Here is a 112296-nt window from a genome sequence, read left to right as displayed (position 1 = left end):
GGGACCGGCGGCGGTTGCTGTGGGGAACAGCGCCGGGGGGAGCGAGGCTGGCGAGGCCGTGGGGATCCAGGCTGGTTTCGCAGCCTGAGCTGCGTACGGGAGGGCGAATCGACCCAAACTTAGTCATGAAGCTGTGCCACGGCAGTTTTAGGTTGGATATGAGGAAAAGGTTCTTCACCCAAAGCGTGGTTGGACACTGTAACGGGCTCCTCAGGGAAGTGGTCACAGCACCGAGTTCGACAGTTCAAGTAGCGTTTGGACAGCGCTCTCAGGCACATTCTTGGGGCTGCCCTGTGCAGGGCTAAGGGTTGGACTCGGTGATCCTTGTGAGTTCCTTCCAACTCAGGATGTTCTGTGGTTCTGTGAAGATGTCACAGGAGATGACGGTCCCGGTGGTGGCGGAGCTCCCCCGTCGCTCGGGGAGCTCCATTTCCCGCCTGGCACAGAGCGGTCTGTGCGGGTCGGTGCTCAGCCCGGACACTGACACCACCGGCCTTCTCGGGGACTAATCCCCTTTTCATTCCCCGGAGGAATACACTGACCCAGGGCTGCCCCTCCGGGCGCCTCGTGGTTCGGAGGTTCTCCAGGGCTCGCTCCAAAGCCATGGAAGTGGCGTGGGACGGCTCTCGGGCCTCCGGAGCGCGGTCCAGCACGGGTGGTGTTACACGGTACACGAACCTCTATGGAAACGTTATTCAGGTCGGGAGCAAATGAGGCAGCTGTTAAAAGTGACTCATGGCACAGCGCTGTCAGCGTGGTTGGAAGCCGGGAACTGACTAAAATGGTGTAAGGAAGAAACTTGTTCTGTACAGGAATAAATAACACCTCGCCAAAGTGTTGCACGTTGGTCACACTTGAGGTGTGCACATTGATCACCCCATTTTGCAGATGTTTCAGGGGTGCTTAGGAGAGTTCTGATACCCACCCTAACACCTAATTGTTTTTTTGTAAATCTTACAGTTCTGTGAAGCAAGGTAATAGTGTTTACTTTGGTTTCTTACACTGAGATCCATATATTTTTTGTTTTCACTTTAGCTCATCCCTGTGTGTTCACAGGTACTCCCCCTCTGAACGATAAAAAGATTGCAGTGAAGTTCAAAGAATAATCGTAGCTTCACTTTTGCCCTTAGGAAAAATAAAGGATACAGTGCTGATGAAACTGGAAAGGTTGATAGGTTTCTGCAGCCAGAAAAAAAAAAAAAGGAGCATATCTTTGTATGGGAAACAAAATATATGAGGACTATGGCAAGGAGACAAAAATGAAAAAGAGGATGGAACTGAGTAAGCAAATTTGTAAAGATGTAAGTACAGAGTTTTTGAGAATAAGGAAAAGTCAAAACCCAGTTGAAGCTATTTCAAGAATGTCATGTCCTACTGATATTATGTTCACCACAGGCAATGCAAGTGAAAAAAAAAGGCTAACAAAACCCAAAAGAAAGATAACAGCACGAATTGTAAATAGGAAAGGGAAAGATAAGGTTAAAAATGAAGTAATTAGAATGAAGAGAATGTCACAGGCTTGCAAAAAAGAGAAGACACTGGGAGTCAGGGGGTACCAGAGGAAGAAAATCTGATATAACGGTTCCACAGTTCTAGGGAGGACAGAGATAAGACAGTTTTAAGAGAAGAAAGGGAAGGATTAAAATTAGAAGAATGATAAAAAGCCTTTGGAAGTAGAGTAAGATGCATACATTTTTTGAATACCAATGTTTGTCTTTCAGAGAATCAGAATGAAGAGCTGAGTATTGACAATTAGATATTACCTCAGAGTATCCAAAAGGGCAAGCAAGGATCCTCATACTGCCAATGTGGTGTTAGGAAAACTGACTTGTAGGAAAAAGACCCAAACCAACAAAACCATAGTGGCCAACAAAACATAATCAGTCCTGTTTAAAAATATCAACTGAGGAAAATATTTTGGCTCATTACTGGTACATGGAAGGCATGCAGGTCCCTTTTGAAAATTTTGCTCTAAGCTGGACACAAATCCAGAAGCAGAGAGAGAATGATGGAAATTAGTTGTGGTACAGGACAGTGTAGGACTTAGACAAATTCAGTAACACTGATGACAGGCACAGAAAGGAGCCCCATTGAGACTTGGCTGGGGAGGAGTTTTGATGTAATGACTTGGCTGGGGAGGAGTTTTGATGTATAACAAAAAAAAAAAAAAGAAAAAAAAAGAAAAAGGACCAATTCAGTTTTGACACAGTAAAAAAAAATTGGTTTTCTTTTTTTTAGTGGAGAAACAAGCAGTAGATAGATGAGGCATCCACTTGCTGGCTTGTGCTGGTTTAGATGGTATTGATGTTTCATAGGGTGCTTCTGAGATTGCATAGATTTGCCACCAAGAGTTTTAACACAAGTTGGTAAAATTATGAAAATGTGAAAAGATTTTAGATGTTAAATTGATATAAACCAAGTTAAATAACACATCCTAATGCATTGTGGAAAATCTGTCTCTGAATCTGTATTTTAGATAGTAAGAGGAAAATATATTCTCCTGGATAGTATCTTTTATATTTATCAGTCATCTTGTTCTGCAAGGTCAAACAGAAACCAAACCAAATGTTAAAAGGACAACAGTTTGCTATAAAGATTTTGCTGAGAAAGAGCATCTTTAACATTCTACACCATAAAAATTCGTATGAATTCTCATTTTGATTTTTGCTTAAGTAAGCTTGTGATTACATGTAGCAGTATTACAAGACTGGTCAGAATCAAATCTAGCAAAGGAGAGTAATATTAATTCAGTGTTATCTAACCTCAATCTGATTCAAGAACTGACCAAGAAAATGAAGAATGAGAAAGATGTGCATAGATCAGCTGACCAGAAAGTGATAGTAGTAGAGATTATATATGTTTTGTACATGACTGATCATTGAAGTTGCTTAGTTCTCTTTGGGGTTTTTTTTTGCTTACCTCATCTGGCTTTCTTGGTTTATTTTTTTTATAGCAATCCTTCTTCAGCCCATGGACTAGAATTTCCTGACTTTTTAAAGCTTCAAACATATTTAAATCTCAGGTTATATTCTTGGTAGTTTAGAAAAAAAAAAAAAGACATGCAGAAGTGTGCAATAAGGGGTGGTTTCACAGCTCATGCTTTTAAAATGATTCATACAACTCCCTTCAACAATACATGAATTAGTAGAAAAAAATCAACGACCCTGGAGAGAAATCATTGTATACCCATCAGCAGTTGACTAGACCACAGCCCTGCAACTATACCCTGCAAGAGAACCTCTGTGCTTATACAGAACAAAAGAAAAAGTATGTAATCAGATACCACAAATGCATTTATGCCAATGCAGGCAAAACTGTGACTTTCCATAGCTACCCATTCCTCATTACACTGTGGGACATTTGCCAGTATTACCCATGTTTCTGTGTAATTCCAGAACATCGAATGGCAGTAAGCATAGTGTTCCTGCCTGCAGAGCCCCACTAAAAATATCCCCAGTCAGTGCTGAGTATCTGGTTAGAACAGCTTGCTGAACTCTATCAATTAGCCAGATCTTAATCTATTTAATGTGTTTTATTAAGGCTATATAATGCTAATGTTTTAATCAAAATGTCAAGCACTACTAAATCAGATTCATTAGGAAGGTCCAAGTCTATCACATCCATGTGGTTACCTTGATCAAACAAACCTGTAATCTCATAAAAAATTGAAGTCAGGCCTGCTTGTCAAGACTTGTTTCCACAAAGCCATGCGGGTTTGCTTTCATTATATTCCTACCTTTAACCCCTTATTGATTCAATCACACATAGCATGACTGCTTTAATTCACATAACATCACTATATTGTCTAGGATTACCTAGCATGCCAGATCTATTATTACCTTGATCATTCTGCTTGATTCTTGGAATAACATGAGGTTTCCTTTGGCGCTTTGAATTATTAGCTGTAAAGAGAGCTGTTAAAAAATAATATTAGAAGGCTGGAAGCCTCCTATTCTGTTAGGATCTTTCAGTACTCAGGTGCCACAGAGACTGCTGATTGAAAAACAGCAGTGCCATTTTCATCCTACATAGGTGTCAGTGGATAAAAAGCTAATTCCTCATCCTCATGTAATATTAATACATAATCCTTTTTTTTCTCTTCACAAGTACAGGATAGAAATATTTACCATAAAAATTAGATCTTTTATGCATGCTCAGAGACCAGATTTCTTAATGAAGAAGCTGTAGGATGTGTCTGTACAAAACTGAGAATGTAGTTTTGTAATAAGAACTCCATTTTGCACAGTAGGCCAAGTACAGGTGTAAAGTAGAGTTATCTGTTTCAGCTTGGGTGATCCGTTCTCATTGGTGTTGAAAAGGAAAATCCTGCATCCAATTGAGCCCTTGAGGGTTTTTTGTCCCTTCAGCAATGCATTAATTTGCTAGAAAAGTCAATAGTTTTATTTTGGGTTAATGAGCTGGATTAACTCCGCACAGGGTCAGACAAGCCCCAGAGCCAGTGCAAAGAAAGGCAGAGCTATAGGCCTGGACAGGGCAATGAGGGTGGCCTGGCTTTTGTTAAATCTGGTTTGGCTCAGACATACAGTATAAATTCATCACAGTGGTGGCCTATTGAGTTATAGTACAAATATGTGCCATATCCAGGAAGGGCTGCGGATCTCAGTGAAGAACTGTCACAAGTCACCCGAGCAGCAGTTGGGGCAAAGAATTTGGACTAGTCTGTACAGGCTGTCCTGCTGCATTAGAGGAATGCATTTTTTTGCAGAGGGTTCTCCCAAGGCTTAGGTGGGACTCAACCTAGATTTGGTTGCTCTGGAAGCAGGGGTCTTTTTCTAAGAGATTGTGGGTTACAGGCTGTAACAGAAGCCATGGAGGAGCTAAAGCCTCAGTGATTACTATCTGCACAGCAATCATCTTCTGTATCTTTACTGTAGCAAGTATGCAGAACTCTGGGATGTCAAATCAAGATAACTTGGGTTCTAGTCACAACAATGTGGGGCCTTGCCTGGGACACAAAACTAGTCTAAGAGACTTAGTCACTACTAAGGTAGTAAATATATGCCATGTACCATGTCGCCACAGTTTTCTTATCAGCCTTTATTGTAGTTCTCTAACTGACTTTTTGGTATTCTCTCTGCATCCAATTTGCATTGTATTCTATGCACAGTTTTCTAGTTCTTGCTCTTAATCCCTTTTCTTAATACTTTATTTTATAGATCCCTGTCTGTCACATAGCTTAGCTATCTCTTTCCCCTCTTACTCCTTCACTAAGGATTAGACAAAACCGTCTGGCTTTCCCAGGTCCTGCTGTGAGCCAGGCTATTTGAACTTCTAATGACCCAGGTTTGCAATCCAGCCTGTCCACATTCGATGTATCTAAAGGTGCAGTGGTTCACTGAAATATTTTTAGTAAGCAGTACAGATTGTCAGAAAGCAGACTTGTTATTCTCCTACTCTGAAGCTTTAATTTCCATCAAGCATATGTCTGACCAATATATACCTTTTCTGAATTTTTTGTTAATATTTTTCATTCTGAACATTTTCGTCTTCTCTAGTAGATGCAAAACAGCAGGAGCCAATGCCTTTCCAAAGACAGTTGTTATTAGTTCTCAGAACAGCTTTCCAAAAAAAAAAATCTGTAAAAATGGGATAACCAGTAGAAAGAAATGGTGGGGTCCTTGACCAAGTGTGTACCTATCCAGGTAATATATAGCCAGATCACAAACTGACCAATTACCCTCCCAAAAACATTAGCAAGAGACCACAGATTTCCAAGTCATCAAGAATAAGCTTTCAGACAAAGAACTTTAAGCATCAGTTAAGCATGTTAGACAATCTACTGCATCTAAATCCCTTGAAAGAAGAATATCCTTTATTAAAGCAGAATCAGTAGGAGCTTTAGCAAGTCAGGAAGACTGTAATTCACAGTGAATATTCTTTTTGTTGTCAGCTTTGCTACAAATTTGACGTTTTGTGCCTTTTCCCATTATTGCTCTGAATGTTTTGCAAATTATCACTGACATTTGAAGTGACAGCCAACGTATTCCAAATTGTTAGCTTGTTTTACTAGATTCTGTACTAACAAAGGTCTCAGTTAGGACGGGGATACTTGTCTCGGTTGCTTTCAAACCCACACAGCCTTGCAAGTTTGAAACATAATCTTTGAATTCATATTCAATTAGAAGAAGAGCATAAGGAGTTAGAAAAAAAAGAATACATTTCATGAGTCTGCACTTGCTCTATAGAAAAGCCATCAGCACAGTTTGCATTTTTGAGCAGGTTTCTTCTAATACTCACAGAAAAGAGACTTCTTTTTAGCTGGGGAAAATTTCAGTTGCCCTTCAATATCCTTCAGTTTAAATTATAGGGTAAAAAGGTCCATTCACTCAAAGTAGTTTGATGAATCATAGGAACCAAAAATATAATGTGTCAGTTCACAAAATATCAGATATCACATCCTTGGCCTCTGTGCAAAAAAATCCTCATAGAAAAGTCTAGACCTGTTATAACCTTGGTCCAAAAGCAGGTGACTGGCCTTTCATATAGATGGCCTTAAATAGTGTAGATATTTGCATAAAACAATAGTTGGAAAGATTAAAGCAGAGAGAGAAAAGAAGAGCAAAGGGAAAATGGATCCCACGGTCTAGTATTTCAGTCCTTTTGTCATGAAGAGCATTCAGTTTTATGTCTGCATCTTTCATTTTTAACAACTGATATGTTCTGCAAATACATTACTGTTGACCTGCAAGACCAATACACTTGTCTCTTCTCGACTAAGCAATACTTCATAATAAACAGCCTCATCAGAAGACTCCAGGGAACAAATGCTGCCTGCAGTCTGACTTTCAACCCTCTTATGAAGTCTGTGAAGAAAATCTCGCTAATACTCTGTGGAACCATCCCCCACAAACCATCTCCCAGATCAGGGCCACATCCTGACCACAGCCAGATCCCTCATTGCAGAAAGACTGAAAACCACCTAATCAGCTGTCTAAGAATTGTGTCAGGCTGCGCTAGTCTGTGGGTGAATTTGATCACTGCAATGGCTCTTATGACTTCCTTTCCCCCTCCCTCCATTGTTCCTTTCCCCCCTTTAATCTTAATTTAAGAGCAAAGTGAAGGCAGATGAGACCATTCTGTCTCCTCTGCAAGTATCCTATGAAATATTCCATCCTAGTCTCGATGCTTCGTTGAAAGGAAGTCTGGCAGAAATGTCAGCAGTAAAAATCCAATCAGAGCTAGAACTTTAAAAAATGTTTCTTCATGCCAGGAATGACAGCTGTATTATTCTTCAGCCCTTGTTCTGTCTCTCAGTCAGGGATTTTCTTTATGCCAATGTGATATATCAAATAGGAATTTGGTATGTAGTGCCTGTATTGGATTGGATTGAGTTGTCTCAGAGGCTTTGAATCCTTGCTGTCCCATCTCCATCCTTCAGGCAGTGGATATTTGCAGAGCGCTTTTCCAGCTAAGAAGTTAGGGCCATGCTGATCTGCAACATAATGCTGAACATGAAGTCTGTTCCTTTGCAATTTGTGTGTGTATAATCCTATAAATGGCCATTTCTTCAAGCCCGAAGGAAATGAGAACACCTACTGTCTACCTCAGATTTGGGCTTAAGTCTTCAGTGTATAAACAGTATATCCTATTTAGAGTGCCTGGAATAATTTGTTTTCCAGTTCAGAAGCCCAAAACAATGTTAATATATCTGTTAATATATAATATAAATATATTAAAATAAATATCTAAAAATTAAAATAGGAAATGTTTGATTTGGAAACATCAGAATTGTTTTTTCCAAATGTTGCTTGCATTTTATTTCTACTAGAGTCATCTTTTAAACCTGGCATATTTTTTCAGTCTTCCTATTGACTCAAACTAGTCCAAAATAGCTGTCACTGACTTCCACTCCTGTCCTTTATAGAGGTTTGATGCCTTTATCAGTGGAGAATTAATCACAGCTGTCTGACATGTCAAGTTTTGTGCGATGACCATTGAACCAAATGAGTTTCCCAAGAAGGTGCAGGAGGAGTTTTCTGAAATACCTGGTAGAGACCATGTCCCATGTTGCAAATGTAAGTCTCTCTCAGGCAGACCCACTGCCTTCTAGGTGGGATACACCAGATGGATGTGCTCTTTTATCCCAGTTGTGCCATAAAACCATTCTTAATTGCCCAAATCCAGGAAAAGAATTAAAAAGTCATTCTGTCTATTGTTCTACTGAGTGACTAGCAAGTAATTGCATAGCCCACTTGTGTATGTCACATCATGCTCATCTCTATCCACAAGGAAAATCGCTTTTAATCTTTGGCTCTATCATTTGGAAAGTGTTCAAACTGATAAATTATATGGAGCATTTTGACAGTTTCTGCCTAATAGAATTCAGTTTTCCGTATTTTTGAGAATTATTTTCTCATCTCTGTAAAGTAAATAAGTCTATAAATCCTGGTCTAAAGGATAACACTAAGAATCTGGCAGTTAGTAAATAACACACAGCTAAACTAAAGTATTCTACCTTTCCCTCATTTGTCATGTATTTTAGTAATTTGTTTCACCTGTTGGCAGGTTTGAAGGTAAATATGTATAGCAGCTACAAGTAGTAACTTATTTGGTATTTAAGTTTGCATAGCTGCCTGGGCTGTAGGAGTTTGAGTGATTCATCAAAGCCTTTTGTCCCCCAGACAGCACAGATTCTGACCATTTCATTGTGATCCCAGGATTTTTTTAAAAACCAAGGGGAAGCGTGTCTAAACTTTCCATTCTTGGCTAACATGAACACAGCATCCCAGCCCTTGCTTTGCCTCTGTGTGCTTACAGGCAAGTTGTATACCCAAAGTTCTCCCTCATTTTGAACATTTTATGGATTGTGTGCCTTCTGAAATGTTCAGTTTTTATCAGGTTCACATCCTATTCATTGCTCAGCAACATAACCTATGGAGAATGATTGGCATTCATACTTAGAAATGCCTTATGCTTTCCTACCAGTATGAATTATTGCTTTCATCTCTGAATTTACATACACTGATGCTTGTGCAGATTCTAGACACATTTGGAAGGAAATGCATTTCAAGTGATTGATAGAACAAAGGTGGTTTCTAGTTCTCATCAGACTATTCTTTAAAATATATCACATAACTGACTGACTTAGTATTTTCATCACTGCATTTAGTTCAGACTCACCAAAACTGATTCTGTCAAGGTGGGTTTGTCTTTTCAGAGATTTGTGCTGAAATCCAATCTGTTCTGCATCTTCAATGTTTTTGGGTTTTTATATTCTGATGCTACTGATGCCACACTTAGAAGAAAAAAATACACTAGTTCCTTACAGTTCCCTCTTTGCTTATATAGCTGGAATTTGACTCCACCTCAGAAATGGGTTTTTATTCAGTGTTGTATTGGGTTTGTGTGGCAAGATTTTGGTAGCAGGGGTGGGGGCTACAGGAGAGGCTTCTTTGAGAAGCTGCCAGAAGCTTCCCCCATGGCCAAAAGAGCCAAAGCCAGCCAGCTCCAGGACAGACCCACTGCTGGCCAGGGCTGAGCCCATCACACCTCTGTGATAACTTATTTAAGAAGGGAAAAAGTCATTGGGCAGAAGCAATTGCAGCCAGAGAAGAGAGAAGTTAGAATATGTGAGAGAAACAGCTCTGACACCAAGGTCAGTGAGGAAGGAAGGGGAGGAGGTGCTCCAGGTGAAGAACATGCTGAGGCAGGTTGTCCCCTTGCAGCCTGTGGAGGTCCATGGGGGAGCAGAGATCTACCTGCAGCCCATGGAGGACCCCACACCAGAGCAGGTGGATGCCTGAAGAAGGTTGTGGCCCCATGGGAAGCCCATGCTGGAGCAGACTCCTGGCAGGACCTGTGGACCTGTGGAGAATGGAGCCCACACTGGAACAAGTTTGCTGGCAAGACTTGTGACCCTGTGGGAGACCAACGCTGGAACAGTCTGTTCCTGAGGGACTGCACCTCATGGAAAGCTACCTGTGCTGGAGCAGTTTGTGACAAACTCTTGCCTGTGGAAGGACTCATGCTGGTGAAGTTTGGGAGAACTGTCTTCTGTGGGATGAACCCTGCAATGGAGCAGGGAAAGGACTCTTCTCCCTGAGGAGGAAGCAGCAGCAAAACATGTGATGAACTGACTGTAACCCCCATTCCTGTCTCCTTGTGCTGCTGGAGATTTGTTTTACTTCCCGTTATCCTGCTCTGATTTGATTGGTAATAAATTAAATCAATTTCTCCAAATGAAGACTGCTTTGCCCATGACAGTAATCAGCGAGTGACCTCACCCCTTATCTCAACTCATGAGCTTTCATTATATTTTCTCTTCCCTGTCCAATTGAGGACGGGAGTGGCAGAGCGGCTTTGGTGGGCACTTGGCATCCAAGTGTTAACTTGCACGTTTTTCTATCTCTATAGTTTGTTCTGGCTCTGTTACACTGAAGGATGCTGCAGATGCAGGCAGTTGCTGGTGTACACCGGTGGCAGGACCCAACACATCATTTACCCATTCACAAGTGTGGGCTTGGTGGAGGCTGAGGCAAGTATTCTACCTCTTCACCAACTCATATTCATCTTCTACCCTGTAGGATTCAAAAAGGTCTTCCCTCTCCCTTGATTTCACAGTTTCTGGTGTGAATACCTAAAAGCTTGAACTCTGGATACATGTTGTATTTTACAGGCTAATTGACCCATTTTAATTAATTGTCTTTGGCTCGCACATAAGAGATCACCTTTCCCATAAGCTAGCTTTAAGGAATCCAGTCATTAATCTTCTTAAGCAGCTATTCTGTTCTCACTTCCTCTAAGGCACTTGCTCACACAGCCTCCACACTAGACTCATCCAGCAAGGAAATCCCCAAAGACTGTTCACTGAGCTCAGAGGGAATCCTACCTCACGAAAATCATTCCTGGAAGAAAGGGGTCATTATACTTTATTTAGACACTCTTTTACCTCTGGAAAGGTAGCCAAATTAAGCTGACTTCAACTTGCTTTTGAAGTTTTTCCAACTTCTAGGAATGATTACATGTAAAATACTGGTAGATAGGTAAGGCTCTATATCACAGTCTTTCTGATACTACATTAAAATCACTTATGAATACAGAACACTATATTTACAACCTTGTGCTGGGATAAAAATATTGTATTAATTTTAAGTAAGCTTTGACAACCTCGAGTATAAAAACATACTGAGTCTTGGCTTTTACCTGGCATAAACTCAGAGATACAGAATTCCTGAAGCATGATGCTCTTGTGCTTTTTTTAATGGGTGCATCACAAATGTCTTTGGAAATGTCTTCTTTGGGCCACACTTTCTTCTTTTGCCATACAATCTGCTCTGGCTGGTCAGGAGAAAGATACTAGTGTGGTAATAATGCAATAAAATTTCTATTCTCACTAGCTTATTAGAAAGAGGAGCTGATAAACTGATTGCATTTGGGAGATGTAGTTGAGTCAATGAACAGGACGGGGGATTTTAGAATAATATGCAATGGGAGGCAGCAAGCCTTGAATGTAACTGGGGTGATAGATGTGTGAGAAAGCTGATTCAAACTAGATATTGATGTTAGGAGGAGGCTATAAGTTTTCAATGTTTTGGGGGGGAGAAGAGGGAGTAATAGAGAAGGAGGGGAGAAAACATCAGGGAGGGGAGGAGGGGAGAAGTCAAAATCAGCTTTCTGTTTTGGCCGTACTGAATTGAATTTGACAGCTAGCTAGCCCTAAAATTATGTCAGATGAAAGCTGAGATGCTAGTTTGGACAGGAGAGTGACACCAGTCAGTACTATGTTTGTCAGTATAGTGATGCTTGTTGAATCTGGGTGGATGAAATTACCCTCAGGGAACCCGTAGAGGAAATAAGAGTTCTAGGGCCAAGGCTATGAAACAACCACAAAACATTTCAGACATAAAAGCCACATTGAAGGAGTTGGAGAATTTATGGCATCCTAACCAAATGTGGCTGAAGCAGAAGCACAGAAACCAGGATGCCGTGCCATCCTTGGAGACAGTATATGATGTGCTGTATTTGAAGATGTACAGTGGACTGTCAGTGTGATGAGTGGTTCTCTGTCCTTCCCAGTTGGTGAGTAGAGTGGAATACACATTTGTGGGCCAGCAACTTAGAACGGGGCTGATTTTATACTATTTATGGGACTGGCACCAGGCCAACCACAGGAATTTTCAATCAATCTTCTCTTTACTTTATAAAGAGGAAAAGAGCCCCAAACAAGACTACTGCTCTGAGCATCTCGAAGTTGTCAAGCGTGACCACTCGGTTGGGCTCTGTGTTGATGATGACAAGTCAGTCGTGGCCTAACTTACTCTGACATCACACCAACCATCTCTTCCTTGCCTCCCCTGCCTGCTACATCCCTTGTACCAGACCTTGTGAGGTCACGTGTAAGGCAGATCAATGTGCTGGAACTATTTGCTTTTTGACTTTTTAAGTTTTCTGGCAGATCAGCTTGTTCACTCAGCTTGCCCTCCCTTTGCACAACCTCTAGAGCTTAGAGCTAATGCAGGGGAGTCGCAGGAGCGCATGGCCAGGGCAGGGGAGGTGGCCCCTTTCAGCAGCCACTGGGCAAAGCGCAACAAAAAGCATCAATGGCGCTGGTGTCCCTGTCATTAGAGGAGAGTGAAAACATTCTTGTGAAGATGAAGCAGGCTGTGCTTTAAACCCAAGTCACCAGAGTGCAAAGCTCAAGTTTTATATTGCATTTACATGTATTAACGGTAAAATTACTAATTGCCTTGTCTTGTTGGATTTTGCTTTTTTGCACATTCCTCTTCATCTTGTACTAAGCAAACACTGCTCAGATTCCTTTCCACAGGCACACTTTACATATATATATGGCTGCATGTAGATATTTTTTTTTGATACAAAGTGTGAGCAATCACTTTTAACCTCTGAGATTAACAGATAAACTCAATGATCCTTCTTCTCCACCTTTAGCTAAGCTTTTACAATAAATAAATAAAAAAAGCCAAGTGCTCAGAGCAGGGTACACTTCTCAACTTTAAGACCAGTCAGTAGGTGGGAGGTGGGAAAGATCTACCGGTGTGACCTGGGGGATAATAGATGAGTTGACACCGCATGTTTCTCTCATGTGCTGTGCCTGCCTCCTCTCACCTTGATTATAAAGTTTTAAAAAAATTCAATTCTTCACCACCTACACACATGCTATTAAAATCATGATGTGCATTAACAGAAAATCTTTCCCAGCTGGATGGAAAATTGCTGATAGTTTTGCTAACAACAGGAGCCAGCTCTACATTGTGCAGCTATCCACCATGATGCCATAAAACCAAAGCCTGCCAGGTTCTACAGTTTCAGGAATTGTTAGTTTCTCATCCACTCCTCCATCTTTCCTTCTGTTTGTTTCACCTCCTCTCTCCTTGGATAAATATAAACTGCTAAGATCATGGGTAGCGGTGACAAAGCACGATGGAGAGGTGACCAAATTACTCTGTCTCGTGTTCCATTATTTTTGGGAATGAGGTGGGAAGGAGCAAGAGGACAGCGCAGGCAACCCTGCATTCTGGGCCCTAGCTCCAGAGCCACTGCAATTACTCATGCTCCCTCCTGACACTCCCTCCCAGGCAAAAGGTATGGATGTAGATGATTCTTAGGGCTACGCTGTTTTTAGTGGAGTAACAAACTCCATTTACAAGAAGCAGTTCTGAGTCAAGACTCTAGGACCACAAAATCTTTCAAACATTTTGACTGGGTTTAGGAGGTGATGTCACAAGTTAGGGCCCCTTGTCACTCTGAAGCACCTATGCTTTATTTGTGGGAAAAATACTGTTTGCTTTACAACATCTTAGTCCCTCACTAGCTTCTATTATTTTTTTCTGAGATTTCTTCAAGATTTGCAATAGAAAATATTGGACAAGTAAAGGAGAATGAAAAAGCTGATCTCTAGGAGGAGAGATTTTCTCTGGCATTCAGTCCAGTGACAACTACTGCTTCAAGTGTACTGTTTTTTTGCGTGGCATTCAATCGCTGAATATCACATACCTTATTGGGCTGGCTTTTAACAACTCTAGTCCTGAATGACTCTTCGTATGTTGAAAGGATTGCTCTGTTCTTAGTAGTCCTCATTTCTGCTGCTGTCTTTGAAACATCACGAAACATGAATGATTGACACGTGAATTAAGTACAGGCTCTAGGTAAATTGTAGGCAATTAATTCCCACACCAAAAAGAAACACGCCAAAAAACAGTAAAGTATGAAGAGAAAATACATATCTTAGTCAAAACAGAGCCCACAGCTGTTAACAAAAGTAATTCTATTGCTGCTGTGTTCTGAGCCCAAAGGGGACTAAAGCAAGTAATTAATGAGACATCTCCTTGTGTATGGGTGTTGTGTGTCCTTTTCAGCAGTTACTGAATATTTCCTCTGCTTTCATTTATCTTGTCCCAGCACTTTAGCACGAAATAACAATTTTCACTTTGTAATTAAGACCTGTCTTGCAAGCATAACAGAGTGTCATCTTCAGCATGGCAGTGGGACCTGTATCACACCTCCTCTCCTCAAAAGAAGCTGATCTGAAGCATGTGAGGTGAGTCACTATGTAGGCAAACAGAGCTGGGACTGAAGAATTAAATACCTCCACCAACCTTTATGGCATGTTCCTACTTAAAAACAGGTGGGGCTGCAGCAAAAGGGCTTTTGTTTTAGTGCACATTGGGTTGACAAAGAAAGAAAAACAGCATAATGGGTTGTGTTCCAGGGCCCCAGGAGTTCTGTGGGGAATTCAGAGGATGCCCAGTGAGCGCATGGCTGTTCTCTAGAGGGAATTACCAGAAACTGGGGGGACTGCTCCACTACATGACTTGGCTTGGAAATCAAAGTAAGTGTCTCTTAGGGTGGATGGCCTTTAGCAGTGTAGATGTAGCTGTGGTAATAGGGTATATCTCTGGTGACCACCATCAGTGAAATAGTGAAGTTTTCAAGAGCTGAAGTCAACCAAAGCTCAGTTGTAATTTGTTTCCAGAGTCAGCTTTGCTTTGGGTTGTTGCTGTTAAATTTGTTTTAAAATAAGAAGCCAATTGTTTGTGTTCAGCTTGTTCAGAAGATTTTTCTGTAGTGACCAATGTAAGAAACTAATTTTAAAATAACTAAAGATGAAAATTTCACCATCCTGTCTACAGTGTCTCTCCATTTCTGTAAGGTATCCTGGTTGTGTTTTAGCTTTACATTTCTTCAACTTAATTGTCCCTTGGGTTTTTTTTCTTTCCTCTGCCATCCCATTCTGTTTCTTGACAAATAGGTAGCTTATGTTCACCTCCATCCTAAACTGAAACTGTACTGGATATCTTGACATTGTGCGGCAGCTACTGCTGCATAAATGGAAGCACAGAAACAGTTGTTCCTACTTACAGTTACAGGTATCAGAGACACATAGACTTTTCTCTGCCTTCTTCAATTCAGCTAAATCTGTGCCTTCTGGTGTGGCTCATCACTTTTGGCTTGGTCTGCCCTCCTGAGTTCAGAGAACACATCACTGGTGCTGGTTCAGTCAGGTATCATACATGTGCATCTCTGCAAATGGTCTGACTTGATCTTTGCTGTGAAGTCACCTTACCATCACCAGGCCAGCCTTAGGGGACAAGAATTGTCCCAGGGCCTTGTCTGAGTCTGGAAGGTGTGGGCTTCCTGACAGTGATTCAGCAGCTTGTAGGCAGAGCTCTCATCCCTACTACCCCTAATACTTTTCTTCCCTGTGCCCATTCTGGAAAGTTACTGCGGAGCTGTGGTTCACCCTCTCTAAAGCATCTGTGTATGTTCCCTGTGCTTTTCAACAGGCAGTCACAGCAATAACATATTAGTGTTTGCAAATAAAGTGGAACACAGCATATGAAGCCACAAATAAACAAAAATTCCTGAAAATGTGGCTAATTACAAACGGTTGTTTCCATTTTCCCTCATGAAGGGAACCAAGGTCCTATTCTTCTAAGCTCCATAGTTAGGAGACTTACTTGTATCAGTATTAAGAAAACTTTAAACTGAGTGTTTGGGTTTTTTTAACAAACAAATTGGGTCCAGATTTGCTGATTCTTGAATTCTTTCATCTCATTTCTATCCATTTGGCTTTTGTATTTTTGGAATTGTGCTGACCAAAACATGCTTCAGTACTCTCCAGTTACATTACTTGCTTAAAGTCATGACACCTATTAATCCCAATATCCATCTGATAGAACATTTTGTGCATTTGTGCCAGCCTCATCTAGCAATTCCCCATTGAGTATGTTCTCATTAACCCTAGGACTCTTTTCTGTGACCTCTTAATTTCTCTGTACTCATGTTTATTCATCCTTCCCTTTATATTTATTGAGGTTGAACTTCAATTAATTGATTTCGGTTCATTCTTCTAGCTTGCACTTTGGGTATTCTCACCTTCCAGAGTCTAGTATGTGCTTCCACCTTTCTGTTCCTCAGGTATGGTTCTGTTCTCAGGTTGAGAGTGGTTGCTTGGGCATGACAGAAGACCTCTTTGATTAATTCTCCAACACTTGTCCTGTGTTTGGTTATTTTTCACCAGGCTTTGTACAAGGCAGAGGTATCATTAGTTTCACTTCCCACTAGACTTGATCCCATCTCCACTATAGGAATATAGTGGAGGCTAGTTTGCAATTTCACAAAGAAATAACTTTTCTTTTTTTCTTGTCAATCAGCATAAAGATAAGAGAGAACTCAAAATCACAGAATGATAGAATGGTTTGGGTTGGAAGGGACCTTAAAGACCATCTAGTTCCAACTCCCCCACCATAGCAAGGATGCCACCCACTAGACTCACAAAGTCATATAGAATGCAACTGAGAACAAAAACCAGTAGGAGATAGAGAAGTCACATACTTGCTCCAGACCTTCTCAGGAGAAATGGACCAAACTGTGTTCTTGTGTGACCTCTCCTGAGAAGATGGATTTTTGTCCTCCTCCAGTAGCAAGACCACACTGAGGTTCGTGTATTTTCAAATACCTCTGTGTTAGCAGATCTGACCCATGTCATCCATGCCACACCTGGCTCATGTTTTAAGCTCCTAGCAGTGCTACTAACAAAGTCCTTGTGCTAGCTATGCAATTTTTAACCACTGGAACCCATGGTATTTATAGGCCCAAAACCAGGACACAGGGAACAAGCACCTCTAAAATGCACTGTAGTAATGCCAATGTACTTACCATGGCTGGTGTTCCAAATGGATCTCCTCTTCAGAGAGCATTTGACATGTAATGGCACTAGATGGATTTACACTATTCTACACCTCTCCTAGTGCCCTTGCTAGTTGCCTGGAAGTGTACTATAGAGACAGCCAGGGAAAGATCTCCTCCCACACTGGCTGAAACAAGTGCGTGAACAATGCCACCTTCCAGCATGGGAAATCAGGCAGCAGAGTGGGTGTCAAGGAGGAGGGAAGTACGTACCTTTGAGCAATAGCCTTCCTGATGAATTTGGAAGAGGGTGTTTGTTCACAGCTCCAACAATTTTTCCACCTCCAGTAAACTGCTGACTACCACCTGATGGCAAAATAAACCAAGATTATGTTTATTGCCTCGATTGCTTGCTTTAATAGCAAAACATACGCGTAGCTGTGTTTTTGAGCCCCTCTAGAATATTGAAGTTTAAGATTCAGATCCTTTCTATCTAAAGGGATTTGGGGCAATTTACTTTTCATTCGGTGGCTTTCACGGATCTGGAGGTTGAGAAAACATGCTTAAAACAGCCATGTAGTTTAAAATGACTGTGTGTTGGCTGCAAAACACTGCACGCTGTGACACACATTTCCCTGGAGTTTGAGAAGTACCGTTCAGATTTTGGTAATCCACATATAAGGTCATCTCAGGGAACTATATCGATAGCTACTGTGGAGTATTTTTTGTCCACTAGGCTTGTTATCCTGTCAAAGAATATAATTAAGTTGGTTTGCCAGATGCATTATAAGCCCCAGTTGTCTGCTATTTATCACCTTATTTTGCTGTAGCAAACACACAACAACTACTTTATTAATTCCTTACCTGTTTGTTAGCTACTGATGTAGTGTTCGTTGTGTTCTAGTTCCCTGCCCCCTATTACCCTTATCTCTTCTCTTGGAATGAAAAGTTGGTTTATACTCTTTCCAGCAGATAACATTCAGGGTCACATTTTGCTTTCAGGAATGCTCATAAGTAATCATCAGCAGTTGTGATTATTCAGCTGGTTACCCAGCTTACATTTACTGTTACTACAATGAGTAGCAGCCTATATTTAAGTTTTCTGTGTCTTCATATTGAAATCGTAGCTTCATAGATTTCTTTTGTGATTTTGGCTTATTGCTTTCTACCTGATATTAGGAAAGGCTTTCTAAAGGTATTATGCTATTTGGTAGAAAATAGTTAAGTGTTTCAGTCTTCATACAACCACAATAAACCAAAATAATCTGCATGTCTTTCCTGTACTGACTGAGGTTTTGAAACATCTTTCTTTCTCAGTCTTCCGGCTTGTGGTCCCACTCAATGGAACCCTCACTTTCCTGGGATGTTCTCTTGTCTTGCAAGAGTTAGATACACATTTTGGGTGCTCTCCAAATTTCTCCTAGTTGTTTTTGCCACTTACAGGAAAAAAAGGTGGGCCTGGCAGTCTCCCCCATCTAATGGATGCACCTTGTGACCTGATCACCTTAAAATCCTTTTCCAGAGAGACTTCTGCCAGCAGATAAGATGGAGGGGGCTCTAGAGGTAGGGAAGACCGTGTCACCAAGGACAATAGACTCTTAGTGGTAGCAAAGTCATAATATTTTTTTCATCCTGCTTTGTCTAAACCATGGAAAGACAAGTTACATGGTGCTGATGAAAGAAGAGCCTGAGTCTTTGGAATTGGTGGAGAACACCAAGTCTTGGAGGCAGAAGTAGCCACTGTCTCTTCTGAGCATCGGTCTCTCCAGCGGTTTCTCCTACTTCTTCCATCCAGGCCTACCTTTTTTTCTCCCTCCTTTTCCCAAAACCCTAAACCCTGGAATAGTGCAGCCCATGCTTTGTGCAGCCCATGCTCCAGCATCTGAGGTAAAAGCTTCCTTTCTCAAAGAAAAGGCAGGTTCTATCAAATAAACTTCCAGGCCCAGAATGGGAAGAATGAATAAACATTCAAAGTTCATATTCTTAACTGTAATGAATTTTAAAGACAATCTTGTGTTTAGAGACCTGACGCATGCTTTTTTATCATTTGGAGCTGGCAAAAGTATAAGCATCTGGGGAAGTCTTAAATGCTGTTCACATTATAAACAGAGTACATTGCTCCCATTCCCCACCCCAGATCAGCTACAGTGGGTTTTTAAAAAGTGCATAGCAGAATCATGAGCTTCCCTCTTTCTGGGAAGGGGGTAGCAGGAGCTCCTCTAAAATGATCCTGTTTGCTCTCTGGAAAATTCAGCTTCACAGGTGTAATCAGGCCCTGACAGATGGGGATACTGATGTGGAGGAATGGTAAGAGGGATGAACAGCTCTGAGCTGCCCTTAGCCATGCAGGGATACAGGTGGTCATACAGGTGGCCAAGTGCGAGACACTTGGGTGACGCGGTGGGAGAGGAAGCTGGCTCTCTGCCTGCACACAGCAGCAGCTGAGACACTAATCCCATGCTGCTGCGAGCTCTGAGTTCTCTCAAAATGAAAATAAGGTGATTGTGAAGGGAAGTGGAGATCCAGGGTTAACTGTGATATCCTGCAGGAGAAGATAATATTGAAGTGTAGGCAAGTGCTTTCACACGCCCCAGTCATTTCATCTTTGTGTTCGACACAATGGCCGGCAAGGGAGCACAGTGCTTGAGGCTCAGAAAGGAGAGCAGGTGGGGACAGAAGTAGCTAAAAGGCTTGGAAGTCAGAGAAGAGAAGGAAAAACATTTCCATGTTTCTCACAGAAACTTGAGCAATAATCCTGAAATGCAGACACAGCCGCAGCCAGCAGAAAAGATGCAAAACCAACAACAAAATCCCCCTAGGATTAGGAAACAGTGAGAAGCTAGACTAGAAACCAGACGCATTTCAGAATAAATTCAGTGTTTCAAAAGCAATGATGTGAAAGGCACATGAGCTACAGTAATAAAATGTGATATGAGCTGTTACTGTAAACGGGGAAGAATAATTGACAGGGAACTAAAACAGATCCACAGAGCACACATAGCCCAAGGCGCTGCGAACCTATGGCTGAATGAGAGGAAGAGGAGTTGTGTGGGGAGAAGTCAGAGAAAGACTAGCAAATCACAGGCAAAAACGAAATAACTCACACAACAGCCCGTGATCCCTGAGACTGAAAATTCAGTTGGAATGTGTCCTGTGGTGGATCAGCAGAAAGAATAGTAGGCATGTAGAAATAACAGAGTCAGTCTTACCAAAAATTAGAAATGTTGGTATTTTTATATGTAAAAATAATATAATTAAAACCAAATGGTTTTGGGCCTGAAGAAGAGAATTGGTGTTCATGAACTGTTTAGCCAGTTTGTTTCATCCTTTGGGCACGTTTGCTACTACAAACCCGTAGCTTAGTCTGCAGGAGAAAGTGGTCAGTTTGGATGTGGAGAGGAGAAAAGCCCTGTCCTGGGATCTGAGACGCAGCACCACAGACAAAAGCTCTTTGGAAAACAGCCTGGTGTGGTGGTGGAGCAGCCAAGGATGCAGGATGAACAGCACAGGGTGCAGAAAGCTGCAGCTGATCAAAGGCTTTACAGAGTATCTGGCAGCTTATTGCATCCTCCTGACACATACCATAGATACACGAAAATATACACACAGACACAAATGTATGCATGTTATGCATGCATGTGTACATTTATGGACTGCAAAAATGCTTGAGAATAACTATGGGTGGTATTTGTTCCAACAGAGAAGGGAGGCACCCTTGGTGTTGTTAATTCATAGTTCAACAGAGTGATGCTGCACAGCCTCTTTCATGGAAACTGTATCCCAAAAAGGCTCAGTGAGTTAAATAATATAGGCACTGTTTTAAATAATAAATAGTAGTGTACAAATAAAGGGTGTTAAGAGACTGCAGAAAAGGAAAACCAGTGATATTTTTAGCTGATATTAGAAAAAGATGGAGGGGCAGATGCTCACTTGTGACTGACCCACTGGACAAGAAGGCCCACAAAGGTGTTAGCTGATGATAGGGAAGGAAAAAACCTTCTAGTGAGAAGAGAGACCATTGCTTTGTACCCCACAGCATGTGAGGAGCCAGCTACAGGAAGGGGACATAGTCATGCTACCTGGCATGCCTACAGATGGTTAGTAGCAATCCATGCTCACAGGCAGCAAAAATCTAGGAGGTTTTTACTACTGCCACCCCTACAGCCACATACAAACTCAAACAGGTGGCTGGTGATGCTATCACTTATTCCCAACCCATTCATATTTGTGACATGTTCTCCCTCTTTTACTGTTACAGTGCCCATTGCTGCCACTTCTCAAGCAATCTCTGCAGAGGGGACTTGTAACCATTTCCCTGCACTGTGCAAGCCACATTGTTTGCACCTTAATTGGGGTGTAGATTTTTCAGTGCTGCTTCTTAACAATTAAAATGTCTTTTCATACATGTGAGGAGAAGTGTGGCATCCTTTGATCGTCAGTAACCATCACTTACCTAATATATCAATGGCTATGACAATGTCATTTGTTTTGTGAATATTAGAAAAGACGGACAGATAAAGAACAAGAATTGAAATGAAACTGAAGATAAATACAAACTCCTGCCATTACATGTCATAAGCCAACCAAAAATATCTGGGCATGCATGCTTCAGTCATTTACCTTCCCCTTGCAGCACACTGCTTAGAAAACCAGAATAGAGGAAAACACAACAAAACCATTGATATCTAGAGGAAAAAGCGTAGAAGAAAAATATTTTCTGCCTCAATAAACCTTGGGGTTTGACACTTGCTCTTCTTGGTTCTCAAAGAGGTCAATGAGATGCAAGAGCTTCATCACTTCAAAGAATGCTTAGAACTTTGTAAGACTCAACCTCGCATGTCTTGACAGATGTTTTGATTTGTTTCACTGAAATATGTAGGACAGGTAGGTAGATCTCTCCTGCATGCTGTCTGTCTCTCTCTCTGAATGCCTTTGTTTTTTGGACATTTTAGAAAAACCTACTATCACATCTAAGCCAGTCTGCTTCACATTGTGGGTAACAGCTCTGTGAGTCTGTTCAGAGACGTGTCATAGACAAAAGAAGTTTCTGTAGAATTCCTCAGGCTTTGGATCAGATTCTGAAGAGTATGCTCAACACCAATTTTGCATTAAAAGCAGTCACTTCTGTGTATGCTGAGATTCAGCATTTTTGGAGAGGGTCAGCTATACAAGACAGAATGTACTCATGGCATTTATATTTTCTTCCAATGACACATGAAGATACCATGTGCTACATATATGCATTTTGTTCTAGGTACCCACTTAAGCAAGGGGAAAAAAGAGAATAATCAAAATTTTCCTTCCTGTGTGATTATCAGCCATGGTGACCTTAGAAACAGGAGTCCCATTACTTCAATAACAGATGTGAAAATCATCCCTTATTAGGTTGGATGACTGATTGTGATGACTTCAAGGAAAAAAAGCTTTCCCTGTTAAGCAGCTTCTTCATAAGTAAAAGATGTGCCAATATCCATCTCCAGTGTGAGCATCTGCAGGTGTCTCAGCATCAGCATTTTAGTTTGGATTACATAAGTGCTTTTGATGAGACTTTCCTGGTTGGCCCTCATCTCCTACTTTGGCTTTCAGAGCAGAGCAGCCTTGGAACATACAAGCAAATTCCTTTCATGTGAATTGGAAGCCAGACCTGACCCAGAAACACTCCTAACATACTCCAGCTGCTAATGCTGATTCAGTCCATGGATCTAAACTCCATCTAGTCTGAACCAGTCTCCCCGCCCCAAACACCAACTGTTTCACTGCACAAGTCTGCTCTGATGTTCCTTCACGTCTTGCCTGTGGAAAAGCACCTGAAATACCATTACCATAACTACCTCAAATTTGTCTTTTCTTATCTTTTTGTTTTAAAAGCAGAGATCTGTTTATCCACTGAGCAGCAACCATGCGGCTCAGGGAGATCCCAGGTGGCATTGATGTCTTTGTCAGGGCAAAGATGATATTCCTACAAGGAAACCATTTGTTCTCATTTGGGAGTCCTGTGGGCATTGCTAGTCAACTAAGTCTGTCTTAGTTAATTAATCCTTGACCCATCATTTTGTGCTTTTCAGGTTGCCCCAGTATTAGTCTTTTGCTGAGATCAGATGCTTAGGGAGTGGTTATGGAGTGTCCTCCCTTCCCAAGGTAACTAAATTCACAGACATTGCAGTGCCAGAAGTAATGTGATATGACCTAAAATATATAGCTGAGTGATTCCCATGCAACAGGGAATAGTGAAATTTGAGTGTCTGTCTGCAGTGTTTGCAAGCAGCCACTTGAAAACAGCCCAGGCAGCTCTTTGGAAACAGTGCACGCAGGCAACAATCAGATGATTGCTGTTGCAAGAGATATCACGGATGTGTGATGTTATATCTGCTCTGGGTTCAGTTGCTGCCCTACACACCACTAAGAAAAAGATACAGGCAAAGTCTAGATGCAGTGATGGGCACTCTGAGACACTGACTTGGGGTGTGATGCTCTTGCTGGGGGGTACTCTGCGCTCCTCTGGGAATGGAAGGGCTCTCCAGCTGGGGCGCTTGTAACCATGCATGTCCTGTGGTGTGAGCTGACACTACTACTGTGCTCTGTGGAACTAAACTGAAGTACTTCAGATGGAAACACACCCACGCCTCCATCTGAAATGGCAAGGCACACGGACTTGCCCTGAGTTGGACTTGCTGCCTAGTGCTGGCAACCAGCACTCACGGGGGCTGCCTGTGCAGAGTTTGTCTGGGTGAATAGCAGTCCAAGGTTTCAAACAGGTATAAAGCCACTACTTGCCTAATGAGCTGGTCTAATAGTCAGCTGCTCCCTGTTCTCAGTAATTTCTTCTTCCTATCTGGAACTTGTATAGCATTGGCCTTAGCTACACTATTTTACAAATCTATCTTAGCTAGATGACAGAGCTACCTACTGCCAGAAATTGTTGCCCTTGTATGTATTTATAGGTCACAACCAAAGTCAGTTCTTAATCTTCTCTGGACTGAACTTGAGGCTGTCATGAAAACTACTGATCGAGCTCTTTTTCTTGACAACTACTTGGACATCTGTGAGTCAATCTTTAATCTCACCATTGTAGTACTGGCTACACTGATTTTTTTATTGCCTTTTTTGTTTGTTTTTAAATGAGAAGGACACATGCAACTGTCCAATATACATCTCTTATTTTCAGAGACCTATAAAGATAACTTTAATCAGATAAATAAGAAATCTCATTTTTATAAGAGCTTTCATTGACTGCTTTTAAGAAAATAGGTTTTAGCATTTGCTGGCATTGACTATGCTGCCATTCATTAATGCTTTATTCACCTCCCATATCTGCTTAGCAATAATTATTCCTGGGACTAGTGTGATACTATTTGGGCTTGGGAAATCCAGGCCACTGGATCACCTTTTTTAAGTATGGACTTAGAATTTGAAGGGACTGGCAAACTGCTGACTAGCATGTGATCACCATGACACTAGGCATGCTGTACCAGCTGCAGAGGTGCTCAGTCTGCCTGCAGGGGAGACTAGAGAGACTTACAATCAAGTCTTCTCTACATGCAAAGGAGTGGTGCCCAGTATGTAACCACTTCTGGGAACGACCCTGGTTCACATTGTTTAACCAACAGTCAGTTTTCTGGTTCTATGTAGCTTCTCTTATCTTTCAATATGTTCTACAAATCACTCTCAGTGTTTCAGGAAGCTCCTCAGACAGGTCTTTCAATATTCTTGGTCACAAATTTTCTGGTACTGCTAGTGTATGTTGCTGTAATTGTTGCTATTTGACATCCTCCACTGCTGCTGCTGAGATAGAAAGTATTTCTTCCTTGCTGTGAAATAAGCATGTCCCATTTCTTTCCAAATAAAAAACATAAATATTCAATGAATACTTTTTCTTTTTGTGTTACCACAATTGACAACTCTGCCACCTTTAACACTTGAGCTATAGGGACTAACAAAGGGAAGAGACATTACTGAACTTGATGAGTGGCATTTTTGTCAGAGAGAATGGGTGTGAAATGCTGACAAACCAATTTAAGTACGAAATCACCGAAAGGTTATAACCAAGCAAAATATCAGGTTCTAAAATGGTTTCTACACTCTCCTCCATCCCCTGGGATCTAGGGACAAAAAGAACTACTTTAGGATTAATATCACTTTTTCCATGAAGAGGATTGATTGTTTGGTATGGCACTACAGATAGCATGAGGATTTGATGATCGAAGAGGTCCCTTTGAATCCTATTCTTCTGTATGATTGCAAGGATTTTGTTAGGTCTTAGTGTACTTAAATAATGCCTTCTTGCCCTTAATCTTTAAACCCAGGATTTTTTCATTAATGTTTTATCTTCTTCCATCAGCTGTCTCTTTCCTAGCTGTTGACTTGTTTGCACAGCACCAGACTCTCTGTTATTCTCATTTGTTACATATAATAAGGCTTGAAATAATCATTATTGCTTCTCACTTTCACTTTTTGTCTTTACTAAGATGGATTTGAGACCAGAAAGCCTCTCATAGAACAACAGGTTGTGAATTTTGGGAGGAATATAATGAGGTTTTTTTCAAACACAATGATCTTATTTTTATGCCAAAATTTTCCCTTGTAACAATTATTTGCCTATAGCTGACCTCTGGAAATTGTCCTTGCAAAGCACCAAATAGACTGTTGCAGGCTCAGAAGTGGTCTGTCTGCACACAGTGGAGTTTGCACTTCCACAAAGGGAATCGACAGTTTCTGTCTCTCCAAGTGATTTGTTTTTACATATTTTAAAAGAAAATATATATATAATCCCCAGCAAGTGTAAGATTGTTTCAATAGTGCTGACTCCAAACCTGTAGCATACAGCTCCTTTGTTGGGACTTCACCATTCAGCCAAGCTTCAGTTACCATGTTGGGCTGCCAGGTCCAACAGTCCTGAGGAGCTGGGGACTCAACATCCATCTTCCAGCCTGGAAGTGCCAGTGGAGGGCTGGGAGATGAGGCAGGGTACACAGATGGGTCATTTCTCACCAGGGAACAGCACCCAGAGATGTTCTCAGCAGTTCAGTGCAGGGCAGCACGGGACTTCTCACTGTCCGGGGGAGTTGGTACATGGCTTGCAGGGCAAGGAAGCCTGGGCACCCCAATGAAGTGTTTAACAATACTTAGGTATCTAAGTGAATCCCTTTTGGTTTATACCCTGTTGGCAGCTTAGCTTCAGGAGTGTCAGGAAAAAAACCCTGTGCACTGAAGAAACACAACAGCTCCGGACAGGCAGAGGCATTTTCCATGCATGACCTGGGGTGAATTGCTGCTCTAAGTTTGAACTTCAGTTCTTCATTACCAGTGGGGTCGTTGGCTGTTTCTCCCTAGGAAAACCACCCAGGCAGCACTAAGTGCTTGAGTTAAAGAGGAGTAAGCACTTTTCAATTACCAATGAGCTTTATGAGACGTGAGACTGCGGCAGTAGTGTGAGAGATCCCAGGTGTCCCTGTGCTGGGTTGCAGCGGGCAGTGCAGCGCCCAAGGGCAGCGACAGGCACGGGGGACTCAGCGTCTCCATTTGTTCATCAAGCTTGCTGCTCGTTTACAGTCATAAATGAACTGTTTGGCTGCAGTAGCATAAATAACAGGTGACGTTTTAACAACCCTGGCAGCACCATGCAGGGAGTCTTCTAATGTTAATGAGTTATGTGAGGCCAGCGTGAGTTTTGTGAGGTTCATTCATTCTCCCCTTTTGAGGCAATTGCCTATTTGCTCCTGAAAACAAACGTTAAATTAAAAAACACTGATATGCATTGCAAATAGCTTCTCAGGAGGATTTCTGACATGGTAAAATGGCAGAGCTATAACTCTGAGTGAGTGAATATGGGAGGATGAGAGATGGCTATGAAGAGAAGCATCCTACATCCACATGTCATGAGCAATGGGATGGAAATTGCTTCTGATAATTCAGTCTTCGGGACATGGAAACTTGGCTTTAACAACAGGTTTTGCTCTTAAAACACATTTTCTATGTTGGTGTCTGCCTCTTGGTGTCTTGGATCTTTCACGTGCCTGGAACAGTCCATCAGAATAAAATCGAATACGTATATATGTGCATAATATAGCAAAACCTTCTCTCGCTGCCAGCCCCTTGCTTATTTCTAAATGGCACAATAATTAAGGTGAGTGATTTATCACAGAAGTATACCACAAGTCACAGCCTGATTAATAGAGGGGGAAAAAAAGCATCAGTTGAAAATATAAATAATAAAAGTACTGAAAGCCTGTTCTTTGTTCCAATTCACCTTGAGAATTTTAAGCTGTTTAACAATATTTACCAAGCTGTTTCAACCACACAAAGACATAATCCCACTCCCTGCCAACAGCAGCAGCAGGGCAGCATGGTGGGCTGGGTGGGAGGGCTCTGCGGTCCCTCACTTTTCCTTCAGCACTTCTTTCTTCGTCCAAGCTGATGTGCTCAGCCAACGCTTCTTAAAACCCACCACACTGGCTCATCACTGGCTCATCCCCTGCCAGCCCACCCACTTTGCATCAGAGAAGGGATCTGCTGAACTTTCATCATTGCCGAGAAAAAGACTAGCCTGGAGAAAAAGGATCCCCAGGGGCTCTTGGCATCCATCCCCATGTCTTTCTCTTCCACCTGCAAGAGCTGTGGAGCATCAAAGGTCGTGCATCTATAGTCTTGCAGCTCTTATTTGATGTTATTGCTACAGTAGCTTTACCTCGACAACCCCCTTTTGCATCAAGTGCAGTTGCACGGTCCCATACCTGCTTCTCCTCTCACCCAGTGATCTGCTGCCTCTATGGTCATCCCACAGAATGGGAGCGGGCTGTGCTCCCACATTGGTACGACTGCTCACGTCAGGATGCATCTGAATTGCGCGCCCAGCTGCCGCCTTTGCTGTGGTGTGCAAAACGCTCGCGTTTCTACAGATATTCAGAACCTGGACCTGTGACAGTTTGGACTCATGGCTGATCTGATGCCTACACCTGTTTTTATTTCTAATTATCTGTCAAAACTCTATTTTTTTCTTACAGAATTCCTGCCATACTCTGTGCAAAATCCCCAGTCTGGTTATGGGCATGTATGGCCAGCAAGAGAGACGGAAACTTCTTACCCAAGAGTGGGGGCATATTGCTAACACTAGGTTTGGAATTTCCAATTGCAGAATCGGTTTGTTTGACCCATCCTAACAACATATCTGGAGTATCTCCTCCATTTTGGGTTACCCAGTGAGGAAAGATGTTCAGCAGCAGGTCACCAAGATAGTTAGGGAACAGGAGTATGTGGCATACGGGGAGAAGTCGGGAGAACTGGATTTGTTCAGATGTAACAGGAGAAGGTATGGGGAGATCTTATTGCTATCTGCAATTAGAAGGCACAGCAGAGACGGAGCCAGACTTTTCTCAGAGAGGTACTGTAGCAGAGACTACAGGTGTAAGGTGAGAGGTGAGCAATTCAGATGTGGTATGGGAAAAGCTTCTTTATCGTAAGGGTCATCAAAGATTGAGATGGTGCCCAGAGAAGTTATCAAATCTCACTTCTTGGAGTTATTCAGAATTCTGCTGGACAAAGCCCTGAATAACCTGCTTTAATTGGGCCTGCTTTTAGTGGGGGTTTTGGCTGGATAGCCTCTGAAGCACCTTCCTGACTTCAATTAGTTTGTGATTTTGTGAGTGGCATTTATTGAGCTGTGCTTCTTCTTCCCCCGTGTGACTTCTATTTGTCAAGCCCAGCCCCATTTCTGTTCACTGTGATTTGGGAAGATGTGGCTTTGTCACCACAGAGAGGAGGTTGAAAACTGTTTTCATCCCATCCTACTGAGCAGATTCAGGCATCTCACCACGCCTTTGCTCTGGGATGGTGTACAGCACAGTATGCAGGATGGTGTGCAGCATGGTATGCAGCATGCCTCTGCTGGGTAGTCACACAGTTAAACTTCATCTTCACCTGGCTTGGAATAATCAACTGTACAAGAGAGCCAGTGAGCCTCCTCAAGGCAATGAAGTCTAAGAAGTTTTATCTTGGACTATATTGAGCCTTGAAGTCTGGAGGTGACTGACAAAACATAACCAAAGCACAGTGAGATTATGCTTTTAATGACTTTTCATCGGGGAAAATACTCCCGTTTCCTCAATATTCCCACCAGGAGCCTTTGACACCAGGACCAGAATTTGGGATACACCTCAGCAAATGCAACTCCCTAGAATTTTTTCCTAAACATCTAGAGAAATAAAAGTGCCCATTTTCAAAGATTTGCTTTGCTCAGTTGCCATCCTTGCTGCTAATAATTGCTTATGAAGAGCTTGACTGTTCTGTGACTGTGAACTCCTTTAAAACGAAAAATAATACCTCTTTGATGTAGAGATAATATTCTTTTTATAAACCCTGTCCCCTGGCATCCCTCAGAACCGGACAACTAAAGTACTAAATATATGCACTACCTCTCAGAGCTGGTATTATATTGCCAGCACTTCAGAGTTAATTATTTTTTACTTTCAAAGGAGGAAAAGTAATTTTAAGATTACTTTAATATCAGTCGCACACCAAAGGTGTTTCTTACTGCTTTTCTTCCATAAGCCATCAGTAGCATTAATTAAAATTTTCATTTTTTTTATGGTTCCTTTTCTACTATGAAAACTGGATCTTTAATAGGTAGCTGTCATCTCAGTAGTGAGTCCTTCCAGAATCAGGGCTGGAATTTGTAGGCTGAGATACACATCTTGGCCCTTGAGGAGAGGGGCACAGTGGTGTCAGAGTTAAAAAGGCTCTGTAACTGGCAGAGAAAACCAGACCTTGTTGTAGGTCATGATCCGCAGTCCCAGGAGCAGTCCAGTGCTCAAAGCTACCTCACCAAGGATCTGACTAGCTCCCAAAAAGACAAAACTGGAAAGGACAGAACCTTGCATCTCCTCATTTTAAACTTAAATCTTTAAAAAGTATTGTGTGAGAGCAAGAAACCACTGGGGCCAGCTGCCAGTCCAATCAGTGGTAGAAGCTTAGGAGGGAGGGAAAAACCAGGGCCACAGGGAAGGAGACATTCCTAAATAGCCAGCTGCTTTATCAGAAGTTGCCTCTTGTCTATCAACAAACTCCATCTGCTGATTTTTTTTTCAAGTGACTTTGAACACATTCATGGTTTCTACCCTCACAATATCCCACAGTGATTAGTTCCACTGTGTGTGGAGTGTCTTGTGGAAGAAGCCCTTCCTGGTGGTTGCAAAGACGCTGCCCAATAACTCAAGAGACATCCAGTGAAATCACATAAGAAAGTGAATAATGCTTCCTCTGGAGTCTTTATCTACTTTTTCTGGGCAACAGTCTTAATCTATGTAGTCTCTCCTCCTAGGGGGACCATTCCCTATCTTCCCCCTGTATAATTCTAGGACCTGGCAGTGCTGCTGGGCTCCCAGGTCTGGGTCCTCCCAACTCCATCACTACTCCTCAGCAAGGAAAAGGGGTGACTTCAGCATGTACCACTCCCCTAAACTGTCCTGTGTTTGGAGGCTGAAAATGGAGAATCAGGGAAACAAGACACTGAAGTGACAGTAGCCTTGTGGGGTTTGTCATCCTATAGTGTTAATATATCCCTTTGAAGATGATGTAACTTGGAAGACAGCAGCACGTATTCCCAGAAACAGGCATATCCAGCTATTACAGGGTCCTGCTCTGCACCTTGCTCCTCTCTAGTTAATTGTCAGATTTCTGGGTCCCTTTACAATGACTCTGAATATTGTTCAGTCTTCCAGGAGTGGCACCAGCCTCAGCAGTGATTTTTCTGGAGCATCCTCTGTCCAATGGGAGTGCTGAACTTTTCTTCTCACCTTTGTTTTCAATCTCATCCTTCATTCATTTGTAAGCATTTGATGTAGATGGCTGGAGAAAGTGGGAAATAGCAGCAGGATTTCCCTTCTTTGCACGCTTGTTGACTTCCTTAAGGGCACTTAGAGTGGGAAAGTATGGCCGTTTTGCCTAAGAACTACCACTGACACTGTCTGTAATGGTCCCAAGAGATCATTAATTCTATTTATTCCAGTTTCCACTATCTGATAAGCATGGAAATCACATCCTGTAAAGAAATTGGACACACTTGCTTCCTGCTGCTGCTCTAGTACCCAGGCTGTGAGGCTGTGCTACAGTGCCAAGAACATGATTGCAGACTCACTTCTGCTCCTCACCTCCAACTTCAGACTTTGCAGGTAGTGAGTGGCACCAAACAGAAATGCTCTGACCACTTTCCAAGGTTGCTTATTCATCAAGCAATGAGGACAAGAAATTAAAATGTGCATATTTCTATGTAGAATAGATTTACTCCTTCCACCAGCAAGTACCAGAAACCCCATGTACCTTATCAAGTCCCAGTGAAATCTCCTAGACTCAAGATGACACATAGATTCCAGTGCTATTAAGTCACAGGCACAAAGCTGGAGCATTAGGCCTGACAGCTTTGTACTAAGTTTAAAACCAGGTAAGCCTTGAGTTAACTTAGCTGTACATAAATACAGGAGATAACCTCATCTAAGGGCACTGAATTCCACACCTCACCTCTTGTGCAGAGGAGAACATCTTAGAGATAAGTCATGTATTTCTTTTTGGTACAAGTACTTTAATGGTGTGTATAGATAAATGTGTATACATACACAGGCACATGTACTTACAGCCTCACCTTCAGCTTGAGAGTGTTTTTCCTGGAACTTGCCATTCACACAGCGCTAGGGAAGAGTGCTGTGAGCACAGGAGAGATGAGATGTGGTATTTTCAATTTGGTCTACTCAAAGATATTCTCTTTGTGTCGGATATACAGAAAGAGTTACTTATTAAGCTTTCAAGGTTGTGGTGACCGCTGTCAATATCTAACTTTTCCCAGCAGGGACTTCTGTGTGGTTTCTTACTTACAAGAAAAACCCATCAGAAGCAGTGACAGACTGGGACATCCTGCAGGTCAAGTGGAGGTACAGCAATGGGATTTAGTCTTATGTGCACCAGAAATCAGGTTGTACTTTTAGTTTGTCTGGTATTGCAGTTCCTCATCACATGGGAACTGAAGGGGTTTGTCAGACTTACGTAATCCTTTTTAAACAATCCTTGGAGTGACCAGGTCAGAGGCACCTCACACACGTTTTTAGCTGCTGTTTTTTCTCCTGCTTGTTTCATTGCAAGACTATTTGTTAATCTTCAAATTATGTTCGACATCTCACTGTAAATAGTCTGGGTTATAAACATCTCAAGGGTTAAAGTCTGAGTGTGTTTCCCTACTGTTCTGGTTTGCATCTCTTACTTATTCTACCTGTTCAGCAGCTGTGTCCCTGGTGATTGACTTGTCCTTGTGTTTGAACTTGGCATCTGATTTAGACACAGATTTGGTGTTAACCATTAGAGCTGCCTGGTAGATGAATATTCAACTCCAAACCAGGAAAAATTACTCCAGGTCTGGCAAGGAGCAGGGGACCTGGTGGCCATGAGCATGTAGCTACTGAGTCGTCACAGGGAACCATCCACAGTAGATGAAGTCACTTCATAAATCAGGTACATCCTTGCTCCTATCTGCTTCTGGCAGGATTTCAGAATGGCTGCATTCTGGCAAAGCATTTCCTATCACTTTTGGTCTGAAGAACAGCCTAATCCAGGGAGGTGAGGGCCAGCCCATGGGAGATCTTTACCAGTCCATCTCACCGTGACATTCACAAAATGCTTTGGGTCATCTTGTTCCAACCCCTCTGCCATGGGCAGGGACACCTTCTCCTAGACCAGGCTGCTCAAAGTCCCATCCAACCTGGCCTTGAACACTTCCAGAGACAGAGCATCCACAGCTTCTCTGGGCAACCTGTGCCTGTGCATCACCACCCTCACAGTGACGAATTTCTTCCTAAAACCCAATCTAAACCTGCCCTCTTTCAGTTGCAGAGCCAGGCAGCCTGCAATAGACTGAACGCTGTCCACCAATAAGTATTTGATCCAGCAATAATTCAGGGGCCAAAATTCTCAAGAGCAGATCAACTTACATAACTATTTTATAGGATTTAAATGGAAAGAGTAATTCATCAGAAATTTGTAAGGAAATGACTCTCCATCTGACAGACATTCTCCCCATACTAAGAGGCACAGAAGCAATTATCCTCATGCCTTTTCCTATGCGAGTGGATGAGCGTTATGCCTCTGTCTTGTAAGATTTTCAAATGTGACTTGGGATTAATTAAATCTCAAGACACCTGGAGGGAAAGTCAGAAGCATGTACATTTTCTACTGCAGACACTTTAAAGTGTGGAAAGAGGATATTTTACCAGTAAGACCTTTTGGTCTTGGTGGGGAAGAGGAACTGAAAACCAGCTTGGGAATTTCAGGGCAGAGAGTACAGAACAATCCAAACCATGAAAATGTTCATGCTTGTAATTGTAGCTGATGGTTTCAAGTGTTCAGCAGTAGTTGAAGGGCTAGTGAGAGGTTCCCACTGGTGCTGCACATTTTATGTGTGACTGTTTAAATTCAGGTTATCTATTAATTAACAGCAGACCCCTTTTGATGGCAAGTCTAGTCATGGCAGCAGTTAGAGTTTTAGCTCCTCGCTTAGAGAGGCTCAAGGTTGCCCCACTCTCCTCCCCCATCTTGTTCCAGCCATTTGGGCAAAGAAAGCTGTGCAAGGTCCTCCACCTCCATGCAGGAAGTCCCTGCTGCCTATCTCTCCATCATACATACATGAGCTCACACGTCAGTGTCAGAGTCTTTGAGAATAAATTCACCTGAGATCAAAGGTGATCCCAGTGTCCCTCAACTACAGCTCAACACCTTCCTTATGCTTTCCCACCATAGCAGATAGAAGCTCCCCAGTAAAACATCATTTTAATGTAATTTCCCAATTGTTAGAGACTATTTCCTGAAGGTTTAGAAACAAGTAGAAGTTTTAGTGGAATTCAAAGAAGAGGAAGAAAAGAGTCAACACTGTCCTCAAGGAAAAGCTCAAGTAAAGATGAGATGGCAAACATGTCACTGTGCATCAGCTGGAGCAGAGCAGCTGTCCAGCTGTCCCTGCTTCTACCCAGCATAGGGAAACAGGCATCCCAGCAAGCCCTAATGGAAAAGCTGTGCCATAATCTGTGTTACCACGAGTTTGCTTGGGGGAAAGAGCTCAGTTACACAGAGGTGTTTGGGCTTTGTTCGTGTGCAGTGCTTTCCTACCCAAAGTGGTTGGTTTGTGTGTCTGAGTCTCTGTGCTTTTAAACTATGCTCCAGAGTCATTTCACAACCTGCATCAGCTGCAGCGACTGCTGCCCCTGCTCTCTGTGCTAAGGAGCCTGTCTCTCTGCTGGAAATACTTCCGACACAGATCTCTCTGCTCCCCATCCCTCTTGCATCCCCAACTCCCACTCGCTGGAGACAGGACAGGATCCAACAGTGCTCTGCCAAGTTATGAGCTGCCTGACAGCCACAATGAGGGAGAATGTTATATTTCAGAGCTCTGTCCAACGACTGCCTAATTAATCTCCATCCCCCACTCCTACATCCAGTACAGAGCGAGGATGTCTTGATTTTCCCTATGGGGAGAAGCTGCAGCACAGCAAACTTCCATGATTCACTCCTGGGCATTACGAGAAGGGACCTGGAGAGAGAAAGCTAATGCTGAGACACACCCGCAGCCCCAAAGCAAAATACAGGGATAAAAAGGGCGTCTCATGAGCAGGACTTCTCCTTGCCAGCATCCCTCTCCACTGCGCTCTGCTTGGAGGACAATTAAATTACACTGCCGCTTCCCTTTCATCATGATCCGATTTACAGGGGAATTAATAGGGGCAGAGGAAGAGGCACACATGAAGCCAAAGCCAGGGCAACTGGCAGCTATGAGCCTTCTTGAAAAACAGGAAGCTTGCCAGGATGTCTTTATTAGAGAGGAGAAGGGGGAGAGAGGAAAGGGCTGCTACAAGAATGAAAGGCAGATACAGACATCAGCCTTGTTTACAGCAGGGATTTTGCACCAGTACAGCTAAACCCTTCAGTTCAAAATCCCCTCACAGGCATATGCCACCGGCACAGCTGGAAAAAAATCACAGCTGAGACTTGGTGGCTGCATGAAGAAAGTCCGTGATACAAGAAGGGTGTTTGGCTCGCTTGATCATGTGGCTCCAGAGGTCTCGTAACACCCTTGAGTGGTTATTTCCCATTTTCCCCTACAGTTAGGCTCTTCCCCTGAGCTCATGGGATCAATGCCCCCATGAGCAGCCTGCAGCAGCCCTCTCTGTTGCTGACAGTGCCACCCTGATGGTGATCAAGTGTCCCACAGTGCCTGTCACCCAAGTGGGGCAGCAAGTTGGCAGGTACTGTTGGAGACACACATACTTGAAAAGACAATAATGCAATAAAATATAATAAAATCCCAGCTTCTCATAGATCATTTGTCCAGGCTGTGGATGTGCTGCACTGCAGATGGAGACATGGGAGCTGGCTCTTGTAGTAGCATTTCACATCCAAACTGGTGTTATGCTTTGGATGTCCTATGCTGCAAGCCCAGCCATCGCTGACGTTACCAGCGGTGGTCCAGAAGCACTTTGGCAGCTTTTTAACAGCATGGAACCATAGAGATTAAACCATGGGGCCAGTGAGCTCTCTTCAGAATGCACATGAGGGTGCTTTGTGTACAATTCTCTGTGTAAAGACAGATGGACTCCAAAGACATCTGGTTTGATGGCACTCCTGCTACTCCAGAGCAAACCAAGTATCTCTGTGCCAACACTGGCTCATGCCCTGGGAGCAGTGCTGTATGGTGGCACTGGGACAGGCCTCTGCTAACTGGAAACTGGAGAGTGCAGGAGCCAGTGGAACAAGAGGAACAAGGAAGGATTGTTTCCAGGTCCCTGCTCCCACTCTGCAGAACCCCTGCAGCACCTTTGCACTTTGTTCTCCATTATGTTCCACATTATTGAGATTTTTCTGCTCACCCGAGTAGCGGAGCCCTTGGATGATCTTCCAGTGTTCAGACTGAGGAAAAAGAGAGAAGACATGGTGTCCCTGGGAAGCCATAACTCAGGTAGTTATAGTGACTATGTCCTTAAATTTACATCTCCAGTGCCTCTGGTGCTGGAAAGGCATGGTGATGGTTTTTGCATCTAATCCTCTTTTAAAGTTCACTTATTATAAAACTGTTGAGATGTACTGGAATCCCTCAGCTCATGTTAACTCCCTTCTGTATGGGGGATAATCACTCCAGATGGCAGATCATGTAACAGATGAGTGACTTCACTGTCATTTATCTCCATAGCTGGAGAAAAGCAACCCAGGTCAATGGAGAGTTTCTGAAGAAACTTCCTGTGTATGGGCTTCTCCTTGACACCAGGGCAATGGAGGTGATGGCACAGCCAAGGACCAAAGGAAAAGACTTAATTGCCTGCTGGGGCTCTAGGGATAAAAACCAGAGGAGTCTGGTACAAGGGCAAAAGAAATGAGTCAAAAACATTTCTGTAGTTTGGAGATTCCTGGGCAGGAAGAATATGGTTCCAGAAGTCACAGCAGGTAGATCATAGCTGTAAAGGCATAACTGCTTCTCAGCAGCACAGAGGAAATGTCAATTGTTAATTTCAGGAATAAAACTATGAATGGAGGGAAATTAGTAGTGAGTTAAAAGTTACTTGCATTCAAGGAAGACAAGGATCTAAAAAATTCCATAGTGAGAACAATGGTGGGACTGTGTGTGTTACAAGCTAGCGAAGAGATAGAAAGCCTGCGTAGATCTGATGAATGAATTAACTGTTAATTCTTAATTTCTATGCCCATCTCCTCCATCCCCTTTTCACCTGGGGCTGCCTCTTGAGGAGGCATGGTTCTGATACAGCCTTGTCAGTGGGACCAGTGGGCTGAATTAGGAGTCTGAGAACAGAAGCTCTTTTAAGGGGTGGGGGTATTATTCAAATAATAGGCTGGTGCTTTGTTTTAATTACTGTTGCTTGCATTATGACATTAGGTCCCACCAGCAGGGCCAGCTTTGCTGTGTTGTCACTGTCACTCACAGTCCCACAACTGCTATACCCAGCACAGCCCTTTGCAGACCTGATCATTACCTTGATCTTGGCTGCACCTCATAGACCTGGCCTTTCCCCACTGCCAATGCAGCAGCAGCAGCCACAACCACAGTGTGATTTGGTCTAAAACATAAGGGGGAACTCTCAACTCCCAGTAATGCTCAAGCAACCTCTAATTCGGCAACTAAATGGTGTATGTTCATGAAGCACGACTGCTGCTGGGGTTTTATTGAGGTGGTGCTGGCAGGATGACTGTGGGAGACAGGCATCCCAGCCAGTGACCCTCTGAAAGCAACGGGAAGTATGCTAGGAAAAAGAAAAGGAGCTGGAGAAACTAATGTCACTGACTTCAAAGATGAAGGATTCTCTTTATACTCTGAAAATGACTGAATAAAATGATGGTATCATTACTTAGCTAAATAGGATTTTCTACTTGTGTTGGATTATTTTAGACATCACTTTGATTAGCCTGATTGCTGTCGATTTGTCCCTAAGAAGTGTATTACTTTAATTTAGCCTTATATTGAGAAAATACTTAGAATTATTACACCATTTATTAACATGATTTGCTTTCTCCCAACAGATGTGTTAGCTTTGCCCACAGCCCTTGACCTTTAGTTTTTGGAGATGAGTTCACAGTGCTGGTTTCAGCTGTGGGCAGACCTGCCCTCTCTGTGAACACTTGCGAACCACCTGGTCATGAAGGGGCTCCAACCATACCATCCACTTAGTAAAAGAGAAAGCAGATAACCCCTCATACTTAGCTGAGCTACGGTCACCTGAGGGGCAGTTCACACTGCCCTAGTTCAAGACTGGCCTTGGCAGCAAGAGGGCAAACCCAGGTTATTAAATCCCATGGCCACCTAGCAGGACTGTGGCCCTCACTCCTTTGGTCATCTCTTGCAGCTCAGATGCACTGTGAGCACTCCCTCATTATCATCAGCCTCTCAGTCCTGCCAGGTGAGGGAAATGTTTCCAAGATTTCATTTAATACCTGTATTTAATCCATTAGTTCTCCCTGCAGACCTCCTAAAGGCTGGGCTGTGATTAAGGAGGACGTAAGTGCCCTGTTTATTGCTCTCCTGATACTTCTTCACTTTCCTCTACACTTTTGCAGAGATTTCACCCTTCAGTTGTGCAGTGCCTTGGAAATGTGCGTGGGAGCCCCCTGCTCTGTCCCTTTGGGATGGATTGGAGAGTCCACCCAAGCTCAAGCAATTCAGCTCCTGCTCTCCTGTGAGGCCCTCTGAGATTCTGTGAGGAAAGTTAGCAGCAAGATGGACTGAGAGTCACCTGCAACCATGTTTTCTCCTTGATTCCTTGCCATTAAGCTACAGGCTTGTGCATCATCTGTTTTGTTCCTCCTCTTTAAAGCAAAAATTCATTACTTTTCATATTTTTCCTCTTCAAAATACAAGGGGAGGGCTGGGGGAAGTGGCCAGGCCAGGAAGGAAGGAAAGTAACCATCTCTAGCAGACAATGCTCCATGTAGAGCTCTTTCTGTTAATGTGTTCCATGAATCCTGTAGCATGGCCATGGCTCCTATAAAAAACAAAGGGGACAAGCATGAGTATCTGAATCACAACAGCTCTCTCTCTGTTTCTGCAGCTGCCACTGCTACAGCACAGACTGCACTGGTCTCATGGAACATTTGGCTTCTTCTAGTGCTAAAAAATGCTGGATTTCCTCTGCAAAGCAATCCATTGGCAGCTGTGAGGTCAGAACTATTCCCATTTCTGCTTCACTGTTACATCCCCAGGTGCCCAAGTGTCTTTTGTATGGGACAGAGAAAGGTTCTGGTTCACTGCACCCCTGCACCCTTCTACTCAACAAACATTATAAATAATCCCTTAGTGATGCATGATTTATTTCCCTTCCAACATGGACTTACAGTGTTGATGCTCTTTTTAGGACCGAGTTAGACACGAAGCAGTTTTTATGTCCACTGCAGTCTGCCCTACACATTCTGCAAACAGGGAGCTGTTCATCTCCTGTTCATCAGTTTTGGCCACTGAACAAGCTGCTTTGCACACAGTATTATTTTGGCTTGTATTGCATATTTCTAATGGCTTTACTCACACCTTTCCTGGGGCACATCCCATTAGCATGTGAATTAGCCATCCCACAAGGAGCTCTGCCAAGCTGGAGGTTTTTAGTTTGTGGTAGCACCTGGTCCATAAGTGCACCAAAAGATGCTTATGCCCACTGCATGAGGAGCAAAAATTGCAAAGAGTTAAAGAAAAACCCACCCAACACTAAAAGCACTGAAAACGTGGCATTTTGACACGTGTTCTGTAAGAACCCATGTCTGCTGTCTGTGGAGAGCAGTGCTTTTAGTCTGGACTTCAGACAGGCTACAATGACAAGACAATTGTCTAGTTACCAAAAACTCCTACTATCATTTGCTGCTCTTAGCTCCTACCTAAAACTGTACCAAAGTCCTTACCTGTTAATGCTCCCAAAGGTAGACATGTTTGAGGAGGGCTGAGCAGCCCCCTGCATGGCTTTATGTTTTTGTTTCTCATACACAGACATAACAGCACACTCAAGTGAAATATTCAAAGAAGGAGGTACTTTTTAATGTGACAACTGAATTTGGCTTTGCAACTAATTGCTGCGAGGTATTTTTGCACCGAACCTTTCTGGATGGTGAAAGCGGGAGTCAGACCATTCAAATGGACCTGCAGGCTCCTGTAGAAGTTGGTTGCTTTTATACAACTTACGAAAGGTTGGCACACTTGGAGAATATTACCCTTCCTAATGGGCCTCAGAAGCAAGGGAATACAGCAGGATAAGCGCACTATAAGCCAAGTCCCTCTTCAGCACATTGTATTTTTCCTTGCTTGGATACAGCACCCATGTGGCCTGGGAGAGTATGCAAAAGTGAAATTTCCCTCTTGATGCACCATTTTCTAAAGGCCCTATTTTCCTCTAACTCCATTTCCCTCTACTCTTCCCTGTTGTAATGGGAATAGTTTTCATCTCCTGACATCACCAGAAGGGCTGAGAGATGTTGAAAGCATACATCTTGGAAGAAAACACTGTATGGCAATGGAAGAATAATTGTTGTGACAGGGCAGGGAGAGCAGATATGTCTCCCTAAAAAGATTTTACAGCCTCACTTGCATTAAAAAATGTTTTTTTTCTTGTTTGAAGCAGCAGGAAAACATGAGAAATCCAGCAACTCAAAATATTCTCAAGGAACAAAAAGAATAAGCATTACAAAAAAGAAAATCAAACCCAGCCCTACCAAATCATATCTAGTTCAAGCAGCAAAGAATGGGTGAAAGGGAGTGACCAGCCTGGAGCTGATGCCAGTTCCATCCCCACTGTAGGAAATTAGGGGGCCCAAGCCCAGCCGAAGCTTTGCTTTTGGAGAAAGCACAGATGTACCATTCATTAAACCTCTCTGCCAGGATGTGGTACAGCCTGAGGCAGTCATGGCTCAGATCTGCATGGTGCACCTCAGCATGACAGTGCCACATGTCCCAAGAGCAGACACAGCACAAGCCAGAGCTGCTTGGTGGTGGTGGTGGTAAAGGACTTGAAACTTAATTAAATTGACATCCATGTGTGATCACAGAGGGGTTGAGTTCATGAGAACCCACCAGCACCTTTGCAAAAGGCAGGTGTGGATAATCTGACCAAAATGACCCAATCAATCACTCCCTCATATGGGACAGGGCTGTTTCAGACACTGCAACCTAAGTGTACCCAGGTCAGCTGGTCGCAACCCTTAATGGTGTTTGGAGTACCTGTAACCCCATAATGCATGTTATGGGAAAAGCATGGACTCCACTAACAGTGCCTAGCAAAGTTAACATTGGATCAGGCAGATTTTCATTGTCAGAAGTGCAGAAAATAAATGTTTAAGACTAGGAGGATCCCTCTACCAGGGGGAACTGAGCCAGGCTTCTCCGCTCTACGCACAGTTTTAGCTCACTGCAAAATTAGCACTGCTCACCCTCCTTCTTCCAGCACGTAATGGGACGGCAGAGGCTGGTGATACGGATTCCAGGTGAAAAATAAGCAGAAGCAGTATGCCAGGGCTTTAATCACATCTATATGAGATGTGATTTTTCCTCCTTGCCAGATGCACCTTTTTTTGTACACAGACATTAATGCTCATGGAACAGCATTTGATCAGCCTTAATTTCCAGGCTGGATGCCCGCCTGTTTCTCTGGCTGAGCCGCCCAAGGTTTCCTGTGCTGCTGTGGCCAGCTCTGGGCAGGGTTTGCGCATTGGTGGCTGCGTGCAGCCGGGGCGAAGCACACACAGGGTCTCTCTAACGCACTGCAGTGGAGCCGAGACGCTTCCGATGCGGCTGGCTCAGCCTCTTCACTGCCATCCCCGGCTGGCTCATTAGCATCAAACTGTTCAAAGGCATGGAAATTAAATTATATTTGGGTCACAAACATATTTTAAGCAAAAATACCTGTTATATTTAAAGCATCTCATTCAGAGTCTCTGTCTGCTGCTTCAGGATGGTTGCACAAATATTCAATGTCCTTAATGTTTTTTAATGATACAGCAGGTGCTTCCAAAATCTGATTTCTGTTTAAATATGAATTAGGTTCATTCTCTATCTAAATGCTGGTAAGTAAGAAACCACCTTCTGGCAGCTCATTTAGGTATCCCAAACAGGCAAAAGCCCAGATTTCCCTGGATAACTTTGAAAGAGAGAGAAAATAGCTCTGCTATAGTGACAGAAGTGTAGTCCCAAACAGCACAGCCGGTGCTCTGCTCTCTGCTTGCTAGGAGGGAGCAGGCAGGCAGCTTTCCAGGAGCACCAGCACTCAGACATCGCTCCCTACTGCCACTCCTTTTAGCAGTGGCCTCTCCATGACTTTCTGTGCAATTACATCTTAAACAGATTCAAGCATCTGGCTACGCCTCCTATCAAGACTGTATGAGTGATGATCTCCTTGGACTTTGTAAATATTGATCATTATTCTGGAAGCAGCTCAGCTCCTGGGCTCCTGGAGAAGAGGCTGTTTCGTCTCACAGTCAATACACTTTAAACTGGAGTGCATTGGGATGCTTTGGGATCTTTGGCTGTCTATTCTCAATACTCCCAAGCCTCCTGTGAACAAGCCTGGGGCATGGTTACCTTGCCCAGGGCTTCCAGTGGGATAAGGCAATACCAGTGCTGGGCAGCCCAGAGCAATTATCTGCAGTACTGAGTGACACCTCCCTCTTCCAAGGGCAGAGCCCACAGCCTCCCTTGTTTACGCTGACACATAGCAGAGCAGAGGAACGGGGATGCTGCTGCTTCTCCTCCACAACCTGCCCCCAGACAGCCCGCTGGCTTGCCCTGCTGCTGACATGTCTTTCCACCTGCTCATAAACTGTCCATTTCCATAAAGGCTTTGTCTTGCATTTGATTCCTGAGACAATTTTCTCTCTCCTCCTATGGAGGCACAGTGGGAGACAGAGACCCAAGCACAGCAGGCTGTTCCCCCCCAGGCCCTGTCAAACTTCACAGCATGCCCTGGCACTGCAGGCATCACCGAGGCATAGCTCCTTAGATGTCTCAGGGAGGAGGTGATGCTATTTTTCTGCCCTCCAGGATTCCTCCAGGGGAATCTTCAGATCTCTTGACTCTCACAGAGCAAGTCTGTTCAATCTGAGTCTGAAGGAGAAACCAACACAGGAAAAGTAGAGTTGGATGGAGGAAGCCAATTTTCAGAAGCTTAGTAGAAAAGATTGTAACATTCCTGTTTTCCAGGGTTGACAGTGTACTTTCCCTCCATCAACAGCTTAACTGATCTGCTCTAGCCTGCTCTGTGCTCGGCCATGGAGGGCATCACTCTACTGCAGTTTCCTTGAGCTGCAACAGGAATAGGAACAGAGGCAGCTGTTGCCCAGCTGGGAAAAGTACCTCTGACCTTTGGGAAGAGAAGCACGAGCAGAGAGAAATGCAGTTCTCTTTCCAGCCTTGGCCTCTCAGATTCATAGAATCTGCTGAGTTGGAAGGGGCCCACAAGGATCATCAAAGTCCAACTCCTTGTCCTGCACACAGCAGCCCCAAGAATCACACCATGTGCCTGAGAGCATTGTTCAAGTGCTTCTTGAACTCTCAAATATCACTTGTCAGATAAAATGCACTTCAAGCCGGAAGCAGATACAGCACCTGGTTTGAATGGTTTTAGAACATTCACCCAGGAAGGCTTCAGCACTCGACCACACTCACAGTGTTATTTGGTTAGCATTAATGCAGCACATGTGGTCCAGCAGGCAGAGGAAATGGCTGGGCCTTCCTCAGAATTGATGGCTTTATCCCTTGCATTAGCACCAACCTGCTGGCAGTGCCTGGCTTTGCTTGCAGAGGCTGTTCTTTCCCTCCTGGCATGTGTGTAGAGCTCTGCTTCAGCTGCAGGAAAAGAAAGAGGACACTACTGACTGTATGTGCTCCTGCTCATTCAAGCAGAGCTTGTCACAACAGGGAAGTAGCAGTGTATGGACAACAGCCTGAACTGGCTGGTACGGAGCAGAGCAGCCATCCTTTCGAATCCAGGAGCTGTTAGAGAGGGCAGGAAACACTGATGACATCTGCTCAAGTACCTTGACCTTTCCAGTCCTCCTGAGGGCTGGATGTGGCAGACGAGAGATGGAAGGCAAGTCCTAAAAACCGCCGTTCCAATTCCCTCATGTGCAGGACATGGCTTGCTGAATGACAAAAGCTACAACTCCTGCACAAACCACAATTAAATCTGTTTATTAAGTAGACACACTACTTAATAGATGATTATGCTCCATGTTTCTTCACATAAGCTTTACTAAACCTACAGTTTGATTTTGCAAACTAAAAACTCAGTATGTAAGTCCTGGTGAGTTATGAGCACAAGTAGCTGTACTGTATTCAGGATTAGTTCTCAGTGTCTGTCTGGCTCCTTATAAATCTACCTGCTTTTCTCCATTGTTAACACTGAATTCAGTTAGATTAAATCAAGAAAGAATGGGTACAGCACATTTTTACTGTTAGCTGATCACTGAATCTAACTTATCAGCTCTGTGACTTGTTATCTAGAAGCTTGATACCAGATCTTGGAGGTTTGTCTACACCAGAATACCATTTTAATTAGCAACATGATGTCTGTGAGACCTCTACCATCAGCTTTCACTTAAGGAAGAAGGAAAGGAAGGGAAGCGCTGATCAAAAAGGGCCTCCTGTGGCACCAGTTAATGAAACATTCTTCCTGGAAGTGCAGGAGATTCCAGGAGGCATTCAAGGAAGCTCTAGTAAGGAGAAAACATGTGCAGTGGGATTTCAAATAATCCTTCTCTCAAAGGAGAGAACAAATTGTTTTTTTTTTCTTGAATCAAGTAAATCAAAATGATAAGCAAACAACACTCCCAACTAGGCACAAGACAAACTGAAAGATGACAAAGGGGAGAAGTTTATGTTTATTTATTCCTCTTGAAAATGACTTAAAAGAAAATTTAAAATACTATTTAAAAAAGAGGGGACTCAAAATATCAAGAAGCTGAAAATCAAATCACAAAGGAGGCATTACAAGGTTAGCAGAACATAGAAAGCATAGTTAGTATAAAACAGATTTACAGTCTCAGTGAACAGCAAATTTGTGCTGCCCATGTAAGTGGAACAGCACGTAATGCAGCCTCTATCCTCTGGAACACAGAATTCTTTTATCATTTTGTTTTATTGTAGTACTGTATAGGAAAAGTCAACAATTTTAAAAAAGCAACATTTTCAATTGAAAGAGAAAAACATTACAAACATTATATTGCTCTATAGGCACTGATAAATGTTTTTCTGTGGTAAAAGAATGTGCCAAAGCAGAATTCAAAGTTGTATAATTCCTCTTAAAATCATACAGCCCTGGTGAGATTGCAAATAAAAACTAGTTATGCCATTTCTCTGGCACTGCCTGACAGCAGCCCTGCCCACTAGGAACTGTTTGCAACACTGGAGTTTAGACAGGGCTAGGTAGAAGCAACAGGCAACAATACTGGAAAATGAAGGTATCTCCTGGTAAGTCAGAGCACTCTGACAGCTCAGAGCCATGGAGGGCATTTGTTACACTGACAAAGGGTGACTGTGTGTGCCTGCCAAGGCTTTCACTGAGTTTTTCAGGTTACACCTGACCTTGAGGTTCTGAGTCCCAGTAAGGAGTGAACGGGAGCAAGAAAAGGTTGCTGCCTACAGGCCTGCTTAGAAACAGCCACTCTGATGGCCAGTGGCAACTGGCAAACTGGTCAGCTACAAGCCTTGCCCAAGCTTGCCATCAGCAAAGTGCCTCCCTCTCCTCTCCCCTTGCTGATCACAGGCAGCTGTATGTTACTTACGCCCTCCTCTGCAGAGCACTCTGCTCGGATTATGGAGCCCTTATGTCCTCTGAGGGCAGGGATGTAGACTTCACTAGGATCTGCAACAAAAAACAACTCTAAGCAATCGGGGAAAGGAGCTGCTAGGGCCTTGGAGAAAGTTAAAGCAGTGCCTGTGCAGCGCAGCCTGAAACAGATTTTTACTTTGCAAGCATCTTCACTTCTGAGATTTGTCCTTCCCTACCTGTTTTGGCACATGCAGCTTTCCTGCTCCCCTGCTCTGGTGAGCAAGATGCCTGAGATTAGCAGTGCTGAGCCGCAGCGTCCCCGCACACAGGGGAGGAAAGACGCGCTTCAGTCTTCTGTTTTACTAGGGAGTCTCTGGCTTAAAAAGTCACTTTTTAAAAAACGCCATGGGAGGAATCAGTTAATCAAACATGTCCTCAAACATGCGCTGCCCCATGGCAATGTAAACCTCTTTCTCCTCTGGCGTCATCTGGGCCACCAGCTCAGGGCGCTGGCTCACTTGGCTGTAAGAGTGTGGGCGCCCAGCCACTGTGACAGTGGGGTCTTCTGCCACCACCTCAAATTCTTCATCCTCATCCTCCTCCTCCAGCCCGTACGTTGTGGTGGCCGTGGCAGCAGCGCGGGGAGGGGATTCCTCCTCTGACTCGCTTGTCTCGCTCTCAGAGTCACTAGCGTTGCCACCGGAGAGAGGAGCGGCACCTCCAACAGTGACTGTGGAAGCAGAAGGCGTCTTCTTCTCGTGGATAAGCAGGGCACGCATCACTTCCTCATTATCATCCAGTGCTGCCCGGCTCTCCTCACGCTCCTGGAAAGCATCCAGATCCCGGCCCCCTGCAAGGAGACACAAGGCAGTGGTCATTTCTTCACAGAGATCTGCATGACAGCCCTGAAGGTTTTCTGAACCTTTATTATGACTACCACTGAGCACAGCTGGCCAAGTCACCCCTTTTCTCTAAGCCACCTCCTCCTCCACCTTGAAAGACAGACATAGTTCTGTTTTTTTTCATAATGGCAGAACAAGTACTGACATTTTCTAGGAGCTGGGAAGCCTGGAGTCACTGTGGCTCCCTGCTGGAAGCCTTGGCCAGGAGCACATTGCAAGCAAAGACAAAAAACACATGATAGGCAGGCACTTGGAAAAGACTGCCCCAGGGAGGTGTCCAACTCAGGCACTACAGTGGACCAGAAAGCAAAGCAGTCCTTCGGAGCTAAATCTGGGCCTCAGATATCCAGACCATACAGCTGACACTTGTCAGAGACAGAACAAGTATCTTGTTGTTGTTTCACAGGTGAACGAGCACAGGCCATTTCCTTTTTGTTCCTCTGTTTCCAAGTTGTCTGACCACAACCTGGGGGACTTGGGGAGATGACCAAGACCACAAGATGCTGCCAGCGTAGACCATAAAATACAGACCCCAAACCAGGCCCTGTCCTGCTGAGCTACCTGTCTATACGGATTAAGATGGAGAAGCAAATGGGTCCAGGCAGACAAGGAATATGCAAAACCATGTTTACAAAACAACATTTAACGCAGCTGTGTCTGGTAAGGTCAGAGGTGCACCTATCAGGCAGGAAGTGGAAAAGCTCATTAAAGGAACATGGTGGTGGGATGGAGTAAGGATCTATCTCATATAGCAGATGCAGCTCACAGCCTTCAGCCAAGCTGTGCAGCACAGCATGGGAGGCTGTGTTAAAACAGCTCCTGCTCTCTAAGCTGAAACAGCCCAGACTGTCTCTCTGGCTCCCTACATGGACCTCTTATTTGAAGGGGACTTCAGTGTCCCAGCTAACACACATGGCCTGTGCTCCTCTTTCAGTAAACTTGGCTGTACAATCGCCAGGAGGGTTTGATATGGCTTGGGTAGGCAGTCTGTCTGCAGTTCATGGATTCAAAAGGCAAAGTTCTGCTCAGAAAGTAGCATTCCACAGAAAACCTTTCCTAATCCTACATTGGATCAGAGGACTGTGAGTTCACCCATCACCAATAAAACTATGTGCAGTGTGCAAAAAAATTTAAAAAAGAACAGAACAAAAAATGAAATATGGAGAACTCTGTGTAAAAAAAAGGCCTAAAAAGTAGGACAGGCTCCCCGTGGCAAACTTTCTGTCTTGAACCAAAAGATGCTGCCTATGAACAACTGCTGGAACTGAGGGGATGGCATTCTGCCTTCATACATTAACACCCACTTGCCTGCTCCTCTAAGACATGGACCCTCATGGTTTCACCACCACATCCATGCAGTTGGCTCCCAAGCCTTTCCCTCTGGGGGTCAGAAACGCACTGATTACATTTTTCAATTTGAGATGAAAAAATTCTGTGAGGCAGGCAAACTAATGAAGTAAGTTCTGCACTTAGCACTAAAAGCCAGGGGAGTTTGTGGTTACTTCTTTCCTGTGGTAAAATAAAGGCCAAAAGACCCATCCCTAACTTCACCAGACTTCTGTTTTCATTGTAAAGAAAGTTCTAGTAATGGGTGATGGCTACAACTACTAATATTAGAGCACTGCCAAATTCCTGAAAGAAAGGAAGAATAAAGGCATCGTGTTGGCAGCCTTGTTCTCAGCTCACTGCTTGTGACTGTGGAGCATAAGAGGCTATGGGAGACCATCTCTGTGAAATAATACCATAGCTCATCACATTGAGACCTGTGAAATGACAACAGCCTTGGGCAGGTCCACAAAATCTGACTTTGTGGCTCAGGAGTGGGACTGTCTCCTGCTTGCAAGAACCGCCCCTGCCAGATCCATGCAGTGAATCTTTTCTGTCAACAGTCCCAAGTTTCCGTCCTCTCTGTTTGTGTTGCAAAAGCAGTTTCAGGCTATTTCCACAAGTGTCCTCTTTGATCTCCAGTAGCTGAAGTTAAGCAGTGATGCCATCATGCTATACCCACCTCCATGTCCTTCAGTGGCATCTTGAGAAACATTTATGCTGTGTACGCCAGAAGCCATCTCACAGAGTCAATTTAAAACTACAGGTGAATTGAATGTCCAGCAGAGAAAAAGGGTGAGAAGTCACCATTCCTGGTGAGTAACAACAACCTCTGCTACAGACTGCAGGAGGAGGCTGTTCCAATCATCTCACTATGTTTAATCTATTTGAAAAATGTTTGGGGGTTTGTACACTTGAAAGGCATTACATGTGAACAAGATCTCTAGATATCTTCTGACCATTATATCACATTCATTTTCTTCACTTCTGCTCTACCTACATACTCCACTTCTCTCCTGAGCACTGCACTAGTTCCAGGGTGTCATGCTTACACATGTGGTTCCCTTTTGCCATCTTGTCTTCCTAGGGCATCAACAGTTTCAGCCTATAATACTCAAGTGACTTGAAAGATTGCATCTATTGACTCAATCTTGTAAAAATCATAAAAAGTCTTCATTTCCTATTTTCAGTGTGTAAGCTTAAACAGCACACATACCAAAACAGAATTTTTCTACTAATTGTTACAAGATCTTCACCATGGTATATGGACAACCCAACCTCAAGATGAATGAAAATAAATGCAAAGATAACAAGAAACAAACAGAAAGGAATAAACTCTCACCTGCCATGGTGATAGACCCTCCTACTGTACTTCCTGAAGCTTTAATTCTGAGTATTCTTGATATATAACACGTTTTGAGAAACAACTGGCAAGAAGAAGGCTGGGAATGTATAAATACTGCTGGTAGATTGGTAGACTTCAGAGTCACTGAACATTAATAAATGTTATTTTTCAGCAGTGACCTATTAGGGAGACAGCTTTCTAGATGAAACCAGAAGACCTTCATCTAGAAGCAATAAACTCTCAAGGTGGAAGATATAACAGTTAATTAACATTTTAGAAGCCCACACAAAATTCCATGGACAGCTCAGCTTTACTGACCTAGATTTCAATCCTGGACCTAATAAGTCAGGATTTTTTACATCTACCTACACATACGTGCTTTGCACAGAAGAGAGGAACAAACTCTGGAGTGTTGGGGGCAGCAGCTGTACACACAGAGGAGAACATGTTTTTGACAACACTGTAAAGGCATTGTATAAGCAGAGCAGTACTTCTGCTCTGTGGATTTTCTTACCATCTTTGATTTCATCAGGGTCATAAGCCCCCTGCACCGTGCTCTCACGCAGCCAAATTGGTCTCTCTCTGGCTGGCTTTCCTTCACTTGCAGACCGGTTAAGATCCTCCTGGTCCTCCATGCTGATGACAACATTCTGGGTATACAAGTCCTCATATGATGGTCCTTTTGTAGTCCATGCTTCCCGATGGTGTCCACTTGCAAGGCCGGCTGCTGTCCCTGAACCAGCACCAGCTGCACGCTCTTTGCTACATGAAAGTCAAAGAGATAAAAACAGAGCACTCAGAACAAGCTCCTCCTTAGCTACTTAGCCCCTCCTTAGTCACTTTAACTATGATTAGTTATCTCTCATGATCTGCACTGAGAACTTGCATTTTCAGTTCTAACATCTCCTGTCAGGAATTTCTGCACCAGCTTGATAGTTTGGGAAGACCAAATCATAAATCTCTAATGGGAAACCCTACATAAGGCCATGGCAACATCCACCGTAGACACTGAAAAAATGAGACAGCACTAGAGATGCAGATGCACTCATGCAAAAACAAACATAAAATTCCAGAATGCCCTGAAACAAAAGCCACAACAGCAAAACACAGTCAAACAGTAGTCTGGTATTTGGAGAAGCCTTTTTTTGGCCTTCACACAGCAACCATATACTGCATTAAAAAAGCACTAAAGTTTAACTATGGCAGACAGTAGGCCCAGAGACCCAGCATGCTCAGACCTGTGAACTGTTATTAACCACAGGATTCAAGGAGTTAACTCACCAAGAAAAACACAATTCAAACCTTTGCTTGAATTGTGAGTGACAACACACATGAGAAGTCACCTCTCCTGTGTTACATAGGAGATCTGTACTATCCACAGATACAGCCTTGGGAGAAGTGGGGAGTCCAGGTAGAGAAGAAAGATGAGAAAGGACCTTCAAACCAGAGGACTAGGGCTGGGCAAAGGAATTTGTATGCTGATGGTGTGCAGGAGGCGGCAAGACAGAAGAACAGCCTTCATTGTGGAAAAGCTGGAGAAGGAAAGGTACTGACTGATGCAAAGTGTATGGCAGTCAAAGCCTAGCCCTCCTTTGCCTCCTGAGAGGAGCTGCAGCCAGCACATTTCCCTCCAGGGCTCCTTCTAGCTCAGGAGACTGAGGGAGAAAAACATTCCTGCTTGGATCTGATAGAAAGAGGACATCAGGTGGAATATTTTCTGCACATGATGATGGCAATGAGCCCAAAATACTCTCTGGCCTGTGTTGCTACATATGCATAGATCAGGGAAAGCAGCTGAATGGAAACTCACTGGTCTAGGGGTGGGGAAAGCCAAATGTGACTGTTCCTCTACTTCAGAATATTTCATCTTTTCAGAGAAACAGATCTGCTGCAGACTGTACCCACCCTCAGACATATAATTTCAGTCATCTGACTGCCAGTGGTACTTAGGGCTTTTCATAAGTAACAGCCCTGTCTCAACTCCTCCTCTTGTCCAGAGCAAATCCACCAGGGATAATGAATGATGCCAGCTGAGCTGACAGTTGTCATCAGTAAGCACAGTTCAGTTACTGTTGTCTACTCAATGACCTTTACTCCAACCAGGAAGCTTAAAATAAAGTTGCAGTTGGAGAAGTCCTGAATAATATGCAGGCTTTTTTAGTTCAGCAAGGACTTACCCACTGCTTGATGAGCTAATTCTGCTGGATTTTTAGGGGGAAACAGTGAAGGGAAAATAGACAGGTAGGTGAACATCTCTCTCCCCCAGATAAAAAACACTGGTGCTTTGTTCCACAGTTTGGATTGAGGGCTACTCACAGCCTCTCAGTAGTGATTTTGCTGGGCTCTGTTAGCAAAATGCTTCCCAGCATCCGTGTTAGCATGTGTCCATACACTTGGCAGTTCTCTCCTGCAGCCAGCTCTGCTAGGAGAGCTTCATAGCAGCCTTGAATCTTGGGGCAGAAGGCTCATGCGCATGTGTTGCTTATATAACCTAAGGAACCACACAGAGACCTTCTTCCCAGCGTGTTATTTCAAGTGTTGGTACCTTTCAGCTCTCCAAGACAGGCGTGTGTTCTGTGAAAAGCGCCACTCTGCTTCCCACACAATAGAAATCTCTAACTAGCGTTTCCCTGACAATTTTATGTAATCCACTTTCCTCACAAGATGCACAATGCAGCTCTCCCCCAAGCTCTCCCTCCCCATGACTACAGCGTGATAGCTAAACACTCAGTGCCAGGAACTACCCAATAATACTTTTGCACAGAGGCCCCTGGAACTGTGCTTGAAATTGACTTTTTTCCTACATGGTATCATTTCACAGCAAAACACTTATTCCATGACGTCAGGAACGTTTCAAAAATGAAAGTAACAGTTCTAAGAGACACCTACAGTACTAATTACTTCAAGCGATCAACTGCAATGTCCCACACTGAGATGGAACCATCTAGACACTTGCTGTCCACTTTTGGAGCCCAGTGAGCTTTGCAAATGTGCCTCAGTTTACTGCTTTCTATCTTGAGTGACATTGTCTGTAGACATGAGCAACACCTTAAGACTACCTGAACAGGGGAATACTCCTTTCTGCAAGAAGAGAACTTATGTTCAGCAACTCTATTCCAAAGTACAGGATTAGCCACCACGGATCAGGTGCCAGGTGCATGAGCTGCCTTACAGGCAGCACAGAGCAGATGAAAGGACTGCACTCTTAAATCTCTCTCTAAGATCCATGATCTGTTTTTTCCTCACCTTGGTCTAGACTTCACATGGCCACCCTGCAGTCAGGAACTGTGGCAGCTCAGTGGCCCAGATGTGGCTACATTTGCTCTGTTACCCATCAGTTGTTTTATTCACTCTGATGGAAATCCCTTAATGAGTGGTTTAGCTGCCTTTAAAGGCAACATAAATAGTCTTTGACATAGCTGAGGTATGGCCCACAGAAACCACACTGTGCAATGGGCAAACAACTTGAAATTTTCAGCTCAATCCTGCCCAGACTATTACGGTCTTGCATAATGGGGATAACTCTTTTTTTGCCATATCTGAAATAAAACACTTTTTCACTGTGCTGCTCTTAAGAGCTTCAACCTCACAACAGACAACCCATGGTTCCTGACAGCATGACCACAGAAAATTAATTCTGTGAAGATTTTTTGTTAATTGAAATCATGCTATTTTGACACAAGAAAATAGAGGGGTTATTAAAATCCGTAATTTTTTGAAAACCACAGAGAAGGGCTTAAGTAAAGCAGGTTTATTATGAAACCTGTGGGGCTAATTCATGCTTTGCCAAGATTAAGAAAATTAACAGCCTCTTAGAAAAATATAAATGAAGATCTACCCAGTTCCCCAAGGCAGGTGAATGACAGTTATGCAATGTCAGTGCTGTGGCTTAGAGCTCCTAAAAACTCTCTTGAACATACATAAGTTGCCTGTGTTAGTGCAAAGAGAAGATGCAGGCATTTTGTGACCTTTTCCATTTGTTTCAGAATCACCAAATGTCAGTTTTGTCAATGATTTTAGACACTCAAGACTCCATAAAAACAGAAAGAATAAATAACCCAGGGTTTGGCACTTTGAAAAAATCTCACAGCAGTGCTTCCATGGAATTAGCTGCTTTGAATTAATAAGAGTTAATAAATAATTAAATATTATATGTACTGAAGCAAGTTGTGTTCAAGTAAGCATTTAAAAGGCTGCCTATTTATTTTGTCATTCCTTTCACAGAGTAATTAATCATTTACAATGTTTTTTAAGTATTTAAGAGTCAAGTAAGTGGGCGCTGCTATTTAATCATGGGACTGCACCAGGCTTCTGCTGTGATAATTTCCTGTACACAAAAGGGGAAGACTGAGAAATTACTCTCTTTTTGGTAGGGTTATCCCAGTTCTACTACTTAAACTACAGAAGAGAGATTTTAAAACAAAGTCTAGTGATTCAGCTTGGGTATAAAGGCTTCAAGGATTCCCCATATCACCAGACATGCTGAGCAACCTTGGGAAAATCTCTTAATCTCTTCCATTCTTTATATTGCTTCTGTTTTTCTATCAGAATGATGAGGAAAAATAGCTACCTTCTTGGCTAGAAAAAGCCTATGAATAGACAAAGAATTTTTATTATATTAATTAGAAACTGTCTAGCATGAATATATGAGGAACATTCTCTCTCAAGGTTAGCCTGAGAGAAAAAAAGTGTATTCTGCTCGCTCTCCCATTAACTAAAGCCAAGCACCTCAAGGCACTGTAGGAATGCATCCCCTCATGTTACATTTTTTTCCCCTGTGTTAATTAATTTTTTTTTAAATACAGTGAAGTGCATCACGTTTCACCAGAACTGACAGAACTGACAGCTCCCCACATCTTTCTGCATTATTTAAACATCATCTGTTTTTCTACAGCTAGGAATGTTCTGGAAGAAAGTGTCATTTCCATAGGTAAGAACATTTTAAGGAGTTTTTGACTCCAACATGGTTTCCTCCCGAAAAGTGTGTAACAAGTTGGGGAAAATCAGAAGAAAAAAAACCCTTATTACAAGTAAAGTCTTCAAAGTAGAATGTTGTAATATGTGGATTTGAAGTAAAAGGTGTAGACTGCAGACAGCTTAGTTTCAAAAGCCATGTAGAAGCAAAATAAATAGATGAAAGATAAGTGCTTGAGAGAAAGAAGACAGCATAGATGGCACCTTCAGAGTTTTGTCAAGGGGCTGCAGTTTGCATTTTTTAAATACTGAGGCAAGGCCTTGGTATCCATACCAGCCGCAGCACAGCAAGCAGCAGGCAGTTCAAGCATCCCACCTCACAGAAAACTACATGCAGGAAGCTGACCAGAAGAACAGCCATCTGCCTTGTTTAGTAAAAAATGGTTACAGCCCTTTGTCTCCTTATAAACCACACATTCCTTGGGGAATCTGTTAGTTTCTTGCACAGTTGGTGCTGAACAAGTAAGTCCTCAATGCAGCCAGAGACTGCACAAGGCTTAGGAAAGCCCCACGGAGAGGAGCACACTACAAGGAAGCAGTGCAGTGAGAGAAGACCAGGCGGGTTCCCACCTCTGCTTCAGGGCAGGAATCTCTGTGGGTTCTGGCTCCAGGATTTCATAGGCTAAGTTAACATCTTCCGTCTCACGAAGCAGCGCATAGATGGGCTCAATCTGCTCATTAAATCTTGCAACGAGTGTCCTTGCATCCTTTTTGGGCATTGCCGACTCATCTTCTTCCACTTCAGTCTCACAGAAGGTACAGCGGAAAGTTCCTAAAACGAGAAAAGTTGCTCAGTGTTGGAAGGAAACAGCAGGCCTGGCTCTTCACACAGCCTTCCCAACAGCAGTGCCTTGCTGTTTCCTTAGCTTGATGCTAAGTAGCTTTTCTCCCCCGAAAATCCCTTCCCACACATGGTGTACCTGGTTATTATTTAAGCAGACAACAAAGCAAGCATTTTGATACCATCTAGTGATACCCAGTTGGGTACAGTTTCTCGCTCTGAAAAGCCCGGATGGGCTGCAGTACCTCTACGGAGACATCTCCTAATCTCTCTCCCTCTTTCTTGCTGCACATTTTAAATGTCAGCTACGACTGGGCTGTGATAAAAAGCTATACAATATCCTCCTCTAAGGAGTTCAAATATCGGCCGTTTCAGTCGCTTGCACTGGTACCTCCCTGGCCACACCAACAGGCTCATTTCCCAGTGAAACAGTGTAATTTTACACTGCACTAACCAGCCTGCAGTAACTGCTCATATAACCATTGTCACTCTACAAATACTGCAAAAAAAAAGATGGCTTCTCCTTCTGTTTCAGGGCCAAAATAGGCAAAATAGTCATTACTGCAAGCAGCAAATGCAAAAACTTATCCCACCCAACTCCCACATGAACTTTTTAAAATTAAGAATGGTAAGATAAGAATTGTGTGAATGGCAATTAAGAATAAGCTTGTTTTACAGACCTTGTCAGGACCTATAAAAACAGGTCAAACATAAAGGCAACTGAAATGGCTGCATGGCAAAGCAGTTACAACAAACCTACTGAACTCCTGCACAGCCAGCTTTTTGGTTTCATTGCTCCATCTGTGAGTAGGACCCTTGGGGCAGTACATGCACAGTAGGATCTTACCATATGGTCTGCTATGAGGGGAGCAGCACAGTGTAATGACTTAGTCTTGCAAGTGCTGGACTGAGAACATACCACTGCCACCTCAGGACATTACATACAGAGTGATGCTCACAGGCTTCTTGATTTCTCTTGCCTGTGGGTGATATATTTTATATTTATCCATTCTGTGACACCTATGCACATCTAGCATCACCTCTCAATACTCCAACAAAGAAATGAAAATATCTTTTTATCTACAGGGAAGCCTGAGGATAGGCCCTGTCATGGAAATGGTAATCTTATGTCTAAAAATCAGAATTAGAATCAGTATTGAAGCCTGCTATTATCACCAATGCTATGTACAAACACAGTCAAAAGAACAGGGTTTGCCCAGAGCACTTGGGCATAATGTAAGGAGACAGGCTGGCAAGCCAGGGCTTCTGGTATCTTGGTTTGCTGCTTACACAGATTTGCTAGTCTTGTGACTTCATTGTTCAGCACACCACCTTCTCTGCCTATAATACAGCGATAAAAACAGACCTAACTTCCTCAGGGACGGCTGTGAGGGCTAGACAATGCTTGCACGCTTCTCAGGAAGCACAGAAAAGCTGTTTACGACAGGAGGTAGATCTGCTGCCTCTCACCACAGTCTGCAGAGATGCAGTTTTCGACCTTGACACCATCTGAAGTAGCTTCTGCTCATTGTCACTCAGAAATTAATGCATGTTGTGTATGTGGCCTCTAATATGTACACATTTCCTGCAATAAACCCTCTCTTTAGAAAGTTTGTCTTATCGACAAGTAAAAGCTAGAGGACCCAACAACAGCAGTATGCAAAGTAAAAGATAAGTGGATAAAGTGCTCTTCTCTCCCATCCAAGCATGAAACACTCTGCTTATGTTTTCTCCAGGCTGTAAAAACTGTCCCTGCTGATTCAAAGCTGTACATTATATAAGCTAGCAGCCTGGAAAAAACTGAAACCAAAGTTTGGTCCCCTTATCCCACATCTGAGGCTATTGATGTGACATAAGTTAAATCAATTTAAAATAATTAGCACATCTCACTGCTCATAATGGACTAAGGGAGCAAACACAGGTTATGAACAAAACACCCCTCTTTTTACACCCCCCCGTAAGTCCTGTTACATGTTCCTGAGACAGCTCAGACTTTTCACGCTTCCATCTGTGAACCCCATGAGTATCTGCTAAAGATTAAGATCATAGGGAGAACGGTTCCAATTCAGAGTACTAAAAAATCAGAAAGTAAATACAGCTCTAATGAAACAGAACTCCTAAAGCTATCATGGATTTGCTGCAATTTCCACCCCTCAGGGTTCTTAATAAGTAAAAAAAGTTAATAGATGAATTATGTAAAGAATCTGGGAATGGGTGAAATGACAAGCTTCCTCCATTAATATGCTGATTTTTTTCAAGGTGATGCAGCATTTCACAATAGGCATATGTGATTAGAGAACTGGGAAGCTGTTTTGCCATGGCAGATGGCATTTACATGTTGCAAACCTCTTTTGTTAAACTTTTAAGAGGTCACAAAATGTCACCAAAGCTTTTATGACATGGCACATCACATCAGCAGTGACACACGTTCCTTTCAGATATGAATTGCATGTGACAAACATGAAGTGGAAGCCATCCAAAGGCTAAAAATGGCAATGCTTCCACTCCAACTATGCATTTCTTCCTTCAGCCCTAACACAATTTATAGTTTTTCAATTCAAACATGCTGCATAAACCAGGACAAATAGATATCCTGGAGCAGAGAGACATGAGGTTTTTCTGCATCTCAGAAATGCTAATGAAGCATTTCCACACGTGCTCAGGCATTCAAGAGACCTCTCTGGCTGCACGCTAAAAACCAGCCATCTGAAAGAGATCTCCTCATGTTCCCAGACTCTCCAGGACAGATATGCTGGTAATCTGGCTCCCCAAGGCTTACTAAGATTAAAGCAGTTCAAACTCTGAAGTACGGGGCCAGAATATTTAGAGATAATTCCTAAATGACTTGATTTCACTTGAGAGAAGGAAAAGGTCAACCACCTACACACACTGAACGCAGGATGTCCAAGTGTGCATGCTGCATCTGCTACAATTAACACATTTAACTGGCTACAGCCTCCTGAGCCTGAGCCCAGGCCCTGCTCACATCCTTCTCAAAGGGTTCAAGTCTCATCTCCTGCCCAACAAGGTGTGTTCCTTCCACTCTGTCCTTTGGGATGCTGTTCCAGACTCTCACTACTCTCTTAAAAATTATTTAATTTTCAACCTCAACTTATTCCCCTTCATCTCAAACCTAATGACTGTTGTGTCAAAAACTGTATCTCAGCTCAGCCAGCTTCTATCTTGTAGGTATATTTAAAAACTGCTGTCTTACTCATCTCATACTGGCCCATTTTGTAAGGCCACACATTTTTCTCTACCTTTTAAAACTGGTCACCCACTCCTCTAGCAGCCTTAACAGTCTCATTGGGCCCTTTCTCCACTTGGCTCTCACCTTTCTGCTGTGGAGATGGAAGTACAGAAGTGTCCAGATGGATTCTCCCAATAACCCAGTGGCATTAGTGCTTCTCTGATAGCCACCGAGACCTTTTAAGATCACAGTGTAACAAACCATGAAAGCACTGTCTCAATTATCACAAGATCTAGCAAAGCTTCCAGATCTTTCTCCTTTGTAGTTCCCAGCTGATGAACTCCATGTTTATAGCAGACATTTGCATGAGATGCTAGGTATGTGACACTGTACTTCAGAGTATAACCTTTCAGCTCCTTTTTATTCCTCCAGCCTTTATCCTCATCCAATTCTTTATTCTTGACTGCATCACAAAACATTAAGCTAATTTATTTTCAAAATCTCCCACAACCTTCTTTTAGAAGTAGCATTATTACCATTACATGGAGAGTGAGCTAAGGCACAGATGGCACAATTTCAGAAGTATCTGCTGATTTGAGCAGTACTTGATTTGAGATGCCTAAGAAATGCTTTTCTGAAACTTCTATTTGAGAACAGAGCATGCAGTATTTTTACTAATCTTCTTCCAGGCTCTAGAATTGGGCATCTCAGTTAGGTACAGTTAGGTACAACACCTAATGATAGCCTTTGAAAAGTTTAGCTTAAAATGGCTAGTTCAACTTCACACAAATTCAGCTGGCCTGGAGGATCAGATCACATTCCTGTGGCTACTACAGCCGTTTTCTTCAAGTAATCCCCTGACTCTCACAGTGCATTTTTCCTTCTTCTTCAGCAAGCCAGACAAAAAGTGCCTTATATGCACACAACTCCTCTCTCTCATCGAGCAAAGCATACTTTGGGGTGGTGGTAGAGAATCATGTCATAGAGAAAAAGTTACAGGATGCACAAGCAGCTGTAGTTTCAGCACTCCCTAATGCTGAGTGCTTCATTTGATGTTAAAATGAGAGTATTAAGACCCTGAGGAAAGGATGACAGTTTCCTAGGTTCCTACCAACAGGAAGCCAGACGAATGCCTCCCACAACGTGACGTTGTGCCAACAGCCATATGGTTCATTTGCAGACCTGGAGCCCTCAGTTCTGCACAGGCCTCCACCTGGGAAGATGACGACCTGCCTGTGCTGCAGGGGGAGCAGGATGCCTTGCCAGCTTGCTTTCTGGTAACAAAGGGAGGATGAGAAGGAAACAGCTTTGGTTCTGCTCTAGCTTCTTAAAAGAGAAGTGGTTTGTGGGAACCTGTTATCCTACACACTAGCCCCATGCCTGAGGTTTTCTACTCAGCTCTTCCCATCTGCTCCCATCCCAGTTCTGGGCTTTTCCCCTCTCTGATGGTCCTATTCTCCCTGCTAGCGAGTCTATCTAGTCCTGCTTTCTAAGCCTGGGCTTTTCTCACTTCTCAAACTTCTCTGTCCATTCTTCTTTTCCTGGGCTTCTTTTTCCAATTTCAACCCCTCCCCATTCCTGTGCCTCTCTGCCCCCAGCTCTCAGATCAGTTAATTCTGCCTCTTGATTTGAGCCCTGGTCATCAAACTAATTTCCTGTTTCAAGCCAGAGAGATGGAAGATCTTTTCACAGCACAACCTGTCATTCAGAACAGTATTACACAGGCAAAAGAATACACATTTCTCTGGTCTCCCCTACTTTCTCATCAGCTCATTCTTCAATACAACCAGATTTTTTTTTTAATTCAATTTTCCTAAGCAATTTAAATTTAGTCAGATGCACAGAATGAGAGAAACTCAGCATACAGTAAGTGTTTGACAAAGTTTAGAACAGAACAAAAATCACAGAGCAATTCCTATGCCCGCCCTCCACAAACGATCCAAACTCATGTAATGGAAATACTTAGCAAACTATGTAATAGACAGTGCTATTGGTACAAATTATAATTAACTTCCCTTCATTTCTCATTGATTTTCAAGATTTAGAGGACTATTTAAAACAGCACCTAAAGGCATGTCTCTCGTGAATCACTAAAGACACAAATAGTAGGCCATGTGGCTACAACAGACCTGGATCATTAGCTAAGATAACATAATCTACCTTAGGATATAAGATACTTACCTACTAGAAATAGGAACCTGAGGGGTTAAATTGAAGCAAATAGAGTTTTAATGATCTTAATGGACTGAGCTAGTAACAGAGCTAATTGTTAAAACAGCTGATTGTTAACTGGATTAATGATAGTACAGATAAGACAGTAGGAGCTGTTGTTCCTTAGTGATGCCCAAACTTAAACAGACTTCTCTGCCCTGATCAAACTGTTCTCACTTTCTCAATGAGAAAGTAACTCAGTGTGTCTGAGTGGAAAACGCACTCCTGCCACATAGAAAGATGAGTCTCCTGTCAATTTTATCAGGTAGTGCTTCCCTGGCCCCATCTCTCTTCCTCTGCTGGAAACCTATAGACCTTAGTACATTCGTATTCACATTCAACTTCCAAAAATGCAGCTGCTTTAAGAAAAAATAGAGAAATTCACCAACATAATCTGTCTCCTGAACACCACAGCAATATACCATTCTCTCTTGCAAGTGTTTCTACACATGCTTTAAAAGAGCTGGTTACAGAGCATAGTGAGTTACATAAAACATAATGTCACATCTCATCTTTCCGAAACAGGTTTCATGGTCCACTGGATCTCAAGCTCTTGGGGACCCTCCACAGACCAGGGCTGACTGCAGTACTCTCTCTTGAAATGTGACACAGAAAGTGCAAGTTTTTATATTAGTCCTGTTTGGGAAAGCCCAGGGCAGACCCTGTTCTCAGAGCTTCTTACAGTATGAAAACAAACACCGGACCATGTGTAGAAAGTATCAACATTTTGGGAAGATTCATTAACCCCACTTCTGGAAGAAAACATCCAGCTTTGCTATTGCAACCCAAAACAGATCAGGTTCCATCCCATTCGCTTTAAAATTTCTAACTGTAGAGAAGATAAGGTATACTGCGATTGAGATGAGTAGCCTTGGTCAGAGCAGAACACGTGGGTGATCTCTGAAAGCAGAGAACTGAAAAGCACACAGGACAGTGCTGCCCGGAGAAGATGGTCATTGCAGTGGCTGTATCTTGAAGCTGAGTACACAGCACCCTGCAAACAGCACTGCACCCAAATTGTGCCACTCACCGTAGGAGGCCTGAGCAGATGTGAACACGGACTGCTAAATACAGCACCCTGCCCCCAAAAGTGACAGCTCGCCTAATAACAGGCTAAGAAAGTACAGCACCTTCTCTATCCCTCTCTTCCTTTTCTGAAGAGGCACTACCAGGTACATATGATTAGGATTATGGGCAGGAGGGACAGCAACGAGCAATACTACGGGCTGCCTGACATATCCTATTACCAGATCCTAGACTGAAATTTGCTAAAACATCTTTTATATCACGATTATGCCTCAGAAGAGTGAGGAAGCATGTGGAGTGCACGTTTATAAAATGTCAAGCATGGCAGTTCAGCTAAAAATGGGACTAGGAACAAATACTGTAACTAATAGTGTTAACTGAAGAGAGATTTTCATCTCTTTATGAATTTTTCCATAGTATCTGAATACCTAAGAAAATTGCATTATCTACTGTTTACAAATGGGATCAAGACTCCACAATGAAGGAAAAAAATTCCTTTTAACTTTATATGCCCCAAATCTAGATCCAGTTCCTCTCAGGTCTGCACATATTCTAGCATAAACATTACTGAGTTAACAGCTATGAGATTGATACTTCTCAGTATCAGACCATAAGGTTTTAAATAGGTTTCTGTAAATTAGAGAATGAGCAATGGTTGTTCACCTGCAAACAGCTTGTTTTCCTTGACCTGCTGTTCGATATGAAATGGGACTGTGTGGTGGAGACAGAAGGAAAAAATCCAGGTTCCTGAGACAGCATTCAGCTCTCTAGCATACACGTGTAACAGGTTTGGGAAGCAGTCACACACATATACTTCTACCCTCCAAATCAGCCTTTGAAAATGTCTGATTGAAAAAGCTTTTCCTAAGTGCAAAAACCAGTGTTTCATCATACAATTCAACACCATTTCATAATACATGCACACCAAGATATAGTTCTGACTTTTGAGTACCTGAGCCTTAATAATGCTTCTTCAGTATTTTTCTTGTTTAATATAGATTCAGAGTATTGAATTGCCCACCAGGTATTAAACAGAGAGTAAACATTTCATTTGGGATAAATGTCAATCAGTTTCCTTTCAAAGCTTCTATTATCGTGATATAGATGTAGCAGCCACAGAATTTAAGGGCACTTATGCAGTAGCACTATTTCTGATTCAGATGAGGTAATTCTTCCAGAAATGTGTTCAAGAGGTTTCAAAACTGCAACTCAACAACATATAAAAAAAGATCAATTTGTTTGAAAAATAAAAACAAGATGGTAACTTACAACAACAACAAAAACAAGACAAAGGCATACTCTTCAATACACAGTGGGAACAGCAAAAGATGAAAGAATTATATTTTATAATTGCCATTAAGCAGTGTCTCACTATAATCAGAAAGAAATTTCACTTAGCCAGTGCATATGTTCATGTATTATTTATTCTTCCTGAGAGCAGTGTGTAAATGTATAAAAATTGAGGGACTGGCAGTCCTGGAAACAGAAGGTCTCTCTGTTAAGCTGCAGAGCGGATTTTACTCAGGCAGTAACATTATTTTAGGCATAATCTGGAAAAATGGTGGTGCTAGAATGTTATTACAGATGGCCAAGAATAGTGTCCAGCATTCGTTCTGGAACCTCTCGGCACAAAATGAACCCTGCTGTTAACAATAGAAGGAGAAATTGCTGAGATAAGACACCCTTGGCAACACCTTCAAATACATAAGAAGAGTGTTTTTCTTCCTGGAAAATCTCAAGCATTTAGAGAAACAAAAGGTTTCAGAGGCTTGTTCCAGATTGCCCTGTTTCAGGCAATGGCAAACATGAAAATACTTTCCCCATGCCTGAGATCCATTTACAGAATTACATAATATTCTGAGTTGGAAGGGTCTCACAAGGATTATCAAGTCCAACTCTTAAGAGAAAGGCCCATACAGGCATCGAACCCACAATCTTGCCATTATTAGTACTGTGCTCTAACCAGTGGAGCTATTGGCAGCTTATGTTAAACCACCTCAGCACTTCTGATTTCTGAGGGAGATCTCTTCTTCTATGTTCTCTGTCACTACCAAATCCCTTTAGTATCATACAACAGATTCCCTGTGGAGAGAGATTTACAACTGTGGCACAACTACTATGCTACTTATAGTCAAAAAGGGCTTCAAATTCAATAGATGGTGGCTCAGAAATGGCAACAACTTAAAATCCTTTACTTTCAAATTCTCCTCAGAGCTAAAGTGTAGCAAGAAAAATCTACTCCTACATGAGCTTTCCCCAACAAAGCTACCAGGGCCACCAACAGAGAACAATACAAATTATTAAAAAATGAAAAAAAAAAGTAAAATGTCATTTTCTCCTCATTCTAATAAATCCAGATAAAAAGAAGAGTACCCAAGGGAACACACTGTGGATGCCGAGACTTTGCATTTCATGCAAATCTGCTCATGTACACACACAAAATCTATTTAAGAACAAAGAGCAAGAACAAAATCCTTAAACCATGGTCCCAAGACAGTATTTGAAAGGCTAGTGGGGCCAATGTTGAAAGCATGCATTTCCACACCAGTATTTCAAGCCTTGGGATGGCAGCAGCTGGCAATAGCAAGAAAGAGGAAGCAGGGCAGTGAGCTCAAGCAAGCACATTGTTTCCAGCTTCATTTTCAATGGCTTCACATAATGGAATGGGCCAACACCAACAGGACAAGCCGTTCTTCAGTCTACTTTTCCCTTTTTCTTTTCCAAGAGGTTTTGGAGGCCCTTCACAACAAACAAAGAAGGTTTTTCTGATGTTGGTTACTTAAGAATAAAGACAGTCTATTATCAGAACAGACATCATATTACCCTCCTTTCTGAAGGTCTGAAATAGTTCATGGGCAACATTCACCAGCTATTTACTGGTGTAAGAGATTATGCTCCTACCCTGCAGCTTTTGAAGGTGCCTCAGCAGTGCAAAAATATACAACAGTATGTGATAAGAACAAGTGCCGCTCTCCACTTGACTTCCTACTGGGAATGTGCAGGATGATGCAAACTAACATTTTCTACTCAACTAAATTGTATTCTCATCCATACAAAAGGTAACAGATCACCTTCTGAATTCTGCACATACCCTTTGCCTGAAAGTGCCACCTCTTAACAGGTGCCTTACACACCATTTGTATAAACCTATTGATTCTTTTCGTATTTCTCACATTTTAGCACAAGAAGCCTCACTTCTTACCTGCCATCAAGAAAACAGGAATACCCATGAATTCTTTTTTGTACCTTTAGATATTCTTTTGGACAGTCATGCCACCCACTGTTCTCTTTCTTCCTTAATGCTATGCCTTTTAAAAACTCCTTTGTGCAAAAGGTCTTTATATTTCACTTTCAAAGGAAATACCCTTCCCCTCTTCCTTGAGAAAATGACACACCACACGAGACAGCCCAAACTGGTCCCAGTACTGCTGCACAAAGGGCCACCTCTCATGGCTGGGAAAGGATTACAGCTGAGCCAGATCCCACCTGCACATAACCCAGGGCTCAGGGCAGAGCTGGCAGAAGAGAATGAAGAGAAATCCGAAGAAGTGTGATGGCAAAGCTTCCTCCAAAGACAGCACTTAGAGCTTAACCACCCTTCTTCCCTTCTCGTCCATGCACAGCCATTAGAGTAATGGGAGCGGCACTGAAAGCTCGGGCAGTGCTTCCCAGAGCTGGCAGGAAGAACCCCATTTTCTCATTAAATAGAAGGGAGAACAAATGGAAAGAGAGGCTCCTTGGGACTGAGCTGAGCTCCAAACCGCAGGATGGTGCCAGAATTGCCATGGACAGAAATAATCTGGCAGATTCCAAGTGAAAGAATTGCACAGATGCCAGGAGATAACCTGGAGCATGAAAGGAAGTTGGGACTATAAAGATGTTGGAAAAAATAATTAGGGGAGGGGAATAACAGGGCACAAGGCAAAACATGCAGGAGAAATCGTTGAGGCTGCTCAAATGCTGGCCCATGATATGGAGTAGGATCTCTTGTGAAGCCTGGACTGAGGTCTGGGTAGCTCTCTCCCACAGTGCCTCAGGGAAAGAAGCAACTGAGGAGGTGTACTTTTTACCTTTCCAAATAATGACCTTATGTATCCCTTTCCATGGGAATCGCATGGGCCCACACAGGTGAGAGGGACTAAAACAACAGATTGGCCTACTGAAACAGTCTAAGGTGCCATGGGCTTATGTTAAAAACCTGGATTTCTGTTAACAACCCTTCAAAGACCAAATTCCCAACACTCTCAGCTCTACTACCTGCTTGGAAAGGAGGTGCTAATGTTCTTTTTAGAGGAAAGATATCTCTACAGCTACAGGCAATTTCTGCCTTCTGTACTGCAGTCTCTCATCACAGGTTTCACGGTAAAACTGAGTAATGCACACCAATGGAGCCAGGCACCTCCGCACTGCAGGGTCTGTACAAAACCTCGCCTTACCAGCATCCAACCACCTAAAAAGATTTAAAGGGCAAGCCACCCCATGTGCACTAACTTTGTGTAAACCAGCCCCTCACTCCAGCAACTTGCATACCAAAACAAGCAGTTTGGAAGGGCAAGGACAATGAAACCAACTGAGTCCCGAGATTGTTTCACTTATTAAAAAAATACGTAACAAAGGACGTTTCAGGTGCTAGGGATGGAAAATAGGAACAGTCTGACCTTCCTGCAGCAGCACACAGAATTGATCAGAAACAAAGCCAGCGAGACTAGTTTTCCAATTCAGTCTGACCTATGCACAACAAGAAAAGAGCCAGTTAAGTAATTCATTTCCATTCTTACAATTTGCAACACCAAGGAACAGAAAAGGACTTGTTAGTATCAGGAGTATTTTAACAGTATTCCTAACTTAAAGATTACTGCTGCTGCAGACAACCCACTAGTGATCTGCCATCTTACTCATGAAACGGTTAGAGAGATATTGATGAAGCTTATGGTAATGCCAGACAAAGCAATAAAAAGCCTCCTTGAATTTGCAAATTTTGAGTACAGAGGCACTACCTCTCTTTATGCCATTCTACCTGATTTCTAACATATCAAATTACATCACCCAAAAAATAAGAGCTGGAGTAGCTTAATTCAGCCTTGCCTTGTTTTCTACTCACTGTTACGTACAGAGACTTCCTATTAAGTTACAACCTAAAAGAGCACTACCTTTTTAAAAGAAAGTATAAAATAAGAACAGATTAAAAATGTAAAGAAATAACCATTTTCATTCCAGTTTTTGTATTGCATAATGTATATTTGTGGAGAATGTGCTATTTTTAAGGTAGACTGTACACACCTGATAGTCTTAGATACATCTTGTATATGATATATTTAATATATCACTTAAAATATCTTCCAAAACAAAGCATAAGTTTTCCATAAATCACATCCCAGTAAAACATATCTTTGGACATCAGACTGGATAGAGTCTGAAAGGAGATGCCATGACAGATAGCCTGGACAATAGAAGCTGAAGATACAAATTAAGAAATTTGGTCTAACAAATGTTACTAGACTAACAAAACAGACTGACAAGTTATCTAAGTGGACTAAGTAATCAAAATTTACTGCTGATTTTCATTACAAAACAGTATCCAAAAATGTCCTATTTTATTTCTTAATTTGATCTATCATCTGCTAATTCTTACACCATTTTATTAACTTTTTTTAGTGAAAAAGAAAAAAATTAATAAAGGTAACATGCATAAACTACCCTTCAGATTGCTAAAGCCTCAAAACTCTGATACTGCCTTTCAGCTCAATGGGTTGAGTCAGCTTTCACCTGGTCTGTTTTGTGAGTATATAGAGAATTAAAATTTGTGAAGTGTTTTGAGCATTGCAAGTGTCAAGTCCTTTCCTCTGGCATGGATCACAAATCCAAAACAGGGGCATTCATGGATAAAGTTTCATACTATCAATATAGAGAGTGCTTGTGAGGGTCCTCTAAACCCATTAAATGTTTTTATTTCTGATGATTTACAATTCCAGCTACAATTCTAGAAATAATTTCAGAAACAAATCCAAGAAGGTGATCAAGATTTCCCAGGTGCTTTTCAGAAGCCAAGCACACCTGCAGATGGATAAAAGAGCATGAGTACGTTAAAAAAACCCAAACTCTAAACACATATCAGTTTTTCTTTTTCTATAGTCTTTTCTCCATCAGAAACTTCTTATATCTTCACAACAAGTGCTTTTCCAACAATTTATTTTACAGAGCTGCTTCTCTGTTCTTCCTTTCCTTTTCTCAGGGGGAGCAGTGGCTTCACTGATCATGTGCCACAACAGCTCCTGATTAATTCTGATAGACAACCAGCACTTAGCTGGCACATCATCATCATCGCCCTAGGACGAACAATAATCTGCCTCACCATCTGCTCCCAAATTTATTTTTAACCAGTCATCGCTCCCTCCAGTGTGGAGAGTGTGGCAGGAACGGTAGCCTTCCCCCTGGAAGTTTTGTGCTGCAAGTCAGTGTCAGAAGCCAAGGGGGGACCGCCCAGTTGCATGTCCCTGAGCATCCCAGTGGATAGGAAACAGATGGATAAATGCAGCATCAGATGAAGGAAAACTGCATCTTCACCATAGGGGCAGGCAACTGGCTATTCTCTTCCAGCAGATAAAGAATGCCTGATGGTTTTTCAGTTCTGTGGGTAAGTTTGATAAGGTCCAAGGACGTAGGAGAACTAGGGGAAAGTGATGTATGTTGACTAGTCACTGATGGGAATATGCATGCCTATTTTTCTGAGGCCCACCCAAAATTTCAACACAGAAAAGCTTTTCTGATCACTTCAGTTTGCCTCTGAAAGTTAAAACTATGCAATGATCACAGACAGACACTGCCCCACGTGAGCTGCGCCGAGGTGCCAGTTAGTCTTAATGTATGACATCCCTTGGGTAGCATGGACTCGGTTCGTTAATCTCCTTTGAAAAGGAGCAGGAAGATGTTACATCTCCAGGGGAAGGTAGCTGGGAGGCGGGGAAAGACATGAGCACAGGCTTGATGAAGTCATAAGGCAGGGAACAGGTTCATTTTGTAACTGCATGGCCCTGCTCGCTGCCTTCACGTTCACTTTCAGTACAGTAGAACACTCCAGGAGGTGGCAATCACAGGGTCACCGTGGCTATGCCACTGCTCAGAAGTGCTACTGTCACCAGCAAACTGCAGGTGGACAATGTCATATGTGGAAACTGATGTCATATTGTAATAGACTTAAAAAGAAATCGGGTGGAGCTTAAAGCTTTGTACACCTTGTAAAATGAGTAAGACATCTGTGATATATCGTCAGCAAGATCTGATGATGATTTCCCCACAGAAAACAGGGAACTGTTGAAAGCAGGGTCTGTGACATAAAGAACTGTCCAAATCTCAGAAGGACAAACACAAAGGTCAAAAAGAAAAGATCTGATAAAGAACAGAAACATGGATGAACCTTAGCAGGTCTCCAGTCCAGCCTCTTGCACAAATGAGGGCAATCAGACTTGACCGTTCATGTCTTGAACCCCTCCAAGGGTGGTGTATTCGTGCTTAATTAAATGTTGAAAATTTTGGTCTGTGCTTGGCCCAGCCACCTGTGAGAGTCTGTTCTTTTCCTGCCAAGTTATGAGAAAACAAGCACTGATAAACGAGAACTTTGTCCTTGAAGGAAGTATCTTGTATAAACTATAATTAATTGGTACCTCACTACTGGCTGATGGTCCTTCAAGGGCATTTGAAGGAGAAAGTGAAGAGGAGGGTGATGAAGTAAGCCCCCAGACTCATTTAGGAAAGACCCCCCAAGGTGTAGCACACAGGTGTGGGGAAATTCCAGGGTACCCACATGTGCACAGGAGAGATACCACCTGCATAAAGGGGGTAGGGACCGAAGGCCTCTGGCTGGGCAGTGCTGGCCACATCTGTCCAGGTAGATGTTACTAGTTAATTGTATAAAAAACAGGTAGGTCGTGCTGGGAGGGGACACAAGCTTCACATCAAAGGACAATGTTGCCTCTTGCGGGGACGCCCGCTATCATGTGAGCCTGCCGACACTCCAAGAATGCAGCTTCTGCTATGGGTAATTCTAGGGTCAGTAAGATAACTTTGTAAGCAACATCTGAGTGGGAGGGGGAGTTGTAGAGGGCTTATTTTCCTCCCCTTTCCTCTCTCTCAGGTTCTCGTTTTGTTGGCCACCTCTTGGTAATAAATATTGTCTTGTTGAGCTTTCAATGGTGTACTGGTTTCAGTTTCAGCATCCTTCCCTGCTACACGTGGAGACCACACAACATCTCTAGACAATCTTGCCTGAAGTGAAAAGGCCTTGTATCAGGCTGAACCCTCTCATTTTGCTTTATACCCATCATCTCTTGTCCTCCTACCAGGCACCACTGCGAATATCCTGGCTTTGTCTTCCTGGAGATCTTGTCATTATAAATGGTGAAGAACAGCTATTAGATGTGATGCAATCTGATGATGGACTGTCCTGCAAAACATCCTCATAAGCAAACCAGGGAGAAAGGCTAAAGGTGAATTGACAATAAGGAGGATGCACAACTGAAAAATATTCTCAGTGAATAGGTATCAATAATTTGGTATCAGCTGGGATAATCATACAAAGCAAGGGTTTGACCACAGTATTTTCTAGTGAGTGGCAGATAAATAAATTTTGTGAATTTAGTTCACAATTTGAAGGGCAGGGGTGACAAATGCTTTAGGAAACAGGACTGCAATTCCAAATAGAGAAATGCTTGAAATAAATATTATGAAATTCAGCAGAGACAGGCAGAAAATGTAACACTTGAGTTTAAAAAAAAAAAAAAGGTAGGGGATCATTGTTTTGGCAGCACACTGCAAAACCCCTCAGGTTTATAACAGAGGACAAAGCCAGGAACCAACCTTGTTGTGCTGCAAGGAAAGTAAGAGAAAATCTGGCTGCTATGTATATTAATAACTATGTCGTGCAAAGCATGAGTCAACAGTATGTTACCCTGCTTTATTCTTCCCCATGAATATCTCTCCTGACAAACCAGGTGCAGCTTCAGATCCCATACTTGAACATGGAAACCAACTGTAACAATTCCAAATGAACAAAATGACACAGCATAACGTGTTTAATTAGGGAAAAACTGGAAAGACAGACTGGTTTAGTTTTAAGAAGGTGGTGGTAGGGAACAGCAAATTTTGGATATTAAGTATGTTACAGTAATGAAAATGGTGACAAACTGTTCTTCAGTTTCACAGATACACACAAAAGATTACTCACAGATTTAATTTGGGGTAAAAAAACCTTTAGGTTAGGGTATTGAGAAAACTGATGATAAGAAGCCTGGAATATGCTAGTCATGGAGGTTAAATTTACTCTGCTTCATAACAGGATGATGGGCTATCTCTTCTAGCCCTGCAGCTCTATCTGAAAATAACCTTCAGCATATTCTGAAATGCAGATATTTTTACTGTATATTCACTCCCTACTTTGTATCTACTTTTCAAAGAAGAAACATACATAACATTTTTAAAACCACAAACATAAAATTGACAACCAAGTATGAGAAATTCAAACAGAACTTCCTTCCCACCACTGGGGGCTGTATAATAAATAAGATTGCTAACAACATCTTTCCTTGGAAAATTTGATTCTGCATCATTGTTCTGGTTCAAACAAATGCTTTATCTCCCGTTTCAGGCTTTCTTCTGTACAATTTAATCAATTGTACAGATTGCCAATTTTTGAACACAATTTTCCACTACGCTTACGCTGAAAGCCAGCAAGCCAGGGTCACAGCAATTGAAGGGTACCAAACTCCACACCTCCTCTGGAGCCCTGTATTCCTTACTGAAACTAATCCATCAGCAGTACAAAAACAGTGACCAGAAAGAACCGGTTCAATATCCAAACTCCATGCAACAGTGTGCATACAGACAGAAAATCTGGCTCTTTTAGAAGATACTGGAGTCACTGAAAACGATCAGGTCAACTGCCCTCTTGCAAGCACAGCAACCTTTTGAGAGCTGAGTGACAGGATACACCTTTCCCTTGCTGCAGGAACGAACAACACAGGTTGCCTCATCTGAACAGTAGTGATCCCAACAAGGAGAGTCCTGCACACAGAGCCAGTGACCCACAGAACAGTTCTTGTTAGTTTCTATTACTGATATTTAAATCAATACCAGATCCTGAATGCCTTTCTTGCTGGGATTGTAGCAAACACTTGCACCAGTGCTTGACTCACGGTTGACAGCCCATCTGCTAACCTGTTTAAGTGAAAGTCACAGCAGTGTGTTTTACTTTAACACAGTATTTCATGTCTGACTTGGCACTGAACATCTCATGATGTTCTTGTCCTGTTCTCCCAGTCTCCAACACATGCAGGCTGAAAGAAGGGTATAAAACTGCAGGCTGATTCCTATGAGAAATACTTGATCCTCGCATTTCTTCTATTGCTCCTGGCACGCTCCCTCACAAGGTATGCTGGGAGGCACACACTTACCCCTTTGGGAGACTCTGGACAGAGTGAACTTGCTGATTTCAAAGCGGGCCGGAAGAGAGCTTAATCCAGCTTGAATTCATTTAAGTGATCACTACTAAAAAAACTCAAACCAGTAAAATTCTTGATCCTCTGTTCTTTTAAGTAGTTTCAGGGGTGAAAACAAAAATGTACAGATGAGGATTACCTTCATATTCAAAACACTGTACAGAATCTGAGTCAAGATATTTATTTGTGATAGATGGTTTTAACATACCAAAATAAAGCACAGCAGAATAATAATGACTAGCATAAAAACCATTTTAAGATGAAGTGATAAGATCTTGCTTTCATAAACAAGAAGTTTTTTTAATTAATAGTTCTAAATGAAAACTAAAACCTAGGGGTTTTTTTTGTAGGACAGTTCAATGTCTTTCCTGGATTGGACTGTCCTACAAAATAGAAGTTTAATACACACCAGACCATATGTGAGCTTAACTTTAACATGTGCCAGTTTAACAGGTCTTCCAGAGTCACACAACGAAATTGGCATTTATATGGTGCACATGACAGGTAGAGAGGGCTCTTCCCACAGAACTTAAAGACACTTAAAACCAGACAAGGACATAGGGGCTAATAGGAGCAGGGCTCCCTTCACTGGCAGCAGAGAGAAAGAAGCTCCATTACAGCCCACTTGAGTGTCCATGTCTGGTCTGTAAATGCTCAAGTTTAGGAAAGATGAATACCTTGTCTAGCATCAATGCCTACCCTTAGGAAGAACCTCTTTCCCTCTCTCCCATTGATCAAGCTCTATTACTGGAACATTTTCAAAGGTTCTGCAAATACATTTTATTTTTAAGCAAAACCAGTATTGAGGTTAATTTTGGCTTCCTTCCAAAGTCTTCAAAAGAGTACAGGAATTAGTTGCATCAGTTTCCTGAGCTGCATTTTATTTTTATTTTAGCAGAATTAACAAATGAAGAGTGCCACCCTACATTTCATATTATGCAGCACAGGCGGATGAAAGGTTCCACAGTTTCCAATTGTGACATCAGAAAGCAAATAACAACATCCCAGCCTTTCAGGTTTTCTCCGAGAAGAGAATTTGCAAGTCTGAACTCAGAGTCTCTTTCTAGGTTTGTCACCAAAGTATTTCCAGTTAGGAACACATCATATACACATCCATTCAAATAATGTTTACATACGTATATACCTTCGCAAGACCTCACTGTAATACTGTCAGGTTTTGCCATTAGAGAAGAACAATTATTAGTTCTTTTTAATAAATTAGTTTTGCTGCCAATAGGTGCCAGCATATTTTAATAATATACATGAAAATACAACTTAGTGCAAGCATCTGATACAGCATACAAGGCAGTAAACCCATTTGCAGAAAAACAATATATTGCTTTTCTTCTCAGAAGAAAAGGCATTTGCAGATTGTGTCAGATGCTTCCATGCAAAAGTAAGAAATAAAGCTGCAAATCCACCTTAACAATGCTCATTTACTGATGTTTTAATATCAGTTGCTTGCTCCTTTTCAATCAAAGTCAGAAAGCTCCAGTACTGTTCTGTTTAGATATATCATGTTCATCACTGCAGTAACTGCTATAGTCCAATGTCAATAAATTTCCTTCTCTACTCTCCTTTGCATCCTGGAATGTATACATTTTCCAAAAATGTAACAAATACTATTATGAGTACTTCTCTATTCCTGTATTAAACATACTTTTTTACAGAGCAAGTTTCCATCAAAAATTTATCTTCCCACACAGATCAAGGATCTTTCCTTATTTACACAATCCAAGATCCTATCACTTTTAACAAAAAGCTCCAACTTTCCTAAATATTTCCAAAATAATTTTGCCTCATTCACAACAATCTAAGGAGTGAAGTAATTTGTTCTCGTTCCATGTGAACGCACGGGAACCAAGGGATGTTTTGCCTTAGAGCTACGACAAAATAAGGTGAACAGAGAATAAAAACAAAAGCAAAACCTCAAACCACATAACCTTGCACTGCTAGCACCTGCACAAATCACCTGCTGCAGTAAGAAAAGAAGAGCTTCTAATGGGAAGCAGACACAAAAGCAATCACTTGTTATCACTGCAATCCCAAACCACAATACTCTGAATTCTCCTTGGGCAGAGACGAAGATTTTGAATGCAGAATCATGTATGCATATGCAAGGTACTAGTGAGACAAAATTGGAATAGGTGGCAAATTCTTGGTAGAAGACACAACCAGAACGAGAAATTGTCTTTACAAAGAACTACAGAAATTGTCAGCAGTCAACAAGATGATGTTTACTAAAGTCCAAAGCATCTTACTTTTTCGATTATTCACCCATACCAGCACTTTACTTTCTACACTGCCTACAGATGATGAATGTGAGCCTCACAAAGGCACCTTTAGATTGGCAGAATAGGTATGAAATTAATTATGTCCTATCACCATTCAGACACTGCAATATTAGGGCACTTACAAGGACTGGTGCAGACAAGATCAATGTGAGTGCCTAGGCTTGAAACTGTATCACTAGAGATATTCTCAAACAAGGTAACTTCCGAGTAAGAGGCCAATTCCAAGCTTCAACTGCTATGACCTGAAAAGGCTTATCACAAAATATATTAAAGCATTTTGCACCACAGCTGAGAGCAGATCTTAAATAAAGAGTCATCACAAGTTGAAGAATCAATGTTTTGACACAGAATTGTATAGCATACCTGTAAGCAAACACTGCCATTACATTAAAGACAGTGACTTTATGTAGCCTTCAAAAAACAAATCAGTAAATGTTTAATTGAATTTTTTTGTCACATAAATTTTGATACAGGCAGTGATCTGACAAGAAAACAACAACTTACATAAATGAATGCTCAGACACAGATTTCCAAAGCCTATTTCCCGTCTCTCAGCATTCAGTAGCTTAGAGGGTCTTAATGCTCCTTTCAAAACTGATTATAAACAAACATACGGACATTAATTGCAAATCTTTCCACTCTCACAGGGAGTTTCAAATAGAAGGCCTGCTGTGCTGTTTACTTACTTTTGCTTTCCCTTTCCTTAAGTAGGCACTCGTGCCTGGTGCCACAAACCTTCTATCAAAGCAAGCAGAACTGGTACAACTCCAAGGTAAATTGCATCTTGCTGTTAGAAATGCACCAGATTTGATAGAAGTGAGCTAATGAATTAAAATTCAAATAAAAAGGGGTTAAGAGAAGCAGGCTTTTATTCCTTTCCTTCATATGTGGAAGAGCGGCAGTGCTCCAATGAACTTGAATTTATGATATAACTCATCACCTGTACCCTGAAGAGGGAGAAGCAGGGTATAAATGATTCATTTTTGCCAAAGATAACAAAATCTCCTTAAATCCAAGAGAACAGTGAAAGGCAGAAGAACCTCAGAAAATTTGTAAACACTTGTTTATCATTTTGTCTTCTAGTTAAATACAAAGATGACATTCTGGAACAGCGCTGAAGACCAGCAGAGACTTATCAGTATTTCTGAGGCACTGGTCCTACTCATGTGGGATACAGAGACTCAGAGTTGCACAGAATCGGAGACCTGCAAATAACACGCAGTAAAAAATTCTGCTTCAAAAACTGGCAGTCTAACCTGACAAATCAAGCAAGTGTGAAGAAAAGGTGTTATACATTTCCCATTTGAAGATGGAGAACCTAAGTAGTAAGTCATAAAGCCATGCAAGTACAAGACAGAAGGGGGGTCTCTGGAGCTCATTCCCAGTTTGTCAACTCACAAGTTCAGCTGTGGTATCTAAATGACAGAGTCACCCAAGGAACATTTAGGAGGATCCAAAAGTTGTGTGCTGATGTCAGCACAGGTCAAGCTCAGGCTTAGTCACACCTTCTCTGGTTCCACAACTGTAGCTGTTTGTCCCTGCATTAGACTGCAACCAGTACAGTCTTGACAACACACAAGGTGGCAGATCCTTAACACTCAAATTCCTGGATGTACACTACACCTTTGGATGACAATTATGATTACATTTTGGAAGCAAATATTAAACTGCTGAGAAGCACAGCAGCCTTCATTGCCTGAAAGCAACTAGTTCCTGTCAGCTTTACAAGTTACTGCTTTTGTGGGTCATTTACTTCCAGCTCCAGGCAGATTTAGATGAATCATCAAACCATTTACCAGTGGCAAGACCCCTGGCCAAGAGGGAGGACTACAGGCAGGACTGAGGAACTCGATCCTCAGCAAAAACATTCCGGTCTGGACACCCGACATTCACTTATCACATAAAGTGTTTGGGTGATAGTAAGCAGCTCAACTGTGTCTTGAGCACACACAGACTTCCTTGAGTTAAATACTTTAAAATCCCAAAAAGGATCAAGTCAAGCCCAAAGGTTTAGCAGATAAAACATCACATACAGCAGGCAAGAATTATTTCCTCTTCCTTCATCAGCTTCTCTGACATTTTAAAGATTTTTACACCAATATTTTTAGACAGACATACATATCAGTCAATTTAATTACAGCTCTTACTGTCTTCTCATATGAGAAAAATGTGGGGTTTTGTTTGTTTTTAAAATTGATGTGGTCTGCTCCCAACAATACATCATATGTTCATTTGATCTTGTTAACAAAGCAGGAAGAACCACTGAGACTGCCATCTCTCCGTTTCAGCTTGAGTGAAGATTCACAAATCACCTAATCCTTTGTCTTTTATGGTTAAGTTACATTCTTGTCCTCCACTCATTGCAAGATCCTACATCTGCTTTTTAGGCTTGAGGGTAGATAAGCAAAACCTTTTTTAATCAGTTTCACCAGCTCAGTGCAATTATTATGGAAATTAAAAAGCAGGTATCTCTTCTCTCAACTCCACTGAATTACATTCAGAAGTTGATAATCTTTTCTTTGCAACTTAAAACTACAGTATTCAAGTATTCCCTTAATCATGAACATTAGAACTTATACACTCAAATCATGCAGTAAAACTGCTAAATGCATTTATCTACTTGTCAATAAAAGAAGTTTTCAGAAGCAGAGAAGTTTAACTCTTTTTCTCAGCCTAAAGTCAGTAAACTGGATCATACTGTTTCAGACTAACAGCAAAGGTAATCCAGAAAAGAGCCTGTATTATAGACACTTGTGTTAACTTAATGTTAAGTCCCCAAGAACAAACAGGGGAGTATGAATAAAACTATTAAACAGCCCAGGAGGAAGAAGAATTTTGACTGCAAAGAGAGAAAATTCTTCCATGATGCAATTTTAGACTGGCATTATCAGGGTAGTTTTGTATTATTGAGTTTTCTCCTGTTCTGTCAAAGCAGCTGCCTGTTTCCTTCTGACACCCAGATTTCCTTTAATCATTGCAGACAGGATGCTGTGTTCTGACGAAATGCCTTTCCTGGACATCCCTGGTGGGGGGAATTAAAAGCCTTGCCAAACCTTTTGAAGTGCAAATCTTCACCAAGTAGATTTCATGCCTCTTCCTATTGTTGCCTCTCACAGAAGAGTACAGGTTAGGTGGAACAGTGGATTGTTTACTTATCTTCTAAAATGAATCTTGTCTTGCACTTGCGATCTCCTAATCTTTCCATTTTTACCCTCCTGTTTCTGCATTCCCAAATCTCATATTTATCAAGCAAAAAAAGCTTGTTAACTCTAAATGGCAAAAAACTTTGTTCCTCAAGCAGCAGAATCACTTACCTCATAGCCAATACAGCTCAACAGAATTTCCCTCTTCAAGCTCCATTCCTGACCTGCAGTGTGCTCTGGGAGACATATATCTGTACAGGAGGGGCACACCTGAGCCTCTAACTTCTACCCTGATTGCACTCTGGGAGAAAACACACCCAGCTCTATTATTCTGATCATAAATTGAAAGCCAAAAAGACACTAGTTTTTTTCTGGCCAAGGACCAAGTACAGCTATACAAAGACAGTCCAGGGGCCCAGTCAGCAGTTTAAAATACATTTCTCTAGAGCACTGTACAAGATACAAGTTAATAAGCTCTGCCAGGGGGCCACAGCAGGTTATCAGTGGAGAATGAGGCATGCAAGGTGCTCTAAGGGCAAAGTAGTGCTGTAACTCAGCTGTGAAATAGCAACTTGATCATAGCCTGCAATGTGTACGTGGAACTGCCTATATGTATTTATTTCTTGGTCATAGTTTGAATAGTAAACTCAAGAAAATTCAAAAGATACCAACAAAATTTGTTTCTACATTTCAGAATAACATTAACATACATGTCATGCTATAGTTTCCCCTTCCCACTGACCTGGGTTTGCAATTAGAGAAGAGGAACAATTTAATCTTTAATGTCTTTAAAAAAAACCAAACCACCACCTTCAGAACAACTTTATATTATATAGAGGAACACCAAGTTGCTCATTCATCTCAGTGTGTAGATAATTTTTAGCTGAACTAAATTAAAATTACTGTAACATAATTTTTAAGCAAAGACATTTCTCTTGAAAAGGTAAATTAAACATTCAAAAAATGGACCGCAGGAGAGACGCATCAAATTCAGAAGCGCCAGATGATTTAATATGTATCCAATATTAAACTTGAAGAGAAGAATCCGTTCCTCTTCTCAGTAAGCTATTTCTGCTCCAGCTCATATGCACAACCTCAGCAGCTCTGAGCTGACAGAGTTATTCCTTCTGTCCTACTGTGGATAAATTAAGCCAGACAGTAAGCAGACAAAGACGCAACCAGACAGTGGGAATATCCAAAGGAAACCCATTGGAATCTATAGACAGGTGTTTTTTCTTTCAACCAAGAAGATTACATCAAAATACAACTGAGCCAATATGTTATACCTTCAAATTGCATCCAACAGCAGAGACTGCAATATAAGTAACAGGATTCTCCATGAGCTCTCGATCTGACTTACAGATGCCCATGCCTAAAAGGATGACACCCTTTGCAGCTGGTATTTTCAAAAGAACAGCAAGCTGCTAGAGAAAAAGATAGGAATGCTGCAGTCCAGCTTTCATCACGGTAAATGGCTCAGCAATATTCAGATTTTTACAGAGATCTTCTTGCTGCTATCTATTTCAATTTGCAAAGCCAAGAGAAAAGTTAAAGTGATAACCTTTATTTGAAGGGCAATTATTTCTTGCACTTCTAATAATAAAATGCCCTTTGCAGACAAAAAAAAAAAAAGCATCAATACTGTAAGCCAGGGCATGCATTTATCAGATAGTTTTTTTTAATCTAAGAGACGCAGCACACCAGCCAGAGGTCAGTCTGGAATACAGGGAAGTGACCAGCCAGCATTCTACAGGCAACAGTCTTATCCTCTGGCCTGACATTCCGCACAGCACAGGCTCTGTGCACTGCCTTCACCTATTTCTCCACCAGGCTGAGAGATCCATGGTTACACCAGCTGGTTATCTTTCAGACAGGGTGCCCAACCTGCAGGGAATGAGTTCAAGTCACAGATGTGACCTACACATTTCTTTAAGCCATTCTACAGACTAGCCTTACTTTTAGGAAAACGTGCGTTAATTCTGATATGTTTTTCTCAGTTTTCCTTTCCCTATGGCTCCAAGCCTTATCAAAGCTGAAGCAGAGAGTAAAGCTGACAGCTTTTGCCAGGAATTTGAATAGAAACAGAAAAACTAAGCAGAGCATGGACAGTTTCCTTCTGTTGGTGTTTGCCAAAAGCTCTCAGTGGCAGCACAGACAAACAAAATGTGCCTGTAGAGTCAAGGAAAATCACACTGATGGGTTTTCATACACTTGGAAAGCTAACAATGATAACAAAAATACACGACTTCACAGAACGTGAAGTTGTTAAACACAGAACTGTTCTGAATCCTATCCTTTTCAAGGGAAGTTTTTGTATGCCAACTTACATAAAGACTAAGTCCTCATTTTGGCTGGTTAAAAGCTGTAAATTGTTGCAGTACTAGTAGTACCATAAAGCATATGCACAGCAGTATATGGCAGACAAAGATATCCAGAATGCCTGTTCTGAAAATCATTGAAATTGAAGGACAAGAATCAACAGCATAAAGATCAAATAGGACTGACCATATAGTGTGAATATATAGAATAAATAGCTCCAAGTGATTTATTTTTTCTAATGGCTGGAAGGGACAGAACGCAAAAAGAGAGGTACTAGAAATGGACACAAGAGCTTCCCAAGAAAGGGCAAGGCAAAAAGGGACAAGGGGAAGCATAAGAAAAAAATGATAAAACAGATAGGACAGGCTCAAAAGTAATTTGAATCAGATGAGGAAGTTTTGAAGCTCCCATAGAACTTGCCTGAGGAAGCAGAAATTCAAAACAAGATGAGAAGACAGATGTGTCCTGAGCAACTCACTGGGGATGAAGTGAGAAGCCAAGCATTCAGAAGAAAAGGTGGTAGCTCTAGAAGTCAATGCATAAGACCAAAGCAAAAAAAAATCAAAGACCAGTCAAATTTCTAATCTCAGTAAGGGGGTCCAAGCCATACAAACGCTCAGCTGCACACAGGCTGCCTTAAAGTGATATAAGGTGCCTTGTGATAAGTACCAAAAACCAGTCTCTGAACATGTTATGTGTGATTTTGTTATCAAGTACACAAATGACGGGTGACAGGCTGACAGTAAAACAAGTGGGGTTAAAATGATATTCAAGGTGTTATCTTTCCTTCTGTAAAACTGATATTGCTGCCTTCAATTTGTTCTTCCCAAATTACATTTCATATCAGCACACAGAATAAGAAAGGCACCCAGATACACAGTATGTTACATTACAGTGCATCTTCAGCAACAGTAAGACCACTATACCCAGAATCCCCAGAATCGTTCAGCAAACCAAGAGCAAACTGTGGGAGGACAAAGAGTAGGCAAGTAATTAATTGCTATGACTTCCAATAGCAACAAAAGACTCCAGTGATTACAACTGCAATTAAGAATATCCCAACAAGCATCATCTTACCAATTCACATTACCCACTTGTCTTCATCCTTTTCTTTCCACTATTATTCACACCTTATCTAATTGAATGTTATGGTGAGGACACAATGTACAGATGTACATAAGAGAGATCAACTGTAAATATTTTTCTTCACAGTAACAGAAGTCAAAGAAACTCAAGCATGGATAAAAATTATATTGCAAAGGTAAAGAGAAGAGAGGAAAAAATACTTCATCTAGTCTTGTATTTTCTTTCTAACATCAAATTCACTTGCTACACTGGTGAGTATCCTGATACAGTTTGGTATTTAGAATACCTCAAGAAATCCAGGGATGAATTAGTGTGATCCACTGTGGGATCTCATTTCTGCCACTCCTTCACTTCAACCCCACTCTCCCTTTTGAAGTTTCTAGTCACATACTTTCTTTCAAATTTTCAAATTGACCTTGAATCTGACAGTTAACTCCAATGTTACATTAGATTTACAAATATTATTAGGGTATGAGAACAGGATACATAAGAGACCTTCCTCAGCAAGATCCAATTAATCACGCTACAGAATACACATCCATGAACATAATTTCCCATTTTGTGACATTCAATAGATTAATCAACCCAAGCCTATCTGTAGAGAGAAAAGACAGCACCCTCTACTGGGTGAGAAATGCAGCTCCTCCCGTCCTTCCCCCACTCTCCACAGAAGGCACTTCAGAGTATTTAATTCTCAGAAAAATCCAATCCACAAGATAGTATCGAGTTGTTTAGACTGCTCTGCAATTCAAGGAATTGGCCTGCAGAAACCAAATTTCTGCAGTTTCTACATTTAAAAGCCCAGAAAGAAAATTCTTCCCAGAGGTCTGTGTAAGAGACTGATGAAGTAACATCCTATTTCTAGGTGGTTTCACAGGAGTGAAGAACTGTTTCTGACTTCATAGAATATTATGAGTTGGAAGGGGCACACAAGGATCATACAAAACCCTTATGTCAGGTGTCCACTGTCAGCCCAGGTGTGGCAGTAGACCGAGTTCAGCAGTGTTATTCACATTATGTGTCTAACATCTGGCTTTTCCCACTGCTCCTCAACTAAACTCTTTCTGGTACACCCCTGCCTTCAGAGACAGCCCTTACCTTGTTTAAGGGAATGACTGCAGCTTTCCACCTGCAGAAGACTTCATCACAAGAGCAGCTGCAAGCTATTGCTCGCATGCAGCACCAAGAGCGATGAAATACCAGAGTACAGGCAGACAGCAGGTGACGGCACAAGGGAAAGGCAATGATTTGTATTTCAAGTGCTTATATTAGGATCTTCCAGGAAAACTACAATCTTGTTCCATCCTCAGTCATCCCATCTGAAACACAAAGCTGGAAGTAACACTTTTCATTCATACAGCATTAGTATTTTTCCTCCCACAGATTACAAAACACTCAGAAAAGTGGGCAAGGACTGTCTGCTCAGCACATAATGACCCACACTGCACCAATTCAAAGGCACTGTCTGGTCAACAGGCAAACTGCAAATCTGCAAATTTTCAATCAGAAAGTTCTTCTCAGCTTTGCTACAAGTTTCCATTGCAAACTTTTGCAAAATGAAAGCACTGTGCATCCAGGCTGTTTGCCTCTAAAATCAGAGGTTACTGATACTGCTGCTTTGGAGGCAACAGTAAAAACCACCACTGAAGAGACAGTGTGACAGCTGGAGATCTGTTCTAGCTCCTCACTTAGAACAGATGGGGCTACAACTCATGACCTGGGCATGCCATACTCGGAGCCAGCAGGCACTCACTACTCATACAACCAAGCAACTCCTCCGGCACAACATTGGTTTCTTTTCACTTTTCAAAACACTCCTTTGTGAGTTGAAGCAGTAGAAAACTCCAGTTTTTTTATCGTCTTGACTTTTACCATCTCACAGTTTTTTAACATTACACAATTCCTGTCCTTGAACTTCCTACAAGTACCAGACAAGGGCTGTTCAACCTCTGACAGCATAGTAAGTTTTTGGAGCTTATTAGGGTTGAGATATTGAATGGCAGAAAAAGGAATGGAGAAAAATCTTAAAATACTTTTCAAAACAAAGATCACACTCTCAAAGTAACTTTTATACTATTTAAAAATCTACATTTAAACTTACCCTAGTGGCAAACATGCTACTCTGTTAAAAATATTTTTCCCAGTTAACTGGATGAACAGCAACCAAAGCACATCTGTACCTACACACCCTGAAAATATATCCTTCTTCTATCAATTATTTTCTCTCAGCAGTCACACTTCTACTTTCCAAACCATTAATAACCACATCTTCTGATGAAAAAATAAACACTTCAGTTTATTTCAACATTATTCAGAATAAAGAGTAAAGCACAAAGCCAAAAAAGAGCCACTTGACAGGTAACTCTGCTAAATCTGAGACAGATGCAGATGCTGTGGTAAAAATAAATGAACTCTACACACCCAACCTACAGACAGGCTCTTCACAAGCACTCTTAATTCACAAATTCCAATAGAACGACTGTAGTCATTGAGTGGTTCTGGAAACCTCACCATCACTAATAAGGAAGGGCAAGAGCAATAAGCACATCTTCTAACTCTTCCATTCTACAACAATAGCTCAGAGTTTGCATTTCAGTTGTAGCTAGGGAAGAGGAAAGCAAAGCAGAAGAAAACACAGGACATCGGAATCATACCCATTTCTAAACAACAAGGACAAAAACCAGATCAGTGAAACAGAGTATCTTTTAACAACAGATCCTCAGTATAAGTGCAGCTTGGTCTAGACTGGTGCAGAGGACGCCTTCTATGCCCTACCTGCTCCATGGACTAACAGACTTCGGCCCTGAAGGCCTTTTAATTTGCAAAATTTTATCAACATAGCTGCAGTCTAAGAGCAGCTCAGGTCAACTGTGACTGAAGTTATTTGGCTTTCAGCTATCCCTTCAGCAGTTGTACTGCCATGAGTTTCAATGAGTAGGAAAGGTTTATGTATAGCACTGATAAGAGCTTAAGACATCCTTGGAAAAGGACGGCTGTTCACTGTCCTCACTAAAAAAACCCAAACAAAATTGGCCACTTATTCACCCAGAACAAAAACAAGCAGCTGTCTCATGCTTTGGAGGGAGTTTGACACCTTAAACAGTAACTGGAGAGCTCTATCCAAACTGGTATTCCATGTAAAAGCTCTCGAGAAACAGCAGTATCATTGTGCACTATCTAGATGAAGCTTTCATTGATTTAAAAGATAAACAGAAGACACATAAATTCTAGACAGTATGTTCTTATTGAAAATAAGGTAAACTGGCTGTCTTGTTATTTGCACAAATACCGACAGAACCCAACTGCTGGGAGTTGCTGAGAAAACAGCACTCAATCTTTCCTTCCATCAGCAAAACTGTAAGACATCTCATGTGCCAGTGAATGACTTCACATTGTGGACACAGCCAGTGCCTGTACTGCAGACAAACCCTTGGCTGACCTCATCAGTTCTTGGAGCACAGGCCTTGTTGTCAAAGCCAAATCCCAGCATTGCCTTCAGCATCTCCCTGACAGGCAGTTCTTTGCTCTTGGAACTCACCACCCACACAGGCTGGGAGGCAATGGCCACAGGCCTTTGCAAAGTGTTACAGGTGCCCTTGGGATCAGTGTCTCACACTCCCCACGATGTATGTTCCCTGCACAGGTTCTCTACTCTCTCCTTGCTGATGCAAGCTGCAGAAGCACTGTTCCCCTGTACACACACATCTGTAGCAGCCAGAGATGATCATGAACTGCAGGGAGCAATGTAGAGTTTCTACACCTGGTGGGGAGCACAGAAATTCTGTGCTGGCACTGCTGGTTTTGGTGCTCCCCAAGGAAGCAACTTCTACTCACAGAGCTGCGCTGGATTTCATCAACAACTGTTACTTGACTTTGTGGATTCTGCTGCTCTAGTACTAAATATCATTTTCATGGTTGTTCAAGTCAAAGGAGTTTCACAGCTTCTGAACTTCAGAGGCAGAAAAGAGGGAAAGTGATTGGCTGAATATTTGTTGGGTGTCTGCCCTTCGCCAAAACAGATTAGATGTCAGCAACCCTAAATTAAAAGCTTCACTGCTGCTAAACAGGCAATTTTTACCATTTCTCATTATGCTACCTGACACAAAGCAGCACAATCCAAGGTTTCTGAGAGCTCTCCTGACTTCTGCCCTTTTATTTTTGTGAAAAAGACCAGGACATAGAATTCAAAAGGAAAAAATTAAAAAGAAAATTATTCAGAAGGTGGAAGCCTAACACCCAACCCCCCTGGCCTTCCCCACAGAATAATCACAGATTAAACTAGCAAAACAGAATCTCATCAGTTGCAGGTGTTCTCCCTTTTCTTCCCTGGCACAGAAGCACAAAGTATTTGGACTGCCCCTTTAGAAAATGACACCCAGAAAAAACTCTTATTTCATATGCATGAGACAGATATGCACTTCCACTGAGACTCACACTTGAAAAAGAATCTTGTTTACTCCCAACCACAGACAAGTCTGTAATTAATTTCTTTTAACTTTAGTGAGACTGCCTTGCACTGAGAAACAGGGCTGTGCAGTATAATGCACTAGGCTAGGAGAATATTAAACAGTAACAACTCACTCCTTGCATGACCATCTCTAAATTAAAAAATTTTTGCACGCTAAAATTAACTATACATATGCACTCTCTGCAAACTACCTGTAAGTCTTACAGTTGACAGGCAAGACCAAGTTATAGTGAAAAGGCATCAGCTTCTAACAAGGACAGACTGCCTGATTCACCCTTGAGTTCGACTGTGATAAGACCTCCACTCCACTGCTTGTCACTCAGAAGCATTTTACCAAGATTGCTATTTGTCTGCACAGACTGTTTAAGTCTGTACACGTTACTTTTGTATTTTGCTCAAACGTTTACCACCTGCAGAAACAGAGTGCCCTCTAGCTCCGGCCAAACTCAAGAGAATTCTCCTAAGACACTGTCTCCTTAAAGTCCAGCAGTTAAAAACACAGGAGGCAGCAAGGCCCTCTGTTACCTGTACTCTTACCTGTCCTGGGGTCAAACAGCTGGTTGGCCTCCAAATCTGTGAAAGTGCTGAAGCAAATGGGACATTTAAAAGAGGCGCGATTGGTGGAGTCTCTCTCATCCGTCTCAATCCTCCTCCTCATGTGGTCCAGCTTGTACTTCACCACGTTCACCAGAAGGCGGTAGTTGATGAAGTAGTAGTTATGACGGGTGGTTTTGCCATCCGGAGCCGTCTCGACCCTCATCCTGCATTTGATGAACTTGTCACCCTTGAGGGTGTTGAGAACAGCCCGCAACTGCTTCCTATCAAACTTAAGGAGCTCTAGCATGTCCTCCTCCTTCACACAGGCGTTCCTGATGAGAATGTCCAGAGCCAAAGCATGTTCAATGCCATAAAAGCCACGCACCACATATTTGGCAAGGCGTTTGAGAGCTGCTGGGACCTCAGTGACGACGTCTGGGTCAGTCATAGCAGGTTCAGATCTTGAGCTTCATGTATACTGCAATGAAAAACAGGTAGATGGATTCTCAGCTAGTCTTCTAACTTCCGAAATTCTTATTTATCTTACTTAGAGCTAAGAAAAGGATGGAGTGCTTTCCATTTCTCTTTCTCAAGCCCTGTACTGTCTCCTTAGGTGTTCATAATGCCAATGCTACAAAATCAGAATTATGTTACCTCTCATTAAAAACAAAATGACGGAAAACTTTTTAAAAAGCACACAAGAAACTGGTACCAAAACATACTGCAGATTTCATTTCTACTTAGTCACAGCTGGAGTAGCAAAGCTGTCCTGAAGCTGAGCTCAGCTTCATGATCAGCTGAGGCTTGTAGCCTGGGAGAAGCAGAAAAAGGCTACAGCAAGAAAGGTCCTAAGACAGCCCCAGAGTGGAGTAGTCTTGCGGCCTCAGCTGATGTCACTTGTCACACTGTAAGTAGCCCTGTCTGCTTTTGCTCCTCAGACATCACTGGGCAGATATACTGTATTAGGACAGCTTACTACTTCTGCCTGGATTTTAGATGAACAAATAGGTCCTTACAAAGGACTGATCCTTCATTTACAGGGTCCCACATTCAGACCTTAAAAGCCCATGAATAATATAGCACAATAAAGAAAACAAAAATCAAGACACAGTGCACATGAAGAGATGATGTGTTTAACAAACAAAAAAAGTATTCCATGAAGTTCCTTTTGAGTCACTTACCATGACTTACCAGGTTGTCTGTGACAAGACAATCATTTTCAAGTACTGCATTTTCACTTCACTTTTCTTTGGCTTAACATCAAATGGCACAAATGGTCATGACTATTACATGCTTCTGTGACATGTGTGGGAACATGTACAGAATCACATGCAAGGAATTCCTCATATTGTCAACCCTGCCAGATTTAGCCAGCAGACAACTAAGAGCAGTAACTCTTCTGAAGCAGAAAGCTTTGTCCAGTGAAGAGAAAAAGAGAAGGAATTCCATAAAGTGCAAAGGGTTACTGTCATTCCAAAGGGTGCTTTTCCCCATTTTCTCTCCACTCTTTCAAGTCTATGCATCTGTTGGCAATAACAAAATTCCTCTCCACTCATAATGTATGGATTTCCACATATGAAAGATTCAAGACAAGAATGAAACATTAGAGGTGCTTTTGAAATACCCATTCAGAAGGCTGTACGTCCAGATAACTTCAAATAAAACTTTGAATAATCTTTTTCAGTTACGATTCTTCTACGCTGGTTTAGGACATGAATAACTATTTCTTAAGCAAAGGATTCCTTCAACTCAAAAAAACCCCCACACGTTAATTGCTGTTTGTTCATCATTGCTACACAGTTTTTATAACTAATATAAAAAATCGTAAAACTCTGCCAATCCCAATTTTCACTTCCATTAGATGTTTCAGACACTGTATATGGACCTCCCCAATATTGAAGTCTATCAAACAAAGGAAAGCAGAGAGTGACAGCAGAGGAAAGGATCTGCATAAGTACCCTATTTTCTTTATCATTGTCACAAAATCTGTGATAGGATTTCTGACAAACACCATTACAGAACTTTTCTACGCTCTCGACACTAAGACATCTCCCTGAAGTCACCAACTCTACATGTACCCAAGCAGCTGCTGACTCACTTTCATCAGCTAAGGCTTCTCAAAAATCTGTGATTATTTATTGCAGTAGCCTGCCTGGATTTTTTTCTTATGAGAAACAGTGCCCTCTCAAAAAACTCTAGGTAACATTATCCACTGAAGCTTTACTTCTCTCCCTCCCCTACCCTCTTCAGCCACTGAGGAGGTGTGTTCCTCTCAAGGGTTGTGGCCAGTGCAACTGGAAAGCAATCAGGCTGTGGAATGCGAAGCTTAACACCAAATAAATAAGGATCATCCTGCCTTTTCTGCCTTTTAGGTAAGAAAAACACCTTAATTATTTTCTTTTAAAATGCTTCCCTGCTTGAGCATTTCTTTTTCTCTAACTTAGGGACAACTGATATTCACAGTGCTCATTTGCAACTGAGCAACATTTGTTGACTGCTGGTGTGCAGGCTGAGAATACCTTACAGAAAACAACGCTTCCTCCAGCTCCAGCTTCCCTTCAAGGAAATTAAATTAAAATACGGCTATCACACCACGAATTAACCATGAAACAAGTGCTTCTAGAGTCAGTCAGCCTTCTTTTGCATGCCAGATCCATAGTGATTTATCTCACACAAAGGACCACTTTACAGGGCTTTGCATTAAAGGTAAAAGCTTTAGCAATAAAGGATGCCCCATCAAGACTTAACCATGCAGTATTTTTGAATCTCAAAGTCAGACCCAATCTAAATACTGTCATAGGACACTGTCCTTGAAGATCAATTTCATTCTGTTGGTATTTTTTCAGTCTTTCAGTCACTTAAAGATAAATCTTGGTTTTGACTGCATCTAACAGCAGCACACTGATACTATAAAACAATGTCAATGCAGAAGCTGGAGAGAAGCCTTTATTTATTCAAATTGATTAAATCTTACTCAGAACTTAAGCACAGTAAAGAATGAATGTAAAGATCAATTTTAAACAAAACCTGGCACCCCAGGAGATTTAATAAGTCAAATTTTGAAAGTCAAAAGCTTTTTAAGTGCTGATCTGAAGACCAGACAAAAAAACCTTCTCTCCTCACCAATTCACTCTTACTAAAAACTTCCTTGTAGAAAAACTCGGGATGCAACTTGAAGGGGCACAGTGACCTTCAGAACATCAGTTGCAACAAAAGAAAGGAGAAAAGTGTTTTTAAATAAGCACATCTCACTCTGGATACGTCATCTGAGAGCTGATGGAAAGCACTTTCTCTGCCTTAATAAGACAACTGCAGATTTCCACAGACACTTTCAAAACAGGTTTAAGGTACAATTTCCCAAATAATGCACTCAAACAGCTTAAACTGAGACCTACAAGGGACCAATAAAGAAAACTAGATCTAAGAGTGTATATCTTTTCCATTGCTTTTCAGCAATAGTTAGAGATTTAATAATCTTTCTTAGTGTCAATGACTAGAAAATATTCTTTTTGATCTAGTGAGACCAGGAGTTTTAATACAATTATTTCTTCTGCTCTACTGGAGATTTTGAGTGATGTCCAAATCTTCTGTGCCCTTAGGTAACAGTAGGCATCTTAACTGTAACACTAGTTTTCTTCCAGGTGGGGATATATGGAAATACAAACATTCTGAAAACACCAGAAACCATTCTTCCCTATTATCCTCCACTTCAAAAAATGGATTAACAGAGTTTAGATTCTAAATCCTGCAGAAGACAGCCTTTGGGTGAAACAGCCAATCAACTAGTGTCATATTTAAGAAAGGGGGAAAAAAAAACCAAGGAGAAACAAAGCCATGAAAGAACACTGAAAGAACACCCTCAGCAAGCTTTGCTGCATGAAAGTCAACAATGCTGAACACAAATAACTTAGCTCTAAAAACGAGAATGTTGAGCAAACACTGATCAAAAGCAAGGGCTCTGAGAAGATCTGTATGGTTGGATGAAGGACATATTTTACATCATTCGCCATAATCATGTTCTCACACAAGACACATGATACATATGCACAGGATGGCACAAAAGTGAGCATTTACCACTGCCAGAACGCACCAGGCCAGGGTCTAACAAATTGCATCTCTAGGAGAAGCTGACATCTGGCCCACAAAGAATCCAAGGTTTTTAATCTCTAAGTTGCAATTTCTTACCACCTTTCACCAGGCAAGAAAGACAGTGATGCAACTCACACGCTGAAATCCAGTACTACATAAATATCAGTTTAAAATTCAAAAGCAGGGGACTTCACCACTGCATCCTTGAGCAACAATTTCACCTTCCACTGAAGCAGTAAGTCAAGCCTGAATTAATTACACATGCAAAGAAATATGCTAACATCTTCTAACAAGGTTTCAGTGGATGTGCAACCGTTTCAAAATAACGTCTGAACTGACCTTAATAATTTATGAACATCAAGGAACATTTTCAGGGGAAAAAAAACAAAATAATGGCCAAGATACTCCACTATACAGTGAGCACCTACAGACAGCACTGATAATAAAGCAGACTGGACAGGATCATACTCAAAAACAATCAAAATTCAAATATGGGCTTTATTAAAAGAGACAGCTGTTGGGGAATTGTTCTGGGTAATTACGTGAATGCAATTCAGTATTATGGGTATAGGAGGAAAGTAGACCTGTCTATGTTAACACAGTAAGACAGCAAACCTAAATACACATTTTTTGTGGGTTTTTTAAAATCGTTCTAAATGGAAGAATTAATATTGATGTAGTTATAAAAAGCAACATCGGAAAAAGAGACCTACAGCTACACAAAACAATCAGATCTGCTGGGTGAAGAAAATCAGGGTATATTCTGCAAAATGCAGACTGTACTTCAGGTTGAGTAAAATGTATGAGGCACAGGCCTTCAGCATAACCAGAGATGTCAGAAAAGAAATCAGGAGGAAAGCAAGTGACTGCAAAAAAACCCATTTGGTGTGATAGGACCAAAGACCACACAGAAGCCAGAAATTCAACCAAGCAAACATCCCCACTGGTCAGGACTTTCCTGACACAATATCAAAGCAACTAAACTCTTCTTCTCTGCGTACAAAGATTTTAAGAATTCTTCTGTGAACTCAAACAGGAATTGTGCTAATGATGTTAGATCTTTCTTTCTGCTTTTCCTGACTAAAACTGAGACAAAAAGTGTTAAAAAGGTGATACCTAGAAGCCACAATGTAGATGAACTAGTACTAGAAATTATGAAAGCCTAAGTCAGCCGGTATGAATTAGCAGGAATTTTTATCCAGTACTGCAAATGAACATCATTTTGTTTTAACATGTAGCTTTGCAACTTATTTTAATTTTACCTCAGAAAACATAAACAGGGCTCGGCTCACTATTCATGTATTTGACACAGTAAACATTTTAAAAGCAGGATCTTGAAAAAGGAAGCAGACTGCTCTTCAGACTCATTTGGGTATACAAACCTTTATCCCACCTCAGATCTCTTCTGGAGGAAAATCTGGAGTTGCAAGTTTGTCTGTGAACTGAGGCTATCAGGTATACTGTTAACACCTAAAGGTGCTTCCTGTACTTCCCCATATCTAATTTTTATTGTTAGTGCTCTTTTTCACCAAATCTTTGAGACCAGCTTTTGCCATTTTCTTTGGAAAATGTTTCTGCAGGCTTCTGATGTACAATTCTTTTCAAAAGGGGAAAAAAAAATCACTTGTTTACACCACTGATACAGTTTCTTCAGGTAAAATCAAAATCAGATTATAAGATGAGAGTCCCTCACCTGTAAATAAGGTAAGTATGACAGGCTTCCTGGAGCCAGTATATGCCATATCTCACTCCACCAGTCACTTGCAATATCCTAGTTTTGTAGTCTCTCACTCTAACAAAATTTAAAATTCTGCCTTCCAGAAGATGATGAGGTTAAACTGAAAGGAGTGATTCTGAATCTTCTGGAGAACACCGAGGGAAGGCAAAAATTTCAGAACTTCAGTGGCAAAAACATGCCATCAGCATTTTAAATGTCTGTACAATGTAGCCTCAGACACTGCTCATCCTTTCCACAATACAGCACAGAAGCTCCCATTTACTAGTCTTGCCTTTACTTGCTTATCTCTGTAGTGCGTGGATGATCTGGAAAATGTCCCTATTATCCAGAATTGCCTTTATCCCACATCAGTTGCAAACCCAAAGTCTTCCGGCATTTTATCAAGAGTTCACTGAATTTCATTCCCTGGAGAGTTCAGGAACACTGCTGCTCAGCCTTGCTCCTGGACATCTTGATGAGAAAATGTGTATTTTCATGACAAGACCTACCCTGAAGTATTAGAGAAGAAAAGAACAATCTGCTTTCACTGAAATCCCACCTTCTTGTTGGCATTCCATAAAGTGAAACCAAGAGGTCACAGGTATCAAGGGGTCTCCTTCACTGAGGATGAAAAGTTGTGCTGCAGCTGCACAGAAAGGCCGAGGGGCCTGGCTGAAATCAGAGCATTTTCCCCTAATTTCAGAAGTTAAGATATATGGAGCCAGATGTGATAAGGCCACAAGGTCTGACTGTGCAAGGCAGAAACTGAACCAGGCAGGCTCAGGATCTAATTCTCAATCACATTCGTAATCTTAACACAACACAAACAATAGCAAGGTGTCAGTAAATTAGAGGACTACCTGTGTGCATGTTTACAAACTGATGAAATATTCAGAAATACTTCGAAAGCATATGAGCAATAACAACTATTTACAGTTGTAGCTCTAAAGAAAATGGAGCACACTATTTATAGAAGGCCAAACAGTGGTTACAAGAGTGAAGGTACTATTTCCTGTTGCAGCTTAAGTCAAGTTACACTCTCCCTCCCACAACAAGTCTTTTATTTTCCTCCCTTGCCTTTAGCCACAGCCCCCACCCTTCTGTGCTAATTCTGACAGTTCACTATTCTTGTAGCAGTGCGAATCAAGTTGATAAAAAGTGAAAAGCTAACATGCCAAAACAAAAAACTGGGGTATTTCAGAGAGGGCAAGGGGTAAAAGTTCAACTGAATCATTTCTGTTACCAGACTAGAGCCAACACAGAGCAGAGAAAAGAAAGCACAGCTAAGGACTTAGGTGATCTTTCCCCATGTGGTGGCAAAATTGACTCAACTGTGATAGAAGGACATTTTAACCATGGAGAGCAGAACTTTGTACACTCTACACTCCAATCTGAACATGTACCAGTAGAACATGTGTTATTCTGGTGATGTGTTGGAACTGATCCTCACATAATGAGTTGTAAGGTTTCAGGGGTTTGTTTAAAGGAGAAAAAATAAGATCATTTCTCACCAATATCAAGCCTAGGAAGTCACAATTACACTGAAGCACACTGGGCTTGGCCCCAGCATTCCTTTTTAAGTTTCAGACAGGAGGAAGCATTAATTGCTTTCCATCTTCTGGATTCAATAAGACCTGGAACACCACACTTGTCATCATGATAGATTATGTGGTATTGCCTGACCTTTGGGAATTCCAGAAAGACAACGTAAAATTCTGGAAGTATTAGGTTCATAATAGTTTTGGTGCATCAGGGTGTAGCAAATGTGTATATACTGTGCGTATAAGCAATAAAGAAACAAACAAATCAGCAAGATACCTGATTAGCTTTAATTAATATAGTTTCTTGTTCAAAAGAATTCCCTAAAGCATCCTGTGAGAAAGCAAGCTGTATCTCACAGGAAGTGGAAGGTAGGAATGCAACTCCCATCATGCCTCATTGCTCCCAGAAAGCCATGTGCTCCTCTCCCAAGCACATGGCTCTGCCCTCTCTCATGCCAGCTCTGGCACTCACTGGACCTTCCTGTGTACCAATTTACACCACTAAAAGGCAGAAAAATGTTTCCCTTTTTTTTGTCTCCTTTTTACTATGTTTTTCAACAGTTTAATGGGTCAGCAGAAAAGTCTGATGAGCAACAGAACCAGCAGGTATCAGAGGATGACGCTGCATTGGAACAGATGAAAGAAGAAACACCACCTTTTGTGGCTGAAAAATATTAAACCACCTATACTTCATGAAAATGTACCTTAGCTGTGCACTGCTGAACACCCTTTTCAGGATGCCAATCTTCCTCATTCCTTCTGAGCCACTTGGGATGGCACAAGCCTGACAGCTGGGCCCATTTAACATCAAGAATTCTGTGCCATTAGGACGTAATGGTCATCTACTTCCCAAGGAACCAGAGAGCTTGTGAGACCAGAAGAAAACTAATTTACAAAAAAATAAAATTAAAAACAAAAAACCCTACACAAAACAAAAAAACCCCACCTGGAGAAGTGAATGGTTTCACTGCATGGGCTCAACCCGCAGCCAAACCTGGTAAACAGGAATGAGGAGGATTTGCCAGTCATCTACTCCTCAGATGTCCACAATCCTGCAACTTCCTTCAAATTACAAACTGTACAGATTTTGACAGCAGACTAAGCTTTAAGGTTAAGCAGAGAGCCCTTTATGCTGTCTGCACAGCTTCCCATTCCCTACTCACTTTTAATGTGTTGAGGTTTAAACATCAGATTGTGTAGGCTTCTGTAGGGCACGAGGAGCTCAACAGTACCTCCTAAAAAACCAAACCACACAAGACAAAGAGGCAGCCCCCACAGACAGTGCAGGAGGGGCGGCGGGCGGTGGTTCGGAGCCAAGGCGAAAAGGGGGCCCAGACGGACACACCGTGCGTGGAGCACGGACTCCGCGGGCCGCTCTGCGGCACCCGAGCGCCGGGCCGGGGGCCTCCGCGGGCCGCAGGCACCACCCCGCTCCCGGGGCCGGCACTGACCTGGCGCCGCTTCCAGCTCTTCCCGGCTCCGGGCGGCGCTTCCAGCGGCTCCGCCACGCGCGTCACCGGCCGCGCGCACCCCGGCGTCACGGCACCCGCCGCGCCGTGCGCGGCACCGCCCCCTCTCTACCGGGCGCGGACTCAGCGGCGCGAGCGACAGCAAGGCAAGCCAATCGCGCTCCCTCACGGCCCTTCGCCTTCCCGCCCTCACGCGAGCCGAACCAATCAGAAGTGAAAGACGCACCAGCGGTTAGAGAGACAGCCAATAGGCTGAGAGAAGCGGAAGGACGGCCCGCTGCGATTGGCGGGTCCCCCCGTCTCCGGGAGTTGTTGCTGGGCAGGGTAAAGATGGCGGCTCTGGACAGGGTCAAGGTGCTGGTGCTGGGCGACTCCGGTGAGTCCCTGTCCCCAGGCCGTGTGCCCGGGGCTGCTCCTGGGGACCCGCCCCTCATCTGCTTCCCCGTCACCCGCTGAGGGGCCGGGAGCAGCGCTGAGCGCGGGAGGTCCCGGCCCCGCTGTCTATAACCCCGGCGCCGCCTCCCAGGAGTTGTTCTCTCTCTGTGCCCTTGCAGGTGTCGGAAAATCTTCTCTCGTTCACCTGTTGTGCCACAACCAGGTGCTGGGAAACCCGTCCTGGACAGTGGGTTGCTCCGTGGATGTGCGAGTAGGTGACGTGCCCGGCCCCTGGGTACCCCTGAGCCCGCAGTGTAAGGGAAGAGAAGGGCCTTGACTTTATTATTTTATTTTCATTACTTACCGCCACAGAAAGAGGTGTGCTTTGATGATGTGATTTGGTGAGCACTTAATCTTTCAAGGCAAACAGCATCAACTTGAGCCAAGCACTTGTGTGAGCAAGTTTTGACCTTCCCAGGTTGTCAGAGTCACACGAGGTATTTGTCACTCAGCCCCTGTCCCTGCTGCAGTGGCCACGGGCGAGTTACAAGTCACAGCGGGCCAGTTTAAGTCAAAAGGCACAGAATTCCAACCACGTTTCCCTGAGAAACAGGCAGTGTATAGCCACGTGGTCAGCTAAACATACTGGGGAAAAACAGTTTGCTGGTTTAGGTTGTGGGCACTGCCTGTGACCGAAGGGTTGCTTCTACCCCTGACTCCTCACTGTAGGACCTGCTATGGGAGGAATGAGGATATTCATCCAACACTTCTTTGGCTCAACCTACAGCCCTCATGGGACATTGATAAATGCTTTTTTCCTTCGCCACAGTTTGCTGCATTCTCCTTGAAACACATTTCCCTAGATTAGGAATATATTTCCAAAATTTGGAAAGCAGCATTCCTGTTTGACTGTGGAGCAAAACTACCAGGCAGATCCAGGGGCAAAAGCTGTTGGTTGATTAACTCAGTTGAGATGTCAATGAGAATTTGAAGAGGAAAGAGATGTGGTCAGTTGGAATCCAATGTGGTCGCCTCTGTTACTAGTCCTGCAGTGCTACAATGTGGGTTTTAACAACTGTAAGAAGTCAAGACCTTAATTTTCATTTGTTTTAGCAACATGCTTTTTCCAAGCACATCATGAAGCATTAGGTTTGTTCATACTAAGATGGAAAGGATAATCACTGCTTACTCACCAAGCTCCATCTCCTGTAGGAGCTGTGGTATCCAGTGGCTGCTGCTTGACTCATTCCATCTCTCTTCCACTTGAGAGGTTTGAAATGGTGTCATCATGAGAATTTACAATTTTCTATCCAAGTGCAATAATCCTTCCAGCTGAATGTGTAAGTGTCATGTGGATTAACTCCTGTGAGTTGGTGCTGTGGTTATGTATTATGTGAATTTTTCATCAGATCCATGACTACAAAGAAGGGACTCCAGAAGAGAAGACTTACTACATTGAGCTGTGGGATGTTGGAGGTTCAGTGGGTAGTGCCACTAGTGTGAAAAGCACACGAGCAGTATTCTATAACTTGCTAAATGGTGAGTTTGTTTGGTGTAAATCTGATTTTATTACTGTTTCTGTTAAGAACTGTCTCTTGGTTCTGGGGCAGGGTTCTTTGTAGTCTGGCTGAGGGCCATATTGTTCTCTTTTCTGATTTATACAGGAGAAAAAAACCTGATAACATTCATAGGCAGAATTTTATAGATTCTGTTTTGAACTCTAAAGATATTTTAGGCAAAGCTGTGCAGATGAGCTTCATCAGCCTTTCACTTCAGTTTTGTGTAGCTGGCACAGCAGGGAGCCTTTAAAGGTGCAGTACTGTCCCTTCCAGCTACACTTGCAGACATAAATGTTACCTTCACACTTCCAGGCCTGGTATACTGCAGAAATGTGATTTATATTATCTTGTCTGTTCAGTTGCAAAACCTACAGCAGAGAAATGATTATTTGACTTTATGTGAACTTTGATAGTTGCATCCTATCTTGGCAAATTTGAAGTGTCTCCCATAAAACTGCAATATGCTGATAACCATCTTTCCTCTGCTCATTTAGTTTAGCATTATAGTTCATTTAGTTAGATAATTTTTGAGAATTGAATCTTGCAACTTGCTGCATATTTAGAAAGTAATATCTTATGCCTTCTGTTGAGATAGTGACTTAAAATCCTATTAGTTCATCTCTACCACTAATACGAGCAAATAAAAGATTATGAACACAACAGTGCAGTATTTCAGTTGTTCCTTTTTTGTCGTCCAAGGGTAGTTCACTACAGATAGATGTATATCAGATTAACAACTGCTTCTGAAAATTTGTCTCAAATGCTCTGTTTGTTTCTCTTTTCTTGTTCCAAGTAATTTGAGGGCCTTTCAGTAACATGTTAACCCACACAATAAATATTTTTGATCTGTGATTAACTAGTTCTGTCTTCTCCCTTCCCTGTGAGGAAAACTGTAGGTACCTCTTGCTTATATTGTTAACTGCCCCCCTGTAAATAAGGCTTGAGTTGAATTGTGCCCTCAAAGGAAGATTCTTTGGTATATGAAAAAATGGATTTATTTTTGACACCAAATCCACGGTATGCCAGTGAGTGTGGGTCAGACTTGGAAATATCCTGGAACAGCCCATTAGGAAATGAAATCCTGAACTGAATTATAATTAATGACATTATTAAAATAAGAGTTATTTATCTCCAGTGCCCAAAATACATTATTAGGCAGCTCGCATATGAAAAGTGTTGACTTTGGTAGTTAACCTTGGCTCTTGTTTCTTTCATTAGATTAATTTCTCCATTAGAGCTTGTCTCACAAATTGCCTCAGTTTGACTTGATTTAAGAAGAGAAGATGAATGTGTTCCTTCTGCCTGACTGCTTGTGCTTTCTGGGCTTACAGTGGTCTGCAAACCTGAGACAGAAAGGCAGTTAATGTTTGGTTGTGGCAGCACCTGTGGCAGGCTCTTGGGCTGTTGACAAGGTTGGGAACAGTTTGGTTTTGAATTGACCACGAATCTGCTGTTTTGCTGGCCCTTCATCTGGTGTGTGGACTGTGATAATTGAGCACAGGGACTAGGCAGTGAGGCTCTGGTTTGCAGGCTTTCATGTGAGAGGAACATTTCCTTGAGTAGTCATTGGTCCTGCCTGCTCTTCTTGCGTGTTGACACAGTCTTTTGCTGCTGGTGCAACCAGCAGCAGGTTTTAGGTGATGCAGATAAGGGAACTGACCAATCAAAAACATAACTGAGGGAGAGCATCTGGAGGTGGAGGGTGTTTCTCACAGGTTATGCAGCAATGCCTCAGAATCTGTTGCTGTAGGCCAGGTTATGTTATGTCAGGCTTTTTCTCCCTACACTGGAGTGAACACGCAACTGAGTTGCCTTTTTCTGTTGTTACTGAGATAATTGCTTTGAGATAGGGCTATGGCTGTGGTATGCTGTGAACTCTAACAGGAGAGTCTGTGCACAGTCATGTGGGGCAGTGGAAAATGTTTATGGAAATGTGGTTTGTTGATCAGGTGTACAGTGGGTGGCACCTTTAGGAGTTCAGGTAAAAGGTTAAATTACTAAGTTTTTTCCACCTGTAGGCTGCGAAGTGTTTTGAGAATGAATCCCGATGCAGATAAGGGGTAGAATTCCGTTTTGTCCTTGAATTAATCATAGTTTGAAGTCTGGATGAAGTGGGAACATCCACATATTGCAGAAGGTGTGAATAAATAGGAGAAATTTGCTAGCAGTAGTTGGTAACTGAGTTAGGAACTGTGGTTATCAGAAGTGGGTGTCTGTTAATAGCACAGCTAGGAAGTTTGGCTGTATCTCAGAGTTTACATTTTGAAGGCTCATAGTAATGAAAAATGCTAGTAGCTTAATCTTGAATACAAGAAATCTTACTAATTCATGTTTCTACCAGGAAATATCCTAAAGCAGCCCAGTAGGACATGAAATCTTGAACTTATGCATCTGAACTATAATTTTGGTGAACTGTGAAAGTTTATCAGTGTCTGTTTCCCCTTTGGATACCTCCCCAAGAATGTAACATTAATTCTTGAAAATGCAGGAAAGCAACAGTGCTCTCTAAACTCTTTGAAACAACGAAAAAGCCTTTAGACTTCTCAGATGGTGTGACAAAAAGATAATTATGTTTACCAGTTAGGTAAAACAGAGAAAGGCTAAATTCTCTGCTGCAGTAATACAGAATTTCAGTATCATTAGAAATAGAGCAGAATTAGGAAATGCCTGCAAGCCTTTTGTGGATTAAACCCTGAGGTGGCTGTTTGTTTCCTCCTTTCATGAGATTTTTCTCTTAGCTCTTATCCAATTCCTGATAAGCAGCTTTAAAAAGCCTGTTGCATCCTGATATTTTCAGCCTTACCCATTCACTGTAACTGAACTGGTTATGCATCCCTTTCTTCCTTCTCAGATATCTGGGAACCTGCAGATGTCATTTTGGTAAGATAAGAAAAAAATATGTATCATTAAATAGCATCTTGCTGTCTTTTCTTTCACCCTAGGGATAATTTTAGTGCATGACTTAACCAACAAGAAATCATCCCAGAATTTGTATCGCTGGACTTTGGAAGCACTCAACAGAGATGCTGCTCCAACAGGAGTTCTTGTGACAAATGGGTGAGTGCAAAACATATGTACAGACTTAAGACATGGTAATTCTAAGTTGTTATGGAAGTCTTTGTTCATCCCTCAGGCTACTTGGAGTCCACGTGAAACTAGATGTGGCTAGACTTCTAAGAAAGGAAGGAAAAAATTTGGAATATCAAAGAAAGTTGCTGTTCTTTGTGTTCTGTACTGCTAATCAGGCCATTCTGGCAGTAGATTCCCAAACTGTGTAGCAGAGACCTTGCTTTAAGGGAAGAGATTTTTACTGCGTCCTTCATTTGCTTGAGGCCTCTGTGACAAAGTGGGTTCAGTCCTTGATACCTGAAGGCTTTGTCTGTACTGAGATGTGTCCTTATACAGGAAATGTCATGGGATGACATGTGTGTTCCAAAAGGCTTTCCTTTCATGTGCCAAGGCTGAGGAAGTTCACGTCATAAATCTTTGGTTTCGGTGATGGGGGAATTTTTTCAGGAGTGTGGCTGAAAGAGCTTAAAAAACTGCTCAATAAGCATGTTCATAATTAGCTTTCCAACATCTTGTCAAGTATCTCCTCCTGCACCACTGTGCTCCTGTTATACGTTTATCATCGATAAACCTCACACATGAGCAGGAAGGCAATAATAAGGAGTAACTTTTTGTGGGAAAAATATTAATTGTTTATCTGCCTGTGCTGGTACACAGGTGTTTCTGTAGAAACATGGAAGCTGAGAAAGGGGATTTACATTGTATAAACTGCAAAATTCTCCACTTTTTCCACAGACAGGTTCTTCACAATTGTTTTAATTTTCTAAAGCTTAGCTTCTGTCAAGGACAGATGCTCTGCCACTAGCAATTCCTTGGTCGAGTTGTTGCTGTTGGTTGTAAAATTACTTTCTAGAAAGCTTGGTTTAGGTAAAAATGGAAGACAAGTGATTATCCTAGCTGCGGAGAATGATTGAAACATGGATTTGTGATGACATTTAATTGCAATGTTATTTATTTTATAAAGGCTATCTTTGATCGTTATTCATATCTGAATCAAAGCTTGTTGGAATTCAGCTTATAGTGGCTGCCTTTACTTGAATATAGGCGAATTTATAACTTGACACCATGCAATTTTTGTTGCAACCCTCTTTGATCACACATGGAAAGGGGTGGTGTTTCACAGGTGCAATTTATTTCATTGTCCCTCCTTTAAAAGTATATGTATGTAGGAACTTTAGCTGTTCAGAGATGCCAGCTCCCTGATCTGTCCCTGGTGTCTGCATGCACTCGGTACAATACTGGAGTTCCTTTCCTGCCTCTGTTAGCATTTCTTCTGTGGTTCATCCGTGCTGAGAAGAAGTCCAACTCGGGTGGTTTCTTTTCTGTTTCCTTTCAATTCCTGGGTAGTGACTTAGATGCAGAAGCCCTTCCTTAATTAACAGGTACAGCCCATTCTCACTTAGATAAATCATGACCCCTAATAATTAAATGACCATTTTTTGAAAGGGACAGGGGAGCTGAGAGTGCCCCTGTGCCCACTTAAATGGCCATCACCTTACTCAGGATTGTATTTGTTTCCCTCATCAGTGACTATGACCGTGAACAGTTTGCTGATAACCAGATTCCACTGCTGGTAATAGGAACTAAGCTGGATCAGATCCCAGAAACTAAGCGGAATGAAGTTTTGACCAGAACAGCTTTCTTGGCTGAGGATTTCAATGCTGAAGAGATAAATTTGGTTAGTATCTTTGTCACCAGTGTTGTTTTTCTTTTATATGGGAGCGAGTCCAATTTTTAGTAAGTAAAGATGTTGTGACAAAAATCGGGCTTCTGGAGATTTTTTCAGTAGTGCCAGAGGCATGCACATTTTGTTTGGCTGTACCCCTTGCTTGATGAAACAGCCATCTTTGTTTCACTACAGGGAGGTGTAATGGGTGTTAAATAAGGTCACCGAAGCTTTAGAATTGATGATTTGGAGTTAAATTTTCTTTTTCCTGTTCATAGTTGTGACACAGGCTGCTTTTGAATGAAACACCAAGATCACTTTATATGGATATATGGGTGTAAAAATACACATGTGTTGTGTGAATGCTTGTATACACACACACATGCATACACATACACACAGGATCTCATGTGTAGCCTGTACAAATCATTCTCTGACTGAATAGCTGGTGATGGCAGGAGGATGTGGAGCACATAGGGGGTTACTTAGATTCTGCACTTGATTCACAGAACAGAAGTTGGCCTTTTCTCTCTAGTAACTGCGGAGCAGAAATCAGCAGATACACTGTTTGCCGTAGCTGACAGCCTGTGTCAGGGGAAAGGGTGTGTGGCTTCCTTGTGTTGATTTTTGTGTGCTTGGTTTGTTGTTGTCTTCTATGTGTTCTAGGATTGCACCAATCCTCGTTACCTGGCTGCAGGTTCATCCAATGCTGTCAAACTAAGCAGGTTTTTTGATAAGGTAAGTTGATTAAATAATGTTTTATTGTTCTGTGTATAAAACACTGGCTGTGATTGGAACATGAACAACAGTTAGCTGCTCCTTTCACATTCCACTTTTTGAGTTGGTTCAAGCCAGGTATGGGGAGGCCAAAGACTGGCCTGCTTTTGGAACCCTCCAGAAAATAGCTGATCTGCTTGAAGATTTGATTCTGTACAGAGCAGTGAAAAAGAACTCACAAGTGTGCAAAGACACTCAGCATATGCTTTTGAAGTTGTCTGGCAGGCCAGAGGGGTTGCAGCATTCTGAGGCACTAATGTGGGTAGTTACAAGACTGTGGTTAGCTCTGTTGATCCTGGTTAAAGCAACCTTTAGGAATTAAGAAATTTGTCATATTACTCTCCCTTCCTGAAAAAGTGACCGTCAAGGTCCATTGTGAAAATGAAAAAGAATGCTCTGGTTAAGCATCCCCTGGACATAACATAGTGGGGCTACTGTGTAGTAGTGGAACCACTGCACCTGTGGAGAGGGAATGGGAGGAATGACTTTGATGCAGGAGACACCCAAACCATCGCCTCCATTATCCAGGAGGGCTAACTAAATCAGGTATGTGGAAGTTGAGGATAACACAGCCTTTCTAAGAATGGCTGGAGGTGGCAACTCCTATGTGTACTAGAGCACTACACTTAAAGCAATAGGCCTGGACCAGGGAATGTGGGTTCAGACCTTGTCCAAGTTAGCCATGAGTTTCAGTGCTCACACGTGAAGTATTTGTTGGAATCTGAGGTTACACATGTGCTGTGCAAGCTAAGATCATTCTCTGTTGTTCCCAGGTCATAGAGAAGAGATACTTCTTAAGAGATGGCAATCAGGTTTGTCATTTTTCCTCCTTTTTTGTTTCATTTCTTCCTGTGTAATGTGAACTGCTGACACAATCCTCTTTAAAACATGGGCTTCATACGACTTAAATGATAATCTGTGCTGGTAGTTGAGTTCTTATATCTGTGAGAGCACAGCTGGTTTGGATAGACAGAAGAATGGCCAACTTTGTCAGCCTAAGTATTTGTAATGTGATCGGCAGTGAAATACTAAAGTATGCTAACATAGTAAAAGTTTCAGGAGTGAGGTGAAATGGGCAAATGTGATTTCTTTCAGCTCTGTCAGCTTCTTGGTTGCAGATTTAGGCCAGAAATGCTATCTGGAAGGTCAGTGAAAAGGCTTGGTTTTGCACAGCTGGAACTAGTATTTTATCTTGCACAGGTAGTTTTCACAGACCCAGAGGAGCCACAAGAAAAATGGGAGTATGATACTGGCTTGTAATTAATTCCTAAATGACTGAATTTAGTGTTTTCAGCACAGTTGGTGAAGAACTAGCAAAATGACTTCTGGTTTGGGCAAACCACTTCAACTTTTTGTGTCCCCCACCTCCCCACAGAGAGTAGCGAGGTTACACTTGCCATATCTGTCAGGTACTTGCAAATTATCATGAATAGCATCACTAAAATACAGTCAAATGTATCATTAGAGCTAGCTGTGCTGAAAGCCCCTTAGGGAGAGCAGGGAAAAAATAGTCACAAATTACAAAATGCTTCCTTTCTTTAAGCAATTTTTAGTGCCTTTTAAAAATAAACTTGCTCTTGCCTCTTTCAGTTCAGCATGATGACTTTTTTTCCTCCCCTCTCCCCTCCTCTCCACATTCTAGTGAAAGGAAGTTTCCCTTTCATGGGGATTGGGATAGATTCAGTCTAAGCCTTCCCGAAGACCAGCCTGTAACCAGGAAGGAATTAGGGAGGTGACCAAGGAAGCATATTCCATGCTATTCCTTTTTGTAAACTGAGGTGTAAATAAGCCGGTCAGAGAGACCGACCTCTCTTCTCCTCCGGCGGGGTTTGGGAACGGTAGGTCCCTGTGTTGGTCTGGCTTATCTGGAGCTGAGGCCTGCAGCGACTGCTGTTGTCTGTCACGTGTGAGGGGAGAGTGCTGGGCCGGGTCTGGCTGTCCTGCTTTTCTCAGGGGAAGTGGTGAGATTTTGCTAGTTCTTTATTTTGCTGGTTAACAGGTTTTTTTGATTGTGCATATTTTGTTTTCTCCTTTTTTGTCCCTTTTTGTCCCTTTTTCCCATTTTTCCCTTCTCCTCTTCCCCTTCTTGGCAGTTGTACATAATATCCTTACTGTATATAACTGTAATATATGTAAATATATATTTTTTAGATAATTCGGTTGCTTTCGATTTCTCTCAGTTTCTATAGTTTTTTTCCCTTTGCCTAAAGAGGGAGGGAGGGAAAAGGCTTTCACTGAGTGTTAGAGATTTGGCAGGAAGCCAGCTCAAACTTGCTCAGGATAATAGCTTAATGCAGAAATCTGCTTGTGTGCTCGTTGTCTTTGATGCATAATTTACTTTTTACTTTTATTATTGGATCATATTTAGTGGCTAGCCAAGGATTAACTATATATTCCTTATGGCTGTGTGCCAAAGATTACAGCCTGCTGATGACTATTTTCATCTACTTCACTGACAAGAGCTCAAAAGCTTAAAACAAATCTTAAGTAGTGGACAGTTATATTTAAAGAGAAAATTCCAAGTTGGAAATGGAGGTTTGAATATAACCTCTTAATGTTACTGTTTGAAATTATCTACTTAATGTAACTCTTACCAATGTGTTTGTGGGTTTTCTACAATAGGTGGCTTCGATCATTCGTGTTTTGAGGTATTTCTATTGTAGACTTCTTCAGGATGAAAAGAATGATAAGTTTCAAATTGTTTGCAGCTATGGCTTCAGTCAGATCTCTGATAAATAATTGTTGCTCTTAATTAGCGATTTTGATATTAAAAAAATGCTCAAGCAGATAACTTTTTACCTATGGTCCAACTACTTTTTAGTTGTAATGATTTTCCTTTTTAAATTCCCAAAGCAGTTTTCCTGAGATGAACCTTAGTGCAAAATCTGCTTGATTTTTCTCTTAGAGATGATTGCTTTTCAGAGATGAATAAAACACTACTTCAGTGAATACTTGGCATATGTGTTTGAGTTTTGGGCCTGAAAACCCCAAGCAAATTAATTTGTGGAGTTCTTAGTGGACTTTTATTTTGGGAAAGCTCTCTAGCTTTTGGAGTTTATCAATGAAGTGTGTAACCTGAGCAGTCTGCTTTGGATTGTAAAATACATTTTTGTCCCATACCATCCATACATGCTGATGTTCTCCTGGCATGATTTGTTGTGCTTGGCTGACACCTTCCATTTTAATATACTCTATTTCCTATGAAAGTGTAGAATTGCTTTGGGAGGATGTGTTTACTGGGTCTACTCTTTCTGCTTGTTTGTAGTTAGTAAGCTAAAAGTTACTCTGGACTGTAATCAGTTTTATGATGCCAATAGGGCAGATACCTTATGTAGTATTAGAAGGCAGCACATCTCTTTCTTTTGGTGATTCATGGATTGCATTGGATTGAAAAATCCATCTGAAATACTGTTAAACCAGAGAAACCTCTGATGATTTCAAGGAGATTTTCTTTGTCAACATCCATTGTCACAGTGTAAGTGGTATCTACAGACTGGCTGCAAAAGCAGGAGTCCTAATCCTTTGTATTGTTGCAGCCATTTCTATTCCAACAGTTTTCTTAAAGCTTTCAGCAATTGATAAAACTGCTTTCAACTGCCAGTGAAGTGCTGCTGTCCCAGGTTTGAAGGCATAAAGCCTAGACAGCTCTTTAATAGGACTCGATTATACTGCTTGATAGTTTTAAAAATGAAGGGAGGAAAAATTCTTGTGTGCATTTGAATCTGGGGGGAAATACAGCTTTTGAAATCTGTAATTAATTAGTTTAGGATTTGCCTGAGAAATTAAGGCTTTTGTGTAACCCTTGCCAAAAAAGTCTTAAGGAACACCATAGAACAAATGAGCCATACTCAAGTTCTGCAGTGTTTAATTAATGGTGCTCCTCTAGCAGCAAGCTGAAGCATTGTAGTCCTGACTCTGGAGATGGTGTGGAAGAGGATATTGCAGTTGGCTTGGTAACAGGCACTCAAGTGTGGGCTAAAGAGAGCTCATGCTGATTCTGACATGGCAACTTATCTTCCCTGTCTCTAGATTCCTGGCTTCTCTGAAAGGAAAAGGTTTGGAGGAGGAACACTGAAGAGCCTTCATTATGACTGAACACTGAAGAAGTGGAAGATGACTTCTCTGAGTTCCTAATGACATTCCTATTCCAATTGGATGCTCAAAGACAATAATGCTTATGTCAAGCAGAGTAAATATTACAACTGGCTAGCCTGCTGAAGCTACTATTGTTGGAAAAGACTTGGGGAAGGATTTCCAGAAGCCTAATCTGAAGCCTAGAGTCTTTCTTAGGATTACAGGCTGTCCAGATATATGGGAACAACTGGGGAAAGTGTGCAATAAGTTGAATGTCTCTCCCTGCTTTGGGAAACTTTATACACAGCACATCTGTGTGACATCTTTCTCTCCATTTTGGAAAACTTACGGTCAGTCTTTGCAATGAATTGCATTCATTTTACCTCTAAAGGAAAGGTGACACTGAGTGGGCTTCACATTTCCTGTAAAGTGAACAAAATGTAAGGATGGGTAAGGAACAGTCTGGAAACTAATCAAATGCCTTCATTATATGAATGGTGTTGTCTCACCTGGAACACACTGTTCATCCTACTCAAAAGGGAAAAAAGAAAGGCAATATATGAAGAAAAGGTTTGAAGCATTAAAAAAAGAAAATCGTTAGCAGAAAGGAAATGGTGTTAATTCTGCTGCTTAAATTAAAATTGTTTACTTGGAGAGGGCAAAGTGAATCAAGTTTTTGTCTTTTCATGATTGACTGTGGTCTTGTTCTTTATATTAAATTAAAAGGCAGTGCTTTGAAAACTGATGGGAAAGGTATGTTTTTATACAATGCTTATTTGAAGTAAATGTGACGTGGTCTTACTGAGCCTGAGGGCTAAGTGGATTCAGAAAACATGAAATGTAAGAACATCCTCTGAATTAGAATGGATGGACATTTAGAAGCGATATAAAGCTGTGTAAAAACTAGGTACTGAACATGATCAGAAGGAAAGTTCTGCAATACAGATGTTTCCTTTACATATTTAGCACTAAGGATAAAGGAGACTTTACCTGGTCTGATCTGTTGTGCAAGCTGTTGTCTTCCTAAATAGCCCAAGCTTTGCATGGTTTCTCACCTCCCCAGAATTATGTGGAGTAGTAAAAGCCTGATTTATGTCAGTTTCTTCTTTCAGCTCCTTCCTCACAGTCACCTCTAATGGTTAAGCCTCTGGCAAAGGCTAACTAAGAGCTGGAGTTAGATATAAATAGAGATTAATAATAAATGGGGATAGACGAAAGTAAAATGCTGGTGTGAAATTGGCAGGGAGCAGAGTTCTGCAGACTCCAGATTACCTCTGCCTGCAGCTCTTCTAGCAGCTGCTAGGAAATAAATGGAACACTGCCTATTGCCACTAATCAGGCACAGAAGTGACAGCTAGGTGCACCAGTCAGACTTATTAAAAATATGGATACTTTGCTTTTCCTTAGGCCATTTCACAGAAAGGTCTCGGCGCATTTGTAAACATGAGTGGAGTCAGTTTTGAGATGCCTGTATGAAATGGGTTCTTAGTTTACATTTAGTTTACAACCAGAAAAAATAGGGTACCGAAATATTAATAGTAAATAACCTATGTCTGAGCCATGCAGCTCATGACAGCACCAATGTCTCTCTGCGATCCTTTGACAACGAAAGCTGGAATTATGTTTTCAAGGTCAAGTGCTGTCCTAGGGTAACCAGATCTGAGCTCCCTCAGGTTCCTAAGGAATTGCAGAGCAGAACAAGCAAGCTAGCACAATTTCCTCCTTCACCCTGTGGCTTCTTTAGGGGAATCGGAAGTGTTGCAGAGTAAGGGAGGCCATGTAGTGTAAGAGGTTGCATTAAGAGATGGTTGCACAGGTCTTTGATTTGGAGGCAGGGGCTTTCCAAAGTAGCCCTCTTCAAGCAATTGGAAAGTAATATAGCTCAGCATGCTGTAGAGTGGCTAAAGCCCTGGTTGCAGCTCACCTGTTTGTAGGTTTTAAAATAGGCCTCTAGTACAGATTAAGTATTTTATTTGTTTAGATCTCGGCAGGTAACTACACGTAGGTATAGTTTTTCCTTTCAGGACAAGGTGATGTGTATTGGAGTCATGCACACTGATGTTATATTTATTTTTACAGGAAGGAAGTCCTAGCTCCTTGTCAGAACCAGAAGTGTGTGAGCAGCCAGACTTAGTTAGATTCCTTTTTGCACCTTACCTGTGTCAGCTGCCCAAAAAAGGTTCACCTCCAAACTTGGGGCTGTGACACCAGACTTTCCTGTGTCACACTTACTCTGCCCTCTGGTTTCCCCTTTCTTCCTGTTTTTCTCTGTTTCTCTGCCATGCTTTGTCTCTCTTGCTGTACCACCTAAAGTCTCTGTCTCTCTGTTTTCCCACATCTCTCCTTATGTCTGTCTTTGGTGTCTATCACAGGCACACACATTTCACATCAAAACGTTGTTACTCAGTGCCTTTAAATTCAATATATTTGATCTCTCCGTGTTATTTCCCAGGCAGACATATGCACCAGAGGTGTCAGTGAAGGTGGCTCATGCAGGGACATGTGAGATGTGTTAGACCTCCCCTGCACACACAGGTGAGATGCAGAGTAAATAAACAACGAGCCTCCACTCTTCCCAAGGGGCTCAGCAGAGCTTTCTGGTTGATCTATGACCACTTTGATGACTGGGGGCATAGTGAGAAGCACGAATATGTCCTAAATACTGAAAATCCACTAGACCTGCCCCTCTTGATTTCCATGCAGAAAAGTAGGAAACCTATGTGTACAGTAACCTTACATTCCTGAGTAATACATTTTTGTTCTCGTAGCAGCAGGATTACATGCTCCTTGCAACAATCTTTAGCAAAGGTGCCCGTGGCTTTTTAAGGATATGAAACCTATCCAGTAATGGGGTTTTGGGTGCAACCTTAATACAAATTTTCATTATTGATTATATTTTCAGAGGCAACTGCAGTATGCTCCATTTGTCACAAATGAGATATGAACTGCTGTGTCGTAGCCTGCAGTCAATATTGGTCAAGTATGGTGAAGTCAGGGCTTGAATTCTTATTTCTCAGTGGATAACAAGGTGACAGTTTTCAGTGATCGAAAACCTGCTTCTGCTTTTCAGCAAAGGGAGCTTAATCTTTCTTTTGTTAGTCAGCTCTTCCTATTAGAAGTCATGTTCCTGTCTTACTTCTGTTATGAGGATGCTGGTTACTTTGATTACTTTATAGGGTTGAGCAAGTCTGTGACTTAGTGCACTAGTTTCCTTTGACAAAAAGCCATTATCATTATTGATGAACCCATCACTGGCTGGCAAGTTACCAGAAAGTGCGCAGAGGTAAAGCTTTCCTTAGGGTGTGCTTCGCTGCAGCACTGTGCGTTAGGTCCTCAGACACACACTGGTTCTGGAAAAGAACACACAGGTATCAGGTGGAAGAGGGGAAAGAGAATAAAACCAGTCCCAATTTTCTTTAATTTCAAATGTCCAATCAATAGCAAAGCTCTCCTTCCTGGTGAGGGCCTGTGACATGTAGCCAAAAGGATTGTTCTTAGTATTATCCACTTGTGCTACTGTGGGTTTATTCTAACATCTGATCAGTAAGTGGGGAAAACATGTTTCTTTTTCGTACATGAGAACCCAGTGCAGAAGTTAAGAAGAATCTTCATCGCTAATTGTGGATATGTGAGCAGTGTAAGGGCTTTCCAGTTGTGTAGGCAAAGCTGCAATAAACAGTGATTCTCAGGACCTAAGTCTAAATGGACCTTTAAATTAGATGTAGTTCCCCAACACTGAGAGTGATGATGCCTGGAACAGTTAATGGATAAAAGCAGATTTGTCAATGTTTGGGGCTTTTCAGGGTAGCATTAGTAGCATTCTGAAAGACGTGCCTTAGCACAGCTTTGAGGTAAAGTCCCCCAGCATACTTGTAAGGAAGGTGGTTTAGGTGATCAGAGCTATCTATGGCAGCAAAGAGACTGTGAAATCTAGCTTTGGCAGTTATCTGCTTAGCCAACCCCTGCTGCAAATACCATTAACTACAGAAATGTGTTTTCTTTTTCCTGCTTTGGCATTATATCACCGAGATACAGCTTGTGCCCCTTGGGCTTATCAATGCACAGAAATTCTGATTCCATACCTCTTGAAATTGCACAGGAAAATTCATTCTCAGCATACCAGCACAGACTTCTCTCAAAAAGATGTTGAATACAAGACAAGCTCATAAATAAAAACACATGCTTGTTCTTGACTAGATCAACCAAATGAAGTCTGTGCTATATGGGCAAACCAACTAGAAATTCAGTCATACTTCTGACTGTGAGGAGCATGAAGTGAAACAGTGAGTGATTAACCCACACACATCTACATTCTCTTTGACCTGAAAGTTAATGTTTACAAAGTGCAAATGCAGTGCGTGGTTTGAGTTAAAGATTTATTAAAGGATAAGGATACCCAGTAGCTTTGAAGGCTGGGACTATGTTCAGAGCTTTTATCTTGCTGTCTTATGCCATCTGCTCTTCCTGAGGCTTGTTTTGCTGTGGCTTGCATGGGTTTGATGGCCTGTCCTACCCTTGAATAAAAGATCAGATTGCAAAATTCAGTTACTGCCCAAAATTAGCACCCTCTTTAGCTGATGCACCAGAGTGTGGAAGGAAAGAACAAGAAATGACTAAATTTCCTTCTGATTCCTAGAAGTGGTGTTTCTAGCCTGAAGGCAGAAGCATCACAGCAAGGTGAGCAAGTGGCTTCTTCTGCCTCTATTCATGCAGCATCTGCTTTCTGGCAACAGGGAGTGTGTGCTTTCTGCTGCAGACAACTTTTATGATCTTTCCTGTGCAAATAAATGATAATAATTAACCTGTCTGGCATCTCCTGCTGGACAGTCCCAAGCAAATGACAAGGACGTATTTCATAAGAACCACTCTACAGGAAAGTACATGTTATTAAAAAGAGCCTTTTTTGACACTCTTGGCAGTGATAAAAACAGCATAAATATTATTGAAAGGTTCAAAAAAGAGATTAAATCCCCTGGTACTGAGTGGTAAGTACTCTATCAGATAAACAAAGACAGCTGCTCTAGAGAGCTATCCCTTTTGGCGGTGTGTAAAGGGTTAACAAACAGAGAAGAGATGCAAGCTGAGGAGAAAGGAGTCAATGAGGATATTAATAAATACATACATTAATGAATGCATTTTAGCTGGATGAAGATAGGCAGGAGAAGAGGTTGGTTCTTTTAGAAACAAGGTTCATCATTGTGAAAAGCAGCAGGCTATTGCAGCAGGAGGTTTGCAGCTGCCTCAGAAAGGATCTGTTTCTCAGTGGCCTCTTAAGTATGTTGTGCACGGGGCAGAAGAGCTTTACTTCTGGGACTGGACAGTGACTCACTGCAAGAAGCAATGGTGAACTGTGATCCAGCAATTGTACTCACTACAGCACAGTGGCAGATTACAGCCCGTGCTGGGAAGTGCTGTGCTAAGCATTGACTAGTATAAGCTGCCTCAGCTTCTCTTTGAAAGGAAATTTTTTCCTTTCTCTTCCTCATCCTTCATTCACCGCTGAGATGTTGAAGACTGGCTGCTAAATTTTCAAACGAGCCTCTTGGTACTTTCATTCTGCCACTGTGACGCAGATGAGCTCCTTGCACACCTCCATCAAGATGCCCATGAGAACAGTCCACAAGTAATAAGCTGCTGGTGTGCGGGTACCATCCAGTTGCATTGATGTCTTATGCTTTTTTTATGTATCTCTTTTGGGTCTTGTTATGTCTTTCATCTAGAATCTCCTTGGAGTAATGGTGAGGTAAAGCCATGCACTGGATGGAATGTCATAAACCCAGAAATACAGCTGAGAAGACACTGAATGCTTTTAATGCTCATTCTTCCAGGCTTAATTTGTTGTGTTTATGGCTCATGTTTATGCAATAACAATTCATTGTGTTTCTATGTTTCATATTTACATGATAACGAGGGCAGTTGCTAAAATATTAATGAAGTACATCTATACTTAATGTTATATAAGATTTATATTCAAGAGCTACTGCAACAAACTAAAGGGGTTGTTTAAGCTGAATCACAGAATCACTGAGGTTGGAATTGACCTCTGGATATCATCTAGTCCTACCTGCCTCTTTGAGCAGTGTCAGGTGGAGCAGGATGCCCAGGACCGTGTCCAGATGGATTTTGAATATCTTCACAGTTAGAGAATACACAGTCTCTCTGTGCAACCGATTCCAGTGTTTGACCACCACTTAATATTCCCATTTATGGCCAAAAAGGAAAGTCCACAGAACTACAGGCCCATCAATGTTACCTTCCTCCCTGAGAAGGGATGCTTCAAGGCAACTAATCCTGGAAAACATTTTCACATACATGAAGAACATGAAGATAATTTGGAATAATCAGCATGGATTTATGATTTGCCTCTTAAATAGTATGGGCTGGGTCAGAAACACATGTTGAGATTTTTTTCTGTATTTCATTTAATGTAAAGGTCAATAAATCAAGTGCCAATTCAACAGTATGTTACTAAATAATGTTTTTCCCTGTATGGA

The 112296-nt window shown here is 42.0% G+C and overlaps 2 protein-coding genes across 7 annotated transcripts; one reads left to right on the top strand and one right to left on the bottom strand.

Annotated features, from left to right (window-relative positions):
• Positions 1–43375: 43375 nt before the first annotated feature.
• GTF2E1 (general transcription factor IIE subunit 1) lies at positions 43376–94350 on the bottom strand. 6 transcript variants are annotated; one of them, XR_001920912.2, is made up of 7 exons: positions 94265–94350; positions 85467–85944; positions 54492–54693; positions 49462–49709; positions 45611–46224; positions 45388–45467; positions 43376–43450 (listed from the first exon to the last, which is right to left on the bottom strand). XR_001920912.2 is itself a non-coding variant. In XM_018074680.2 (5 exons), exons 2-5 carry the CDS (start codon positions 85912–85914, stop codon positions 45794–45796), a joined length of 1329 nt encoding a protein of 442 aa, XP_017930169.1. In that variant the 5' UTR covers positions 85915–85944; positions 94265–94350; the 3' UTR covers positions 44476–45793. The 6 variants fall into 6 exon arrangements, 3 of the variants coding, with proteins under 3 accessions (XP_017930169.1, XP_017930170.1, XP_017930171.1); XR_001920910.2 differs by having other exon boundaries at positions 45388–46224; XR_001920911.2 differs by lacking the exon at positions 43376–43450 and having other exon boundaries at positions 44476–45467.
• Positions 94351–94534: 184 nt separating this feature from the next.
• RABL3 (RAB, member of RAS oncogene family like 3) lies at positions 94535–106607 on the top strand. Its single transcript, XM_008922536.2, has 8 exons — positions 94535–94658; positions 94837–94928; positions 96067–96196; positions 99159–99273; positions 100813–100963; positions 101618–101689; positions 102502–102540; positions 105758–106607. The coding sequence occupies exons 1-8, from the start codon at positions 94613–94615 to the stop codon at positions 105821–105823; spliced, it is 711 nt and encodes a 236-aa protein (XP_008920784.1). The 5' UTR covers positions 94535–94612; the 3' UTR covers positions 105824–106607.
• Positions 106608–112296: the final 5689 nt, after the last annotated feature.

The sequence above is a fragment of the Manacus vitellinus genome, unplaced genomic scaffold, assembly GCF_001715985.3.
Source record: "Manacus vitellinus isolate BGI_N305 unplaced genomic scaffold, ASM171598v3 scaffold_28_pilon, whole genome shotgun sequence".
In the NCBI taxonomy this organism is placed as follows: domain Eukaryota; kingdom Metazoa; phylum Chordata; class Aves; order Passeriformes; family Pipridae; genus Manacus; species Manacus vitellinus.
Note: the sequence above shows the minus strand (reverse complement) of the source record. Positions and strands in the feature narration are given on the sequence as shown.

What these genes read in the sequence shown, in the direction of transcription:
- GTF2E1 (XM_018074680.2), bottom strand. Translation starts at nt 85,914, where the DNA reads ATGACTGACCCAGACGTCGTCACTGAGGTCCCAGCAGCTCTCAAACGC. An exon ending in ATTCCTGCCCTGAAGCAGAG is followed by an intron (nt 49,710 to 54,491) that starts GTGGGAACCCGC and finishes ACTTTCATGTAG; the next exon opens with CAAAGAGCGTGCAGCTGGTG. An exon ending in CCCTGATGAAATCAAAGATG is followed by an intron (nt 46,225 to 49,461) that starts GTAAGAAAATCC and finishes GTCTCCTTGCAG; the next exon opens with GGGGCCGGGATCTGGATGCT.
- RABL3 (XM_008922536.2), top strand. Translation starts at nt 94,613, where the DNA reads ATGGCGGCTCTGGACAGGGTCAAGGTGCTGGTGCTGGGCGACTCCG. An exon ending in GCTGGTGCTGGGCGACTCCG is followed by an intron (nt 94,659 to 94,836) that starts GTGAGTCCCTGT and finishes GTGCCCTTGCAG; the next exon opens with GTGTCGGAAAATCTTCTCTC. An exon ending in TAAGCAGGTTTTTTGATAAG is followed by an intron (nt 101,690 to 102,501) that starts GTAAGTTGATTA and finishes TGTTGTTCCCAG; the next exon opens with GTCATAGAGAAGAGATACTT.